Below are 144,179 nucleotides of genomic sequence, written 5' to 3'. Positions count from 1 at the left end.
AACTGGGAGGGGGGGGGCTTAGAGGGGGCTAAGCCTTTTTCAGAGGGAGCTTAAGCCCCTGCTAGCCCCTCCCCCCCGCCGCCACTGCGTGAGCTGTGTGTGTATTCAGAAGTTACCTCTGTGAGCTGTGTGTGTATTCAGAAACTACCTCTGTGAGCTGTGTGTGTATTCAGAAGTTACCCCTGTGAGCTGTGTGTGTATTCAGAAGCTACCTCTGTGAGCTGTGTGTGTATTCAGAAGCTACCTCTGCCAAGCATTAAACATCTCCCGCTGCCGCAAATGAGGCAGTGTGGTCCGGTGCTCGGAGCGCCATCATTTAGCACAATCACCCCCCTTTCCGCAAGTCTTCACCCCCCTTTTTCCTCTCTCTCTAGTGTCATTAGGAGCAGCTCCTGGGCGCTGAAGGGCACATTTACTTCCTCATATCGGGTGTAATGTGTCACCCTTACCCCCCATCCCCCCTTCCCTTCTCCTCCTCCTCCTCCTTTTTTCAATTTCTCTGAAATTTAGATTTCGACATCAAGAGAGCCATAGCGCTGATCAAATCAAAGGGCTGCCTGTGTCTTTGAACGCCCCTGATGAAGAGATGAAAAGGACGAGGTAGCAGCGGCTTCTGCAGCTCTCTACATCTCCTGTCCATCTAGGTTTGCCTGGATGAAAGCCACAAACCCCCCCCACCACCAACACCACCTCATTCACCTTTCATTCGCTCGCTCGCTCACACACTCTATCTCGTTCTCTCTGTGCTTCCGACACTCCGTCTCTCCATACCCTCGCTCGCTTTATGTCTCCGCCTCTCACCTTAATCTCTCTCACCCGCTGTATCTTTCTGTGTCTGTACCACTGTGTCTCTTACCAACTCTCTCGCTCTCTCCTATCTCTCTCTCTCTGCCTCACTCCATCTGTCTTGTCTCTGTGTCTTATCCTCGCATGCTTTATATCATTCTGTATCTCTTCCTCTACCTGGCGTGTATCTCTGTCTCTCTCGTATTCTCTCTCTCTATATATCTTGCTTGCTCACCACCCCCCCCCCCCCCCCCCCCTCTCTCCGCTGACTACCATCCTCCTGGTCTAGGTGTCTTCTTCTTTGCATGTCCATGCGTTCACTCCCCCACTTTTGCATATGACCCCCTAAAACTCTCCTACCCACTCTCTGTCAATCACTTGCTCACTGATGTATAATCATCACCACTTTCATTTAATTTTAAGTGTTTTATTCAAACTCTGTATATCTGAGGTTTTTCGGGTCAAATCTGACCAAATAGAAAATTAATGGGTGAGACTATATTAAAGTAAATTACTGCATTTATATAACCTTTTTATCCAAAGCGCTTTGCAATTTATGCCTCACATTCATCCATTCACACAGGCAACCATGCAAGGTGCCAACCTGTTGGGAGCAGTTAGGGGTTCAGTGTCTTGCTCAAGGACACTTCGACACACTGCCGGGAACCTTCTGATTACCAGACAACCGCTCAACCTCCTGAGCCACTGTTGCCCCAATATAGTACTACAAAGTACTACAGGGTACTATATGCTACTACATGTTTGTACAGGGTATTACATGTGTATTACATGTGTCAATAATTATCGATTTACCGCTCTCCAGGAATCAAGACCACCACTCAGCAGAGATTTAACTGCTCACAGATAAAATAGTACAGAGCGGAGTAGTGAGTGAAGGGCTTTTATGGAAGTTCCATTAAAACGTCAAAAAAAAACATGAAACAATGATTTTGGTAATAGGTCAATTGATGATTAATATTAAAATACCATATGGATATTGTAATGTGCGAAAACATACAATGGCTTGACTGAAGCTGTAACTATTCTATGTTTGTGTGCGATAAAAAGGAGAAGTAGTGCGTTGCTGTAGAGACGGCTGAGGAAGATACAGTATAACAGCAGTTATGAAGAAAGGGTACCACGTGCGTTGCTGTAGCAACAGTTGAACCCTTCATCGCAGATGAGGGGAATGAAGTGAAGTTGAGAAATAGTAAAGTGTCAAACTGGATAACATCTAATGAATATACATCTGTTTGATGTACTTAACCAAACATTATTAACAATACTGTAATCAGTATAACCAAGTAACATGATTTAATACAAGTTGATAGTAAGAGAAGGGAACCTCACTAATAAGAAGGGAAGATTGATAAGATAATAATGGTAATGTTTGTGTGTGTGTGTGTGTGTGTGTGTGTGTGTGTGTGTGTGTGTGTGTGTGTGCGTGTGTGCGTGTGTGCGTGTGTGCGTGTGTGTGTGTGTGTGTGTGTCTGTGTGTGGAGGTTAAATGAGGACATAAAAGTAATGTATGCTAAAGGTCAAACAAATTAATAAACAAATGTTCTCTCCTGAAAGGTAGTTTTTCAAAAAGACAGATATTGAGCTCACACACGAGAGTTAAAGAGACGATTGGTCTCATATAAAATAATGGGTTAATGATGGTTATGAGAGAAAGGTAACACCCAAAGGTGGAGCTCCTAAACCCAATTCAGTCAGGCTTCAAGACTGGTCACTCCACAGAAACGGCAGTCACAGAGGCTCTTCACTTAGCAAGAGCGAAAGGCCTCTCTGTCCTGATTCTCCTGGACCGCTCAGCAGCCTTCGACACAGTCAACCATCAGATCCTCCTCACATCCCTTGCAGGAATGGGAGTTGTAGGCTCTTCACTGGCATGGTGGTCATCCTACCTCAATGACCGCTCCTAGCAAGTATCATGGAGAGTTACCCCTCGGCCCCCTGCTTCCTACAGACGGGTGTCCCACAGGGCTTGGTTCTTGGACCCCTCCTCTTCTCTCTCTACACCAAATCTCTTGGTAATATCCTCACTTATCATACCTTCTCGTATCACTGCTATACTGAACACTCAACTCTTCCTCTCCCTTCCTCCCTCTATCCAAGTCTCTGAACAGATCTCAGCCTGCCTGTCTGACATTTCTGCCTGGATGACGAACAACCACTTCAAACTGAACCCGAGCAAAACAGAGCTACTTCACTTGTCGGCTGAATCCTCCCTACTGACTGACATTTCAATCACAGTGGAGAATGTAGCCATGGCTCCATTCCCGACCGCCAAGAACCAGCCCGGTACACAACGAACACCTACTCACCTTCATCTCTCCTCTCACTACCTCTCACCTTCACAACTCCAAATACAATAATCTCTTTCTCTCAATAACAACAACTCCAACCTCACCTCCGCTCAACCTACTCCTCTCTAACCTAGTGGTTATGTTTCGTAGATAGCTCGGCTCTGCTCTATGGGATATCCCGTGTCACCTAGCGTGACCTTGAAGGAATTCCGCTACTTGCACCTTTACCTGCCCGGCCACGCCCCTTCCATCCCATATGCATATAGGCGAGGGGCGTGACCGTACTCCACCTTCCCCAATTCTTTCACTTCAGGAAGTGTTTTGTTTTGGTAAGTATAGTGAGTAATGAGGGCCCGTTGTTTTCTGTTGATAACAGTTCAAATTGACGGGTGGCGTTCTCTTGTGTGTGTGAGAGAGTTTGGGGTTCATTGAGAACACGCTTTTTAAAACAGGCGTAGACACTGAATTCGCATTTGGTATTGCTATTTATGTTAACTTGCAAGCAAGGTACATAGCACATGGCCAAGGGCTCTGCCCCTCTTTTTTCATTCAGTCTGTGTATTCTTTCACGTGTTAATGTGAAAAAGCATGACGGACGTCAAGTCTTTCGCTGGTGACACAGAGAACGTGGGGCTGCGGGAAACATGCCTTTTGAACAGGCGCAATTTCTGTGCTCACGGTTGGTGGCACACGGTTTGTTCATGCTAGCGCCGTTCCGTGTTTCCAAAAAAGAGGCGTCATACATTCGTATTTTACGCGAGGCTCCGGCTGTATATAAACACTCTGTTTTTTTGTGGTTCGAAAATCGAACGCCCCTCTCTATTGCTGAAAGCAAGGCTCGTCCTGTCAGTCTCCTCGGCATGTGTATATCCTCGCTGGTCGCAGGGGGGGGGGGGGGGGGGGGGGGGGTTCCCTGTTTAGCCCACACCGAATTGGTGGGTGGGACTGGGGGATCCCTGGCCATTGAAGACGTCACAGGCTTCATGTTTTCTTATTGGCCGAGAGATGTATCCGTGAGTTACAGAACCTGCGCTGCAGGCCACTGACATTGAAAATAAGGGATGAAGCGATGCTGTCAGGGCTGTGGCCCTTCTGATCTGCTTCCTTTTAACGGTTGTGTGTATTGGGCTGTTATGCCCATTCTGCAATCTGTTAAACCTTTTTTCATTCATTTATTCACTCACGTCGAGGACTCTCTGGGGGGAACTCTGCGTCTTCCCCTCTTAAAATAAAAAGTGCGGAATTGACAGGGTTTTTCCCAGGCTCCGTATATAAACCCTGTGTCTGTGTCTTTCGGGACCAGGTCCCTCCTGGTCATCCCAGGCGGGAGGGGGAAGTGTTGTAGGGGCTCTTTCTTGTTAGAATTTTTATTTTTTTTTATCTCTACTGAGCACCAGCGCACTATAGGTTAGACTCAAAGACTCGGGTGCATCTCCGGGGGGAAATGACGGGGTCAAACATTGGCGGGGGGGGGGGTTTAAAAGACGCCCCATGTGATGTTTTTTGATCGAAACGTGTACCTAACCCCCTCTCCTGTCGAGAGGTGCGGCAGCGTGTAAGGGCACGGGACTCATCCTGGTCACGCCGGACCGGATCAGTTTAACCCATTGCCTGCTGGGTCACAGATACATTCTGATTGGCCCGAAGGGCCCTGAGCTTTTCCGGGGGGGAAATTCCAGGGCGGGCCGGACGCCACGGGGGTTGATATCATGAATGTTGTGTGTCATAAAAATGCCACTACGAGTTGGAAATGGGGGACCCCGATGTAGACAGGACAAACGTCTTCCTCTAAAGAGGATCTACATCCTCTTAACAGTTGTGTGCATTGGTCCATACTATTGTAATGTTCTGGGGTTTTGTGTGTCACTGTTACCTGGGGGTGTGTTTCCCCCCGGGAGAGATAGGAGGTGGCACCGGAAATTACGTTGTTGTCGTGGAATATATGTGGAGGCAGGTAGCTGTGTGTACCTGACGAGTGAGGTATTGACCTGTATGTAATCATATCACTGGAATTAAACAACCCCAAAAGGAACATAAACCTCTCCTCATTCTTCCTAACAATAAGGGTATGACAGAACGCTACATTTGGTGTCTGAAGTGGGATTAGTGAACTCGGATTGATGCACACTGTGTACCCTGGGGAGCTCCGCTGTTACTGGCTAGCTACGTCACGTTAGCTTAGCAATGACGGCAAAAGAAGAGCCAGGAGGGTCAAGACTCGGGAAGATGGAGTACGGTCACGCCCCTCGCCTGTATGCATATGGGCAAAAGGGGCATGGCCGGGCAGGTAAAGGTGCAAGTAGCGGAATTCGTTCAAGGTCACGCTAGGTGACACGGGATATCCCATAGAGCAGAGCCGAGCTATCTACTCGCATAACTAGGGTTATAGGATAACCTTTGTTATGTAGTGTGTGGGACTGGGTGTGTGCACGTGAGATGTGGGTGGACTAATGATGCGCAGGTGTGTTCTATCAGTAGTAATCAGCTACCTAATTCAGGGCTCCAGAGTGCAACCATTTTAGTCGCACTATGCGACCGAAAATCAGTTCAGTGTGACTTAATGCTTTCCCTTGTCGCACTGGTGCTCCCAGCTCCCAGCAGGTCTGTCTGTCTGTGTGTATGTGTGTGTGTGTAGCGTATTTCCCCCCAGGCCATGTGCGTAAAAAAATTATAAAAAATAAAAATCTCTGCCTTTGATTGGCTCTAACACGTGCATTCTGCAAAGACCAGCCCCGATCTGCCTCTGATTGGCTCTGATCATCACCCTGAAATTCGTATTAGCTGAATGACTGTCTAAACAAAATGAGCATCAACTTTCGGAATTGAAACGATAAATAAGCACATCATCTCATACTGGTTTCATAATACAACGTTTCCGAATGGACGTTTGGATTAAACAAAGTGTATGCAGTGATGCTTTCCCAGCGGAACACAAGCTGCTTAACGTTACACAGGTATGTCATGCACGTTAATTAAGCTATGTAACGTTAGAGTGCAGCTAACGTTAAGATAACAGGAGCCGTCGGCCAACAAAGTTGTTTCAACAAATGTATTCACAAAATGGATTATCATTCAAACGTTATTGAAGCCTCCCGTGACCAGTAAGTAGGTACTACTCAACCGCAGCAATGTTTACTATGAATTGAAAATGGGGGAACCTGATGTAAACAAGACAAATGCTTTTCTCTGGTCTGCATCCCCTTAACAATGGTGTGTATTGAGCCATACTGTATTGTACCCATTGTGCAATCTGTTAAATAAAGTTTTCATTCATTCATTCATTAATTTGCTATGTGCCTAAAGTCAAGACTCGACAGTACTGAACTAGAAAAAAACTGCGAGTAAGTCAAGTACGCTGGAGTGAGGCACGGACGGAAGTGGCCATAAAATACCAGAGGGAGGTGAATGAATGAATGAATGAAAACTTTATTTAACAGATTGCAGAATGGGTACAATACAGTACGGCTCCATACACAAAATGTTTTATTATCTTTTTCCCCCCTCCTTTTTTCCAATTTTTCTCCCATCCCACTGTTAGTAGTTATGCCAATTCCCAACCCCCTTCCTGGTTGTTGCGCACTCCCCCCTACTGTTGGTCGGGGAGGCCGTAGACTGTCACATGCTTTCCTCCGACGCATGTGCAGCCAGCCGGCAGCCAGCCTGGCAGTGCAGATTCTCACCGGGAGAGTGTAACGTGTCGAAGGTCACACTACCTCCCTCCAGAGTCTACCCTCGCTGTGCAGGCGCCCCGACCGAACTGTAGGGGTCGCTGTCCACAACGCCCAGGACCCACCCATCAGCTTTCCCACCCCTAACACTGCCAATTGTGTTAGTATGAACGACCAGCCAAGCTGATAGCAACACCAAGAGCTGGATTCGAACCCAGCGTCTCCAGCGTTGATGGCGAGCGCCTTGCCCACTACACCACCTAGCCGCCCCATACACACAATAGTTAAGGGGATGCAGACCAGAGAAAGACGTTTGTCTTGTTTACATCAGGGTCCCCCATTTTCAATTCATAGTGACATTTATGACATACACAACATACATGACATCATGCCATTTATGGCATAGGGACATACATGACATACAGGTATATAGTACTGTTACATTTGTGACATATACGATATGCAAATACACAGTACTGTTACCCATAGATCCTAACAGAGAATATATACATACGTGGGGAGGAGACTGTCTATTGGGAGGGGGTGTGGGGGGGGGGGGGGGGGGTTGGACATTTACGGTGGCCAGTTTCGAATTGCAACCTCCCGTAGGTGCTCTTTAAGAGCGGTTTTGAATGTGGGTAGGGATTCACATCTTTTTACGGCTGTGAGTAGGGCGTTCCACATTGTTGTGGCATAATTGCGAAATGTGTTTAGTCCCTTGTTTGTGCCGAATCTGGGTTGCACATGATTTGTGGAACTCCCCCTGCTGTTGTGGGCATGGTATTCACTGACCTTTCAGAAGTATTTCAACATGTACATGGGTACCTGTGTGGTGTAGTGTATCTTGTAGACCAGGCCCATTGCAAGTTGCTGTACTCTGTCGTCTACTCTAAGCCATCCTAGGTAGTCAAAGTGGGCAGGGGTGAGGTGGGTTCTAGGAGTAAGGTCAAGTAGTAGTCTGACCAGTTTGTTTTGTGATGTTTGTAATCTTGTTTTTAGCACCTTTGAGGTGCTTTGGTACCATGATGTGCAAGCATAGTCGTAGTACCCTTGAATGAGGTGTAGTGGTTACGTGATTGCTGTTTCCGGCCGGTCCACCATCTTGAAAACAATGTATTTGCCCATTGCCCATTTCTAAATTGTCTCGTTTAAAACAAATAAAGCATCAACATTTGCATGGTGTACCTTTCTGTGTGTATTCATCCACAATCTATAGCTCAACATGAAAATATTCGCAATTAATTGTAAAAAAAAAAAAAAAAATTATTTCAACCAAAAATGCTTAACAAATAATGTTAGTGATCGAAGGGAACTCATTTTGTGCAAAAATGGAAAGCTTTCCAATGTTCATGAGGTAGAATTGTTACAATAGCTGATAATCCATTTTCCCAATGATAAATCCCTATACTGGTGGACCTCGCGGGCGGTCCAAAGTGATGTCAGGCTTGGGGACAGCTCTAACTGGAGCTGAGCTGAATGTGTTAAAATAGACATAAAAAAGTGAAGGATTGGACTTTGTGAGCTAACTGTAATACAATGTTATATTTTACAATAATTTACATAATATCTTAAGAAATTACTATGGGAACTGACAAAAAAGGTAATGGTAAAGGTAACGCTTAAATGTATTATTGCAGCGGAATTTTTTTGGGTGCACCTAAATTATGTGCTGATGCACCTAAATGAAAAAGTTAGGCACATTGGTGCAACCAATGTAAAAAGTTAGTCTGGAGCCCTGTAATTGACTACTCCTTCCATGGCAGAAGTATGTCCCATACTTCACATATCCATGGGAGGGGGGTGGAGATATGTCACAGTATGTACAGTTCCATTCTTATAATGGATATGGCTCCGCCATTTTGGATCGGATTGCAACGGGATTGTTGCTAAATGTTCACAGAAGGTAGACACACTAACTGCGCTCCAATCCATGCCAATAACGTTCAGTTTTGTGATAGAGAATCCCGAGAAATAAGAGAAATAAAAATTATTCATACAGAAGTAATTTGCTTGCAGGAAGCTGGAATCGGCTGGGTACTGTAGTTTCTCGAAATGTCAACGTTCATTGAGAGCTCTGGATGCCCTCTCTTCATATGACTACAACTGGCGACGCGCTGCTAATTTAAAATGGTGGATATTCGCTATATTATTAACACTAGCACAGCCGACAAGGGGTCAAATGACCCCTAGGCATTTTCAATAAATGTATCCTCGTCACTCAGTCGAGCTCCAGCTCTGTCACTCAATGACTTTTCCTAAAAGTACCTGTTTTATCTGGCACGGTTTCTGAAATTTCAAGATGACTTCAGGAAAATGTAATTAGAACGTTATTCCACATATATATGGAATATATATGTGTTACGATTAGTACGCTTCTTCGGCATGGTGATGAACCCAGGTGGCAGAGTATAATGAGACAGAAGTCGACGTGGTGATGAACAGTTTACTTTCACAAGACAAAAACATGACTGACATACAACGGTAACATTTAGCAATGATCGCGCACAGGAGGGCAGGACAGACAACACTATATACACAGACTAATTGACAAGACACTGATAGACACAGAGGGTAATTACAAACAGGACACAGGTGTGATAGACAGAACCAACCGAACACAGTACACTGGGAAAACAATAACAATTAAACAACCAGACTAACACATATTTACAAACCACAAACAGGGGAACACAAGACTAACACAGTGGAGACAACAACAACAACAACAACAACAACAACAACAACACAGATAATACACACAACAAACACAACTGACAATAAACAATAATGAGTTGGTGTGTGAGCTGATGCCAGATCTGCATCAGCCCACCGGTTGGCAATGTTATGTTCTGAGGTTTATTGATGGGAGGTTGTGAATGTGAATGTCTGGGTCCTGGTCCCACAGGACCAGGACCGGAGGAAGTGTTACATATATGTGGAAAGTCACAGCACTTTGCGAGCGTCTAGCGCAGGGATGGCCAACCCGTGGCTCGCAAGCTGCATGTGGCTCTTTGCCCGTCAATGTGTGGCTCTTCCATCCAAAAAATACAAAATACAAAATTATAATATATATATCTATATATATAGATATATATATTTATTTTTTATTTATTAAATTTTTTTGTCACTCAAACCTGTGGTAAACCTCATATTTTTATATTAAGAGGTAATTATATAGTTTACACTGTTTATTTTTCTCATATTTCTCATATAAGCTGTTGGGTCATCCGGCGGACCGCACAGGATAAAGAACTATATTCCATATATTCCATCACATCAGACTAAATTATAAGAAGAGCCATGAAGTGCTTTGAGAAGCTAGTAAAGGGCTACATCTGCTCCTCCCTCCCCATCAACATGGACCCCCTGCAATTTGCATACCGCCCCAACAGGTCCACGGAGGACGCCATAGCCCATGTGCTGCACACAGCAGCATCACACCTGGACAAGAGGAAGGGGAACTATGTGAGAATGCTATTCATCGACTACAGCTCGGCATTCAATACCATAGTCCCCTCCAAACTCATAGCCAAGCTCAGGGACCTGGGCTTGAACTATGACCTCTGCCAGTGGGTCTTGGACTTCCTGACGGGCAGACCCCAGGTGGTGAGAGCAGGCAACTGCACCTCCTCATCCATCACCCTCAACATAGGGGCCCCCCAGGGCTGTGTTCTGAGTCCCCTCCTCTACTCCCTGTACACACACGACTGTGTGGCTCAGCGGAGTAGCAACACAATCATCAAATTTGCTGACGACACAGTGGTGGTGGGCCTGATCTCTGCCAACGACGAGAGGGCCTACCTGGAAGAGGTCAAGGTCCTGGCGGGATGGTGCCAGGAAAACAGCCTCTCCCTGAACGTCAGCAAAACAAAGGAGATGATTGTGGACTTCAGGAGGTCGGGGGTCAAGGACTACAGCCCCCTCAGCATCGACGGGGCACCGGTTGAGAGAGTCAACAGCTTTAAGTACCTCGGAGCCTACATATCCGAGGACTTGACATGGACCACACACATTGACAGTGTTGTGAAGAAGGCACGACAACGCCTCTACTTCCTCAGGCGCCTAAGGAAGTTCCAAGTCAGTCAGAAGATCCTTAAGAACTTCTACTCATGTACAATAGAGAGCATCCTGACTGGCAACATCACCTCCTGGTTTGGGAATAGCACTGCACAAGACCGAAGCAGACTACAAAGAATGACACGTTCAGCTGAACGCACAATTGGAGGGGGGCTCCCCACCCTCCAGAACATTTACAACAAGCGGTGCAGGGGCAAGGCTAAGAGAATCATTAAAGACTCCAGTCACCCGAACAACTGCCTCTTTGAAATGCTGCGGTCAGGCAAGCGATACCGGAGTCTCAAGGCGAGCACAGAAAGACTCAGAAGAAGCTTCTATCCCCAGGCCATCAGGCTGCTCAACAAACAATGAACACTACACAACAACCATCAAACGCACATAGCACACACATCCACATGCACACACTCACTTTAAACAAACACACTGTAGCACCCACTCCCCACACTTTATAGCACACACTCACTTTAAACAAACACACTGTAGCACCCACTCCCCACACTTTATATTTATTGATGAAGGATTGCACTACAACTCGTACACCTTACTGTAAATTGTACCTAAATTGTACCTCATCCCATTTCTGCTTTGCACTATATAGTATTGTACATTAGTACACTGCATAGTATTGTATATTATATGGTAACTCAGTTACGTCTATTCTGCATCGAACATTGTACATATGTCTATACTGAACACTGGGACCTCATTTTCTACTTCTAATTTACATGCTATACTATGTTATTTGATACTATCTTGTCTAGCACAGTCTCTGGAGCGTAACAGTAAGAAGCATTTTGTATGAAAGTAGTTCAAGTTTCTTTAATAGTTGTCATACAGAAGTACAGAATACTTTTGTACAAAATGCTTCTTACTGTTGCGCTCCAGAGACTGTGCATGACAAGATAAGTATGAAATAAAAACATAGTAAAAATTAGAAGAAAAATTAGAAGATGTACTTCTGTATGACAACTATTAAAGAAACTTGACCTGTCGTTAATCATAGTGACTTCTGCTGATGCTCAGCCTTTAAAGGCTACTAGTATTACAGGAGTTGAAAAGGGGAAGGCTATGCGAAGAAGATGAGTTGTGGGGCTAATCTCTTCGTCAAGCAGCCTGAAATCTCCCAGTAAAACCTGTCAGGGTAGAGGCCTGAAGAATTGGACCCTCTAAATGAAGAGCTGCTCAGTAGTCTTGTACAAGGCTAAATTACCAGGATTGAACACATGGTACTACATGGGAACTACACGGTACTAAAGAGTACTACAATGCACTATAGGCTATTTAAGATAAGATATTCCTTTATTGATCCCCTTGGGGAAATTCAGGCATCATAGCAGCATGGGGGAAGGGGGGGGGGGTACAGGTAGTAAAAACAACACAAGCAGTGTAAACAAATATGTTTTTTGAAAAAGAAAAAGAAAGAAAGGAACACATTTTTGTAATACAATTTTCTCACTATTCTAAGCGTCTGGGAAAAAAGATTCCTGACACCACTGTGGCACCACTAACAGATGAATGTAAGTCAGTGTTTATGTCAAGTTGACAGGACCTTGCTCCCTCATGTGGATATATACTGTGTTTATATGTGCAAGAAATAATGTGGATTCACCTTTTTCTCCAACATAATGGATTACTATGTGGTAGGCCTGTCCCCGACTAAGGATTTGTATAGTCGACTTTGATTGGCGAAAATTTGCTGATAGTCGACTAGTACTCGACCCCCTCCCACCGAGTGCAAAAAAAAGAAAAAAGTATAAATATATATTTTCTTTTAATCAATCCATTTGGATTGTGGGGGGTGCTTAATGTCTGAAGGAGTCGACTGAAGGCTTCTTGTCCTCTGCGAAAGCATGCAATTGGTCCACTGATGGATACATCTTGATATTTGTCTAGTGTGTTCATTAGATGGGTGAAATCCTCTTTCAGTGCCACTGTGCCCGTTTTCTTAGGCAGTTAGCCTCTGGTATGCGCGCCATTAGTGTTTCCCTTGATACAAAAAATATGGCTCACCCCACTGCTGCCGAGCTGATTGGCACACACCTTGAGAAAGGCAAGGTCCATTTCCAGGACCTTATGAAGGGACTGGAAGGGAAAGAAGAATCTGTAATAAACACGTAATGTCCAGTCAGGTATCTTTGTTGAGGTAATACTTTATCTAACGTTGTTGAGCATATACAAAAGCGAACCACATGCAGTCAGTACGTAAGTCAGTCTAACGTCGTAAAACCCTGTGTTACCACACTGACGTACGGCAGGTTACCGTAATGACTCTAATACTCTGACATCTCCCCCTTTTAGTTTTACTTCCTTTGTTAACGTAAACAAATACACTTTCTGTATTAACAAGGCTATATATATCAATCAATAGGAACATCCTGTAAAGTGGAAACAGTGCTATTCTTCTATAACATCAATAAACAACATTCAACATTCAGAGTAGCAAATGATTATTATAGCAACAGTTTACATTCCGGAACTCTTTTGACATTTTGTTATGTGGTTTACATTCTGGAACTCTTTTAACATTTCGTTATGTGGTTAACGTTACCACCTGGAACTCTTTTCCCTCATTTCCCCCCCTGAAAGGCCATGAGTGTGACATCATCTCAACTCACAAGTCCAGTCTGACAACTGGCCTAAGGATCTGTCCAGACCTGGACTGTGACAGTCATTCAGTACCAGCAGGCACGTCGACACTGGTGTTACCTGGCTCTTGACCGGTGTCCTTGGGAACAGGTGAGACTGGTGCTGTGCTCCCAACTGGCCCTGGAGAGGGTACCCCCTGGAGGTGGCGCCGGGTGCACCGGAATGATGCTCCTTGCTGTGTCTCAATGATGTAAGAGCGTGGCGTGACACTCTCGCTGGTCACTACTGCAGGGGCTGTCCAGGATTTCTGTTGGTCCAGCTTGGTGAGGACATTACCACCAGGCTGTAGTGGAGGTAGGGGTCTCGCCCCGTGACGTCGGTTGTAGTAGAAGGCTTGCTTCTTCTTTTCAGCCTCGTCCTTCTGCTTGATCTGTCGCTTGTCTGGCCATGAGGGCTGCAAGTTCCTCTCGAGTGTAGGCAGTGTCGTTCTCATTTTCCGACTCATCAGAAGTTCAGCTGGGCTGGCCCCTGTGGTGCTACATGGTGTCGACCTGTAGCACATGAGTGCGATGAGAGGGTCCTTCTGTTTCAGGATTTGCTTTGCGGTCTGCACCGCCCTCTCCGCGTGACCATTGCCTTGTGGGTTGTGTGGGCTTGAGGTGATATGTTTGAAGTCAAGCTCACAGGCTAGGTCTCGAAACTCAGCGCTCGAGAACTGTGGCCCGTTGTCGCTTACGACCACGTCCGGGACGCCATAACGGGCACACGTTGTTTTCAGCTTCAGAGCGACTTGAGAACTGGTTGTCGTTGTCATGTGCAGTATCTCTATATATCTAGAGTAGTAGTCTGAGATTATCAAGTAGCTCTGTTTGTTATGCTCACATAATTCTAGAACTATACGCTCCCATGGTCTGTCAGGGAGCGGAGTAGAGATCAACGGCTCCCTCTGTTGCGCTCTTCTCAGCTCACAGCAGGACTGACATGACGAGACCTTGTGTTTCAGTTGCGAGGAAATGCCCGGCCACCAGACAGAGGCGTTTGCCCTCTCCCGACACTTTGAGAGCCCTTGATGTCCGTCATGGATTCTCTCGAGGATTTACTGTCCTCAGTGTCTCTGGTATCAATATGCAACTTCCTCTGATGACCATTCCGTCATACTCTGAAAGTTCACTTTTCGCAGGGAAGTACTCTCTTATGACGCTTGGTACTGTATTCACGTGTTCAGGCCATCCTGACCTGATGTACCTGATCACTGTCTGCAGCTTTTCATCAGCTGCTGTAACTTTTCGGATGCTGTCCATCCTCTGTGGAGTTCTGGCACGTTGTTGATGACAGCTGCAATGTAGCACTCCACATCGGAGTGTGTGTCTTTCTGGTTCTCTGTGTGTCTCAGGGGGCTCCTTGACAGTGTGTCTGCCACTACAAGGGTCTTCCCAGACGCATACTCTGCCACTGGCTTAAAGCGCATGAGCCACATGAGAAGTCTCTGGCACCTTAGTGGGACGTTGTCCAAATCCTTGCTGTTCATTAGTGGGACCAGGGCCAGGGGCTTGTGGTCCGTCACTAGATTGAAACTCTCAAGGCCGTAGAGGTATTTCTCGAACCTCTCACAGGCCCAGACACTCGCCAAACACTCTTTTTCTATTTGCGCGTACCTAGTTTCCGCATCAGTCAGCCTCCTGGAGCAGTACGCGACTGGCTTCCAGTCTTCTCCATGGAGCTGCAGCAGCACCGCACCGATCCCGTAGCTGCTTGCGTCAGCCGAGACTGCAGTGGGTCTGTTGACGTCATAGAAGGTTAACACCGGCGATGTCATCAGGAGCTCTTTCAACTTCTCAAAAGCTGTTTGTTGTGCTGGGCCCCAGGTCCAGACTGTTTTGGACCGGAGCAACTCGTACAGTGGCTGGCCCACTGTGGACATGTTAGGCACGTATTTCCCCAGATAGTTCACCATGCCGAGGACTCGTTTGAGCTTGTGCACGTTCTCGGGCGCGGCGAGCTCCCGGATGGCCAGCACTTTTGCTGGATCTGGCCGCATGCCCAAGGCATCGACCACCTGCCCCAGAAAATGGAGCTACTTCTGCCTGAGCACACACTTGTCCTTGTTGAGCTTGAGCCCAGCAGACTCAATTCTCTCTAGGACCTTCTAGAGGCAGAGGTCATGTTCTTCCACATCTTTCCCGTACACTATGATGTCGTCCATATAGACGGCGACGCCTTGCAGGCCTTGGAGTGTCACTGTCATTTTCCTTTGGAATATCTCCGGCGCGCTTGTTATTCCAAACGGTAGGCGCCGGAAACAGTACCTGCCGAATGGAGTGATGAAGGTGGTCAGCCGGGTGTTCTCGCTGTGCAGAGGTATCTGGAAGAACCCTGAGGCTGCATCAAGGCTGGAGAACATTGTTGCTCCACTCAGCTTGGCTGTGATCTATTCCGGTGTAGGTAGGATGAATCTCTCTCTCTTGACCTGTACATTTAGCTTCTTAAGATCAACACATACACGCGCTTTTCCATTCTTTTTGAGCACAGGCACCATGGGGGCACACCAGTCCGTTGGCTCGGTTACCACCTCTATGATGCCGTTCTCCTCCATGCGGCGAAGCTCCTGCCTGACCTTGGGCATGAGTGGTATTGGGACTCTGCGTGCTGTGTGCACCGCGTATGGAGTGGCATCGTCCTTGAGCCTAATCCTTACCGGCTCTGTCTTTAGTGTGCCATGATCTCCAAAGGCACCATGGACCTCCTCGATCCGTTTCACGAGGCCCATCTCTGCTGCTGTGTACCGGCTGAGTAAGTTATTGACAGACTTCCCTCTGATGACAAACACTGGGAATGAGTATGATTTGTCCTTGTATGCAGTGCTAACTTGAAATTGTCCTTGACAATCTAATTTACCCCCTGGGCTGCTCAGTGATATGCTGGTCTGGCTTAGTTCCCTCTCTGGGATAAGCACATTAAAAAGTCTCCTCACACATAACACTAGCATCTGCCCCAGTATCAATCTTGAACTGCACTGGTGTTGCACCAATGAGGAGCTGCACTGTCCACTGCTCATTACCAGTGTTTGCATTCACTGATCCCAAGAAGTATTCACTCTGTTCATCTGTCTCTGTTACTTCACTCACCGCTTTGGATTTGCACTGACTGTTCTTTATCCTGAATCCCCCCTACGATCCGGTCTCGGATGTTTTCATCCCTACACTGACCGAACTCACATTCACATTATAGCTATAGTGGAATAGACTGTATTAATATTCCATATACCGTCTTGTTGCGCGCTCCTGCCCACCTGCCTCAGGGCGCACACCAGTGATGGGCAAGCTACTTGGAAAATGTAGCAAGCTACACTACAAGTTACTCTCGATTAAATATAGCTCAACTACAATGGAAGCTATCCCCAGAGAAATGTAGCAAGCTACACTACAAGAACATGGCAAAAATAGCTAGCTACATCGGCACTATTTTTTTTTTTTTTTTTTTACTTCGTGATCAAGTTTCCACCAAACAAATAGGCAGGAAAAAAAATTCTCAGTTTGATTGTTTATTATAAAACTGAAACAAGCCCTCGGTCTGGCTTTTTGTGTCATCCTTTTAACATGAACTTGTATTATGTACAAAATCCAGGAAGGCAAGTTTAGCTGGGTGCAGCCTCTACAAAAGAAAAGAAAGAGACCATTTGGTTTTATCAGTTTTTATAGTATAGTTTGTTGATTACTTTTGATGCAGTAATGGTCTTTTTCTTTTCTTTTCTATCTTTATGTATTATTTATCCCTAAACTCTGCATCTTCTGAAACCTGCCCACTTTATCAACCAAAAACACACTTCTTCAATATCTGAATTGTAACTGTTTTACTTCATTTTACTAGTATTATGCTACCATGTATATACTACTACCAACTATGCTAATATGTCTATACTACTACAGTATGTACTCAGAGTATAACACTCAAGCTTGACACTGACAAACAATACTACTTATCCTTGGCTGCTAGATATGTACCACTCCTGCTGACTTGTTGTACACAATTTGTAAGTTGCTTTGAATGAAAGTGTCAGCTAAATGACCAAATGTATTTAAATATGTAACTCACAAAACATTCCATGGCCCCAAAATCATGTGGGGACCCCCCCTGGGGGTCCTGTCCCACAGGTTGAGAACCACTGCTTTTCCCTCTTTTTTTTTCTCCACCCCCATAATATTGTTCATTTTCTACAGTGAAACATCATCATGATAGCAGCTATCTGTTAGTTAAAGCTGTTGACAAAAAGTGTACTGACTTGTGTGCTGTTTGGGAACAGTTGATTTTCATCAGCTCACCTGAATGTGTTCTCAAGTTAGTGCTGGACGTGTTGCGAGCAGCATATGTTTTAGCCGTTTTTTCAGTCAAACTCATAAATCTGTCCCAGATAGGGCCATGGAGAGGCATTGTTGTTATTGACATCATCATCTTCATCAATGCCATCGAACCCCTCTGCCATTTCGCGTGGACTGGTTCATGTAATCCGTTAAATTGCATTCATTCAGTACGTCTGTCTGTGTTTTGATTTTCACTTCCTGCTTTGCGGCTGGAGTCCCGCCCTATCCTGCCTCTGATTGGCCTACCCGTAATGTTTTGGCCTACCATACCCAATCGTGAGTCGTCATACTCATATCTAAACCAACCAACCAATCATAGTGGGTTTTTTTTTCTCCTCACAAATCTTCTAGTCTAGACTGTTTCTCCCGAAAGTAGCGTGTAATGTTTCTCGTCGCTACGTCACTACTTCGTTCTATAAATAGCTCCGCTACAGAGACCGCTACCCTGGTTAAAAAGTAGCGACGCAACCAGCACGCTACTGAGAATTGTAGTTAAGCTATGTAGCGTCGCTACTTGTAGCTAGCTACTGCCCATCACTGGCGCACACACACGCGTACTGTATAGCCTATGTGCGTAATTAACACTTTCTTTGCCAGGCTTATGTACATCATTATACCATCCTCTGCCAGCTCTATTTGTCTATGGAGAAGTTCCCCTTCTTTGCAGGGCTATAACTTTTAAAATTGTATTGCTAAATTGACATTACTATGGCCCATTCAACGTCAATTATCTATCGTTCAGGATGTAGCAACGTTATACTTTTTCATTCACATATTCATACTAAAATACGGTCTAAAGTATAAATATGTTTTTATCGTTTTCTGCAGCATTCTGCAGAACGTGATTTATAGCCCTAAATGCATTATATTGATGATCAAATACAGTTTGATAGCGATCGGCGCAAGCTAAAACATTTAAAATGGACGTGCTTCTAGAAGTTACTACTTATCATCTGATGTTGACCGGATGGGGGGGGGGGGTCGTTTATAATTCCGTGGCCAACGTTAGATGATTCATCTAGTGTGGGTGATATGATCATTAGAGCAGTTTGTATCGAACACGGTAAAAGAAAACGCTGAATCTTACCCCAGTCTCCTCGGGCCGTTGGGCGATGAGCGTGGAGCAAAAATATTCCTATTATGGGATGTTGAAATATGCGATCCATCTCCAGGTTGTATAATAGTATATACGTCCAAATCATGTTGTTTATCGAGTTATTGGTAACGGATCGCTATCCATTGTGTCGAGCCCGAGTCCCGGGACCTATAGCGAGTGGTTGGACCGATTTTGGATGAGCACCAGTTTCCGTTTCCGGTTTCCGGTTTGGGCGATCCGCCGATCGGCCACCAGATGGCGCTCTTGAACCGTTGGAGAGTTGAGAGGGGATCAACAGTAGATCTCAAGTCTCCGCGGGAGAAATATGATTGCGATCACAGATCTTTGAAATATTGATCTCAATGACGTGTTACGGCGTCATTGGCAGAATTAGCATGGCGGGGAATGACGAGGTAAGGCGTCCTTGGCGGCCATAGTGTTAATGAACAGTAGGCTTATATTATTCTAATAACTTGTTTTATTGGGAGATCGCAGATCACAGAAATTCGAAAGCCCATCGGAAGCCCTGGGTCTCTTCTCTCAAAAGACTACACTCAAGTTGGGTTGTGCAAAGTTCTCGCGTCAATAAGCACCTTTTTCCGACTCGATGTGCTGAGATTTTTATAAACTCATATTTCACTAATAACACTTAAAATCATTGGTAAACAAACGTAGTGCTGAAAATATATACTTTGACTGCTGTTTTGACAGGGTTAGGGTTTTTATTCTTGGCTACATTTGAAGAAAAAAAAATGCAACATTAATTTATACTCTGTAGAGATGGATTTATGGCATGATATCAATCTCGTGCCGGTACCGGACGGCTCAGGCTTAAGAGGTTAAGTGTTATTAGTGAAATATGAGTGTATAAATATATTGGCACATCCCAACAGAAACCTGATGAATTAGATGTGAGGAAATGATTCATTTTTTTTTAACCTTGACTTTTAACTGCCTTGCTGTGTTTTTTTTCTACAATCTGTAAGGTGACCTTGGGTGTCATGAAAGGCGGCACCAAATATAATGTATTATTATTATTATTATTATTATTATTATTATTATTATTATTATTATTATTATTATTATTACCCTTTCTCTGCCACGCTTATGTACATCCTTATACCATCCTCTGCCAGCTCTATTTGTCTATGGAGAAGTTCCCCTTCTTTGCAGGGCTATAACTTTTTAAATTGTATTGCTAAATTGACATTACTATGGCCCATTCAACATCAAGTATCTATTGTTCAGGGTGTAGCAACGTTCTACTTTTTCATTCACATATTCATACTAAAATACGGTCTAAAGTATAAATATGTTTTTATCGTTTTCTGCAGCATTCTGCAGAACGTGATTTATAGCCCTAAATGCATTATATTGATGATCAAATACAGTTTGATAGCGATCAGCGCCAGATAAAAAATGTCAAATGTACGTGCTTCTAGAAGTTACTACTTATCTGATGTTGACCGGATGGGGGGGGGGGGTCGTTTATAATTCCGTGGCCAACGTTAGATGATTCATGTAGTGTGGGTGATATGATAATCAGATCAGTTTGTATCGAACACGGTAAAAATAAACGCTGAAACTTACCCCAGTCTCCTCAAGCCGTTGGGCGATGAGCGTGGAGCAAAAATATTGCTATTATGGGATGTTGAAATATGCGATCCATCTCCAGGTTCTATAATAGTATATACGTCCAAATCATGTTGTTTATTGAGTTATTGGTAACGGATCGCTATCCATTGTGTCGAGCTCAAGTCCCGGGAGCTATAGCGAGTGGTCGGACCGAATTTGGATGAGCACCAGTTTCCGTTTCCGGTTTGCTGTTTGGGCGATCCGCCGATCGGCCACCAGATGGCGCTCTTGAACCGCTGGAGAGTTGAGAGGGGATCAACAGTAGATCTCAAGTCTCCGTGGGAGAAATATGATTGCCATCAGAGATTTTTGAAATATTGATCTTGATCAATGACGTGTTACGGCGTCATTGGCAGATTAAGCATGGCGGGGAATGACGTGTTAACCTGTTCCACCCCAGGTGAAAATCTGCATAAAATGTATACCTAGGTAAATGGAATATTGCTCCACTTCTACAAGGGCTATTTGCATATTCTTGGTATCTAGGAACATCTATGGACCTCAATGAATGTATTCTCAGTGTCAGAAATATTGTGTCTATTACTAGGCTTGCTTAAATTCTGATGAAACAAAGGAAAATATGAATTATGATTTTTCTTTTCATCTTTGACAGTGAATAAAACCATGATAATAATGACCAAACTTAAAAAACTGCCACTGAGCTCATTCAGTACCCTCTTGAGATCATGTGTACAAAAGATCTAAGGAAATTAATAAAGGGAAGATGATCAAATTGAAGGTTTTGTATATACAGTACTGAATTCTCCCATCCGGACCAATGCAATTTGAAATATTATTATAGAATATAGAATATATGCTTATACATTACCTTATTATAGCCAATTCGCACATTTATATATATATACATATAGTATCTTTCAAATGGCCGAGTTCAATTTGGATATAGTATCACCAGGTGTGCATAATAACATATACTGATATTTAATGTAATCGACTGTACTTTTTTATTTCTCCCACAGTGTAATCATTTTGTAACTAATTTCAGATCTAATTATTCCTACATGATTACAATAGTGTGGAGAAACTGACTGCGTTTCAATATTTGTCAAAAACGTTACCTTTTGTAGCTTATTATCGCAAATCATAACAATTATTGATATGATTCATTCAGAACGCTGAACTTTGAACCACCATAGCGGACCACAGGAAGTGTAGATTGGAGAAATTCCAACACTGGCAGATAGCTAGCGAGGTCCTCTTCAAAATGGCCGCAAAAAGATTCCAATTCCGATCGTTCAACATTTTCATTTCCGCTTCCGGGTCAAAAACGCGAGTGGAAAATAAAAACTTAAAATGATATAAACTCACTTTTAACCTATTGCTAAACTATTGCCAACCTAACGTTTTACATTCTATATGTATTTGTGACATAGTAGTGATAATAATACTTGAAAACGTTTGATTTTAAAAACGTTAATTTATTGCATCACTCATAAAAATATTAATATATGATAATAATGTCAAAAAGGGGTCGGTACCGTCCCTGTGGGGTGGAACAGGTGGCGTCCTTGGCGATTAAAGGGTTAAAACAAAACACAGGACAACAAAATACACAGACGACAGACGCTCTCCCAAGCTCACCCCCACAGTCCACACTGATTCCTCCCAAGAGGATCGTCAATATACAGTATATGTTCCCATATAAGTGTACATACAAAATTACAATTTGATCTGTAAACATGTAAACCCTAACACAGTAAATCAGTAACAAGTGCAAGTAGTCTGTAGATGAGTAAACAAAGATATCTTAAATAACCGGTAAGAAGTGAGAGATCTGAGTGATAGGCAGTTTGTTCCAATCAGCTGGAGCTTTATATTTAAAGGCAAGTCGACCAATAACTTTGGTGGTTCGAGGCACGACAAAGAAAGGATGATCCGTGTGTCTTAAATCATAAGCTGAATTAGGAACTGCTTTAGATAGGGGGGATAATTAAAGTAAATACATTTGTAAACAAAAAGCAACCAATGAAATTGAGGAGAAATACAGTTTAACGACTCAAACATAAGACAGTGATGGGTTCTATAAGGATACCTCAATACAAATCAGCAAACACTATTATAAGTGACATTTAAATGACGGAGGTTTGATAGTGTGGTGTTCTGATAGACTATATCTGCAAATGGACCTAGAAGTGGAGCAATCTTCCATTTACTTAGGTATGTATTTTTAGGTGCTTAGCGAAACCCCTATTAGAAACAGGATGTGAGCAAGGCCACAAGGGAGAGCCTTGGCTGTGCTAGGGCAGGGTCAAGACATACTGTAGGCTGTATTAGAGCTCTATATGTATGTGTACATGTGTCTGTACGTGCACCTATATATTTATCTGTTTACACTGTACAATCATGTGTACGTGTGTGCGAGTTCATGCATATGTGTTTATTTGCATATACCAGCGTGCGTGTGTGTGAGGAAGCATGTATCTGCGAAATCGGGGGAGTGTTTATGTGTAGGTGGGACCTGCGTGGGCGTGTGGGGCACCATGCATTTGGCTGCCGGCAGGTCCAATTTCTGAGTGCCATCTCTCTAATGAGAGCCTGCAAGAATCAGATGTGTGTGTGTGTGTGTGTGTGCGCGTGTGTGTGTGCGCGTGTGTGTTTGCGCGCGTGTGTGTGTGTGTGTGCGTGCGCGCGTGTGCGTGTGTGTGTGTGTGTGTGTGTGTGTGTTTTTCTTCTTTTTAATAGTGTATACAATCTTGGTTCTGTAAGATGTGACCATAGGCTAAAAAGACATCCATAAAGAGCTCATACAGACATCCACCTCCTGTCTTCTCATTTCAGACCGCATACAGACATCCACCTCCCGTCTTCTCATTTCAGACCGCATACAGTTGGTGGCTCATCATGTGTGCTGAACCAAAGACTTGTGGGAAAAGAACAACTCTGGTGTGGTGGGCTAACTCTTCTTTTTTTTCTTTTTCTTTTTTCTTTTCCCAGAGTCACCACATTAGTTTTCATGTTCATGTGGCTTTGAAATTCCTCTAGGGGGTAAAACAGTATACGCTTAGCTTTTGTGGCCAGTTTTGTTGTATGATAATAGAAAAAGATATATATAATAATAATAATAATAATAATAATAATAATAATAATAATAATAATAATAATAATAATAATAATAATAATAATAATAATAATAATAATAATAATAATAATAATAATAATAATAATAATAATAAAATAATAATAATAATAATATGTATGTTTCATATGTGTTCTAAACTAAATGTTGTCAATCCAAAGTAAGTACGTTTTGGGGGGTAATTAAGCAAAAAAAATTACTCTGACATAAAATAAAATATAAAATAATTATCAAAAAAATGTAATATAATAATTATTATATAAAAATTTAATCTGTATTACATATTAGCTCATTTGAGCATCTAAATAACGAAGTCATGACACAGAAGATGTTTGTATTTGTATGTAAGTGTAAGTGATAGGAAGACATAAAAGACATAAAAAAATCACAATTAGTTTTTTAATGATAATCAATTACACTAATTGTAATTAGTTCATCTTCACCTCTGAGCCTACCATGGACAAAAACCTACCCACAACAAAAAAGCCAGACAAAAATGGTATGAAAACCAACCAGATTTGGAAACTGGATTTACGAGATGTTTGCTCACTCAACACATGTTCCTTCCAGCCCCCACACACACACAGACAGGCACACTCCACACGCCCACACACATCACATCAGTGTCATACTGTCACTGTCTCATAGCATGACACTTGATGTCTCAATTGGGGGACAGCTAGCTGCCAGTCATTCTGACATAATCATATTTTTTGCAGTTCAGGCCAAAAAAAGAAGTAGCTGTCGTTCAGCTCAATGTGGAGACAGGAAAGAATACAATGTGTTCGGCAAACAAAACCATCCTTTTTTTTGGGGGGGGGGGGGGGGGGGGGGCAAATAGGATTCAGAAGACGGCAACAGTGTTCTGCTAGTGGCTTTGTTCCCCCTCAATGCATAGCTGATAAAACAACATGTCGTGAGAGACATGTCAGGGTTTTTACTTTTCACTAAAGCAGAACCAAGTGCAACAATGAAGAGACTGTTTAGAGGGGACAGAAACAATGGGAAGAGTGAGAGAGATTGAGAGATTCAGGGAGACTGAGAGGAAACTCAAGAGGGAGGTTGAGAGGAATAGAGAAAGAAGTGCGCAGACAAAGTGAAGAAGGAAGCGAGAGGAAAGGGGAAGGATATGGGTTGAAGACATGAGAGAAGCGCTCCAGAAACGACTCTGACAATTCCCCCGCGGCCTGTGGGGAGAATTCAACTCTAGCTATTTCCCTTCGGTCTCTCTCCAGCTCTCTGTTGCTCTATCCAGCTCTCTGTTGCTCTCAATGTGCTGTAGCTCCCTCCCTCTGTCTCTCTCCAGCTCTCTGTTGCTCTCAACGTGCTGTAGCTCTCTCCCTCGGTCTCTCTCCAGCTCTCTGTTGCTCTCAACATGCTGTAGCTCTCTCCCTCTGTCTCTCTCCAGCTCTCTGTTGCTCTCTCCCTCTGTCTCTCTCCAGCTCTCTGGAGCTCTCAACGTGCTGTAGCTCTCTCCCTCTCTCTGCCGGGCTTCACTAAAGTGCACAAGTCTGCACAAACTGAATTTGCCACTGTGTGTGTGTGTGTGTGTGTGTGTAACCGGTCTCATTTGACATGCCCTGAGTGGGAGTCAAACCCCGGTCTCCCGCACCGCGGGCGACATTACAGACCACTATACCAAGAGGTGAATTCACTTCTAAGTAATGGGTCTTTATGCCTTTGGTGCAACAGTGGCGTCGTTAGCCCTGGAATTCCGGGGCTTTAGCCCCGGATGTTTTTCTCCTAGCCCCGGATATAAAAAAAATGTAAATTTTTTTTTTACATTTTTTTATTATTTGTTTTTGATGGCAGCATCCCCATTGTCTGTGCTGAATGTTTGTTAGTGTTTGGTATTTTTCTTTGGTTTTTAGTACTTTTAAACATCGATTTTTAGCAAGTAGTAGTTTTCATTTGATCCTATATAATCTTTTCATTCACCGATTTGTGGACTTTTTTTTTTAGTGTCTTGAAAGGCGCATTATAAATCAAATGCATTATTATTATTATTATTATCATCCAGGAGGGAAAAGACACTTTGGATAGTAGGGACTGCATCTCTGCCTGTCCTGGCCAGGAAACACTTTGCCACTGTGATCTCCTCTGGCAGTAGTTGGATATTGTAATGTGTGGCGAGGGGTTGCAGCAATTCCACTGAGAGAAACTGGTCTGAGGCTGGATAACATGCCTGTATGCCTCTCATACGTTGTTCTCCAACTCATGAGAACCTGCTCTCAAGCTCTTGCAGCATTCTGTCGAAGAATGGATAGAACAGTCTCTGTCTCAGCTGATCTCCATGAGGTCTGAGCTTGTGCCACAAGATGACTCAACTACATACTCGTCCATCATTTTCTGCTTTCTTCTTTGGCTGGTAGTATGTTCCTCAATTTTTTCGATTGCTTAAGCACGATTTTGAAAACAGGGCCCGGTGTTTCAAAACACTACACACAATTAGCACAACCACACACACAATTATCAGAACACTTCAGATCCTTTGCTAAATTAAACACAAACTATACACTAATTTATAAAAACTACATTTTGTTACCATATGAAACACACGTTTCATATGACTTAATTCTGTTTGAACCAGTTACACACTGCTGTGCTTAACCTAAAACACATTTAGCAATTCTACTTCTCAGTGATTAGAGTACTGTAAGTGAATTACACAGAGAATGTGCAAATATACAATAAATTCACCAAACACTACACAAGACCAATGCTGTAGACTGATGAAAATATAATGTATTTATCTACATATACCCAAATCAATGATGCAGACTGATGAAAAGAAATATTCTCTCCATATACCCAAATCAATGATGCAGACTGACAAAAATATAATTTGTCTCTCCATATAACCAAATCAGTCAACATTTCAACATGGAGAATCACAACAAAACATGTCCCAGTTTTCATGCTACTACAGTGTGCATAACACAGTAAGCTCAGCAAATATCAGACAAACATAAAATACTGTATCCAGTACAGGTTAAAATTACAGTAAAACAAAAAAGATAACATTTAAATAGAGTACAGAAAATACTAGACATAATCTCTTTGCCTAGCTGGATCTGGCAAGAGATTATTTTGTTGCGATTCTCCATGTTGACATGTTGACTGATTTGGGTATATGGAGAGAACATTTATATTTTCATCAGTCTGCATCATTGGTTGTCTTGTGTAGTGTTTGGTGAATGTATTGTATATTTTCACGTTCTCTGTGTACAGTACTTCACTCTCCTTCCGTTTTGGTTGAGGCAGGTGAACTCACCTGCTGCATTTTTATAGTGCTTAAACCTGATTGGTTTATCTACAATTAAGCAATGGTGTGTTTGTGCATCTGATTGCTGTGTTTAACCAATTGGCTCATATGTGTGATAATTTGACATTCTATGTGTAATGTAATGCAAGTGTGTTTAGTGTTTTGCAAATCACTGTGTGTATTGTTTTGCAAAAAGTGTGAGGCTGACTTTGTGCTTATAGGGGTGCAAATCTGTTTTGCTCCTTGAGTGTAAGGTTTTGATAATTGTGTAATACTTTTGATTTGAGTGTTTATGCAATCGAAGAAAACTGTAAAGACTAGAGATTAACTGTTTATTTCTTTTGTACATAGGCTGTGCATAATGTTTGTTTGTTTATTTGCTTATGTGTATGATTCTTAACTGTGTTTTTATTTTGTTATTGGTGTATATGTATATTTCAAGTTTCAAGTTTCTTTAATAGTTGTCATACAGAAGTACAGAATACTTTTATACAAAATGCTTTTTACTGTTACGCTCCAGAGACTGTGCAAGACAAGATAAGTATGAAATAAAATAACATAGTATAGCATGTATTAGAAGTAAAAAAATGAGGTCACAGTGTTCAGTATAGACATATGTACAATGTTCGATGCAGAGTAGACGTAACTGAGTTACCATATAATATACAATACTGTGTAGTGTACTAATATACAATACTATATAGTGCAAGGCAGAAATAGGATGAGGTGCAATTTAGGTACAATTTACAGTAGGTGTACGAGTTGTAGTGCAAATCCTTTATCAATAAATATAAAGTGTGTTTGTGTGATCTAAATGTATGTATGTATGTATGTATGTATGTATGTATGTATGTATGTATGTATGTATGTATGTATGTATGTATGTATGTATGTATGTATGTATGTATGTATATGTGTATATTTGTACCCTCATTGGGGCCTCTTGGACCATATCAATGTTTTATCTGGCTAAATAAAGGTTAAATAAATAAATAAGAAACTGATGATTTGGTCCTGTTAACTTTGAATTTTCTATGGGGACTGCCCATATCCCTCTCATGGACCTGGACCTCACTTTAAAAAACTCGGATCTAGTTCTTCAGTATTCGTCTCTAATTACTAAAATTGCGTATTGGCTGACGCCCCCAATGTTTTCTAACCCTAAAAACGCCCTTGTGGTGCAAGGCGGAGTCACCAGCGTAGTTCACCGGCGGCCATCTTGTCACAGTCAACTATTCTGGTATGTTCTATGGTAGCTGTAAGGTGAGTGATCTGCAAAAACAAAAATACTATTGCTGAAATCTTGGCGGATTTACAAACGGTTTGGTTTATTACAAACGTTATTAACGTGGCTATGATTCAGGATGCTTGGACATGTTGAAATAAGTTTCATATGAAAGTCCATTATAAGTATGCAGTATGATAACTACATCTCTGACGTTTATAACAAACCAAACCGTTTGAAAATCGGTTGAAAATTTAGCAAGCTATGGTTATTTCAATAGTACATCATGTTATGAGTGGGCGTGCTGCCTGTGGCAAGGTCGGTCTCCATTGGCCAGCAGCGCGGATGAGTCATCTAGCCTTTATATATGTCTATGCCTACGCCTACCACCGCAGAAACCCAGGTTCAATTCCCGGAAGAGGTACCTCCGGCTTGGTCTGTCGTCCCTACGAACACAATTGGCAGTGTTCGTGGGCGGGAAGCCGGTGGGGGTATGAGTCCTGACTGTCCTGGTAACTGCGACTCCCACTGGCCGGCCGGGCGCCTGTTCAGCAGGGAGGGGATCTGGGGGAGATAGTGTGAACCTCCACGCATGTTATTTATCGGAGGAGGCATGTGGTAGTCTACACCCTCCCCAGACAGATAGTAGCATAACCAACAATAAGGGAATTGGCATAACAACTACATTTGGATTGTGAGAGCAAAGTAAAAAGACAAACAAAAAAAGGGTCACTCTGGACACTCTTCCCCTAGTGGCAGCTCATAGGCATTGCACTTTGTGTATGACCAATTCATTCTATGCAATAATACTTCATATCTTTGACACCCTGTGTCCTTGTTCTACCTAAATATGTCATATTTGTAACTCAACTTATTAGAACCTCATTAGCCTCTACAGCACGTATTGATTAAACATCCATGTAGAAAAGAATACACCCATGCATATTTATTTTCTGTCTGTAGCATTGTTATGTTAATAATACAACTTTCACATTCATGTTAATCGTGCATTACAGCCATCAGCATTTTTTCTATAGCATATAGCATTAGCCCTGGCCTTGCCATTGTGCTTGTACATTGCTAATATTATGCCAAGGTTTCACGAGTCCTTGAATAAAAAAAATCACATACACCATCCTATGAATTCACATTTACAGCCTCATTTGAATATCGTCATGCTAATGATAATTTCCCTGTGATGGGTGAATAGTTCTGCGTGGAAGTAACAATCAAAGGCAATATCGCCCTCCATAGCGAATTCTTATATGAAGAAAACTAAGTGGTAATCAGTCTTGTTTTTGGCAACAAGAAAACACATTAAGCTCCACACTCACACATGAAATGGGAGGATGAATAGCATTGATCTCCCAACCTTTAATTTTTTTTTAAGGAGAGACATAAAGAGAGAAAGAGAGAATGAGTAATCTGTCTATTCTGTCGAAATCCATTGAATTGCAGGGATGAAATAATGGATCTCTTTGTATCCTATGACCAAAGGTCCACATGCTGTCTCTCAGGCAACTCCATTATAGTCCAGTCAATCTAACAAAGAAAAAGGCTCCAACCAAAGAGAAATGCAAATGGTTTATAGTTTGTATTGTTCCTAATACCCCCCTGCATCATGTTAAAAGTATACCTTTGTGGATTTAGTGGAACATTTGGCCAAATCTCTTTTTGCATATGTACTTTAATTGGACCTCATAATTAGGGTTCAATATAATTATAATGTTCTGTCATGAAAATGTGTCAATAGCTTTTTGACTGAAAAAGCCATGAAATACTGTGGAAATGGAAACCTCTCACATCTAGATTCCATTATCATTGACATTATGTATTCACAGTGAGGATAAAAATCTGTGCAGATTATGACTGCTGTAGGTGAATTATGCACCTGTCGCTTTAAGAAATCCGATCTGTCGTCACACTGCCTTGACTGTCATGAACAAACAGACGCATCAAAATAAAAGCAGGTCAGACTTGGGTTGAACTGAAGAAATAGCTAGGTAAGAACTCAACAGTAATGTCAAGAACAAGGCTTTCTGTTAAGGTTGTATTTTCTCCACTCCGTTAACGACGGCTGCACTCCAACTGCATTCAGATTTTGGAAGGAGCAAGGCTGAAAACAAAGGATGCACGTTTTTCAAAAGCTCTGTTATGTAAGCTATACTTAATTGTTTTAAATCTCATTTTACTTTAAATTAGAAAATAACTTTGTTGAAGTCAGAGGTTCTGTGTAGGATTGTTAGTAACTGTCTAACTGTATATATGGCTGTTTACACTAGTAACTGTTTACCTGCATAGATAACTGTCTCCACCAGTAACTGTCTAGCTGCATATATATCTGTTCCCACTAGAGGGCGCTCTAGGCGGAGCCACCCAGGTACACCACCATGTGTGGCGAGTATAAAAGTAGATGTCTCCTCCCACTTCTTTCTCTCCCCCATGTCTCTCAGTGAGAGAAGACCTGTGTTACTGCTCTTTCCATGTGAATAAAAGAAACCACGCCAGTTCAGGCTCAAGATAGAAACCATGCCTCTTGACCACATTATTGTCGCCCTATAGCCGAATTCTGTTAACAAACTTTTATTTATTATTAGATAATGATTTATAATCCCTCCAGTTCAATGTGAAAACTAACAATAAATATTGTTGAAATATTATTGAATTGTACTTTCTTTATTTGATTTGACTGACAGCTGGTGACTACATAGAGGTGTCGATACAACTACTAGACTACTTCAATATATATGGCACTGAATCATGATGCAAGTCAGACATTATGATGTTCCGGACCTTTGCTTGAGGACATTTGGACTGAATACCCCTGCCTTACAGCAATTTAGTGTGCTACAGGCTCACATCCTCAAGCAGCCATATATTTACAAAAGCTTTCAGTTTGTCATTAAGAGTAGCCTAATGATACTGTACGTACGCTCACTCGAGTCTGCCTTCCTCAGCATCTCTAACTAAGGTGCAAGCCTGGGCTAATCATAATCACCCACTCCACAAATGTTGCAATGTTCTGTACAATTGAACAAATGAAGACAGTGATTTATGGAGTGCTGAGTACAGAAGCTACCATTAATGCCTCCCTACGAGTTCATGGTAAAAAATAGTAAATGGACTGCATACATATTGCACTTTTATCCCAATCGCTTTTCAACTAGTCTGAGCGGAAACGCTGAGCTGGTGAATAAACAAACTATTTCAAACTAGTAATTAAAAGCAATTCACAATGAGTGACGCCATTTATCTACCAAATAGTGCCACCAGAAAAGCTAGCAGAACGAGGATGAGATGGAGGACATTAGAAAGTCTCTCAATGGAGGAAACAAATAATGTGGACTAATGGGAGGAATGTTTTATGTTTTATTGTGGATCCCCATTAGTCTACACCAAAGTGAGACTACTCTTCCTGGGGTCCAAACATTAAAAATACAAACACACAAAAGAAAAAGTTAAATAAAAATATAAAACCACACATTGAAGTACTCAGAAGAAAACATCACAACAAACAAAACAGTGAATCAAAGCTCCCTCAATATTCATGTCAGATATCACAATTCTCCAACCATAAAATACAAATTACATAGTCAGTCCATAAGAACAAAACAGATCAAAATCATTTATATGATTTTAACTCATAATATAGCATAACTTTTCTCAAGTCACCGATCTTTATATTTCCATACTAATTTCCATAATAAGTCAATGACCAAAATGTAACTCATTATTCATGAGCGCAATTTAAAACTTTTTTTTAAACATAAATGTGTTCCTTACCATAGTTATATTTCTCTGTATATTATTCCAATAAGCAACTGCTCTATACATTACCGTCTTTTTCAGAGCATTTGTTTTTGGTAGAGGTAAAGTAAAGCATGTCTAATGCTTGCCTTGTGTTATATCCATGTCTCATATTAGTTGGGTACAGTTGTGAGTGCAAACCCTCCGGTTTCCCAGTATTACAGATATTAAACAGAAAGGTTACCAGGCTACATGCCATCCTCTGTTCCACTGTCATCCAGGTCAGCTCGGCATGCATCCCTCCAACACTACTCCTCACAGAGCAGCGCAGAGCGAGGGGTGCCGCCCTGTTCTGAGCGAGCTGGAGTTTGTTCAGATCAAGCCTAGAGGCGTTAGACCATAGTAGGACAGTAGTCCAGGCGGGATAAGACCAAAGATTGTAGTACAAGCTTTGCTGTACCATTTCTACACCTTCAACAGATTTCTACACCTCCTGATCATTGAAGTACCACAGCTCATCTTAGCCACCATATTGCTAATGTGTTTAATAATAATAATAATAATAATAATAATAACTTTATTTGTATAGCACTTTTCATACAGAGGTTGCAGTTCAAAGTGCTTCACAACAGTAAAAAATACAGGCATAAGCGAGCATAAAAAGATAGACGGGTAGAATCACAGTGTTTCACATTAGGATCTAGCATCCCAATAGGCTCTCCGCTTACAGTTTTCAGTAACACAAATAGTAAAAATAGTTTAAAATGATTCAGTTTAAAAATAGTCAAAAAATTATAAAATAGAACGGACATAAAAAATACAGGCATGAGCGAGCATAGCAAGATATGGCAAATCACAGTGTTTCACATTAGGATCTAGCATCTTAATAGGCTCTCTATTCAGTAATACTCCTGTAGTTCATGAACAAATAATCACAGTGTTTCACATTTGGATCTAGCAAATAATAAGAATAAAATGATTCAGTTTAAAAATAGTCATAAATAATCCTGTATGCATCGTTGTTTAGTGTGTATGTGTGTTTATTGTGTTGTGTGTGTGTGTGTGTGGTTGTACTTCAGCTACTACTACTCTACAACTACCACTCCAGGACACAGTTAACCTAGATCTACTCTACTCTACAACTACCACTCCAGGACACAGTTAACCTAGATCTACTACTACTACTACAGCTACTACTACTCTACAACTACCAGGACACAGTTAACCTAGATCTACAACTACAACGCTACAACTACTACTACTCTACTACTACTCTACCCCAGGACACAGTTAACCTAGATCTACCAGGAAACAGTTAACCTAGATCTACTACTACTCTACAACTACCAGGACACAGTTAACCTAGATCTACAACTACAACGCTACAACTACTACTACTCTACTCCAGGACACAGTTAACCTAGATCTACTCTACAACTACCACTCCAGGACACAGTTAACCTAGATCTACTACTACTCTACCAGGACACAGTTAACCTAGATCTACAACTACAACGCTACTACAACTCGGTGTGTGTGTGTCTGTGTGTGACTGTGTGTGTGTGTGTGTGTGTGTGTGTATGTCGGTGTGTGTGTCTGTGTGTGTGTGTGTATGTGTGTATGTCGGTGTGTGTGTGTGTTTGTGTGTGATTGTGTGTGTGTGTGTGTGACTGTGTGTGTGTGACTGTGTGTGTGTGCGTCACAACCCGCAGTGTTTCACATTTGGATCTAGCAATAAATAAGAATAGTTTAAAATGATTCAGTTTAAAAATAGTCATCAGTAAGAAGTAAAAAGTGCAATAACCGACACATGAGTTTGATAGGCAGTGTAAAAGAGTAGGCAGGGTAAGAATAAATACAAGTTGTGTCAGGATATCCCTGATGTTTCCTCTTGCCACTAGGTGGTAGCAGATAACTATCAGTGAAATGCCTGAGCAAAGAGATAGGTTTTAAGCTGTCTTTTAAAGATGTCTAGCGAGTTGGCTTCCCTGATGTTTTGGGGTAGTTTGTTCCATAGTTTTGGGGCATAGTTGATAAAGACCAAGAAAGTGTTTCATCTATTACAACACCCAGCAGTTTTGCCTCTCTGACCTGTTCGATATCAGCACAGTTCAGAACTAGATTTAATTTAGGATTTGATCTAGATGTATATTTTGAGGCTATCATTATACTCTTGGTTTTTGCAACATTTAACTTTAACCATTTAACTTTAACTTATTTTCACTTACCCAGTTGGAAATTAGCACTATCTCATTTTGCAATAACCTATTAACAGACTCCGATTTTTATGCCGCTACGTACACAGTAGTATCATCTGCATAGATCTCCATTGATGCATTATTAAGTACTAATGGTAAATCATTAACGAAGATTGCATACAATAAGGGACCCAGGCAACTCCCTTGGGGCACACCGGCATGGAGTTCCCTCATCTCCGATAGTGTGCCATTAAACATCACGCATCTATTAAGTAAGTCATTCTTTAACACTTTCAGTGCCACCAGGGGGCGCACGACTTAGTGCATGAATGCCACCATCCGCGCTAATGTTTTTTTTTTTTTTTTTTGGTCTTTTTCCCCCTCCATTTTTCCTCCGATTTTCTCCCATCCCAATGTTTTAGTCGTATGCCAATTCCCAGTCCCTTCCTGGTCGCTGCGCACTTACCCCCCACAGTCAGATCATCTGGGAGAGTGGAGGCTACCACGTGCTTCCTCCGATACACGTCCAGCCAATCACCGCTTCTTTTCACCTGGCAGCGCGGATTCTCATCGAGAGGGCGTAGCGTGTGGGAGGACCACACTATCCCCCTCAAGTCCTATCCGCGTTAACGTTAACGTTAATATCGCCTAATCTATGTTTTAAATTATGGCTATGTGTCTAATCTGCCCGTCGCTTATCAAAGAATCATTTTCCAGTCAGTGCTGTCAAGGCAGATTGGTTTTTTATCGCTTCATTTCCGTTTGAGAGCATTTTGAAAAGCACCCGTTTTGAGGTAAAAAACAGCCCATTCTGGGCCATTCTGTGATAATCGTTTTTTACTGGAATATTCCAGAACGTTGATATTTGTCGGCCTATTTATGAATCGTTTTCAAATAAACGCTAGATGATCAATATTATACGTACACGCACGCACATTCGAGGCGCGCGCTGATAATAGCCGTTTTCATTTCCTCATGGATTTTACAGTGAAACCGCTGGAGCACATATCAGAAAAAAGCGTATATCTTCATCAAAACGAGTCTGATTATCCTAACACTGATAACATAGATTCCTTACCTGACATCAGATGGTATCCAACTGGTATATTCCAATTCCTGATCACCATTCGAAAAAATCGATAAGTGTATAGATCTAACGTGTATACAGTAGATCTCATGCTTGCCGCGGCTCAGAGTCTCCAGAATGAACTCTGGTAACCCCGGCTGCATCAGTGGACTGGAAAATGTGGACTGGAATACATTTTTTTCCCCATCCATTTTCATTGAGTCCATTCCAAAATCCCTGATGTCATCTGGGAGACGATAGGGGGCGCTTTTTTTACATCTGATCGCCGGCGGCCTTTGGGTAGGCTAGGGTAGGCCCGCGTGATGCAATATGATTTCAGATCGCTAAAAAAAATAGTGGCTTTCAACGTAACTATTGTAAATCCGAGAAAAGCCGTGAGTGGCAGTCACCCTAGGGTGCCGCAGAGAGCTGCCAGGGGTGCCTTGAGATTTAAAAAAAAAAAAAAAAAAAATAGAAATCTTTTTTTTTATTCTTTTTGGATTACAGAAAATTATCACTAAAGTGCTGTCTGTTGCAGCTGCACTGTTTTCCATGAAAATACCATATTTGGATAAGTTTGACCATTATTTTCTCAAAATCTGAAAATAATAAAACACAGAAAAGGATCACCAAGTTACTCTGGATAAAAAAATACTTTACAGTCAACATTGAGACAAAGCTTCCTGACACATCTCCATCCAAACTCTTGGAAGAACTCATTGAAATCTCATCTGATACCACCTGGAGAGCTAGTTTCAGAGTGTGGTGCTGAGTACCAAGTATCTCATGATGCAGCAGTTAAGGTGTTGATACCATTCAGCACCACATATCTGTGTGAAGCTGGCTTTTCATCCATGACAGCTCTGAAAACAAAATATAAGGCCAAGTTGAGCCTTGAGGATGACATGCGTGTTGCCTTGTCAAAGATCTCCCCACGTATTGACCGTTTATTAGCCAGCAGCAGACCTCGCATTGAGCTAGAAATGTCCACTGAGTGAACGAGTGCTTATTTTCTGTATTTATTTATATTTTTTGAGAAATGGTAACTTGGTGATTATTTTCTGTATTTAAAAAAAATACATGATTTTCTGTTTTTGAGAAATGGTCAAACTTATCCAAATATGCTATTTTTATGGAGAACAGTGCAGCTGCAACAGATAGCACTTTAGTGATCCTTTTCTGTATTTAAAAAGAAATACATGATTTTCAGTTTTTGAGAAATGGTCACACTTATCCAAATATGCAATTTTTATGGAAAAGTGTGCAGCTGCAACAGATAGCACTTTAGTAATAATTTTCTGTAATTTTATTTAAAGAAATATGCTATTTGATTTACTACAAGCAGTGTAATGTCAACAGTACTAAGCCATTTAGACCTGAAACACCTGTTAATAATGCATTATATAGCCTGCATATACACACAAATGTGTTTCCCGGTTTCTTAAATAAACATTATTTTGAAAGCAAGCACTTTTGTCATCATTGTAGCAAAAAAGACAGGACGGAAAAGTCTTTATCGTATGTAGGGGTGCCCTGGAATATTTTATTGAACACAGGGGTGCCTTGGCAGAAGAAAGGTTGAGAACCCTGGGTGCCCACCTTTCCCGCGTTTCGCATCGGTAGGTTGTCATTTTATAGCGCCGTGAATATAAGCTTTATCGCATATTTTGTCTCATATATTTTCTAGAAAGCTAGTTATGGAGCTAATAGCTACTAACGTTATATTCAACGGCATTTCCGTTTTATATATGCTAAAGAAATAACACAAACTGCATATGATCCGGGCTGTCCCAGAGCATGTATGCATGAAAGGGGGGGGGGGGCGGGGGACGTCGTTTAGTATTATTGATTACCAATACAGTGTCCGTGTAACTAGCCACGTTCACAGATCGACTGCTTGCGTGTCACAGCAAGCTCTGATCCGGCTGTAATTTAGGTGAAAAAGGTCTTACCGTGAGCCCGTGGGATACCCCCGGGCATTTCCCCGTTATCGATCGGCATCTGGTAGATCGATATGTCCATTGGCTGATGATAAATCCCATTATTCCATGGTGAAATCTGCGATTCGAAACGTAATACATTGTGCATTGTGTTGGTTCAGGATCCGGCTACGATGAAACTGAAACTGAAAAAAAAAAGTTTTCCATTCGCCCACAAGGCATACTGCAGTGGAGCGATGGCGCCCCTAAGAGGATCTGGCCGGTATTGCATGTTCTTGATTTAACAGACGAGGGTAGATCTGCAGAGCCGGTCGGGGACCTTGAGCCGGTTATTAAAATAGAATAACAGCAATAACAAATGCCACGGCTATATACGTGCCTCTGGTCCACAACGCATGGCACCGAAACCCGTATAAACTCGTGGCTGGTCCTTAAAGTGTTAATGCCTCGCTCCAATTAAGTGTGTCAGTGTCACTCGAGTCAGAAGAAACACGCACCTCTAGTCTACCCCTGCGGGGCCAGCCGTGTATAAGTGTAACAGTGACAGCCAATGAAATGGGTGCATTTGTCACGCTGTCCAAGGTGCTGAACTGCTCTCAAAAGCCTGCTGCCTGTCGCCGACCCCTCTGCCGGTGAACACGCACCTCTACCCCCCAATTGCTGTATTTATGCCGCGTCGACTTTAATAAACGGCACGGCTCAAATACTTGACATACCGGAAAGACAGTTGCGCTGTCTTTAAACTGCTAATAATACTCCATGACTCCGGCGAGACGCAGACCTTGCACCAGGGGATTATGATGAGCCGCCAAGGCGCCGCCAGCGAGCGACCAAAGCTGTACAGAAAACCGTGAGAGACGCTTGCCACCTCGCCCGCCACTAGCCCCCATCACTCACAGACACCGGGTCCAGTAGAGCCGGTATAGGCTACAGAGAGAGAGCCTCGCCGAGCCAGCCAGGCAGGGCACGTTAAATAAATTGTGAGGGGAAAGAAGAAAAAAAAGTTAAGCGCAGGCTGTGTGTTCTCAGTGAAAAGATCCTCCCGCAGCGGTGCTTTTGTGCCGTTACAAATCCAGGTACTAGGTGAAGCATCTACAGTTTAAGATTAATAACAAAATGTGACATAAAGTATACCCCAAAGTACCCTAAAATACCCCAAAGTACCCCAAAATACCCCTAATAGCGCCTGGGTACTGGACTTTCTGAGTGAAAGACCCCAGGCGGTCAGGGTGGGGGGTCAGACCTCCAACACCATCACCCTGATCATCGGGTCCCCCCAGGGCTGTGTTCTGAGCCCCCTGCTGTACTCACTCTACACACACGATTGTGTGGCCAAGTTCAGCTCCAACTCCATAGTGAAGTTCGCAGACGACACGGTGGTGGTGGGGCTGATCTCGGACAACGACGAGAAGGCCTACCGGGAGGAGGTTGAGGTACTGGAACGCTGGTGCCAGGACAACAGCCTGCTCCTGAACATTGGTAAAACCAAGGAGCTGATCGTGGATTATAGGAGAGGACAGCAGGAGACACACACACCACTGAGGATAAACGGGGCTACCGTGGACAGGGTGAGCAGCTTTAAGTACCTGGGGGTCCACATCTCAGAGGATCTGACATGGTCAACACACATAGACACAGTAGTAAAGAAGGCGAAACAGCGCCTCTACCACCTGAGACAGTTAAGGAAGTTCAGAGTATCGGGGAAGATACTCCAGTCCTTCTACTCAGGAGCTGTAGAGAGCATCTTGACCGGAAACATCACTGCCTGGTATGGAAACAGCACGGCACAGGACAAGAAGGCCCTACAGAGAGTGGTGCGCTCAGCCGAGCGTACCACGGGTATTGCACTACCTCCCCTGCAGGTTCTATACAACAAGAGGTGCAAATCCAGAGCCTGCAGAATAATGAAAGACCCCCACCACCCCAATAACAGCCTGTTTCAGCTGCTGAGGTCAGGCAGACGCCTGCAAACCCCAGCTACTAGGACAGAGAGGCTTAGGCTCAGCTTCTTCCCCCAGGCCATCAGAGTCTTGAACAATGAACATTGAGTACCGCAGAACACTGAACTATCCACACATAAGCACACATGAGCACACACACGACACGCACAATGTGCAAGCTCACACACTAGCAGCCACTTTGACACTTTAACATGAGCGGGCACACACTCATGCCGCACACACCCACACTTATTGCCAAATGGAAAGGCCATTTTAAACTAGTATTAGCAACAGTAACAGTGTATTGCACTACCAAAGCTACCTAGCATGTCCTATATACTCTGTAAATAACTATGTACAAATGCCGAGATGTCACACCATGTTGCCTGTTACCTGTTATTGCACAATGTTTTTTGTATTTGGATTCTATTATATGTTGTACCACTGTAGAGATTGAAGAGATGGCGCTGCAACGTCCGGCTGCCTTTCTGTTCGCTCCGTCGAGACTGTGCTTACTTTTGTTAATATTTATAGTTTTAAGAGTTTTGTCTGTACCAACAGTAGGTGCATTTAATGTGTATGACCGTCAGTCACTTATAGACATCGGATTACGGGAAACTTACCGATTGGATTACTCACTGGACCAGCTTTCCGAACCGCAACAATGGCCTGAGGAGATTCTCCGGAGAATGGGACCAGAGCCTTTGTTCCTTGATCCCAGGAACAGAGGAACCAGACGGCGTGGGAAGAGAGCTGGGATCCGTAACAGGCTGAGATCCAGACGCCACCGAACGCCATTGCCCAGTATATTGCTAGCCAATGTACAATCAATTGACAATAAACTGGACGACATCCGAGCAAGGATTCAATACCAAAGAGACGTTAGGGACTGCAACGTTCTCTGCTTCACCGAAACGTGGCTCACGTCGGACGTTCCAGACCACGCAATCCAACCAGCTGAACACTTCTTTACCCACCGCAAGGATCGTACAGCAGAGTCCGGTAAACAACGTGGAGGAGGTATTGCCTTCATGGTTAACAACAATTGGAGCGATCCAACTAACGTGAAGGAATTATCCAACCACTGCTGCCCAGACCTGGAATATATAACCATCAAGTGTCGTCCTTTCTTCCTCCCGAGGGAGTTAACGGCGATCATCCTTGTAGGAGTGTATATTCCACCGCAAGCCAGCAACAACGTCGCGCTCTCCAGACTCCACGACGAGGTAAATAGAATACAAGCGGCGAACGTTAACGCCGCCATTTTGGTGCTGGGTGATTTCAATAGCGCCAATCTGAGAAAGGTATTACCTGACTTCTATCAGCATGTGACTTGCAACACCAGAGGCGGTAACATCCTAGATCACTGTTACACGCAATTTAAAGGTGGCTACAAGGCTCATTCTGATAGTGGCTTTGGTAAATCAGATCACGCGTCCATCTTTCTTTCACCAATGTACAAACAGAGAATCAAAAGTACTCCTGTAGTCTCGCGAGAGGTGCAGAAATGGGATTTGACGTCAGAGGAGACGCTCCAGTCTGCGTTTCACTGCACAGACTGGAATGTGTTCCGCGACACAGATAACATTAATGTCTACACGGAGACAGTGCTGGACTATGTTTGTACTTTGGTGGAAGAAACAATCCCCACTACCAAAATGAGAGTTTACCCAAATCAAAAACCCTGGGTAGACAAATCCGTCCGTGAAGCTCTGAGAGAGCGCACCAAAGCATACAACGACGGCCTAGTGGCAGGCAACATGAATGACCACAAGGTGGCGCGATACAACGTAAGGAGGACAGTGTCAGAGGCCAAACGGCGCTACAGGGATAAAATTGAACTCCAGTTTGAACAAGCTGACTCTAGAGCTATGCGGCAGGGGCTCAAAACGATGACAGACTACAAAGGCGCCTCCCTCAAACTGAACAGTGACATCTCCTTAGCAAATTACCTCAATACCTTCTATGCGAGGTTTGATGGTGGTAATAACAACACCAGCTCACAAGCCACGGCAATGGGGGGGGGGGGGGGGTCGGCTGCTGATGGAGGCGCAGTGTTCAGGGTAACAGAGCATGAGGTGAGGCGGACCTTTAAAAAAGTGAATATCAGGAAGGCAGCAGGTCCGGACGGCATCCCCGGCCGCGTCCTAAAAGTCTGTGCCGACCAACTGGCCCCAGTATTCACTGACATATTTAACCTGTCCTTAGAACAGGCTGTCATCCCCACCTGCCTGAAGAAGTCCACTATTATCCCTGTACCCAAAAAATCCAAGCCTGCTTGCCTCAACGACTACCGCCCTGTAGCTCTCACCTCCATAGCCATGAAGTGCTTTGAGAAGCTAGTAAAGGGCTACATCTGCTCCTCCCTCCCCATCAACATGGACCCCCTGCAATTTGCATACCGCCCCAACAGGTCCACGGAGGACGCCATAGCCCATGTGCTGCACACAGCAGCATCACACCTGGACAAGAGGCAGGGGAACTATGTGAGAATGCTATTCATCGACTACAGCTCGGCATTCAATACCATAGTCCCCTCCATACTCATAGCCAAGCTCAGGGACCTGGGCTTGAACTATGACCTCTGCCAGTGGGTCTTGGACTTCCTGACTGGCAGACCCCAGGTGGTGAGAGCAGGCAACTGCACCTCCTCATCCATCACCCTCAACATAGGGGCCCCCCAGGGCTGTGTTCTGAGTCCCCTCCTCTACTCCCTGTACACACACGACTGTGTGGCTCAGCGGAGTAGCAATACAATCATCAAATTTGCTGACGACACAGTGGTGGTGGGCCTGATCTCTGCCAACGACGAGAGGGCCTACCTGGAAGAGGTCAAGGTCCTGGCGGGATGGTGCCAGGAAAACAGCCTCTCCCTGAACGTCAGCAAAACAAAGGAGATGATTGTGGACTTCAGGATGTCGGGGGTCAAGGACTACAGCCCCCTCAGCATCGACGGGGCACCGGTTGAGAGAGTCAACAGCTTTAAGTACCTCGGAGCCTACATATCCGAGGATTTGACATGGACCACACACATTGACAGTGTTGTGAAGAAGGCACGACAACGCCTCTACTTCCTCAGGTGCCTAAGGAAGTTCCAAGTCAGTCAGAAGATTCTTAAGAACTTCTACTCATGTACAATAGAGAGCATCTTGACCGGCAACATCACCTCCTGGTTTGGGAATAGCACTGCACAAGACCGAAGCAGACTACAAAGAGTGACACGTTCAGCCGAACGCACAATTGGAGGGGGGCTCCCCACCCTCCAGAACATTTACAACAAGCGTTGCAAGGGCAAGGCGAAGAGAATCATTAAAGACTCCAGTCACCCGAACAACTGCCTCTTTGAACTGCTGCGGTCAGGCAAGCGATACCGGAGTCTCAAGGCGAGCACAGAAAGACTCAGAAGAAGCTTCTATCCCCAGGCCATCAGGCTGCTAAACGAACAATGAATGAACACTACACAACAACAACCACCAAACGCACATAGCACACACATCCACACGCACACACTCACTTTAAACAAACACACTGTAGCACCCACTCCACACACTTTATAGCACACACCCACTTTAAACAAACACACTGTAGCACCCACTCCCCACACTTTATATTTATTGATGAAGGATTGCACTACAACTCGTACACCTTACTGTAAATTGTACCTACATTGTACCTCATCCCATTTCTGCTTTGCACTATATAGTACTGTACATTAGTACACTGCATAGTATTGTATATTATATGGTAACTCAGAACATTGTACATATGTCTATACCGAACACTGTGACCTCATTTTCTTCTTCTAAATTACATGCTATACTATGTTATTTGATACTATCTTGTCTAGCACAGTCTCTGGAGCGTAACAGTAAGAAGCATTTTGTATGAAAGTATTCTGTACTTCTGTATGACAACTATTAAAGAAACTTGAAACTTGTATTGCACATCGTTGCGGGCAAGACCACTCGCATTTCATTGTATACTCGTATGCCGTGACAAATAAAACTCTTGACTTGACTTGACTTAAATACCCCAAAGTACCTCAAAGTTCCCCAAAGTATACCAATACCTCAATGTACCACAAAATACTGGCTCAGAGGTAGAGCAGGTCAACTAATGATCATATGGTCACTGGTTTGGTCAGTGGTTTGAATCCCAGCTCCTTCTGTTCACATGCTGAAGTGTCCTTGGGCAAGACACTGAACCCCAAATTGCTCCCAATGAGCAGGCTAGCACCTTGCATGGCATCTGGCTGCCATTGCTCTGTGATTGCATGTGTGAATTCGTGAAGGACAGGCAATTATAAAGCTCTTTGTGCAGGTAGGAAAGCGCTATATGTGCAGTCCATTTCCCATTCCCAAAGTACAACATATTTTCAAAACAAATGTTTATTTTAACGGATTCCCGGCCATTGGGGGCCGTCTAATCTCACGCTATATGGCCAGCATTTCAAAACAAACTTGCGTGAGGCTGTTTGTAGAGCTAAATCTATACTTTATAGTATTGCTATCTGTCCATTCTCATTGTCAATTGACACCATAAACCGTCCCTTCAAAATGGCTTAAAGAAAAAATTATTCATCAATACGTTCCCATTTTATAGCGTCTTGAATATTAAGCGTTATATGGGATTTGGTCTAGTATATTTCCTGGAAGGCGAGATATAGGGCGCTAAGCTAATAACATTAAATCGAATGCCGTTTCGGCACTACAGAAGCTAGAGCTAAAACTCAAAATGCATATTGTCGGTATTCATGGTCCACCATGACGTCGTTTCTGATTATTGATTACCAATAACGGCGTTAGCCTCAGTAGCCACATTCGCTGATCGGCTGGTTAAGTATGATAACAAGGCCTGATCACCATGTAATTTACGTGGAAAGGATCTTACCGTGGGCCGGTTGGATCCCCAAAAGGATTTCCCAGTTATTTTTTTTTTTAAATATGTTTTTTTTTTATGACACAGAATGTAATGTAATGACACAGTTAGAATGTCCTGTTATGTTGTCATGTACTCTTGTCTCTTTTCTTCCGTCATTACTGGAATTCGTTCAAAAATGTTATACTGTTCTGTTATTGTTGTTGATGTTGTGTTGTTATTGTTGAAAATTGAGAATAAAAAAGATTTTATCAATATTTCTTTTATACTGTTTGTTCAGTGTTCAATACAGATGTTATTACATTTGGAGATTATAATATATTAAAATAATTTGTTTTGAAAATATGTGGTACTTTGGGAATGGGAAATGGACTGCACATATATAGCACTTTCCTACCTGCACAAAGAGCTTTACAATTGCCTCTCCTTCACCAATTCACACATGCACTCACAGAGCAATGGCAGCCAGACTCGTTGGGTGCAATTTGGGATTCAGTGTCTTGCCCAAGGACACTTCAGCATGTGAACAGAAGGAGCTGGGATTCAAACCAATGACCAAACCATTGACCATATGATCATTAGTTGACCTGGGCCCTGTTCCTCGTACCTGGCTAACTGAGTTAGCCGGATAATTTTCAGGATAGCTTGACTTAAGCCAGACCTTTCCGTTCCCCGACGTGCGATTGTCTAAACCTATGGCAACAGATAAAAAAGTTTGAACCTGGTCGAGGGCAGGGTTTAGTTCAGTTAGCTGGATAAACCATGGCCACGCCCTCGCAAAGAAATTCCAGCTCCCTTCCTGAAATAATTCTCACAGTCTAGATCCCATTATACCATTCTGAATTATGTTTTTGTGTTTCGTTTTTTCTAGAGGGGGCTTTTAAAACGAAAATGCTGATAATAAATTTACTTTGTCCTAAATAATGCACGTCATATATACGGCGCTCGCGAGGTGTGATATACACAATATGTGGTTATTTTAATAACGGCGCATTGCAAATGTGAATCCCGCGGGGATGTTTTTAATGAATGAAACCTATCGGCGTTTGGCTCTGATTAGTTTCATAGCCCCGGATTGTGTTTCATTCAAGCATAAATAGAAGCGTCTTCATGCGTGGATTGTGGATATGAATTACGACCATAGGCGTAGTTTGAACTTCAGCGTTTTTACAATGCCCTAACCCCTAATTTTTTATTTTATTTAGGTAGTACAGCAGCACACACACACACTCACACACACAGCACTACGGGGGATCATTTTTAACTGACTTGAAAAATGGAGGCTCTAATTATTATTATTCATAGAGACTCTCGGTCTCGAGCAATAATAATTATTACAGCCTCCATTTTTCGTGGACGAAAAATATACCAGACTATAGATATCAATTTTCCCGAAATAACGCTACCTGCCTCGACAAAATCCGTGCATTGGTTATCCAGATACATTAATTATCATCTCAGAATAAGTGGCTTTGTACAAGTGTTACAATCTATCGCGCGGGGCATTCTGCTGCTGCTGCTTGGTGCTTGGCCACGCGTTAACCCTTTCACTGCCACACTACAGAAGGTTCGCCTTATAATGTGACATGATTACTACTATAAAATGAATGTATTGTAAAACAAAACATAATAGAATTCAGATTTGTTTCTCACAATTATTATAATTTTATTAAAATATATATATATATATATATTTTTTTTTAAGCAATTTCACCCCCGGCCACCAGGGGGTGCAATGCACCCCCTGCACCCCCATAAACTCCGCCCATGATTACGACGGATCGGAATATGTGGATTGTTGAATTGTCACTCACACATTATTGTGATATTGTAACTGGGATTAAAATGTTTGAGGAGATGCACTGTTTGATTTGATGACGTGGACGTGACTTGAGAAAATGAATGAGCAATTGCAAACCTTTGACGTTTTGATGAATTTGAGAAAATGCATTTATCTGTTCAAGCACTGTTAGTGTTATCTGATGATGAACAAGAAGGTGATTAACATGAGGTGTCACTGGTATAAACCAAAGGTTAATCAATTCAATGCATGTATGGATGATGTCCAAAACAGATTAAAACCTGATTAATAGTGAAACGTATAGCATCTCCAAGCCTCTCTGAAAACGTTGGGAACCATGTATTTATATATTATATATATAGTATCTATTAATTCGTATCAATTAGATACTCTTTGGGCTTATTTTTGTCTACTTACCTGAAACAGTTTAACTCATTATTTTCGCTAGCAAGATCTCATTCGATTATTCATTCCATTAAGCCTACTGCCAGCAGGCACATTTAAAGAAATATAATCTGATTGATTGGGGTAATGAGGGACTTAAAATTAGCCTATAGGTTCCGGTTCCGGGTCGAGAATGGGGTGAACGTCTCTGAGCCACGCTGCCACTCCCGAACTTTTATTTTACTTTAAAAAGCCATTTTTTTTTAATTTCAAGGTAATTGAACCATTACTATACGTCATCCATATTTCTGCCTGTATTATTCTGCCAAAAAGAAGAACGAGCGTGATGGCTGCGCGAGTCTTGAGAAGCGGGACCGGCCTCATGGATGGAGCTACCATGGCGGAGCTAATGGAGGAACTCAAACTAGCTTTCACCACGGAGTTCAGAGCATTTGCTGCCTCGCTCGAATCCAGACTCGATGGCTTCCAACTGGTGGTCGCAGACCATACCCAACGCCTGGCCTCTGTAGAAGACGGCCTGAATACATGGTCTGGTAGGATGGTAGAGCTGGAGGCCAGATGCACAGCTCAAGATGAAATCATCGGCAAGCTAAAAACCAAGCTAATTGATGTTGAGTCGCACAGCCGGTGTTCTAACATACGCATCCTGGGCCTAGATGAATCCCTGCACAACTCGACCGATGCCACAGGACGCTAACACCCAAACCAGCGCCCGGCTCCAGGCCTAGGGCAGTAATCGCCTGCTTACATCACTACAAGATTAAGGAGGCTATTATCCTGGAGGCTCGCAAAAGGAGAGGGAATCTGACATACAGAGGGAAACCTATTTCAATCTTCGAAGACTACTGCCCCTGGTTGAGCAGCGATCACACTACCGAGATGTCATGGGGCCCCTGTACAAACGTGGATTTAAACCATCGCTCCAGTTCCCTGCGAAACTCATCATCAGAGCCAACGATGGCATGAGGATACATCTACCATCACCCAAGGACGCCACAGACTTCCTAAGGACCCGTCCCAAAGAGGCCCCCGACACCGGCATCACCAGAGCCGGACGCGGACCCGATACCGGCTTCACCAGAGCCAGACACGGACCCGATAATGGCTTCATCAGATCCAGACGCGGTAGTAGCATGATTCCCGTTAGCAGCATCCTGCTACGGCTATCACACAGAGCGGGGTGGCATTTAATATTTGATCACATATGTAGTTTTTTTTTATCCACTTTTTCTCCCATTTTTCTATATTTTCTCCCATCCCAATTTCGTATCATCCAATTCAACCCTCCCCTGTCACGGACGCTGTTTCTTGCCTCCCACAAGCCGGCTGCAATGTGGAATAAGTCATACATAGCACAAGTCCCCTCCGGTAATTGAGGTAACAGCAGTCGCATCTTTTCACCTGCGCAGCTCGATCTCTCAGTGGCGAGGAGTAACGCGTGGGAGGCTCACGCTGCCCCCAACACTTCCTGATTCTACTGCGCAGGCGCACCAACCGACCTGTAGGAGTCGCTGTCCACAACGCCCGATCTCCACCCATCAGTTTCCCACCCCTAATACGGCCAATGTGTATTAGTATGGACGACCAGCTAAACTGAAAGCAAATGTGGAGCGCTGGACTCGAACTGACGAGCCCAGCGTCTCCAGCATTTCGTGGCGAGTGCCATGCCCACTATGCCACGTAGCCGCCCTTGATCACATATGTAGTTATGGATGATTACTTGACGTCTGGACCCCATTCTCTGGAAGTTTATATTTTTTTTCTCTCGCTATCTGACATAAGGGGAGGGGGGGGGGGACAATTCTGCTGTATATGACTGTATTGTACTGTTGCATGGCTATAGCCACGGGCTGGGGCGCTAAGTGCTAACGTTCCATTTCGGAAGAAGCGGGACCTATTTTGTTTCGGATATTTCTACAACGCTTATAACTTTTACGCGCTACACCAGCATCCAGCCGTGTTTTGGTTCATTGCCACCGGGATGCGTTTACTGTTGCTTGCACATTTAACGAACTGGGGTATCGTGACTGCGCCAGCCGGGCCTTGTCGGCTACATACAGCTAGCCACCCGCATAGCTCCCGTCAATATCTGCTGTTGACAACGTGCTCGCTGGAGTGGCAGACGGCCCCCTGCACAGCGCCCTCCTCTGGCATGGAGGCCTAATCGTACAAGGTCAAACCAGCACCATGGGAGATAACAGACCTGCGGACAAAGTATGGTGGATGTACTGCACGCCTGTCTCATTGCAACATGCTTGAAAGATACAACCCCCCCCCCCCCCCCCTTTGACCTTACGTCTTATGGTTCAATTAAAATGTTCTTGTTTACTCTACACTTTGAGGCACTTTTGTGTATAGGGGAGTGTGGCAGTTAGCCACTGAGAGATGGTTCTACGAATGGTAGATTTGAAGTTTCTGGAAATGTTGGGGAGTCCCTGTGATGTTGGGGAAAGACCCACTGGTCCCACACCTTTATATGTGTTTAATGTCATTATTATTTGTTTTATGTATGGCTCAAAGTACATGTGCATAGTGTTTAAAATAAGTGAATTTTGCATGCCCACAGGCCAGGCCACGTGAGCGGATCGGCGCGGCCGAGAAATCCGCTCTTCGCTCTTTAAAGCTTGGTCCGCTCCGCTAATCGCTCATGTTGACCCCGCCCCCAAGTCGCTCTCCGCTCGCTCCCCGCTCACCTTGAATCGAGCGCTCCCCGCGCCAGATCGCTCGGCATTTTTTTTTTTTTTTTTTTGAGCATGGTGTAAATGAGCTCAAACTACAACAGTCTACACCCCCTGGGCCCCTTAACAATTGTTTGTATTGAGCCGCATTGTAATTGTACCCATTCTGCAATGTTAAATAACGTTGTTTATCCATTCACTAGCTCTATTAAGCGATGATAGGCTAGCCGAGCCACAATGCTATGGTCGCTGCCATTAACGTTAGCATGTAAGCTAACGTCAACAACAATGGCGTTGATACTTTTTCTAACAGGAGTGAGTGAAGGAGGAGGAGTGAAGCTTGAACAGGATATCACAGGTTCACCCTTCTCATTGGTTGAAAATGGCCTTCATGTTTGTACATCGCCATCTGTTGCTTTGGCATTGTACTGCATGTATATTACATCAACAGTGTTAAACCACTGTGAGCGACCTGGAGTGGATTGGAGCGGAGGAGAACTCTCGCTCCGGACGTCGCGCCGACTCATTTTAAAACCCACTCCTCGCTCAGGTCAAAACCGGCCGCTCCGCGCCCCGCGCCGCTCACGCTCCGATCCGCTCACATGCACTGCCACAGGCCTGTCCCCTAATATTCTATGGCTACGTCTAACTCTGAGAGCTTTAAGCTCTGCTCCTGGAATGTTTGAGGTCTTCAGAAACTAGCGAAGAGGAAGGCGATTCTGACCTTTTTAAAGAAGGAGAATGTCTCTATTGCTTTATTACAAGAAACCCATATGGGACCCAACGACACCGCTGAACTCCAAAAGAGTTGGGTGGGACAGGTCTTTGCCACAAACTATTCTACATTTAGTAGGGGAGTGGCCATATTGATCAATACAAATCTCCCCTTTAGACTCATAACTTCCTCTTTAGATAGCCACGGTCGCTATGTGATTATCAAAGGGGTTCTTAAGGGTAAAGAAATTACATTTATGAATGTATACTGTCCCCCAGGCTACTCCCCTGACTTTCTATCCAAAATATTTACTGAATTTAATGGCCTGGCCTCTGAGAATGTTTTTGTGGGCGGGGACTTTAACTGTCACCTTATACCGTCTCTTGACAAACTCCCACCCAGTTTAGCTCCCCCCGCTAGGCAAGCAAAGATGCTCTCCTCCCTATGCAAAGACATTGACATTCTCAGATGTCTGGAGAACCCTTTGCCCATCCAAACTGAAGTTCACCTTTTTTAGCGGCCCACACAAGAGCAACAGTAGAATAGACTAATTCTTCATCCCTTCCTCTAAGCTCTTTCTAGTATCGTCCTGCACAATCGGAAGTATTGTTTTATCGGATCACGCCCCTATATATCTGGTCTACTCCTTGTCAGAAGAGAGGGCGCTGTCAAGGCATTGGCGTCTTAACCCATACCTCCTTAAGGATGATAGGTTTGTCTCCTATTTCAAATCGGAATTTTAAATGTTCTACTCAATTAACTCACATTCAACGGATAACCCGTCTCTGCTCTGGGAAACAACCAAGGTATTTTCTCACGGACTGATTATGTCTTACATATCATCCAAGAAACGCAAGAAAAATTAACAATGCAAACTTCTTGAATCCAAACTAGCCGACCTTGAGAATCAACATGTTTCAAACCCAGCCCCGGCTGTGCTTATAGAGCTTACGGCCACCAGAACCGCGTTAAACACTCTTCTGATCCAGGATGCCTAATACTCTCTTAAATTTGCCAGACAGAGAATGTACGAACACGGTGACAAGCCTGGCAGGTGCCTAGCTAACTTGGCAAAAAAGAGGGCTGACACCCAAGTAATAGCCTCAATTTCGGACTCCAACGGGGTCAGGTCCTTTGACACCAAAACTATTAATAAAGAGTTTGCCTCTTTCTATGCCAAACTCTATAGGACTGAACGACCTGATGGTGCTCTCTCTGACATGCAAGCTTTTTTCGCTGACTTGCACCTCCCTAAGGTATCGAAAGATCAGAACTTGCTCCTTAACGCCCCAATTACGAAGGAAGAAGCTCTGTGCGCCCTTAAGGGTATGCCATCTGGTAAGGCTCTGGGCCCGGACGGTTTCGGATGCGAATTCTATAAGGAATTCGGTTATATTCTCTTGGATCCCCTGCTGGCAATGCTTAATCACTCCTCTGAGGTTGGGATATTACCCCAGTCCCTACGGGAGGCTAATATTTTGCCTTCTCCTTAAAAAAGGGTAAATGCCCTGAAAAGTGCACCTCCTATAGGCCTATAGCCCTACTTAATTCGGACCAAAAATTGCTCTCGAAGATCCTGTCCATGCGCCTATAAAAAGTACTCCCTTTCATTATTAACGAAGATCAGACTGGTTTTATTAAGGGTAGGAACTCTACCGACAACATGAGACGGCTCCTTAATATCATCCAAATGACTCGTGAGATAGACCACCCTGCGGTGGTTCTGTCTCTCGACGCGGAGAAGGCATTCGACCGTGTAGAATGGCCATATTTGTTTCTAACCCTCGCTGAATTTGGGATAGGAGACACTTTTATTGACTGGGTCAAGGTTCTTTACAACTCACGGATGTCGGCGGTCCTGACTAACGGGCTTAGGTCTAACAACTTTCCTCTACAATGGGGGAACCCCCAAGGGGATCCTCTTAGCCCTTTACTATTTGACATGGCCATAGAACCACTCGCTCAGGCCATAAGGCAGTCAGCCGCAATCTCAGGTATTAGAGTGGGCGAGAGGGAACACAAAATCACTCTTTACACGGACAACGTACTGATCTTTATATCTAAACCTGACTCTTCCATTCAATGCCTAACCTGCATGATTTGCACATTTGGAACCTTCTCGGGGTACAAAATTAACTTTTCCAAATCCGAAGCAATGCCACTTGGGACACTTAAATCCATTCCGATCCTGCCCGAGCTCTTCCCATTTCGCTGGTCGCCCTCCGGCTTTGTTTACTTAGGAGTATTTGTGACACCCACCTATGATACATTGTTTAAGGCCAACTTTTAGACACCATAACGGCAGACTTAGTTAGATGGGCCCCTTTACCAATCTCCTGGCTGGGTAGCGTGAATATTAAAGGCAACCAACTTGTGTTCAGCTTTTCTCTGATTGGCCACGACCCCACGCCGCTAGCCCGCCCCCTTTTGCCGCGAGCACAAGCGGCAGGAACCTTCAAGTTCCCTGGTGCAAAATAAATCTGGTAGTTGGTTTATGACGTTAATTAATAATAAACACTGTTAGGACTCTTAATAATAAACACTGTTAGGACTATCTGACTCTTAATAATAAACACTGTTAGGACTATCTGACTCTTACTAATAAACACTGTTAGGACTATAAACACTGTGCGGACTATCTGACTCTTAATAATAAACACTGTTAGGACTATCGATTCACGCGTCACTACTGTAACTAGAAACTCTGCTGGGTGTCACTGTACGCTGTAACGTTATATGTTATTTCGCCCGTGGAGGCTGCTGAAGCGCCAGCGGGGCGACGCAGTGGTTTGTCCCCGGCTTCCGTGCGCCGCCGCCGGCTTGACGCAGCAGTGGCCGTGCTCCGTTGTAGAAGCCCTTCAATGACAGTGCTCTCATATTTTGCGAATGCATAAACTATATCTTAAATTATGGCTATGTGTCTAATATGGCTGTCGCTTATCAATGACTTCGCGACAGCCATATTAGACACATAGCCATAATTTAAGATATAGTTTATGCATTCGCAAATATGAGAGCTCTGTCATTGAAGTGGGTGGTGGCAGCGTTATAGATAGGAGGTGTACTGTATGTCAAATGTCGGTCATGTGGTGGAAGAGTTTAGCACAGTCACACAACAGAACACCAGTGTTTCTAGTAGATATGTTTATTAATATAAATAAACACCTCTGTCTGAACTGGTTCGACCACCAAATGATCCCAGCTCACTCTCTGCCGCGTATGCCGCGTCTCTCAGCGGATAAGGGCGTGTGCTAGGGCGGTCACGTGGCCGTGTGGCCAATCAGAGAAACGCTGAACGAAAAGCTGAACACAAGTTGGTTGCCTTTAATATTCACGCGGCTGGGTAGGATAGCCCTCGTCAAAATGAACGTACTCCCCAGACTATTATACCCTCTCCAAATGATCCCAGTGTTGCTGACAAACAAGGTTATCAAGGTGCTAGAAGGCTGGCTAAGCTCATTCATTTGGAATGGGAAGAAACCGCGTCTGAAAATGGCCAAATTACAGATGGATAGTGAAGATGGGGGTCTAGACCTACCTAATATTAGACATTACCAACTAGCAGCACACCTTAGGGTACTTGTCGGCTGGTTCAGATCAGACCCACTATCAATCTGGCTAGACATTGAATCCTCGCAATCTAAGTCCCCCCTATGGAACCTACTATTTATCAAAGACTTTAAGTCTGTTAGGAAAATATACTCCAACCCCATCACACTATGCTCCGTCAAGGCCTGGAAGACTGTCCGTAAGGTGGAGGGCCGAGCTGACCTCTCCTCTTACCCCGATCGTAGGCAATCCTGACTTTAAGCCAGAACAAATTGGCGGCAGCTTCAAGACCTGGAATACGCAGGGCATAACTGATCTTGGCCACTTGTTTGATGGCCAGACCCTAATGTCCTTTCTACAGCTGCAGCAGCGGTATGGTCTATTGAAAATGGAATTTTTTATATACTTACAAATTAGGCAGTTTATCACGAAGGACACCTCACTGTTAATTAACAGTTCCACCTCGCAGGTGGAGAAAGCCCTCTCCTTGCAGATTCCTAAAAAACAAATATCTATCTTCTATAGTACTCTAAACCTTAATTCATCTTTATCTTCCCTTGTTACTAAACAGTCCTGGGAAAAATACTTGGACATAGAGATGACGGATGTAGACTGGCAGGATGCATGGACCTACGCAAAAAGAATCTCTGTTTGCAACCGCACCAAGTCTATCCAAGTTAGAATCTTGCACCGCATTCATATTACCCCTGCCCTTAAGAGTAAAATGGATCCCAATACATCCCCACTCTGCTTTAAATGCAAGATAGAGACTGGAAACCACGTCCACTGCTTTTGGTCCTGTTTAAAGCTTCAGAGCTATTGGCTCGACATCGTAGAGGAACTATCTGATATATTTCAGACCCCCATCGAACTCGATCCCCTCTGCCTCTTACTAGGCCTCCCAGATATTCATATTGCCAATTTCAAACATAAGAGACTGTTCAATCTGTTGACATTTGCTGCTAGGAAGAACATTCTGTTGTTCTGGATCAAGGACGAGGTCCCATCAAAGAGGTCATGGCACAAAAAACTCATATATACTTTAATATCCATTGGTCAGCTTAAATCTATAATGGCCAACCATTTCACCTCAGTTCGTAACTGTGTTGATTGATTTTAATTGTTTAATTGTTTCTTTTCTGTTTTATATTGTTTTTGTATTATGAATGGTTCCTCACAATGTCATTGTAAATGAGAGCCTGCTCTCAGTGATCTTTCGAGATTAAATAAAGATTGAATGAATGCATGAATGAAAGAATATACATTCAGAACATCATATCTGATCCAGTTGTAGGTGAAAGAACACCCTAGAAAACCAATGTAGAGACATTGATTAAATTAAAATAGTATGTTCAGAAGCAGAGATACACACTTCCTTGTGTAATTCTGTTAATGCCACAAACCTTGACCCCTGAATTTACCTTGAAGTATATAATTGTATACTTTTAATGTGTTTTTGGAATGTTCCCAGGGTCAAACCACAGATTGACTGGACAATCACTGCGGTCACAACTCAACGAAAGATGTGTTTGACCTGCATTATTACTGCTAAACCTGCCACCTGGACACAAGCCAATGTAGGAGAGCAGCTGGCCAAGAAACATCATACTGATGGATGGAGAACAATCTATACACAGTGTTCAATCCCGGTAATTTAGCCTTGTACAAGACTACAGAGAAGGTCTCTGCTTAAAGTGTCCTATCGTTCAGGCCTGCAGGACTCTACCTTAACAGGATTCGCTAGATTTTAAGCTGCTTAGTGAAGAGATTCGTCCAACCGCTAACCGTATTCTTCTCGTAGCCTTCCCCTTTCAACTCCTGAGGCACTCAGCTAATATCCTTCTATGTCTGAGCTTCAGCAGAAGTCACTACGGTTCACAACAGCTCTCTTCTTATAATTTAGTCTGATGGTGTGGATATTAGAATATAGTTTAACAGCAAATGTACTTTATGCTATAGGGAAATGTTGCTTTAGATTAGCTAGAATAACCTTTACAATTCATTAGAATGTCAAGCACACTCAATGCCTAACCTTTCATAATCACCACAAAATATTTTTTCCCCTTCTGGGGGTAAAGGATAGAATGTCCACAATTATTCTTTAATTACAGGTATGATTATTTATTGCAAGGTTAATTAGCAGGGCAATGCGGTGCAGCTCAATTGCAAATATCTGAAAAATGAACAAAATGTTTTAAACCTGATACATCTTTAAATGTGGCTGTAACCGATATACGGACAGGAATTGGTATTATATATATAATATTTTAGGCATATTGGTGAGTTGATCGATTGGTGTACAGATAGCACACTGGTCATAAATACTGGTAAAACCAAAGAGCTAACTATCAGCTGCAACAGTAGCCTGCTCCAGAGACTGTTCTCTGATAAACAGAGGATAACAAACAGCGGCGTTGTTGATTTTGCACTCAGTGATCACCTTGCAATTTTCTGTACCAGAAAGGTGCAGAGGGGTCATTTCGAGGGTCACAACAACATAAAAATCAGATCTTTAAAAAATTACAGCAAGGAAATGCTCCTGGATGGTTTAACGGGTGTGGACTGGTCTCATGTAATGCACTGTAAAGAGGTTGATCAAGCATGGGATGGTTTCAAAACAACATTTCTTAAAGTAGTTGACAGATTAGCACCCAGGAAGATGGTCAGGATAAAGCAGAGGACACAGCCCTGGATTAATGATGACATTATAAAAGCTATTAAAATAAGGAACAATCTTTTTAAACTATTTAAGAAGTCCAGGACAGAACAGGCTTTCCTGGATTTAAAGAAACACAAAAACTATGTAAATAGTTTGATTAAAGGGGCGAAGAAGGGTTTTTTTAATGAAAAATAACAGAGTATAGGAACAACTCAAGGAAACTCTGGAGGACACTTAAAGAGGTAGGATACAGTAAGAAATTAAAGACTAAATCGGGCAATATCAGTTTAGAAATAGGAGACAAAATTTCAGCAGACAGATCAGAGGTGGCAGACTGTCTGAATAGCTATTTTACATCCATTGCAAAAACTATATCGGAAAGGATCCCAGCTAAACCCGGCAACAACATAGAGAGTGAAGTCCATAAATTCTACCTAGATCAGGGGGTTAAAGCAAATGCTTTCTCCTTTAGGAAAGTGACTGAGATGGAGGTCCAGGAAAAGCTTAAAAAACTTGACACCTCAAGGGCTACTGGATTAGACAACATCCCTGGTAAATTATTGCAGGATGCTGCAGAAATTGCCCCATATGTAGCTCACATTACCAACCTAGCCATTGACACAGGAACATTTCCAAGCGAAATGAAATCGGCAAGAGTTATTCCTCTCCACAAAAAGGGAAACAAATTGGAACCGGGTAACTACAGACCCATTTCCATCCTGGGCGTTCTATCAAAAACCATTGAGAGGCTAGTATATGAGCAAATAGACGGGTATTTCTCCACTAATAACATCATGTACAAATACCAATCTGGTTTCAGGAGGTCCCACTCCACAGACACCTGCCTGCTGTTCCTCACAGATTACATCAGGAAAGAGGTAGACAAGGGAAAGTTCTGTGGAATGGTAATGTTAGACCTCCAGAAGGCATTTGATTCAGTGGATCACAACATCTTGTTAATGAAGCTTAGGGCCCTAGGCTTGAATGAGGCAGCTCAGAAATTGATTGGTTCCTACCTAACAGGGAGACAACAGGTGGTAGATATAAACGGAGTACTCTCCAGTCCTCGGACAGTAGAGTGCGGGGTCCCACAAGGGAGTGTTTTGGGTCCGCTCCTCTTTCTACTGTATATAAATGACCTGAAAGCAGCTTGCTCATGTGACCTTTTTTTATATGCAGATGACTCCGCCCTACTAGTGTCTCACAAAGACAAAAAAGTGGTTGAGCAGACATTGAGTGCAGAACTAGAGAAGGTTAGCGACTGGCTAGGCCACAACAAGCTGTCCCTCCACGTGGGGAAGACTGAGTAAATTTTATTCGGGTCAAAGGTCAGGCTCAGAAAATCGCCAGGTTTTAACATTAGAATAGGAGATACTGTTCTCACAGACAAAACATCTGTGAAATATCTCGGTTGCGTCCTGGAAAACAGCTTATCAGGGGAAAGCATGGCTCACCAAGCACTTACAAAGATAAATAACAGGACTAGATACCTAGACAGAATCTCTAATTTTTTAGATCAGTCAGCGATGAAGATTCTTGCTGGAGCTCTCATACAGTGTCACTATGACTATGCGTGTGGCTCCTGGTACAACAGTGCCCCCAAAAGTCAGAAAATAAAACTACAGACATCACAAAACAAGCTAATCAGGGTAATACTAAGGCTACCTGTTCGAACCCACCTTGACCCATCTCACTTTGAGGTCATGAGATGGCTTAAGGTGGAAGACAGAGTAAACCAGATAGGGATGTGCCTAGTTCACAGAATAGTGCATGGGGTAGTGCCAGTGTACTTTAACAATTACTTCAACAGAATCAGAGACACCCATGCTTACCAAACAAGGCGCAGCTCAACTGACTTTGTGCCAGTCAGATTCAGGAGCTGTATGGGGAAGGAGTCATTTTTATATTCAGCAGCTGTCTATTGGAATAGTCTGCCCAGTGAACTGAAAACCATAGACAGTGCCGTTAGATTCAAGTCCAGCCTGAAGACATGGCTCAAAAGGGACTATACCTAGACACTTAGCTTAAGGCACCCTTGCATGTTGTATGAGTCTGTATGTATATAAATGTTAAATGGTATATGTGATGTGTTGTGATGTCACGTTTTGTATGATGCATGTGTTAAGCATCACATTCCCCCACCCCCCTACAAGGACCACAATGGAAATAAGCTCTGAGCTTTTTTGTGTTACATCCTTGGCAGTATATCCCGACTGTGCTCTTCTGTCACATGTTTATTTTTTATATTGTCAAATAAAGTCATTCATTCATTCATTCATTCATTCATTCATCCAAGCCAACCAGTTACAATAAACAGTAAAGTGGTAGAACATTTTAAATATTTAATAACTTTCTTGGATAACACCATGAGCTTTATAGCTAACACATAATACATCTTCAAGAAAGCTATGCAACTCTTATCTTCTAAGAAAGTTGAACAGTTTTGCTGTAAGTAGGGATATTCTAGAGCTGGTATACAAAAGGATTGTTGAAAGTGTAATAACGTTTGATATCTCAACCTGGTATGGAAACCTTGGGGCCAAGAATAAGAACAAATTGGCAAGGATTGTTAACATGGCCAGTAAAGATATAGAGAAACCACAAAGACAATTGTCTGAGTTATATGTATTTCGGAATAGGGACAAGGCTCAGCGAATATTGTCTGATCCTTTGCATCCCCTTTGTGGTGAGTTTGACATGCTTTCATCTGGAAGGCTTCCTCTAGCCCCAAAAAACATATTTAAGAAGTCTTTCATCCCACATCACATGTCATTGCTCTGATGAATTCTTAGATTTAGAGTGTTGTCTATGTACAGTATTGGGTTGTTTGTGCCTGTGTGGTGTTTGTATTGTGTTGTCTTGTTGATTGCAACCACGGTGAAGCCAAAGAAAGTGGACAAATAAAAATATCTACAGTATCTATCTATCTATGCTCATCTCTATATGCCTGCTGCTATTCATGTGGATACATGAATGGGCCAGATCTGGCTCTGGAGGAAAGCCATTCACACCTTTGGGTACCAATTTGCAGTGGTGCGCTATGGCAGGAAAGGGGGTGTTTGAGTGACAGAAATACGGTAAACATGTCTAACTATTTATAACATGTTTTAATTTTTTAGAACTGTGAAAGTGCTGGCATTTACATTCTAATTATTATAATTTTTTTTTAATTTCTTTATTATAGGATTTTTTTTTGAACATTTACAATTGTCAATATAGTACATTTTCCATCTTTTTTCTTTTTTTCCCTCTCATTTCCCCTTCCCCTCCCTCATTCCCACCCCATCCCCCCCACACAGAGGTTGTTGAAAAACACATCCGCAAAATATTCAAACACACAGCATAGATGCTGCTGGGAAAGAAAAACAAAAAACAACAACAATATCAATCATACCCATCTGCATTGTGCACAAATATTCAGATAAAAAGAGGTAAATAAAGAACTAAAAACACAAAGAAAAAACTCTAGCACGGATGTGGCTGTGGAAGAAAGTCATCAATGAGATTATTTCACTCTTTCCCCCACCCCTGCTTATAGTATTGTGGTAATTCTTGAGTAGTTTGATCTTCTGCAGCTGTCCCCCCGTTCCCCTCTCCCTCTCCCTCTCCCTCTCCCTCCCCCAGTGCGCGGCGCGCCTCTCAGGGAGGAGTCGGACTGTTGGAGGATACTGTGATCGCAGACGTTACTGTAGCCTGTAGGCCTTGTGTATGTATGTATGTGACAAATAAACATCTTGAATCCTGTCATATATTCAATCAGTTTCAGTAACTACAGAACACATAATACTAGACAACTCACTTGTTGAGGTCCGGCCGTCTGGACGGTCTGGGCTTCCACAGCACATTCCATGATAAAAAAATAGTATCCATTTAGTTAGATAGATGATAGATCATCATCCAACACTGTCTACAGTATCCTATCCTGTGTTCTGATACGACCGCAGGCGCCGGCACGGTCACCGGGCGTTGTCAATAATAGTCCCCACCGGAGCAGCACCAGCAGCAGGTGTAATTGTAACGGCGTCGCCTATAGATGATCCCGCCTCCTGCTGCTCTGTCAAGTCGATTGACTGCTTCACTGTCTTCGTGAAACCGAAATTGGTTAGGCTTACTTGTTGCATTTTTCGTTTAGACATTATCCATTCCTGAGTGACCTTATTTACCTGTCAAAACCAAATCAAATCAAATCAAATTTATTTATAGGGCCCGACAACACACGTTAATGTCCCCATGGGCCGTACAGGTCTTCTTTAAACAAGTCAAGAAGAAAACATAACAATAAGTCAAGAACAGAACAAGAACACCATAAGGTCCAAACATTTTTAGATGAATGCAAATAAATGAAAGAATGCAAGCACTCCCAGACATACCCCACGCGAAGGTAAGGAAAAACTCACTAAAACCTAACAATAGGGAAAAAAGCTCCACAGGCAGTGTGGAGGAGAGAAACCTTAGAAGGGCCATTCAAGGGGGGATCTCCCTTCTTAGATGTTGGTGATAGTAGTTGTAACTGAGGGGTTACAAAACCCTGACTGTATTAAAGATTATGATAGATTAAACCACTGCTAGTTATGTACTTTAATTACTGGCCAAACAGTACATCAAATATAGATGGTGAACACCCACAAGAACACGGCATTGACACAGAAATACTATTGGAGGGTAATTTATTATTATTAGGCAACGTTAGGTTACAGAATGAGAATTAGGGTCGCGCTTGTATGGCGAAGAATATACGTAAAGTCAGTCAAGAGCATAAGTCACTAAGAATAGCAGGAATCCTACGATGGGTCTAAGCTGACGCCACCTGTTGTATAGTAGCAATTATATAGGGCAACACCGGTACCAACTGGAGACAATGGGTTCCCTCCGGGGTGTAAGGCCTGGAGGGTAGAGGAATGTTCGGGTACTCCGTCTGAGTCAACGAGGAATAAAGAGACTCCAGGTACAGGAGTCGGTGCTTGTACTCCCTTGATCAGCAGACAAAAGCAATAGTTGTAATCCAAGATGCTCGACAGCATTGACGACAGCTAGCCAGCCCCGTCCACGAGGCAGGCCCGAGTGGTAATCCTCACGAGGTTAAATCCCAAACGATAGTGGAAATCAACGGTGCTCTTCTCCGGTAGTCACGTCCCAAATCAATATAATCCAACCAGGAATGGTTCTGCAATCGCCGGCGCCGATTCTCCTGTGTACATGTCCAACGGTTCGCGCCTAGGACTCCTCGGGTGTGGGCGACGTATTTAGGCCACACAGCCTGGATAAGTGCACTAGCTAAAGACACGACGAACCGATGGGTAATGCTACACACGGAAGAACTGTGACCGCACGATATACAATAAATGATCGACTATTGACTTCACATTAGATTAAGTCGAACTCAACGTTACTTCATTAAACTCTGACACTTTAACATTCTATTCGCACGCGGTTCTCAATGCTCTATTTAGATGCAAGGTTGCTCACTTCACTGCACGTTGACTCGTGGTGAAGGTGGGTAAGGTTTAGGTAAGTTACTGCTGTTTACACCTGCGCCGTATTTATACTTAAGTGAATATCTAGTCCAAACCTCAGTCCTTGTCTCGTATTACTACGCTGACTCTGGGCATGTTCTGACATGCCTGCAGTTGTCTTTGAACTTGCCGTTGGGGGCTTGCGTGTTGGCGCCTGGGGGCGCTGTCCAATAGGAGAGCGAATATTACTCTGGTCTGTACGCAGGTAAAGGGATATTCCGTGTATATATATAATTAATATACAAAGTATATCAAGCGATACATATATCTATTCAGTTTAATCTGGCCCTTCACAACAGTAGTGTTGCAGACGGACAGTTGGTAAGCATGCACTCATGTGTGTGGTGAAACACAGATGAGTGCATGCAATAGCAACTGTACATTTTGAAAGATTAAAGATAGAGCTAATAGCGATAGCAACTGAACATTTTGAAAGATTAAAGATAGAGTTGATAGCGGATCTATTTGAGGCACAGGGGCGGCGCAAAGAGGGTCACGTCCTCCCCGTCTTAGTCACGGGACATTCAACACTCCGGTCGTTGCTCAGGGATAGCCGGAGACAGGGAGATAGGGGGTGGCGCAGAGAGGGTTGCGAACTCCCCGACATCATCGCGGGACATCCGGCACTCCGGTCACCACTACGAGACCTCCGGAGACAGGGGGGCACGCAGAGGGGGTCGCAATCTCCCGGCCTTCGTCACGGGACGTCCAACACTCCGGTCAACACTCCAGGACAGCAAGTCATAGGGAGACAGGGAGACGGGACAGGCGTTAGACAGCTCATGAGATTGTAGTAGGCGGACATAGCAATAGATACAAGTGGTAGGCATATATGTGAATGGAGTAGATATATGAAGTAAGCGTATTATGTGAATAGAATAGAAGTACTTAACCCAGCAATGAAACCGCGTTGACTGTTAATCTGTTAATACTGTTCGATAACTGTCAACAAGTCACAGCCACAGGTTACAACGTGGGTCAAGTTTGATTTGTGCCGTGCGTGCAGGCTGCAGCGCTGCCGCGCTCCAAATGGTAATTGCAAGAATAGCATGCATGTTGCCATATTACGTGTGTGAATTAGTGCGCAAATCATTAATCATACATCCAAAATAGCATAAGTTTATTATTATACACGATGATGATACAGAAAATTACAGAAAAATGAGAAATGCATGGCAAAAGTAGCATTTATTTTCAGTAATTTAGAGACCCCCCAAAGATTCACAAATCATGTTTTCAGGGGAGCTGATGTCTGATCTAAGGGAGCCATGGCTGACCCAGCTCCCCCCGTGGATCGCACCCTGCCCGGGGGTCTCATTCACATCCATACATACCAGGACAGGGAAGGGGGGGGGGAATTAGAAAATAGGAATCAAATAATAATAAAAGATATGGAAGTGCAGTTAGAGGTGTAAAGCTCTATCTTTTCTAAGTCTCTTCATTGATAGTCAGGGTATCGATGTGTTGAAGAAATGGTTGCCAGGTCACATGGAATGTTTCAAGGGAGCCCTTTAGGGAGAATCTGATTCGCTCAAGCTTAATGCAATGTAGTATCTCATGTATCCATCTGTTGTGAGTGGGTGGGGAAGGGTGTATCCACTTAAAGAGAATAAGTCTCCTAGCGAGGAGGGTAGTGAACGCCACAACTCATTTTGCAGCCCTAGATGCGATCGAAGGGGTATTCGGGATACCGAAAAAGGCAGTGAGTGGATCAGGGTCTAACGTCACACCCAGGACCCTACTCAGTGTATCAAATATTGCAGTCCAAAACTCTGTGAGTTTGGGGCACGTCCAAAACATGTGCATATAATCGTCTGGAGATTGTTTACATCTATTACACGCATCCGTTCAATCCGGGTATATCTTTGCTAACCTCGCATTGGTGTAATGAACCCTATGCAGGATCACATTCTAATTATTTACGAAAAGTCATGAAAGGAGGAGGCCATTGCAAAAGTAGGCTAATTTAATAAAAAATCTCACCTCCCAATTTGAGTGTAAATCTAATTCTTCTCATTCTGATTCTTCTAAAGCATCATCAGAATAATTAACTTACATCTCTTAAAACCTCTTAACAGGTGCCCCCAAAATTGGCAATTTTAGTTTTAGTTTTTTAGGACTGCATACTTGTTTTGCAAACCAAAATACTATACTTTATACTTATAGCATGAGCCTGGTCTCTTTTGAAAGATGACATTCTGAGAAAACTAACTTTTAGTGCTAATGAAATAGAGTAACATAGGCAGTGGCGTCGTTTCAGTAAAAGGCAAGGTATGGCGAGGATGGATTTTTCTCTTCAAATCAGTTGTGCAATAGTCACTTTTGGTGAGTTGTTTCTATACAATTCAGTTATATGACATTTAGGTATGACACAGGACTACACAAGCATTTTAGTATAGAAATGTGTCAACAGACTAAAGCAGGGAACCACAATATTTTGCATACGAATTATGCAGAATGTAATATCATAACTATCTAGTACTTTTCTTGCAATTGAGCCAATTTTCCTTACGTACGGTTTTGAGGTGTGTGTTCAACAGAATCAAAAACACATTCACAAAAAGTATGGGTTACTGAATGCTGAACTGCACTGTTCTAATCACTAAGCCATTGTAAGACCTTACCTGTGTCCAGGGCCGCCTGGGAGAAATGCGAGGCCCTGTGCGAGATTTAACGCGAGCCCCCCCCCCCCCCCCCCCCCCCCAAAGGTAAAAAAAAAAAAAAATATACAGTCAACATATTCTTAAATAATAGCGCTGCCCGAGGCGGGGCATGATACAGTCAACATATAGCAAAAGAGAGAGCGAGAGAGAGCTCCCGTTCTACAGTCAATATACAGTGTACAGAGAGAGAGAGAGAGAGAACATGTGTTTGTCATGTGTGTGTGTGTTAGAGAGAGACTAGAGCATGTATGACAGATTCAAAAGGACAAAGATCAAAAGAGAGAGAGAGAGAGAGACACATTGGAAAGAAATTGAAATGCTATTTGGCCCTAAACAGAGAGTACACAGTGGCAGAATACCTGAGCACTGTGACTGAAGATCCTTGAGCACAGCCTAGCCATCGAGAAAGGCCGCCATAGGCAGACTGTGTGTGTTAGAAAGAGAGAGAGAGAGAGAGAGAACATGTGTGTTTGTCATGTGTGTGTGTGTTAGAGAGAGACTAGAGCATGTATGACAGATTCAAAAGGACAAAGATCAACACTTAAATCCAACAAGAAGAGCAGGGTATACCAGAGAAACCAAAGCAAGGAGCCAATGGCCGACATCAGCTAAATAGGCTAGCCAGGTACTGTGAGACACCAGGCCACACACAGCTTTGGCCAATGGCCCAACGCTACCCAAGCTACACAAGCTACACAAGCTACACCATTCACACACAGCACATGTCGTATCTCCAAATGTTGTGAAGTAGCATATGTTTTGCCTGGAAAAAAACATCGTTATTAACAAAACATTCGGGAGGGGAAGGAAGGAAGAGTGGGGTAATGTCATGACATTTTCATTAATCTTAGTTACCTGCACGAGGGCGCAGAGGAAAGGCCGCAACACAGGTCTCCACGTTGACGAAAGGCCTCTCGCTGCCTTGTCATGGTATACATGCATACAGCCAGGTGCTCTCACCACCAGGCACACACCGTTAGCGTTAGCTACTAGTAGTATTAGCTAGTCGACCAGTTTGGCTCCAGAGAGAGAGAGAGAAAGAGAGATGTCAGATCCACGGCGGGTATATAATCATAGGTTGACTCACGGTCACTCACCATAACGCAGTATCAACGTGGAAGGAGACTTTCTTGGCCCCACGGTGTAATTTCTTCTTCTTCTTCTTCTTCGAGTACTTTCCGGCAGACTGGACACCTTTCGGCGTATTGCTGCCTAACAGATTTATCTGCTCACAAGTTATCTTCTCCTTCTTTTGAAAAGACATCCACTCGCCTCGCCTCGCTCCCCGGGTTAAGTTAGCTAACGCTAGTTAGCATTTAGCTAAGCTAGCTAATAGCCGACATCATGGCTCCGGCCATTTGTCCCGCTAGCGAGAGGCCTTTCGTCAACGTTCCTTGGTGACAGACCGACCGACTGATAATGATGATAATGACCGACCTCTTTCTTCGTCTTCGTCTTTGACTAAGCATAGTCAAAAGCTGCACGCTGAAAATGAAATAGTCAAACGCAGCTGACTCACGCTGGAAGCATCTCGACTCACGCGGCGCCGGCGGGCGTACTACTGTCTACACATGACGTAAGTAAAACCACTCCCTTCGTTGAAACCTGCCTGCTGCTGCAGAACCCCAGCTGAGCTCCAATAGTGAGTATGTCTGCAGGACGTGTCTAATGTGAAATATATAAGCATATAAGCAAAACTAGATTTTAGGTCTGTGATGAAAAAGGGCCTCGCGGGAAGGGGGGCCTCGCAAAAAAATAAAAAAAAAATAATAAAAAAAATTAATAATTTTTATTTTTTATTTTTGTTTTTTGCGAGGCCCCCCTCCCGCGAGGCCCTGTGCGACCGCACTGCTCGCACACCCCCTGAGGCGGCCCTGCCTGTGTCCCTGTATCACTTGTCTCTGCTGCCCTTTGATTAAAAAACGTCCCTATGTCCATTTCATTTTTTTTTGGCATATTTCAGTTAGGGTGTGTTCACACCTGAAAGTCCGGGGATAGTCCTTTCTGGTGGACCAAATGTGAAAATGATACATTGTTTGATTTTGGTCTGCGTTCACACTACCCTGTTTGGTGCGGATCTAATTTGTAAACAAAGGACATGCTGTCGCCAAGTCGTTCATCTATTGGACTAGCACTCACAAACGTAAACAGTTGCCGACAGCGTTGTGATAAAGCAGAGAGATACTGTCATTACGAGCGTGGCACAAGTCGACTAGAGAGTAGAGAGAGAGAGAGAGAGAGAGAGAGAGAGACTGTCCGCGCACGGCACCAGTCTAGAGAGACAGAGAGAGGAAGAGAGAGACTATCCGCGCGCGGCGCCAGTCTAGAGAGAGAGAGAGAGAGAGAGAGAGAGAGAGAGAGAGAGAGAGAGAGAGAGAGAGAGAGAGAGAGAGAGAGAGAGAGAGAGAGAGACTGTCCGCGCGCCTGTCATTGGGTCGCGCGCAAGCTGTCACTTGGCGCTGTCAAGTTGGGTCGCGCAACCGCCGCCACTAGGCACCTGTCACTCATTTGCTCTAGATTAGATACTATATAAAGTTCGATCACCAACAGCAAACGAACCATGGTCCACTTTGAAACGAACCGAGTCCGAACTTTTCGAGAGGACCATGGTTCGGTTGTTTGGTCCTCATTATAGTTCGGTTTGCGTTCATACCTGTACAAACCAAATGGACTATCGATCTAAAGGGACCATGGTCCACTTAAAGTGGACCAAACAGGGTATGTGTGAACGCACCCTTAGTCACAGTAAAAGTCACCTAGTAAAAGTGAGATCATTCACAATATCAAAACATGCTAGGGCTGTACCGAATAGTTCGAAGCTTCGTTCATAATGTTGACATTCGAATTCTAAATCAACATAAAAAATTGTAATAAAAAAAAAATATATATTATTATTTTGTAATTTTTATTTGCCAAGGTATGGCGAGTGCCATACCTTGCCATACCAGAACGACGCCCCTGAACATAGGTCTGAACTTGAGTTGTAGAAAAACGTACTCACGTTTTTCTGTAGTAGTTAGTAGTCCAGAAGTAGTATTTCCAAAAACATTGGTATGGCTGAAAACTCTTTTGTAGTACATGTCCAAATTTCATACAAATTCGTTCAGAAATGAGTGATTAGAAGCGGTTTTGGTAAAAGGGGAGAGGGCTCAGAAAAAGATTTTCTCATAGATTTCAATGCATTCGACGGAGAATTCTCTTCCTGTTTTGGCTTGTGACTTTTCACCTAGATCCCTAATTCGCTCATTCCCACGAGGGGTACCATTGGAAAGCCCTACTCATTGGTTACAACCCTGTCCAAATGATTGACGGAGGTAGAGGCTCAAGAGTCGGGAGTGGTATTTGTACAATACCATGTACTTCGGCGCACGCCTCACATATCAGCATGTAACTCAAGAATCGCTGAACGGATTTGTCGGCTATCGACAGGGAACAAATAGGGCTTTAATTCTATATATATATTGTATTAGAAAATATGCACAACCGAGCCACTAGAGGTAGCCAAATAGCCAGTGGGAAAATCGTCCTCAAGAGGGCCCACATGTGGGCCGTTGCATGTTAAGATGAACTTGATGCAGCCTTCTTTAAAATCCAACTTTCCCTTCAGGTGAATTTCCCTCCACATAAATAAAATAAAACAGACAAAAAGGTGCGGTGGGGTTCAGACATTTCAAAAAACGTATGTTTGGTTTCTAATCGTTCACTGTCCACACAGTTAAAGTGGGTGGTGGTGTATTAGGAGATAGAAAATATATTTCATAAAATAAAACATAGTTTAGATAAAAATGTTAAGAGAGTTGAAAAGTACAGTATGATGAGATCAAAAATATATTTCATAAAACGTAGTTTAGATAAAAATGAAAAGAGAGATGAAAAGTACAGTATAAGGAGATAGAGAATATATTTCATAAAACTTCATTTAGATAAAATAAAAATGGAAATTACAGTATTAGGAGATCGAAAATATATTTCATAAAACTTAGTTTAGATTAAAAATGAAAAGAAAGGACTTCCGGTTTGCGACGTTCTGGTGAGCAGCCACATGAAAGAGCTCCCGGTCAATGAATATAAAAAAAGGAAGTAAAACAATTCAAAACTAAATAAAAAGTGAAGATTCAAGGACAAAAGAAAGAAGGAAGAATGAACACGAGGACAAATGAAAGAAAAGCAACCCCAGATGAAGTAAATACGCCGATGGAAAAGACTCAACACGAGGCAATGATGCATCGGTAGAACAAGCTAGCGGGACGCTGAATGTAAATGCAGAGAAGCTACAGGCTAACATACGAACTAGCTTACAAGCTAACATAGAAGCTAAAAGAAGCAGATTGGATTAGGAGCAATGCAGAGCATACAATGTAACACTGAAAAATCCAACGGAGGTGGCAATGAAGCGTCAGAGCTATGTAGAAATAAAGAAAATTCAGAAATAGAAAGGAACCAGGTCCCAACGGCGTGCGGGAGGCGACGAGGGACACGGCGCGGAGAGGATGGAAGGTGCGCGTCTATGCCAAATACAACGCAGTTCGGTTTCCGGGTTCCTCTGATTGGCCACTAAGCCCACGTGACCGCGCGCTAGCACGCCCCCCTTATCGCCCGCTGCCGCGCTGTGAAGCGGAAGACTCAGAGCCAGCGAGGCGACGCGAGGCGGTGGTTTCAGCGCGTCTATACTTTCCGTAGCCGCATTTCTGCAGGACGCACTCTGATTGGCCGACGTCAGTTTCTACACTGGTTAGGCTTAGGCACTCTTTCAAAGTAGGTTAAGGTTAGAGTTTGTCTTAGAGCGTGACAGCAAGTTCTTTTGACGGTTAAGCTTAGGCACTCTTTAGAAGTTGGTTAAGGTTAGAGTTTGTCTTAGAGCATGGCGATAGAACGCCAGGTAGTTTGCAGGCTGTTCGATGCGGAAATGGGCAAAGACACAGCTCGTCACGCGATTGGGCAAACATGTCAGTGGCCAATCAGAGAGCGTCAGTCAGTGGCCAATCAGAGAGCGTCCTGCAGAAATGCGGCTACGGAAAGTATAGACGCGGTTTCAGCAGCAGCGGCCGTCTTCTTCCGAGGCGGCTCGTTCTTATTAATCCCTAATGTCATGTATGTTGTGTATGTCATAAATGTCGATATGAATTGAAAATGGGGGACCCTGATGTAAACAAGACGAAAGTCTTTCTCTGGTCTGCATCCCCTTAACAATTGTGTGTATTGCGCCGTACTGTATTGTACCCATTCTGCAATCTGTTAAATAAAGTTTTCATTCATTCATTCATTTCTCCCCCACTACTCCCAAAAGTAACACTAAATAGATAAGTACAACAACGCCAGACTCAATAAACTGAATAAAGTGATTTATTTTTTTTAACTGTCAAGGGTACCAGCGTCTTTTTCTCCAGTAGCGCGACAAATATCCATATCAGTTACATCATCCAAGGTATTGTTACTCAATGTTTGTGAGCGTGGTTTGGAGATATTCACAGTAATTGTTAATTCAGTAAAGTAGTCAGATCTACTCTTTATTGAAGGTACTGATACGATATGATTCTACGATTAATACTACAAATGTAATGGTCCTCAATGAGTATAACAATTACACAAAACATTAGCTTTATATCAGCCTTTCTGAAAGAAGAAATGGTTTCTTTATACATAGTCCTATATATATAATTTGAAATAAAAAAATACCATGTTCCTTAGTCCTGTATTATGATCAAACAATTACACAAACAATTACACAAAAATGCATCCTATATAGACTCATATGCCAAAACATTCAGAAATACCCAAATGATGCGAGTTTGTTTTTTTATGACATGCACAACTACAAGCTTTTAAGAACACTGACATAACCGCTGAATATCACTGAAATCCAAGTTAATGTATATCTTAGAAGTTCTTTGTTTCATCGTACAAACAGCCAAAGCTGTCATGTATGTTGTGTCATAAATGTCGATATGAATTGAAAATGGGGGACCCTGATGTAAACAATTGAAGACAAACGTCTTTCTCTGGTCTGCATCCCCTTAACAATTGTGTGTATTGCGCCAAAGGGAACACAGTTTCTTGAGTCTGGCGTTGTTGTACTTTATCTATTTAGTGTTACTTTTGGGAGTAGTGGGGGAGAAATGAATGAATGAATGAATGAATGAAAACTTTATTTAACAGATTGCAGAATGGGTACAATACAGTACGGTGCAATACACACAATTGTTAAGGGGATGCAGACCAGAGAAAGACTTTCGTCTTGTTTACATTAGGGTCCCCCATTTTCAATTCATATCGACATTTATGACATACACAACATACATGACATTAGGGATTAATAAGAACGAGCCGCCTCAGAAGAAGACGGCCGCTGCTGCTGAAACCACCGCCTCGTGTCGCCTCGCTGGCTCTTCCGCTTCACATCGCTGCAGCGGGCGATAAGGGGGGCGTGCTAGCGCGCGGTCACGTGGGCTTAGTGGCCAATCAGAGGAACCCGGAAACCGAACTGCGTTGTATTTGGCATAGACGCGGAAGGTGCAGAGAGGGGAAGGAGAGAGGCCGGACGCAGAGGATGGAGACGGAGCGCAGGTGGACCAGAACCTAGAGACGAGGACGAGGAGAGGAGGACGGGAGGAGGAAAAGAGGGGACCTGAACCGATTAAAAGCAGATCAACTATGAAGAACGACAAAGAGACACGAGAAAGGGGCATGAAGGGCCACAGTGATCCAAATAAAGACAAAATCAATGCGGAAAAGTACCCAATACAAGCATACACACTGGGGATGAGAATAGATGCAACAGAGGAAAGATAATTGAACAGTTACCCCAAGAAGTATAAAACTATAACACCAGAATTTGGAATAATTAACACTATGATTTACAATACACATGTTATAGACAAACGATTTGAAAATTATTTTAAAAAGGGAGACGCTGATTAGGAAACATATTGGGGAATAATACACGATCGAGCCGCGCAGGTGGAAAGATGCGACTGCTGTTACCTCGAGTATCGGAGGGGACTCGTGCTATGTGCACTTGTTCAAGCCCAAGCCTGTTAACAGAACTCGCTTTGGGGCACCAATAATGTGGTCAGGAGGCATGGATTCTCTATTGTGCCTGAATTGTCTTGGCTTCTTTTATTCACATATGATCATGTACAGAGCTCTACTCTCGTTGAGAGCCGTTGAGGAAGAGAAAGAAAGGGGTGGGAACAATCTCTTTTATAGTTCCCTCTATGGTAGAATACTCAGGTAGCTATGCCTAGAGCGCCCTCCAGTGGAGACAGATATATATACACAACTGGCTATATCTGGTGTAGACAATGATATACACAGGTAGACAGTTACAGGTGTAAACAGTCATATGTACAGTTAGACAGTCACTAACATCCCCACACAGAGTCCCTTAATTCAACACTCCCACTTGTTGGTGTACTGACTGACTTCTTGGAAAGACATTTTAGTAACAAAAGAAATAACATATTTACATATATGTAAACTCAAAAACATTCACAGGGTATGGCATTCAATATCTCCACTTTAAACATGACCCTTGCAAACTACATCAGTTTTAATTGAGAATAGGTACCTTCACAATACCTATTACCCTGTTGTCCGTTGGATAGTAAATCGGTGTCATTCTTTCTTATCCGATGGCATACCTGATGAGGGGACATTATTTTTGATGACATGTTTACATCTATATTGACACATCGGGTTCCTGATAACCACAATGGTTCCCTGTTACCCTTATGAACAACAGTTTCCATACACAATATCTATCATTTTAAATGGTTTAGACAGAACGCCCATTCTACAAAAAACACCATATTTGGTAGGGAGGATATATTTCAATTACCTACTACATCTTGAACAATGTATTAATAACCTTATCTCCATCACTTTGAACAGTTGCTCTAGATAAACATATTTTATTGTCATAGCTAGAGATATATATATATATATATATATACTCAGCCCCACATGCTGACAATATCTTTGTATGCTCTATGCCTTTAAGTTCTTGCTGTCCACCTGCAGCACCTCTGGGGTAACAAAAAAAAGAAAACAAATTTGATGGAGTTCAATGGTTCTCTGTGTGATCAACAAAGGAATACTATGACATCCTTACTCACTATAGAACATAGGTCACGGCGAGTACAGGCTGTTCAATAGAATAAAGTTATCCACAGTTTATCTATACATTTTCACTTCAGTCAAACACAAAAAAAAACTCAAGATCCTCTGGGGTATCTCTTACACAAATGGCAGATTGTTCGAAGTCCATACCTATAAAATGGTTTAACTTGCCTAGGTCTTTCTTTTGTGGTCTGGAGTGATGATAAAATCCTCCACTTCTGTATTTTTAAACATAGATCACCTCTGTACTTTAACATTGTAAAACACCCACCTTTGTACTTGTACATAGGGTTAAGCATATAATCCATTTCAGCATTTTAAATGTGGAACAATAGAGAGCATCCTGACTGGCAACATCACCTCCTGGTTTGGGAATAGCACTGCACAAGACCGTAGCAGACTACAAAGAGTGACACGTTCAGCCGAACGCACAATGGGAGGGGGGCTTCCCACCCTCCAGAACATTTACAACAAGCGGTGCAGGGGGAAGGCTAAGAGAATTATTAAGGACTCGAGCCACCCGAACAACTGCCTCTTTGAACTGCTGCGGTCAGGCAAGCGATACCGGAGTCTTAAGGCGAGCACAGAAAGACTCAGAAGAAGCTTCTATCCCCAGGCCATCAGGCTGCTAAACGAACAATAAACACTATGCAACAACCATCAAATGCACACAGCACACACACCCACACGCACACACTCACTTAAACAAACAACACACTGCAGCACCCACTCTCCACACTTTAGATAACACAAACACACTTTATATTTATTGATAAAGGATTTGCACTACAACTCGTACACCTACTGTAAATTGTACCTAAATTGCACCTCATCCCATTTCTGCCTTGCACTATATAGTATTGTATATTAGTACACTGCATAGTATTGTATATTATATGGTAACTCAGTTACGTCTATTCTGCATCGAACATTGTACATATGTCTATACTGAACACTGTGACCTCGTTTTTTTTACTTCTAATTTACATGCTATACTATGTTATTTTATTTCATACTTATCTTGTCTTGCACAGTCTCTGGAGCGTAACAGTAAGAAGCATTTTGTATAAAAGTATTCTGTACTTCTGTATGACAACTATTAAAGAAACTTGAAACTAAACTTGAACCAAACATAGGACTAATTTCAGTTATTCAAGCATGGTCTCTAGTCAGACATTCAAACCTGAATTCTACTCCTCCTGTATTTAAGCAATTTTCTGTGAACCATACTTTGTATTTTCAGTGGTCTTCAATACCTTCCTGGGTTGAATACATCCATTTTTCCCTCCCACTGTATGTATGCCCTCTAGGGGGAACATTGTGGCCTCTTTAAAGGTTGGGTCTACCCCACTGACTACCCTGTAGTACTCAATGGGGATAGGTGTATTATTCTCTTCGTCACTCCCTTCCCGGGCATATCCTGTCAGACGTTCTGGGGGTCTGTGTCCCCTTTTGGAATATCTCCCACTGCTTGAGGCGCTTGACGTCACCCTCAGGTGCTTCTCGTCATCGCCCCCTGGGGGTCGCTGACTGTCTGCATAACTGTACTGGGTACACTGGGGTGTTGTGTTTCTATTTCTACACACCTTGTTCTGGAGTCCACTGTCTATGTCCTCGCCCCTCACAGGTTGCCTTTGTGACAAACTTGACTAGCATGATGTGTTTCAGCACTATCCCTTTACCGGGATGATAAACTAGGAGAGCAGGACTTCCTCTGTTCTACTGTAACTCTCTTTGGACTTGGGTTTTCCCCCTGTCCTGCAGGCACACATAACACTTCCCCTGTTCTGCAGGTACACATAACATACTGATCCAAATCGGTGCATTCTGGGTAGATTACACTTCTTTCCTGTCAGCGCTGTATATGGAGTGGTGCCCGAGTGCTTATTAAAGCACCTGTTTCTGGTGTAAGCGGCTTCTTGTACCGCATAATGCCACAGGCTCTTTGGTAAGTTACTATCTGCTAGCTTACATCTAGCCATTTCGGAAAGGGTGTGCTATTCCCTCTCTGCCGCCCCGCTCTGGTGTGGGGGAATATGGACGTGACATCATTGTATTTTATCTTATACCTTCACAATAGTGATTGGGACTTTCTATTTGTGAACTCAGTTTCGTGGTCGGATCTCAAACATCTTACTGTACCATAAGGGGTTACGTCTGCCAGGACTTTTTCCGTGGCCTGGAGTATGTCACTCTTTTCTTTAATAAAGTAAACAAATACTGCCCCTATACACACATCTGTAAAATACTGTACATATCTAAAACCTCCTATGGACTCGTTGCTTACTGGGCCGACTAGGTCCATGTCAACTAGTACAATATTTGTTAGGTAAAGATATCTAAAACCTCCTATGGACTTGTTACTTTCAACTAGTACAATATTTGTTAGGTAAAGATTTGTTGGGTAAACTTCCCCGTTTTGCACATTGCACAATATTAGTTAGGTAAACTTCCCCTCAATGTGCATACCCTAAACCCTCGTAATTACAATGACCCATAATCTCGTGCCATGTCTGAATGTAGTGACTGGCCGTCCTGCTATAGACATCATTATTATCATTACACTGGTCGTTGTCATTACACTCCGTTTTCAGATAATATATTCTCTGGTACATCTCTATGTCAAATCGGGTACCGTCAGGTTCTACAAGAAAATGTTTACCTTTATCGAAGAATACCTTGGCGCCACTTGCAGTAGCAGCTATTACAGAGAATAGTTCTTGTAAGAGCGATGGTCCGTATAGAGCGTTCTTCTTTAGCGTCGCCGCACGCCGGTGCCCCTCGCTGTCCGTGGGCATACCTGTGCGTTTCCCCTCTCCTGCGCCAACCCGCAGGTGCGTCTCCCGGTGGAAAGTGTCATCAAAGTTCTTGAACCGACTCCTGTCGTTGATGGTATGGGACGACGAACCTGTGTCCAGCCCACAATCAGACCCCTTCTCTGGATCCGCTGCAGCTGGGCCGGTCCGGCGATGTCCGCCGTCCGCGCTCCAAAAGCGCAGTCTCCTTGCCCCATTATCCTCTGGCCGTCGTCTCGGCTCGTCTCACGTCGACCGTCGCCGTCATCGATTCTCCGGGCGTCATCTCGATCATCTCACGCCGATAGTCGCCGTTGTATCCGCTGTCGTCATCCTGTCCACAGCCTTTACCTTGTCCGTAGTCGCCATTCCGTCCGTGGCTTTCGACTCGTCTGCAACCGCCATCTTGTCCATGTGCGTATAGTGTGTTCTGATGGTGTTTCTTAATGCATGCTCTCCACGCTCTGTCTGTGTGCCCCGCGGATTTGCAGGAGCTACACCAGACAGCCTTTGTGCATTCGCTTCTCCGATGGCCTTTATCTCCGCGCCGCCAGCACGCCAGGTCCGCCGTGGTCCTGGTTCTCTCTCTTGGCTCTGCTCAGGCCCTCAGCACCCTCTCCCCCTCCTGCGTGGTGGCTGGGTGGGTGTCTTCTGAGTCCTCGAAGTTCCTTAGCTTAGCCTTGGACTGTCCCAACGTAATGTCCGTTGAACCGTGTGTTATCAGGAGTGTGAGCGGCCTGTACAGCTCCGGTAGTCCTCTCACCATCATCGTCACCATTAGCCCGTCGCTCTGTGCTTCTCCGGCACTCCTCAGGGCCGTCCCGTGCATGCATGCACCACCGCATGTGCTCTCTCCAGAGCTCACAGTACTCTACTTTTCCGTTGAATATCGGCCACCCGTCTTCTCCTTTGCCTTCCATTCTCTTCGTTAGTGGTATGCTTAGCTTTTTACTCTGGTCGGCCTAGCGACTAGCCACGCAGAGCTCTCGGCGCTATCCTAGCCTATAACTCAGCTAAGCTCGATACAGTACCTCCACTATTTCGCCCCGGCGTTATCTGGGCCCATAACCTGTTAACAGAACTCGCTTTGGGGCGCCAATAATGTGGTCAAGAGGCATGGATTGTCTATTGTGCCTGAATTGTCTTGGCTACTTTTATTCACATATGATCATGTACAGAGCTCTACTCTCGTTGAGAGCCGTTGAGGAAGAGAAAGAAAGGGGTGGGAACAATCTCTTTTATAGTTCCCTCTAAGGTAGAATACTCAGGTAGCTACGCCTAGAGCGCCCTCCAGTGGAGACAGATATATATACACAACTGGCTATATCTGGTGTAGACAATGATATACACAGGTAGACAGTTACAGGTGTAAACAGTCATATGTACAGTCACTAACATCCCCACACAGAGTCCCTTAATTCAACAAAGCCATACTGGATTTCTCTCACTGAACAAGTAAAAAGTTACATATAGGCCTAATGTACACAGGCTTTTAACATGCTGCAAAACATCTCTCCAGTGTTTGTGAAGATTAACAAGTTGAAAATAAAATGGAACACTGATGTAATGATTGTTTTAGTTTTTAACTGTTTATTACTTCTATATGTTTATTGAATCTTCTGATTACCAGTAGTAGCTAATCAAAATATATAATTGACTACTTTTTACAATGGGAGATATGAATATTGAGCAGAATTAAGTTCAAGTTATCATTGGTTCGGCCCTCCAACACAGTTCAGGTTTCTTATGTGGCCCCTTGTAAAAATTAATTGCCCACCCCTGATCTAGAGACTGTTTTTAGTAAACAGCATGCTCTCTCCTTGCCACCCCATTGCCTGTACGACTGTGCCATTGACCTGCTCCCGAGAGCCCCGCTCCCCGCTAGTCGCCTGTTCAATCTCTCGCGCCCGGAGAGGGAGTCCATGGAGAAATACATCCACGAGTCCCTAGCCTCGGGCATTATCACCCCCTCCTCCTCTCCTGTCGGCGCTGGTTTCTTTTTAGTTTCTAAGAAGGATGGTTCCCTTCGCCCCTGTATTGACTACCGTGTCCTCAACAACATCACGGTCAAGAACAAGTACCCCCTGCCATTAATTAACTCTGCTTTTGAACCCCTGCAAGGTGCCACCATTTTTACGAAGCTGGACCTCAGGAATGCCCATCACCTCGTCCGTGTCCGGGAGGGGGACGAATGGAAAACGGCCTTTAGGATGCCCCTCTGTCACTTCGAGTACAAGGTAATGCCCTTTGGGTTGACCAACACCCCTGCTATCTTCCAGGCCCTTGTCAATGACGTTCTCTGTGATGTCCTGAACCGCTCTGTTTTTGTTTATTTGGATGACATTCTGATTTTTTCCCGCTCTATGGAAGAGCACGTCCAGCATGTCCGCCAGGTCCTCCAACGCCTGCTGGAGAACAAGTTGTTCGTCAAGGCGGATAAGTGTGAGTTCCACGTCTCCCCTATCGGGTTCCTCGGCTACATAATAGAGGGCGGCCAGATCCGGGCGGACCCCGAGAAGATCAAGGCGGTGTTGGACTGGCCCAGGCCCACCAACGTCAAGCAGCTCCAACGATTCCTGGGGTTTGCAATCTTCTATCAACGTTTCATCAGACCCTACAGCCGGGTCGCCGCACCCCTCCCCCAACTCACTTCGACCTCCGTGCCCTTCGTCTGGTCCGCTAAAGTGGACTCCGCCTTCTCTGAGCTGCATAGGCGCTTCACCTCCACGCCCATCCTCGTCCAGCTGGACACATCCCGCCAGTTTGTGGTGGAGGTGGACGCCTCCAGTACCGGGGTGGGGGCGGTCCTCTCACAGCGCTCCGCTCTCGACCAGAGACTACACCCCTGCGCCTTCTTCTCTCGCCGCGTGACCCCGGCGGAGGTCAACTATGATATTGGGAACCAGGAGCTCCTGGCAGTCAAGCTGGCCTTGGAAGAATGGAGGCACTGGCTGGAGCGTTCCGAGATCCCCTTCCTTGTCTGGACGGACCATAAGAACCTCGCCTACATCCAAACGGCCAAGCGCCTGAACTCCCGCCAGACCCGTTGGGCGCTGTTCTTCGGTCGGTTCAACTTCACCTTGACCTACAGGCCCGGTTACAAGAACGTTAAGCCAGACGCCCTCTCCCGGCAGTTTGTCCCTGAAGGGGGTTCCTCTCACCCAGACACCATCCTCCCCTCCTCCTGTTTTGTGGCTTCCGCCACCTGGGAGATCCAGTCCGTCGTCAGGGAGGCCCAGTGCACCCAGCCTGATCCAGGTAACGGCCCACCTAACCGGCTTTTTGTCACTGATCTTGTCCGCTGCCAGGTGCTCCCGTGGATCCACACCTCCCGGTTCGCCTGTCATCCTGGGGTCGACCGTACCCTGTCCCTGCTGAAGCGGCACTTTTGGTGGCCCTCCATGAGGGAAGCCCGCGCCTTCGTCCTTGCCTGCTCCGTCTGTGCTCGTGGGAAGGCCTCCCACCGACAGCCTGCCGGGCTCATCCATTCCCTGCCTGTTCCTGGTCGGCCCTGGTCACATGTTGCCCCGAACTTCGTCACCGGTCTGCCTCCCTCACACGGTAACACTGTCATTCTAACCATTGTCGATCGGTTCTCAAAGGCCGTTCACTTTGTCGCTGTCCCCAAACTTCCCTCTGCTTCAGAGACTGCGGACCTGATGGTGCTTCATGTCTTCCGCCTCCACGGGATCCCGGTGGACATCGTCTCCAGGAGACGGCCTCAGTTCATCTCCCAGGTCTTGAAGGCCTTCTGCCGAGCCCTGGGGGCCACGGTCAGCCTCTCCTCCGGGTACCACCCGCAGACCAATGGCCAGTCAGAGCGGGCCCCCCGACTATCAACCAGGTCAGATGGTTTGGCTCTCATCCCGAGACCTTCCTCTAAAGTCAGTTTCCTGGAAACTCACCCCCCGTTTTCTTGGTCCCTACGAAATTCTGTCTGTCATTAACCCCTCAGTCATCAGACTCAAGCTTCCGTCCCATATGCGCATTCACCCCTCTTTCCATGTGTCACAGTTGAAGCCGGTGGTCTCCAGTCCTCTGTCCCCTCCAGCTCCGGAACCTCCCCCTCCGCTGATCATTGACGACCATCCTGCCTACACCGTCCGGCAGTTACTGGATGTGCGTCGTCACGGTCGCGGCTTCCAGTACCTGGTGGACTGGGAGGGCTATGGCCCGGAGGAGCGCAGCTGGGTCTCCCGCCAGCTGATCCTGGATCCCGCCCTCGTCCGGGACTTCCATCGGGCCAACCCTGACAAGCCTGGAGGGTCGCCAGGAGGCGCCCATAGAGGGGGGGGTCCTGTCACAATCACGGCGAGAACCTCTCTCTCTCCTCCTGCTTCCACGCCCTTATATGGGCAGCCTCCGACCCCAGCATTCCCACGGTGTCACCTGGCTGCAATCATCAGCACAGCTGAGAGTCATCCGCTCATCACCAACCCTGATATCAACTCTACGGATCCTGTCTCTGGTCGTCGAAGTGTTATCCTATCAACCTAGGTACGAGGACGTACCCACCCTTGCTGCTCTCTTTGTTTGCCTGCCTTGCTCTAACCTCTGTTCTCCCTATGCCCAGGACCATCACTCCCGGCTTGCACAGTCTCCTGATACGCCGCCCGCTCGGACGTCGCTGGGAATCTCAAGTGAGCGCCCCTTCTCGCCCAAAGACACACATTTCCGTATATACACTGTTGTCCTGTCTGCTTGGTACCCAAGGAATTAAAGCGAACCTAAAACGCTCCATTTTCTCTCTCCCTGTGTGTTCTGCTATTGGGCTCAGCCACCGCTGCCGTAATAAGCATTGCCTCCGGCTGGGCCGGCCGTCATACTGGCTCAATTGACAGAGTCAGCGGGTGGAAGTCGATGGGTGGTAATCTGGACGTTGTGGACATCGACTCCTACAGGTTGGTTGGGGGACGCCTGCACAGCAGAGACAGGAAATGGCGGGGGTAGTGTGAGCCTCCCACACGTTACACCTCGCCAATGAGAGTCCGCGCTGGCAGGTGAAAAGATGTGACAGGCTGCCTCCTCATGTACCGGAGGGGACACGTGATGCAAGGCTTCTATCCTCCCTACAACCGACCAGTGCGAGCAACGTTCAAGACAGGGGAGGGGAGAATTGGAAACACGAAATTGGAAAATTGAAAATAAGGAGAAAAAGTGGATAAAAAAAATTTATGTACAGTATATAGTGATATCGGTGACATGAGAGGTACAGAGGTGGGCAGGCTAAGTTCAGTGGGGTGGAATGTCGGGGGGAGGGGCCATCGTTCCGGCGGTTCGACCCGGGAGAGGGGGGGCCTTGCGTGTTGTGGGATCGGTATGGTTGGGGTGGGGTTTCCTGGGGCCCTCGGCCGCCATGGCCTAGGCGGTCTGGTCACCGGGCCGGGGGGATACCGGGCTTGGGGCCGCGGGGGGTCGGGGAGCCATTGAGGTGTGGTGCTTTGGCCTTCTGCGGGCCTGGGTTTGGGGTTCTCGTGGGCCGGGGGCCTGGCGGCCGGGTGGTTGGGGGCACTGGGTGCTCGGCTCCGCACATGGTGGACCAGGATATGGGGGTGTTCTGTTTCTCTGGGAGGCTGGCGGGAGGGAAGGCTTTCTCTTATGGGGTCAGAGCGACTGAGCTTTGCCCAGTGGGGTCTTGTGTGTTGCGGGGTCGGTGTGTGTGGGGTGGGGCTCTCTGTGACATGGGAGGTAGCAGGGCTTGGCTCGGTGGGGGGGAGTCCCCTATCCTCCCCTCTACTGGGCCTGGCCCAATTAATTCAAGGGACCCGTGTCGCTGGGGGCCAGGCTCCGTGCGTATCGGCCTGGGATATGGGGGAGCTCTATGGGCTTAACTCAGGGGGTTGGGATGTCGGGGGAGGGGGGCCATCATTTCCGCGGTTTGGCCCGGGAGAGTGCGGTATTGTATGTTGTGGGGTCGTTGTGCGTTGGGTGGGGTGCTTGGTGACATGGGAGGTAGCAGGCTTGGTTCGGTGGGGGGGGGAGTACCACCCCTCGCTCCTCTACTGAGCCTGGCCCAAATAATCGAATGTTAATTTGTTAACCCTTTCTGCGCCATACCCGAGATTTCTCGGGTTTCAAATCCAACCGGTGAGCGCCAACCCCGAGATTTCTCAGGTTTAGATGATTTAAAAAAAAATAATTGTCCCATTCTAAACACTCGCACGGACCTGCCTGTGTCTCCCTGGCACCGCTGCTTATGTTATAATTGCAATGACGATCGAATCCCGACAGGTGGCAGTATCGCCTACCTTTTGAACTGGGTCTCTAAGGTGTCTTTCAGTACTGAGGTACCTCCGGCTGCAGAAATCCCTTCCCCCTCAAAGTGAATCAGCACACAGCCATATGTCGGAGATTTTCTCGCCTGAAACACTTTATTTCCCCTTTAATAGCCAGACCCAATGCACATGAGTAATGTCGATTGCGATGGGATTACATGGATTATACATTTTGGAGTACCTTCTGACTAAGCTACGGTCTATTTTACATCTATTTTACCTAAAACATGCTTTTGTGTTGATGACAGCGTTGTCTTTTACCGAACCTAAAACATGCTTTTGGTAACGATCGCATTTTTGTAAAACGACCCCCCCCCCCCCCCCTTGATGATTTTGTGAAGAAACATCTATATAAAATTATGGTATATACCTTTGATTTGGGAATAATATAGGTTTCAGGCGAGCAACCCGAACGATTTGCGCATATGCATATAACACGTCATATCTCACTATCTAGAAAACGAGACTGGATTATTTCTAAACGGGGCGATGTTTAGCGTGGAATAGCGCACAAATTAAAGTATGTAGAAACAAACTGGTTCGTCAATGTTGGACTATAAACAGTGCTTGTCAAATGAGCCTATTGTCTCCATAGCTATAATACAGACCACACGATGGGTCCGCAAACATCGTGGAAATTGTCAATAATGCTGGCGCCATTGAGTAAAGGTGGGAAAACAGCGTGGCGCTCAATGAAATAATAAGACAACATAATTGTCTTATGTTATGTCATGATTATGTCTGTTTCCATCTTGTATTGTACAATAATTGTTGCAAAAAAGATGGGCACAAATATAAATAAATGTTCGTATAAGCAATGCCCACTTCCGGTGTTCTATCTGGATACAGATAACTGTTTGTTGAACAGATACATATATAGATAATTACGTCTCTGCACACCTCTAGTAGGTAGGTAGATGGATATACATAGAGATAGATAGATAGATAGATAGATAGATAGATAGATAGATAGATAGATAGATAGATAGATAGATAGATAGATAGATAGATAGATAGATAGATAGATAGATAGATAGATAGATAGATAGATAGATAGATAGATAGATAGAGAGGGCTGTGTGTGTGTGTGGGTCATGATCAGATAACAGGGACTCTTAAAGTTATCCGTGACACGGACAACCACTAGACTGCTTACGCAGATATTTTAGTAGAGGGGAAAAATTAAACAACAGAAAACGACCTTTACAGGTGGAAATCTCAAAGTGAGTAATTAAGAAAATAAATCAAGTCCCAAAAAACAGGACTACTCTCAATAAAGAGGTATAGTATAAAAGTAAATAGGCCACAATGATACCTTCTAATAAGTTTATATTTGAAAAAGTAAAACAATAAACCTCCACTAAGGGAGTTTATGTGTAGAATCATGTGAGTAGCCTAAAATAAGAATGACTACCATAAAGCTCAATTCTGAATCAGAGATCAGACTACACTTCAATATAATGAGCGTGACCAAAAAGACAACCGACACTAGGAAATGAAAAAGCAGTTGACACTGCAAACTCCAAACTTAAATAGACTCCACATGGCCATAGGCACAGCTGGACTGCATCAGGTGCAATCAAGCCCACACACCTGCCGACCCATGAGGCAATTAACCACAGGGAACAGGGATTGACAGCTATCCCTCACAGAGAGGTGAAATAAAGCATAAATAGACAGCTGTCCCTTACAGAAAGGTGAAATAAGGCAAAAACCATGACATACATACATACATACATACATAGATAGATAGATAGATAGATAGATAGATAGATAGATAGATAGATAGATAGATAGATAGATAGATAGATAGATAGATAGATAGATAGATAGATAGATAGATAGATAGATAGATAGATAGATAGATAGATAGATAGATAGATAGATAGATAGATAGATAGATAGATAGATAGATAGATAGATAGATAGATAGATAGATAGATAGATAGATAGATAGATAGATAGATAGATAGATAGATAGATAGATAGATAGATAGATAGATAGATAGATAGATAGATAGATAGATAGATAGATAGATAGATAGATAGATAGATAGATAGATAGATAGATAGATAGATAGATAGATAGATAGATAGATAGATAGATAGATAGATAGATAGATGGATAGATAGATAGATAGATAGATAGATAGATAGATAGATAGATAGATAGATAGATAGATAGATAGATAGATAGATAGATAGATAGATAGATAGATAGATAGATAGATAGATAGATAGATAGATAGATAGATAGATAGATAGATAGATAGATGGATGGATGGATGGATGGATGGATGGATGGATGGATGGATGGATGGATGGATGGATGGATGGATGGATGGATGGATGGATGGATGGATGGATGGATGGATAGATAGATAGATGGATACTTTAAATAGATCAATTAAAAACAGATAAACAAGCAAGGAGAAAGGAGAGCCTCGGCCCAAAAGCAGATGAACAGACAAAGTAGAGAGAACAGAGTGATCGATGAAACTGAAAGCCTGTTATCTGCTTTATATGATTACCATCCGCTTGTTTCCTTTTGCCGAAACGGTTGACCTCATTGTTACCATAGAAACCACTAGGCTGGTACCCACAGAATAACAAACACACAAGTCCAGTCCAGGCTAAATGGCTATGTTTTTTGTATTAATGTGTGTGTGCATGAATGTGTGTGTGTGTATAGGGGCATCTGCTTTGATTTCCATCACAGAGCAGTGTTTGGTACAAGGGATCTGTTTTAGCTGGCATCTAATTTGCCTGTGTGTGTTCAAACATATCTGCATGATTTGTTTATCAAGCTTTGTTTCTCTGTCACCAGTCAGTGTAGCTGTGCTAATAGAAATTAACAATTGTTCTGTGTGTGTATGCGTGTGTATGCAACACATCTGCATAATTTGTTTATCAAGCTTTCTTTCTCTGTCACCAGTCAGTGTAGTTCTGCCAAGAGAATAGAATATAATAGAAATACTTGTATTATCCCGTGGGAAATTTGACACTGCAAATCGCTCAACATTTAAACATAACATAGTGTGTAAAATAGTGTGTGTGTGTGTGTGTGTGTGTGTGTGTGTGTGTGTGTGTGTGTGTGTGTGTGTGTGTGTGTGTGTGTGTGTGTGTGTGTGTGTGTGTGTGTGTGTGTGTGTGTGTGTGTGTGTGTGTGTGTGTGTGTGTGTATGTGTGTGTGTTCACCAATAAACTTGACTAAATCAACAACTAACATACAGCCTAGATCGTCAGTCTACTGCCAGTGAGCTCATTGTGGAAATAAAGGGGATAGGTTTATTAACCAGACCAGCTACACCTGTGTCAATTAACCTCCCCTACCAGTGCTTCAGAGAGTCTCTCCAGACTTCATCTCTTACAGCCAACACCAGAACCACCCCCTCCTCCCACAGACACTAACATGTAACATGAATGCTGCTGTGGATTCCTGAATTCGAAATATGCATGCCTGTTTCAAATTTAAAATAATATGTGATATTTTTATGCATTTCAGTCATCCCAGCATTTCACTGGTTTGGTTGGAATTAATGAGGTTCAACTGTCCATGGCAGTGAAATGAGAGGAGAGAGAGAAAGAGAGAGAGATTTGCATTTTTTCATGATGGAAGATGGGGAATATATTCCCGCTCATTTGTAACCTAGTGGATGAGAGCAAGGCTCTAACAGGAGTATGCAGATGGTTTGTGTGTGTACATATCTCCCTGTTACATTGTTTCAAAGGGGCCATTGGCTTACCCCACTTTTTAACCTCTTAAGCCCTAGCCATATTTTCTGAAAATCTGCCTAAAAATACATACCTAAGTAAATGGAAGATTCCTCCACTTCTACAAGGCCCATTTGCATGTACTTCGTATCCAGGGACATCAATGGAGCTCAGGGAATGTATTCCCAGTGTAAAAATATTGTGTCTGTTACTAGGCTTGAGTAAATTGTAATGAACCAAAGGAGAATATACTGTAACGTTCGAGCTTTCCAAACGTTATCGACGACTCTCGAGGCAGATGTATTTCTCAGTTCACTTATTTATTATCACAGTTCTCCATTACAGGTTGCAGTATCAGACTCATTGCTACCATTTCCCATGCCCCAAGAGAGTGCACGCTGGGTGCCCCACCCACTTATACCTTCCCAGGTCAGCCCGTGCACTCTAGACTCTGTCAACCCGCGGCTGGCACGTCCAATAGGGACGCCGCCAGCGCCGGGATGGCGGAGTGTTGAGTGACAGCTCAACTGACCAACCGACCCAAATCCCCAGGTCGCTACACTACCCCCTCCCTACTAAGTCTCTTGCCCCGAGAGATGAACCAAACTCACCCACAGTCAACAAGAGTAACCCCCCCCCCAGCAAAGCTAGGGCAGCAGCTAGCCACGCGATGCTTCGTTGACAGACCACAAACCAATTTGACAGACCACGGACAGAAGACGGTAAGAAGCTGATCCATGGGCTAGCAGGAGCGTGGCGTCGTAACCGGTGGTTAGGCTATAGCCACCGGTTACGACGCCACGCTCCTGCTAGCCCAGACGTGCTCTTATTGGTTACCGGCTGCAACCCTCTCCGCCAGGCCACAGGAGACGACAACCACCAAATACGAGTGCTTGTCTCGTAGTGCTGACCAAGGTGGTGGATGTCTTGGGATCTTGGCCAAGATTGCAGTGACTGTTCTACGTGCACCACCGAGGCCATGGATCAGCTTCTTACCGTCTTCTGTCCGTGGTCTGTCAAATTGGTTTGTGGTCTGTCAACGTTTGTGCACAATGTTGTTGCACAATGTTGTTTTTTATTGGATTCTATTATATGTTGTACCACTGTATTGCACATCGTTGCGGGCAAGACCACCCGCATTTCATTGTATACTTGTATGCCGTGACAAATAAAACTCTTGACTTGACATCCTGGGTCACCTCTGACCTCCATCCGGCGGGAACCGGGGGCCCGCGTACCGGCAATGGCCCGCGTCGGCCGGCGTATAATTTTGCAAACTGTTCTTTACACTCCATGTCCGTGTCACCGACCGATCCTCACGGCCTTCCTCTTTTCTCTTCTTAACACTTTGAATGCCAGCCAAGCTTTTTGTCGTTAGTTCATGCCGACCTTTGAGTGCCCGCCAACGCTATATAGCGTTTGTTTGTCTTTTTTTTTTAATTTATTGGCGATTTGAATTCATATTTCATCAATCGAGCCTCACGCCAGTGTTGCAGACTCTCTCTGAGCTCAATTGGGAAGATACCGCCCCCTATCATCTCTCCCTGTGGTACTGCACCCCATTACTTTAGACTGACAAAGGGGGGGCGGGCAGTTTCCTCATTTTACTTTTCCGTCAAGGCCAACTGAAGAATCCATTGTGCTCGCCGCCCCGGAAAACATGTGGATTATGTATTTACAGTACCCAACACTGTAATCAATAAGCGTGATCGATATTTGGAATGGCGATCAGGAATTGGAATAATCTTTTTGGATAACATCTGATCTAAAGTAAGGAATCTATTTTACCAGTCTTGGGATAATCAGAGCTGTTTTTGTAGATACAGTACTGAATTATGCCATCCGGACACATGCCATTTGAAATATGATTATAGAATATTGAATATCAGGCCTATAAATTACCTTATTTTGACCAAGTCCCACATCTATGGATCGGGCCAAATCTCCCCTTTCTAATGGCATAGTTCAATCTGGATTTAGTAACACCAGGCGCTCCTGACAGTGCAGCAAAAACCGTGCATGAAATCTACTGTAAGTACAGTTACTTTTTTATAATGTACATTTCCGCCATTTTTCATCAGATTGCAATGCCGTTTTTTGCTATACGTTCACAGAAAGGTAGAGAAACTAACTGTGTTCTGTTTTATGGCAATAACATTCAGTTCTGTCGGATATGATCCCGAAAAATAAGAGAACGAAAAAAGTCAGTCTAGAAGTCAGATGATTGACAGGGGCTGGCGTGAACTGAGAAGTGTATTTATTTTTTATTCGAAAGCCCATCGAAAGCCCTGACTCGATGCCCTGAATTTTTCTGACTCGATGCCCTGAGATTTCTATAAACTCATATTTCACTAATAACACTTAACACATTGGGTGCCAGCCATTAGACGGGGCCTGTTGTAGTCAGGCCAGCTTTCCATTACAAACTTTCACTGTGCGTCACGTTGTTTGTAGAGCTAAACCTATATTTTATATTATAGCTATGAATCCAATGGCATTGTCAATTGACAGTAAGAACCGTCCGTTCAAGATGCAAAAAAGAAATGATTTTTCCATCCATACGTTCGCGTTTTATACCGTGATGAATATGAGTGTTATATTGAATGATCTGGGATAATTCCTGTGAGGCTATTTATAAGACGCGACGCTAAAAATGTTAAATCCATTGGCATTTCGTCCCTACACACGATACAGTTAAAAATCCAAATGCATATGATCGGTGCACTGGCACACAGCCTTTATGCAATACAGAGAGAGATACACTTTAAATTTTGATGGAGAGAAGATAATCGCCCGATTCAGATACAATTAAACACAAACGGTTCCAAAGATATTAATGTTTCTCTGCATATTTTCACACCGCCAACAAAGTACTGGGTCCATGTCCGTTGTCTCGGAATGGATTTGGTGTCAGCTATCATTTCTGACCGTCTCCGTCTCCGACACATGAGACCGAAAGTACCCCGAAAGCCACTCCCCTCCGACAAAAAAATTTTTTCACACAGCGTGGGAAATAATAAGCCACACTTTTTTTGCATTGACTCATGCACCTTTTTGAAAATCATCTGACATGAAGATGGAACACATTTTTGTTGTTAATATGATTTATACAGTGATGGGCAGTAGCTATCTACAAGTAGCGACGCTACATAGCTTAACTACAATTCTCAGTAGCGTGATGGTAGCGTCGCTACTTTTGAACCAAGTAGCATTCTCTGTAGTGCAGCTATTTTTAGAACGAAGTAGTGACGTAGCGTGACGAAACGCTACACGCTACTATCCGGAGAAACAGACATAAGATTTGTGGAAGAAAAAAAAACTCCCAGCAGAAAACCCACTATGATTGGTTGGTTGGTTTAGATACGAGTATGACGACTCACGATTGGGTACGGTTAGGCCAAAACATTACGGGTAGGCCAATCAGAGGCAGGATAGGGCGGGACTCCAGCTCCGCAAATCAGGAAGTGCAAATCAAAACACACCACTGAATGAATGAATGAATGCAATTTAACAGATTACATGAACTAGTCCGCGCGAAATGGCAGAGGGATTCGATGTTCCAGGGCTGATGGCATTGATGAAGATGATAATGTCAATAACAACAATGCCTCTCGATGGCCCTATCTGGAAAAATGTATGAGTTTGACTGAAAAAACGCCTAAAACATAATGTTTAGGTGTTTATTGTGTCAGCCAAAAACGAAGCTGCTCTCTCTCAACTTCCCACATCATCAGGTGAGCTGATGAAAACCTTTACATAAACATTGTCAACTGTTCCCAAACAGCACACAAAGTCAGTGCACTTTTTGTCAACAGCAGCTGCTATCATGAATGAATGAATGAAAACTTTATTTAACAGATTGCAGAATGGGTACAATACAGTACGGCTCAATACACACAATTGTTAAGGGGATGCAGACCTGAGAAAGACGTTTGTCTTGTTTACATCAGGGTCCCCAGGATCATGTTTCACTGTAGGCAGAAAATGAACAATATTATGGGGGTGGAGGAAAAGAAAAAACAAACTAACATTAAATATACACTAAGAGGGAAAAGATCACCTAGAGCAGTGGTTCTCAACCTGTGGGTCAGGACCCCCAGGGGGGGTCCCCACATGATTTTGGGACCATGGAATGTTTTGTGAGTTACATATTTAAATACATTTGGTCATTTAGCTGACGCTTTCATTCAAAGCAACTTACAAATTGTGTACAACAAGTCAGCAGGAGTGGTACATATCTATCAGGCTAGCAGCCAAGTATTGTTTGTCTAGCAGTGTCAAGCTTGAGTGTTAGACATATTAGCATAGTTGGAGGGCTTGTTTCAGTTTTATAATAAACAATCAAACGAAACTTTTTTTTGCCTGCCTATTTGTTTGGTGGAAACCTGATCATGAAGTAAAAAAGAAAGAAAAAAAAAGTGGTGCCGATGTAGTTAGCTATTTTTGCCATGTTCTTGTAGTGTAGGTTGCTACATTTCTCTGGGGATATCTTCCATTGTAGTTGAGCTATATTTAATCGAGAGTAACTTGTAGTGTAGCTTACTACATTTTCCAAGTAGCTTGCCCATCACTGGATTTATATTAGGCCTACTGGTAGTTCATACAAGACATTATCGTCCTCTAAGCCAATCTGCACTTAAACATACACCTGGGTTGTTTTTATTTCAGTCAATGTTGATGGTTTTGTTGAACATTTGTATTTCACAGGAGAGAAACTGTATTCAAAGAAAGCTATTAAAATAAAAATATAAATAAATAAAATCTAAATATACTTTCTTTGTGTTGATTTTACATTAATTCCATGATTTTACTCAAGTAAATATCTGTTACAAGCTTCGGTCTTAAGTAGAAAAATGCGATTTTTAATCTAGATTAATTACAGAAAATTGTGAGATTAATTAGTAAAAGATTTTTAATCTATAGACAGCACTAATATTTACATATTAACAACCCAACCTAGACCGTGCCGGTTCACATTTTAACATACAACCTATTTATTTTTTCAGGTGAGAATGTAACCATTTAGATTCCCAATATGTGGTCAGTTTGTCCAAATAATGCCTGTTTGGAAATTTGCTCCAATGAGATTGAGTGGCTGAGACAGGACTGGGATTGATGGGAATCCCCGTTCAACGTGAGGTTAACTAATATCATAATTTATCGTCCTACTATATTCCTTTATCTGTAATTTATCAGCCTCCCCAGTTAGTTGCTAGATTAATACATTTAGTGTAAGTGGCCATAATCAAATAATCTGGATAATAATCTGGATAAAATCATCACTTTATCCATCTGATTCATATGATGCTATCGGACATTTTGAGCCTCTCTTGGTCCATATATGGGCATATGTGTGTTGTGTAGGGCTGACCCCTATTAGTCGAATAGTCGACTAATCGATCGAAAGGAGCCGTAGTCGACTGCCAACCTCTTAGTCGAATACATTTTTTATTTATTTTTTTATCATTCTTTCCAAAAGAAAAGAGGCCTAGAAGTGTGGCTAACGCTAATGGCACGCATACCAGAGGCTAACTGTCTTAGGCTGCGGTTACACTATGGCCAGTTTTCGTTTAGTTTTCAGGGTCAGTTTCGCTTTTCAGAACGCAACGTAATGGCAGGCAAGTTAGACATCGTTTTTGCCTCCTGAGCAGTGATGTATATACATGTAGTACAATGCCAAAGCAGTAGGTGGCAGTAGGTGGCGATGTAGTTCAAACATGAAGGCCATTTTCAACCAATCAGAAAAGTTGAATGTGCCAATACACTTCCTGCTAAAAATCAACAATCCACCATCTTTAAATGCCTCGTGTGAGCCATTTAGCCAACGTAGCATTTATTTTTCAGCAAAGAAAGTGCAATAAAAGTGCAATAAACAAAACGGATACATTCACTGTGTGTTCTGCCTCTCATTTGTTGATGAAACAAAACTAACATAAACACAATTGACCACCAAGAGCGGAGTTTAGTCTCACAAAAAGATTGTCGCCGATTTTGTTAGCTTACGCGCTAACGTGATTGGGATATGCCAGTGTAGACACCTGAATATGTCTAACAATAATTCAATGTGTCTAACCTAATTCCTTGTACTCTACTGTGTTCAGGATAACTGTTGTGTAAACTCCCCTTCTAACATTGACATTTAACACTTTGAGTGCCGTGGGTTAATTCACATTTAGTCCCTTGAATGCCACCATCGGCGTCAATGTTAACGTTATTATCGCCTAATCTATGTTTTAAATTATGGTTATGTGTCTAATCTGCCCGTCGCTTATCAAATAATCATTTTCCAGTCAGTGTTGTCAAGGCAGATTGGTTTTTTATCACTTCATTTCCGTTTGAGAGCATTTTGAAAAGCACCCGTTTTCAGGTGAAAAACAACCTAATTCTATGATAATCGCCTTTTACTGGAATATACCAGAACGTTGATATTTGTCTGCCTATTTATGAATCGTTTTCAAATAAACGCTAGATGATCAATAGTATATGTGCACGCATGCACGTTCGAGCCGCGCGCTGATAATAGCTGCTTTCATTTCCTCATTGATTTTACAGTGAAACAGCTAGAGCACATATCACAAAAAACCTTATATCTCTGTGAAAACGAGTCTGATTATCCTAACACTGATAACATAGATTCCTTACCTGACATCAGATGGTATCCAAATGGTATATTCCAATTCCTGATCACCATTCGAAAAAATCGATAAGTATATTGATCCAACGTGTGTACAGTATAACCCATGCTCGCCACGGCTCAGAGGCTCCAGAATGAACTCTGGTAACTCCGGCTGCAATGTGTGCAAAATGTCTGGAATATTTTTTTTCCCCCATCCATTTTCATTGAGTCCATTCCAAAAGGGTGATTTACCATCTGGGAGACGGTAGCGGGCACTTTTTTTTTTTTTTTTTTTTTAACTTTATTTTTTAGCGTTTATCGGTGAAACGGGAGAGAGAGCAGGGGGAGACATTCGGCAAATGACGGCGAGTCCGGGAATCGAACTCGGAGTCAACCAGATTTTTTCACATCTGATCGCCGGCGGCCCCTTGATTTCCAACGGTAGGCTCGGGTGATGCAATATGATTTCAGATCGCTAATTTTTTTTTTTTTTTATTCCGAGAAAAGCAGTGACGTGGCTTTCAACGTAACTATCGTAAACCCGAGTTTAGCCGTGAGTGGCGCTCAAAGTGTTAATAGTGGAGCATGCACTGGACTGCTGCCAGGGGGAGCTGGTGTGACGTTGGGCAGGAGAGACAACAGAAGAAGAAGGGCTGGCTCGAGGCAGAACTCAGACAGCGGGACAGCCTCTGTTTAGCCCACGTGTCGCAGCAGCGGACCCCTCAACGGACGTCGCCGGACTACACCCACCTCCAGCCGTCGCCTGCCTAACGTCAACCCAGCCCGCCCCTGCCTGTCACAGGTGACCAGCACGGGGCCGTTCGATGGCCATCTCGCAACACGGACATTCGTTGCGGGAGCAGGCCAGCCCTTGGTTAAGTACACACGAGCCAGTTACAGTGAGCACTCCGAGTGCTGTAGCCTGGGGTAAACATTCTCTTCATGCGGCGCGTGCCCTTTCAGAGGCGAAGAGAATCAGTACTTTGAACTGGCATGTGTACCATTGATTAGGGGTGCCCCGACGTTTGTTATTTTGGGGAATGCCGGCTTAGAACAGGCTTTTTGTTTCAACTGTGGGCCCACTGTATTTTCTGGTTAAATGTGTTGTGTAAGCGGGAATAGCTTTATTCATTGTGTTGCGTAAGCGGGAAGAGCTTTATTCATTGTGCCTCCTGTAAGTGGGAAGAGCGTTATTCATTGTGTTGCGAAAGCGGGAAGAGCTTTATGCATTGTGCCTCGTGTAAGTGGGAAGAGCTTTATTCATTGTGTTGCGTAAGCGGGAAGAGCTTTATTCATTGTGCCTCGTGTAAGTAAATAATTATACAGGTAATGTACAGGCAAAGTGCAGTAACTTCAAATACAATGTTGTTTTCCCTCCAGCTTTCATAACTTAACCTATCCATTTTGAAAATGAAATTTAATACCTGAATATATTGGAATGATGATGATCCAAATAAAATCGCTAGGTTAAGTTATGAAAGCTGGAGGGAAAACAACATTGTATTTGAAGTTACTGCACTTTGCCTGTACATTACCTGTATAATTATTTAAGGAAATCGTGCAGCAGAGTGCAGTATCTGCTTTTCTGGGGTTAATTAAAATAACTACGTCATATTTTTGTATGCCTAAAGATTACTTCATTAATACATGTTAAATCTGGGTACTATCATCTATCTACCTATAACACATTTTGGATGGCAAATCAAAAAACTTTAAAGCCATTTTTCTCAGTTTCACTGTTTGGAAGTTACTGCGGTCTGCCTTGACAGGGCAGTATAGCTTGGTAACGTTAATGCTAGCAGAATGAATGGATGTAAACTTTATTTAACAGATTGCAGAATGGGTACAATACAATACGGCTCAATACAAACAATTGTTAAGGGAATGCACACTGTTGTAGCTTGGACTGGGCTCCTTATAACAATAACTTGACAACACATGGTAGCCGCAGCCACTTGGGACAGCTCTGCTGTAAACACTGGAAATAACCGTGCGGGTCTCTATACTGTGCATGGGCGTTGAGCAACAACGGCTCCGTATCCGGCTCACGCAGATTATATGGCACCATTGTCGGCGAGTTTTGGGGAGTTTCCAAAACGGAAACACCTTTTCAGTGTTGCCAGTAGGACAACGCGTTTTCCTGCCAAAACGGCGTTTCTTTTTAACTTGGACAGCAAACGTAATCATTCAGCAACAAAAACGTTGCTGTATTCCCCAGTGTAACCATGGCCTAAGAAAACAGGCACAGAGGCACTGAAAGAGGATTTCACACCCATCTAATGAACACACTAGACTAGATCAAGATGTATCCATCAGTGGACCAATTGCATGCTTTTGCAGAGGACAAGAAGCCTTCCGTTGACTCCTTCAGACATTAAGCACCCCCCACAGCCCAAACAATTAAATAAAAAATTTAATAAATAATTATACTTTTTTCTTTTCAAATTTCTTTTTTCATAGTCGACTAATAGTCAACTATCGGCTAATTTCGACCAATCATAGTCGACTATCCAAATCCTTAGTTGGGGACAGCCCTAGTGTTGTGATGCAAGGGCTTAGCCAATCTGCGCCAATTTTGGCACCAAGAGGACTCCTCCTTTTAACTGAGTATGCATCAGCCCCAGTCTCCTCCGTAGACCAGACCGTCTCATTTAACAAGGCTAATGTTTTTTTTCTCTCAGACGCAGAGTGATACTGACTTGTGAAAAGGAATTAGAATCATAGCTGAGGGTATATGCTCATTATACCATGGACCAATCAGATTGCTTGATTTGAGCTACCTGTTTTACAATGTGTAATATGTGATGCCTGGTTTGATATTTGGCTGCAAGTGCACTTGCTTAGGCAATATTGTAGCTAGAATTGATATTTGTGGGCTGGTCTTTGTAAATCTCTCTGGCTTATTGTAGTTATGAATTAAGACATCTGCTGCGATGATAGTGTTACTAGCTTGTGAGTGGTGGCCTAGTTGGTGCCAATTTCTCTTGTCTCTGTGAAACCCTGTGCTGTGACTATGAGTGTGCCAATATAAGGCAATGACATCCAAACAAAGACAAGAGTAACAAATTCAGGATATTGCATTGAAATGACAGGTCCAAAGCATTTCCTTTTTTAGTAAAGGCAATCGAGGTGCTCCCAACGTTTATTTTGGCTATTGTAGGCTATGAATGATATATATATATTTTTTTGTATGTATTATTTATTGATGTATCAAATCAATAAACAGACACGGACACATCCACACACTTTTTGGCCTTGCACTTCTGAAATTAATTTGGTGCCCCTTGTGATTGCTATTCATTGGAAAACTCGACGGTCTTCTACCGTCATCCACTTAACCATTAAGGGGAGGCGCGGCTGGGAGGGTAAGGGTGGGATGGGGTTCAAATCTGATTTGGCATAATAATTTGTAAGCCTGAAAAATTACCTAATGACGTGGAGGGGAGAGCCAGCATGCAACAAGGTTCTGATTGATTTGGCACAGCCATCGGTGAGGGCCAGTTGTTTTCCTGATGGGTGCCATGGCAACACCGGCACGATGAGAGGAGATGGACATTGGAGACGGGGAAGAGGAGCAGAGGTAACACACACGCAGGCACACACACACATACACGCAAGTACACACACACACACACACACACACACACACACACACACACATGCAGGCACACATACACACAGTACATACACATTCACAAACACATGCATATTCAATTTAGCACATATACATAAACATGCATGTATGCTAAAACAGATATATGGAAATGCACAAAAGTGCATCCAGACAGACATACACACACATGCAGAGGCTACACAAACACACACCAGGACATGTTTACTATGACTATTCAATTTAAGTTTACTATTCAGGATAAGTGAATTAAGATAATTACAACATGATAAGTATTTAGGCTATGAAGATACAATACAAAGAAGATACATGAGGAATAGGGAAAATAAATAGGGGATAGAGCAGCATTGATGATCGTTGGTGTTACAAAGGGTCAGATTAAACCGAATATATATATTTATTGCTTGAGATCCCATGTATACTATTTGTATATCGTTTGATATCCCTTGTATATTCTTTGTACATATACACGGAATACCCCTTTACCTGGTACAGGACAGACCATAATATTCGTTCTCCTATTGGAAGCGATCCCCTAGGCGCCACGGCCATACCCCCAATGTCTAGTTCAAAGTCACCGCCGAGGCTTGTCTCAACATGCCCAGGTTTGCGCAGGAATACGAGACAGAAATAAGGTTGGCACTAGATTATTCACCGTACGTATAAATATGTCGCAGGTGGATACAGCAGTAGTCTTGTCTTATCTCAATACGTTCGTTCAACGTATCGTTCGTTACCCTCAAACGTAAAAGCCTTCATCACGAGTCAACGACCAAGTGAAGTGAGCAACCTTGCGTCTAAATAGAGCACTTATAACCGCGTGCGAATAGGATAGTAAAAGTGTCAGAGCTTAGTGTAATAACGTCAAGTTCGACCTAGTTAATGTGAAGTACCGTGCACCGGAGAATCTACACCGGTGAATGCAGAGCCTTTTCCGGCTGGATTATTGCTTTGGTCCTGTGGCTGTTGGAGCGGAGAATCGTCTACACCCGCTGCTGTGTGGGATTTACCCGTGAGGAGCATCACTCGAGCCCGTCTCTAGGAGAGGCTGGCTGGCTTTCACCTATGCTGTCGCGCATACTTGGATTATAACTGCTGCTTTCGTCTGCCGATCAAGGGAGTAATGTACCGCCTCCCGTAGCTGGAGCTTATTGATTCCTCTGTGATCCAGACTTTTGCATTCGAACATTCCTCCCCCTGCTGGCTTACAACCGGAGGGAACCTCTTAGTATCTTCAGCTGACCTACTAGTGTACCATATATAATTCTTATGATACAGGTGGTATTAATTATCTCCTGCGTAATATTCTCATGGACTTACGCTCTTGACCTATTCATGCACATTCTTTGCCTTACAAGCGCAACTCTCAATCTTGATAAGTAATGTAAGATAATCTTCGTGCTGCTAATAAATATTCTTCTAAACAGTATTTCTTGTGAAGCCGTGTTATTGTGGGAGTGTTCATCACATATACCTGTGTACTGTATGGCCAGTAGTAATGTACATAACGCAGTAGTGGTTTAATGATACCATACTTATTCAATACAGTCAGGGAATTGTACCCCTCAGTTACAGTTGGCGTGTTGTGTTTATCACATTGTCTCTCTCTCTCTCTCTCTCTCTCTCTCTCTCTCTCTCTCTCTCTCTCTCTCTCTCTCTCACACAGGATAACAAACCTTTTCCTACTCTCAGTTTTGCGCCCACACATTTATTACCTCCACCATATGTGTGCTGCTGCTGCACAGAGTGCGCTGTTGCCTTTTCGGAAGACGTACAGTGTTGGTTTTTAGTCACAGGGAGGAAAAACAGTGGCTGTAATATCCATCACGGCTGGCGGCGACCCCGTAGTACTTACTCTTTTGCACTACCCCCCCCCCCCCCCCCCCCCAACACACACACACACACACACACACACACGCGCACACGCACCCCCCCCCCCCCCCCTGTTGGAGGCAGTGAGAGTAATGCTGCCTTTTGACACCACCTTAGCTTTGCTTCACACCAAGGTGTTTGTGATTGATACTCACATTAGGCTCCTGCTGAGCACCCTCCTCCGCCCCCTCCTCCTCTCTCCATATTCTGCTCCCTCCCTCCCTCCCCCTCTCTCTCTTTCTCCCTCTTTCTTTTTATGCCTTTCCTGCTCTCACCCTCTCTCTCTTTCCTTCTCTCTCCATCTCTCTCGTTCCTTCTCTCTCTCTCTTTCTCTCTCATTCTCTCTCTCTCTCTGTTTCTCTTTGCACACGCCAGTGGTCCTTCATTTCTTCCTTCACCAGTTCCCTCGTTTGCTCCACCCTCAGTCCTGCTTGGAAAACGAAAGAGAGAGATAGAGAGAGAGAGCGAGGGAGAGAGAGAGAGAGGGAGGGGGAGGGGGGACGAGAAAGAAAAAGAGACTTGGGAGGGGGTTTGAGTCTTTTCTCTCTCTCTCTCTCTCTCTCTCTCTCCCTCCATCCCTTTATTCACAGTTGCAGTTCATGTACCGCCAGCGGTGTGTGTCTATCACACACACACACATACACACACACACACACACAGACACACACACACACACACACACACACACACACACACACACACACAAACACACACACACACACACACACACACACACACACACACACACACACACACACACACACACACACACACACACACACACACACACACACACACGCACACACACTCACCTGGATAACCAGTAGACTGTCCTGAACATTCAGTCCAGTTTTGGAAGGCTCTTCACATCCAGCGTGACAGCGTCTACGACCTACATTTTCATCTCAACTACCCTTCCATTAGTCAGGTTTCCTCTATTTACCCGATAGATTTGCTATTTTGCTATATTTGCGATTGTTTGAAGCTTGTTAGCCTGTTAGCCTGCTCAATGACAATGACACTATGTAACAACCAGTGTTGGGCAAGTTACTTTAAAAAAGTAACTAGTTACAGTTACTAGTTACTTCTTCCAAAAAGTAACTAAATTACTTACTCAGTTACAAATTATAAAAGTAACTAGTTACTTCAGAAAGTAACTATTGCGTTACTTTCAAGTTTTTTTTTTTACATAAACAACATACACAAATCTAAACTATTTTAATGTTGCTGTGGGACAAAGTGAGACTAGCCTCCAATCAAATGCCATGTATAGGCTATGTAGATATTATAATTACTATGTTTATATAGTGGATCATACAAATACAAACAGAATAGATGTTTTGGAACTTTTGATATGTATTGCCCCTCAACAGGCCACACCTGGGCAACATTAAATTATGCTTGTTAAGCACTATACCAAAAATAAATAACAAATATTATACTGATTGATTGAACATTTTAATTAACAGATTTCAGAATGGGTACAATACAGTACGGCTCAATACACACAATTGTTAAGGGGATGCAGACCAGAGAAAGAGTTTCGTCTTGTTTACATCAGGGTCCCCCATTTTCAATTCATGACATTTATGACGAAAGTCTTTCTCTGGTCTGCATCCCCTTAACAATTGTATGTATTGAGCTGTACTGTACTGTACCCATTCTGCAATCTGTTAATAAACTTTTCAATCAATCAATCAATGACATACACAACATACAGATATAAGAATCTAATCGAATCATCTAAACTAATCTAATCATTACATTTAAGACATGCATGACATACAGAGATATATCTCTGAGCAGCTGAAGCCTGTGCTATTAAACCAGGAAGTGCAGCACTGTTGATAAGGCTGTCGGCACTGCAGTGGAGCCACTCAGTGCCCTGGGCTGCGCTGCAAAGAGTGAACACAAAACGCTCATGGACCCGCAGTCTCATGTTGACGTATTGTGTTGTTCGTTGGATTCGTTTTTGAGCTCAAAACGTACACTACACGGACCGCGCTCTCATGCTGACAGTGATCACTGATCGCTTGTCTTGTTGCGCTGTGTGTCAGACTCACGCTGACTGATCGCTTGTCTTGTCGCGCTGTGTGTCAGACTCTGGATGCTTTAGACACCCGCCCACCTCCACCTCTGATTGGCTTACCATGACATTGTATTCAACCTCAGCCAATCGTCAGCATGTATGCTTGGCTCGCGCACTGTCCACTAAACAAGGAAGAACATTATTATTGCCTCTCGGCGCAGAGATATGTCTGATGAAAGAAACAGGTTCATTCATAGTAACGCGCCGCATTTTTTTGTAGTAACGGTAACGACGTTATTAAGATTGGAAGAGTAATCCGTTAGATTACTTGTTACTGAAAAAACGAACGCCGTTAGTAACGAAGTTACTTATAGTGCCGTTATTCCCATCACTGGTAACAACCCATTATCTACACTCACTGCACACACATCCACATGTACACACTCACTTTAAAGGGGAACTATCTTATAAATGGCCTTTTTGAGTGTTTAGCATTGTTTCCTAGCTATGTGAACTTATATTAATATGATCTATGTCTCTAATTCTCATATTGGCGCATTCTTCCAATTCTCCTCTCACAATATTCACCCTCACTGAACTGAGTCATCTGAAAATGTGCTGATTTGCGATGTCAGAGAGACTCAGCTGCATGATATATGTGGCTGTGTGGCATCAGGCTCATGATGAGCTGCACACAGTGGTTGGAGCCCAGGCTCAAAACGGCTTAAGATCTTGAGGTAGAAAAATGCTGTTTTTGAGGACTTGATTAGAAATACAAAACAATGAATAAAAAAAAATTTAAATTACAGAGGTGTTCCATAGACTCACAGGAATTGTGTAAAAGTGCCCAAATAGTGAAAGAAATAGTAAAATAGTTCCCCTTTAAACAAACACTCACCTTACCACTCACTTTACTCACTTTAGACATAGGGCTAGATCCACAAAGAATGGATTGCACGGTGCTAATTGCACCCTTACATACAATTCATTATGAATTGAAAATGGGGGACCCTGATGTAAACAAGACGAAAGTCTTTCTCTGGTCTGCATCCCCTTAACAATTGTGTGTATTGAGCCGTACTGTATTGTACCCATTCTGCAATCTGTTAATACAATTTTCATTCAATCAATCACCTGCGCGGTGATTGATTGAATGACAATTTCACTGAGCACAGAGTGACAGTTACCATCTTCCTGTACTCTTACTTTTGAAACAGCACTGTTTTATCCTATTCCTATTCTTAGGCAATTTGTTTTGTTATTCTTATTTGTGACTTGTTCTGTCTAAATGTTTAATGTGAGCGATTTGCAGTGTCAAATTTCCCTCGCGATAATAAAAGTATTTCTATTATATTCTACTGAAAGACAATTGATATCCCCAGTTCAAAAGGTAGGCGATACTGCCACCTGGCGGGATTCGATCGTCATTGCAATTGTAACCTAGGCAGCGGTGCCAGGGAGACACAGGCAGCTCCGAGTGAGTGTTTAGAATGGGGATCAAAGGAAAAAGATCAAAGGATCTAAAGACGAGAAAATACGTTTTTGGCGCTAAACGGTTGGCGACGAAACACGAGAATACTAGTTTTTGACGGCCAATGAGTTAAACCCAGTAACTCAATTACCGTTACTAAATGGTTTGTTAATGCGTTATTTTTATTGTTAAAATGTTACCTTTTCCTGTATTAATCTGAACCGTAGTAGAGTACAGGGAAGCGTTCTCCTAACCCTCCAGGGCCGAAGTGCCGGTCATGTAACGTGCTTGTTACAGCTAGCCGGACTTCGGGGTAATTCCCTCTGTAAGGTGGTGACAGTAAACCAGGAAACCGTTCTCTCAAGGACTGGGCATTTATTTCCATTTGCAGGGTTGACAACATCTCTCTATTCTTAATGTTATTAATTAAATAATAATAATAATGCAAATTAAATGCTACCTTTCTCTACCGTTCCCACGTACACTCTGACTATATATATGACTATTCGCTGGCGTATGTGTTGTTCCCTTCCAGATCTAACATAGTCCATGCATTTTGCCCCGGCTCCTCTATCCCTTCCAGCAGAAGTGTAGAAGTCTGGCACTGGGTTTCAGCGTTTGCTAGTCTTTCTGGTGGAATAATGCCATTCATTCCATTCATTTAAATCCATTGTATTGTGTCTTACAGTGTGCATTGCCAAATGTGATATCAAACGGATTAAAAGAAGCCAAAAAGAAAAAGTGTATATTTAGTTTGAAGACTGATATACCGTAAATTCTAAAATAGTGGCATGGGCCTTTATTTACTGAAGAGAGAAGCCTGCTTTTATTTGAGATAGGCTGTTATTAGAAACAGGCCATTCTTTCTTATGTGTCCTTTTTTAGTAGTATATTTTAGTACTAGTACTATCATTTCTAATTCATCATTTAAGGATTTAAAGGTATATCTACGACTAAAATGTAGCCTATACAGTAGCCTACTGTAGTTCGAGAAAAACTAGCCTATAGTCTGAGGCCCACCAGTGGCCGTGCTGCCCCTAAACACAACATTTGAGGACCACTGGTTTCTCGATGCAACAGAGGCGAAAGTTTAACTGATTGACTGGTCTGAAATTTTTTTACTGGAACTGAAGGACTAATGGGGGGGAGTGAGGGAAGGGGTGGGTTTTATCTGTCCTGTGGTTCTTGCTTGCTGTGTGCCCTTAGTCCGCCCACCTCTTAATGCTCCCCAACAAACAAATCAGAGACAATGCCCTTCAGCTGGGCAACAAGGTAATTCCCCCACCTTGTTTGGTGCCTTGCCCTCAAAGTACACCTGAACAACCCACCACGGATTGTTTCTTTTAAAAGACCCCCAAGCCACGAGATAGCGTGAAGATCTGCACGCATTACGTTCCCCCAGTGAAACTCCTCGCTGCCAGGTAAAAAGAAGCGGCTGGCGACTCCACATGTATCGGAGGAGGCATGTGGTAGTTCTACACCCTCCCCAGGCCGACAGTGGGGCAATGCGCACAACGACCAGGAAGGGAATTGGCATAACGACTAAATTGGGATGCGTGAAAAATACAGAAAAGCCCCCCCAAAAAATTATAATAATAATAATAAAATATTATAAAAAGACCCCCAAGCCACAAGAACATGTTGGTGAGAGTAGATTGTCCACCAAACCACCCCACCAACCCCATCTATGTTTATGAGTCCTGTGGCACCAGTCAATTGCAAAGGTGGTAACTGTCAACAGTGTAATTTCACTCGTAAAAACCAAGACATTCTATGACCCACACACAGGGAGAGCAGTCGCTATTAACACATTGGGTGCTAATCATGAATGACGATCTATCGCTTGTGTGCCACCACTCTAATCAATTGGAGGACGAGCACATTTGAGCACATTATACTCCGAAACACATAATCGACGCTTCTTCCAGTGCCCTCAGTGGATGCAATAGTCTCAGGTTACATGCCTCAGAAGTAAAATGTGGACCCCGGAGTTTTCTTTTCTGATGCATTCCCATCTACTCCATTCCAATGGGTGCAATACCATCGGGGAGACGATAGGGGGCGGTATTTGCCCTTTTCGAGCTCAGAGCCATTCCCAATGATAACGTGAGGCTGGATGGATGAAAAATGAATGGATATCGCTAATAAAAGAAATAACGATTAAATAACAAGATTTCTCATTATTGGCACACAACGCATGGCGGCCAACAACAAGATTTCTCATCGTTGGCACCCAATGTGTTAAAGGCCTCATCTCATGTAAAACCAACATGCTCAAATGCCCCTGTGGACAGGAAAAACATCCAGTCCCCTTAATAACAGAATCTCGGATTAGAAACCATGACCAAAAGAGCCCTGTGGCCAACCACTAATAATCGAATGAACCACACTGTGGTCTCTCTCAGTTTTATTGGAATCGAACGTGTCCAACTCTCACAGAGGGGAGCATAAACCCTCTCCTTTTGAAATGTGAACTATTTTACACTTTTCCACCCAAGGGCCTCAGTGAGGAAATGGACATTCAGCATTTCTTTTTTGAGTGAAGGCAATCAAGGTGCTCCCAAAGTTTATTTAGGCTATGAATGACATGTTGCGTGGCATGTTGGTCATTAAATATGGAGTGAGTCTCCAGTCTATCTACCGCTACACACACACACACACACACACACACACACACACACACACACACACACACACACACACACACACACACACACACACACACACACACCTCTTTTTGTGACTCCTTAAACCCACTACTTGTCAGGTTACGGTACAGTATATACCTGCTCTTGCCGTAAGGCCGTTAGACTGTCATAACTACTGTCCCAGCACACTGCCAAGCTCCTGCCGTAATGTCTGTTATAGACTGTCGTAACACTTCTGTTTGTCATCTGCAACTAATAAAACCCTCTCTAGACACTGGAGCTCTGCAGCTAGAGGAGGAATAACAGAGGCTCCTGAAATGAATTGCTTTGGAGAAGATGGTGGCTTAAGCCCTCTTCATGCTTTAGATGCGTGGACAAGAAGAATGGGTCAACATAGATTAAGGTAATGTTGGTATTTTAATGAAAACAAAAAGCCATGGGCCTACAACTAGGCCTAATGTAATCAAATGATAAACTCCCATTTTATGATTTCCCCGGTGGAACAAACATCTTCAGGCCCTGGTCCGTCTACGTCTAGTGTAGATGTTTGATGTTTTAGGACTTCAGGTATGTGAAGAAAGGACCATTTATAATGACTTAAAGGCCCAGTCAGTGATTCAAACAATGGATAGTCTCACCACCACCAAAAATATAAAACGTTGATGCTGTCGATTGACTTAAAATTGCATTTGCTGTATTTTGTGGCTGTTAAAGTTTTGTTTACAATGGTAATGTTTACACTGGAGTAAAATATATATTGTAACGGTTCGACTTACGTAATGTTGCTGGGGTGCCTGACCAATTTAATAGTCAAGAGTCTTGTTAAACCCTACAAAGGGTGCATGTATCAGAATACACAGTATCAATCTCACAAACCCTTTTAAAACATTGCAATGTGTCTCAAGTAAACCACTCTTAAACAAATCACACAACCATATCTCTTTAAATGCAACAAGAAATATATTGAAGTTCAAGCAATTAGTGAATGAGTAGTGTGTGGATATGTATGGGTGAGTTTGATTGATTGAAAACTTTATTAACATATTGCAGAATGGGTACAATACAGTACGGCTCAATACACACAATTGTTAACCTCTTAAGCCCGGAGCCCTATTTTCTGGAAATCCGCCTAAAATAGATAATGGAAGATTGCTCCACTTCTAAAAGGTCCATTTGCATGTTCTTGGTATCTAGGGACATCTATGGACCTAAGGGAATGTATTGGGAATAGTGTCTCTATTACTAGGCGTGCTTAAATTGTGATGAAACAAAGGAGAATATGAATTATGATTTTTCTTTGCATCTTTGACAGGGAATAACACCATGCTAAAAATGACCAGACATAAGAAACTGCCACTGAGCTCGTTCAGTTCCTTCCTGAGATCACGTGTACAAATAATCTAAGGAAATTAATAAAAGGAAGATGATTAAACAGTAGGTTTTGTAGATACAGTACTGAATTCTGCCATCCGGACCCATGCAATTTGAAATATTATTTATAGAATATAGAATATAAGGCCTATAAATGACCTTATTATAGCCAACTTGCACACTATGGATCGGGCCAAATCTACTCTTTCAAATGGCAGAGTTCAATTTGGATTTAGTATCACCAGGCGTGCATGAAGAACAGAGAATGAAATCTACTGTATGTACAGTAGGTTTCTATTCTTGCGACAGCTCCGCCATTTTTAAACTGATTTGAAATCGGATGGTTGCTAAATGTTCACAATAGGGGAGACAAACTAACTGCGCTCCAATATATGCCAATAACGTTCAGTTCTGTGGTATATAATCCAGACGAGTAATAAGATCAATAAAAAAAATGCATACACTATTCATTAGCTTGAAGGCAGCTAGAAGCCTTTGGGAAGTGTAGTTTAAAAAAATTCCAACACTCATTGAGAGCTCTGGATGTCCTCTCAAAATGAATACAATCGTCATCATTCAGCGACGGTCACTAATTCAAAATGGCGGATCCCCGCAATCAAAACAACACATTTAAAAAACTAAAATCTCACTAATAACACTTTAACCTATTGGTAAACAAACGTATTGCTGAAAATATACACAATGACTGCTGTTGGTTAGGATGTTTACTTTTGAATACGTTTGAAAAAAGAATTATAATTATGTCAGACAGTCTAGAGAGACTGATTTATGACGTGATGTAATTTGCGGCCCGGTACCGGACTGCATGATTTGATTTGATTTGATTTGATTTTATTAGGGATCCCCATTAGCTGGTGCGATAGCAACCAGCTAGTCTTCCTGGGGTCCACACACAAAAAAACACACAAAAACAATCACTATTGCAAAAAACAAAATTATTAAAAGTCAGTACACACAATGCATAATGAACCTACTGTAACAATTAATATAGCTAAAATTACATTAGTGTAAAACAAAAACAAAAAATTACTTTACAGTGTTAAAACAATTTAAAAACTATTTAAGATTCTTTTTAAAAGTTAATCTACTGTAAATGCAGCAGAGGTTCCGAGGCAGGCCATTCCACAGAGTTAATGCTCTAAAAATAAAAGATCTCCCCAGAGCGCTGGTTCTAGGACCTGGCAATTCAAGCTGCCCACTACTGGAACCTCTAGTGTAATGCTCGTGCACAGTATTACTAAAAACAATCTGATTATGTATAAAAACAGGAGTCTTACTGCTCATGACCAACTTGAACAGCACAAGTATATTAAAAGACATTTTCAACGTTAAGCCAAGAGAGGCGGGCATGCATACGGCTCACATTAGACCTTAGTGAGCAGCCCAGTACCAACCGTGCTGCCCTGTTCTGGACCACCTGGAGCTTCCTGAGGTCACCACTGGCAGCAGATGACCACATCGCAGAGCAATAGTCAAGATGACATAAAACTAAACTTTGCACTATCTGACATAAAAGGGGACGGGCAACAAAAGAAGCACATTTCCTGGAAATACCAATTGCTCTTCCCATTTTTAAAACAATATAATTAATATGCTGAGACCAAGACAGAGTGCAATCCAGCATCACTCCAAGGGTGCATGGGTGTGTAGCACCCTGAAAATATGGCTATTATTCAGAAGTGCTGACTTGCCTTGTATCTCCCCTGGTGCACCAAGACATACTAACTAGTGTCCATTAATATTCCCTCGAACAATGACGCGGACTTCTCCTTCTTCTACCGGCTGGAATATGGATTATGAACAGTAACACTGGGCCATTTTCTTTCATCCAGTGCTTCCCTGTGGGGCTAGTTGGCGGTACCAGCAGGGGACGCGGTGGCAGGCAGAGAGCGTACGAGAGAGACGGGAAAGTAAGCAAGCCAATGGAGACGGAAGGGGGGAGAACGAGCCTCTTCGACAGTGGACTTGGATGTGATCGGTCGTGTCTTGACGGAGCCCCGTGGTGTACCACACGGGTGAATGTATTGAACTTGAGTATATTACAGGTTATCCTAGAAAAGTAACCGTAGTGGAGCGTTGCATGTTTTCCCCACTGAATAACCCTAGTGATACAATGAGTTATCCTAGAAGAAACACGGTATAGCCAAGTGTGGCTTAAGTTAAAGATATTCCTTCTAGTGAGGTGCCCCGCCAGCGTGGCTTGAAGAAGACCGGTGTTTAGAGACACCCTGCGTCATTATATATCACGGCTAGCAGGAGGGCTGTTTGGGACCCTAAGAGTAGCTTCAGTTAATTAGTGTTAGTTAGTGTTGCTGCGCGTCTATCCAGCACCGGCCGTCAACAACCAGTCTTCGCCGGCGTGGATGTCTGCTCTGCACCGGCGGTCTTCAGCCCAGCACGGGAGTTCTTCCCGTCCAGCAGAGGCGCCATCATCCAGCACACGCTCCCAGCCCGCTACTGCTTCCTCTGCTCCAGCCCCGCTTGCTAGTGCCTGTGACGAGAGCGTTCAACGCCATCTTGCTACCCCGAACAGTGGTGGCGCGGCGAGGACGCCATCTTGGTTGAGTACATTAGAGCGCCAGTGCTCCGGATCTTATTGCACAGTACACAGTGTAATGCGGCCTACGGGCGAAGCTAACGTTGCTAAATCCAGTTCATAGGGGTACCAAATACACATTATATGCCAGCATTAGTATAGGACTTTTGTTTTGGTACAGTGGGCCCACATTTTTTATTTCCTTTGAGTGTGATAACGTGTTGGTTCTTTAATAATAATTTCCCATCTAATCAACCCTTTCCCAGTGGGGAGGTTACAGACCTGAGGTATTATTCCTACCATATAATTAAAGCCTGATAGAGGTATTATACATGGTACTGACCCAGACGTGGGTGATGAGTCAAATACATTAAAGTATATTATTCCTGGTGCTAACACAGAGGTGTGTGTAGAATATACGTGTACATAAGGTATGTATTGAGTTACAACTGAGCAGTAGTAGGATTTCATTCCATTGGACCACTCCTATTAAACTTTTGTAATCAAACGTACCAATTAACATAAAAACATTAGATGGGATTTTGTGTGCGTGTCCATTACTGTGCGCAGTATTAGCTATTTTGGTGTGGGTAACGCTACTATAATTAACCCCTTCCTATTCCACCTTTCCCTTTTTATTGTAAGGTTTCTAGTGTCACTGAGGGAGGGTACTGCTTGCGGGGGGAACCAAGTTATTTATTTACAATTCAGTCACTAGGTGTGGGAGGGTTAAAGGAGTAATTGGGGGAGGTGAGAGCGTGTTGGGGAGTACTGCTGATCGCCCTGAGAGGGAGAGGAAGACCAGAGTACCAGACCAGGTTGGTAAATCCCGGGCCCCATCCACTCTCACTGCCAGCCTCCAGTTGGTGCTCCAGACTCAAAGACGGAGGTGCAGTCGGACAGAGATCTACTGTGTCTCGCTACCCAGTGGCTGTGCACACCCGTTCCCACGAAGCAGGGATAATCCACCCTGCTACAGGTGGAAGAGGTTTTAATGGGATGCAGACCAGAGAAACACTTGCGTCTTGTTTAACTTTACATCAGGGTCCCCCATACAGTCATACAGTTCCAGCAGAGCAACACCAGTCTAAAAGCAACTATTTACCAAAAACTCCATTCCAGGATTTCATTCAGGAGTCCCACCCACAACACAGTCAATAATTCACAGTAGTTCAGTTCAGTTCAGTTCAGTTCCACATCAAAAGAAGTCCTCATTCAAGAACAGTTGCATTTCTCTCTGCTCCCAGCAACGGTAACGCAAAAGAAAAATAATGTTTTCTACTCTACCTCCTGTGGATTACGAATTTGTACCTTAATTCACCACTGAAGCTACACGGACAGAAGTGGAGAGAAAGCATGATAAAAGAGGCCCATTGCGATTTCTACCTGCTAAAAGGCTCGGAGCGTAAACACCCAGCCTTTGGAACAGCGACGATTCATGCCATGTTGACCTCAAATCCTGAAAGAAAGAATTTACCCCCGACCGGCAGGTTTGATCGAAGATCGATGATCCTATTATACTTGCTACTCTCGGGAGATATAAATCTGAACCCAGGCCCAGTCACCACTTGACAACAAGCGAGACAACTAGGGCTATTAACGTAAGAAACGGCGTTTACCACCACAACCAACACAACCAACACGACCAACACAACCTACGGCAACATCCCTCCACCGACGCCTCCACTGACGGCTTTTCTAAAGAACACACAAGAGGCCTCAACGAGAAGGAAGGAACCGGGGTTCTCAACCGTGGCGCCCAGCACGACGCAGGACACAACTAGCGAGACAAATACGTCGCCTGATGGCCTGCTAGATAGCATTGCTAGCAGACTAAACCCAGGACAAAGGACCCCCCCCTCCCCCCATCTGAACATTAACAGCCTAAGAGCCAAACTGGCTGGTTTATTAACGGTAAGGCAAACATACTATGCTTCTCAGAAACAAAACTTGACGAGTCAGTAAAAGACCCAGATATAGAAATTGAAAACTACTATCGTCAGAAATGACAGGAACAAGTATGGAGGTGGTGTCTGCATGTGCATACACAAGGATACCAAATTCATTAACCGTACTGACCTGAATCATAATACAATTGAAACGGTATGGGTTGAAATTTTGTTCGAAAGGGCTAAGACTGTACTAGTCGGCACAATCTACAGACGATGATATGATACACTTGATGGGTGTTTAGCTAGGACTGAAGATGTAGAAAAGATTCTGATTGGGGACTGGAACATGGATATGCGATGTAAAGAAGCACCCGTTTCCAAGTCCTTCAGTAGGTTTTGTGATCTGCACAGTGTCAGCCAGCTAATCACCGAACCCACAAGAGTGTGTGATTCAACACAAACTACCATTGATCTCATTCTGACCTCTGACAAGTCCAGGATCTCCAATAAAGGGGTTATAGCATGCGGGTTAACATAATGGCCGCCAAGAACGAGTTAACTCGTTATAGCCTGCCAATAGTTGGCCGCCAACAACGAGTATACTCGTTATTATGATTGTTATTTCTTTTATTCGCTATTTCCATTCATAATTCATCCTGCTATGCTGTAGGACTCTGTTGCACTCTGTCTGAGACTGCAGCGGTGCGATACCGCCGCCTAGCACCTTGCGGCCGCTATTGCACTCCATTTGAAACTATGTGGTTTGTTTTCCTGGCCGGGCTGCAGCGTGCAGGCGGGGTCTAAACACTCCAGCAAGACAAGTGCTTATAACGATGCATCGACGAGGCCCCCCCCCTGTTCATTTACTTTGGTGGATAACGTGGGACACACGACCGTGACCAGTATTTGGAATGGCGATCAGATAATTGGATTATTCATTTTGCAGTACATCATAGACAAGGTAAGGACTATAATATCAATCTTGCGTTGATCCGATAATTTTTTTTCCACAATCGCAGCATGTGTGTGTGTGTGTGTGCCGTGTCCTGTTGACTGCAACAAAGCACGGAGGGCCAGCCTCCCCCCTCCTTTCGTGCATGCATGAGGAAACATAATACAGATAATCTTGTTAGGGTTTGTAACCGACCTCAAACGCAACGGCACAGAGAGAGTTGTTCAGAGTTAGCCAAAGCAAGGGCGTATTTATTTTCAGAGTTACAAGATGGAATGAAGTTGAGCAACTGAACAAACGGGGAATCTGGCATGTGAAGATTGTTTGCGGCTCTGCAGATACTCCCAGTAGGTGGTGGTGAGGAATTGGCTTGTGACGTCTGAAGCGGCTCTGCAGATACTCCCAGTAGGTGGTGGTGAGGAATTGGCTTGTGACATCTGAAGATCCTCCCAGCTTTCACTCCCGGTGGAAACGGAGAGAGAGAGAAATCAGAGTTAGCCCAGCGCACAACAGAAGCAGAGAGGTGACTGATCCAGTATATATCCAAGTGACTTGATCTTCGGTGTACCACACACAAGTTAGCAGAGTCCAGAGCAAAAACAATACGGTAATCCAAAGTGTAAATCCAACACAAAAATAGGTGAGAACAGTACAAACAAAAACGGGATCTCTTCGGTGTTTCACACACAAGTTAGCAGAGTCCAGAGCAAAAACAATACGGGAATCCAAAGTGTAAATCCAACACAAAAATAGGTGAGAACAGTACAAACAAAAACGGGATCTCTTCTGTGTTTCACAAACACACAAAAAACTGATGATCCAAAAAGAACTGTTTCCAAAAACTCACCAGAGCGCAACGCGTAAAGCGGGCAGATAACGAGGCGCAGCTCCGAACGGGGAACCAGGCTTCTCCACAGGGATTCTCCACGAAAGTCCTGGAGAGCAAAAAGACAGCAACAGCGACGGGGAAAGCAGGTATATGCAGGTGTAATTCAGAACAGTAGTACACAAAACGACCCGGCCTCGAATGACAGAAGGTCAGAGTATATGAAGCCTCTGGGGCGCTGATTAGAACACACATCAGGTGCGTGATGGCAATTGATACTTGACTTAGAAGTGTGCGTTCGGCAACGGACCAATCATCACAGAATCCTCACAGTACCTTAAAGGAACGGAGCGTGTGGCCGGGAACGGACCAATCATCACAGTACTTTAGGAAGCCTGTGGTGGGGAAAGAACCAATCCTCACAAATCTAGTGTTGATTTCAGATTGATTCAATAATCAGGCGAGAAATGGCAACGTGTTTAGTGAATTGCACTAAAGCGCTGTTTGACAGAGTTCCCTGGGATTACACAGGATCACTCTACAACTATACTCATATTCACCCCGGTATAAAACGGAAATGTATGGATGAAAAAATAATCGGTTTTTTGCATGTTGACGGGAAGAAACTCACTGACAATCGACGGTGTTATTAGATCCATAGCTATAATATTTAATATACAAACACCGGCATCTACCCCCATTGCATTACAGCGCTGGCACAAACGGCCATACGCCCACAGCGACCCCCGGCGGTCAATGTGTTAAGCGATAATTATATGATATTCTGTAATCGCAAAAAGCTAAAAGAAAAGGCCGGCTGTCACAAAACAGTCACATCTAGGGACCTCAAAACCTACTCTAGCGAGGCCTTTAACCAAGAACTGGAGTGCCTAAACTGGTCAGATGAGCTCAGTGGTACACTAGTTGAAGAAACATGGCTTGGATTCAAAACCAAATTCTTAACAATACTAAACAACATGGCCCCCCAAAGAACCAACAGGGTTAAAAACCGCGCTGAGCCATGGATGCACTCAGACATACTGACCGCTATGAAAGCCAGAGACAAAATATGCTCTGAACTTCATAAAAATCAGTCAAGGCTTGCCAAAAGCTCAAATTGTGATCTCAGCAGCCGCCATCACCACAGTCATCACCCACATAATAAACCTCTCCACAAAACAGGTGTAACCTACTGTAATTCAACGCTATCAGTTCTTTCTGCAGTGTTACAACTATCAACTATAGGTTCAAGGAGACTGGCTCTAAGAAAAAATACACAGGCACCGTGATCTACGTTTTACCTTTTATATAACTTAAAGGGGTTCACCAGGTTCAGTACATATTACAACATCATAGCTTCCATGCAATGGTCCACATTTATAGAAAATAATAAATGAAATAAAAAAGGTACCCAATAAAGTCTGTTTGAGTGCACTCAATTAAACAAAAAGGGAATGGATATTCTGTTCCTACCACCAGGGGCCAAGTTAAAGTTCACCAGCCGACCGTTGGGTGATGGTGAGTGGAGAAGGTCAATGAAGAAGACCACTTCAGTTGATGCAGATCCGTGTTCACTGAAGGGGGTAACAAAAACCAATCAGGATTCTTCCATTTGTTTATCAGTCTTTCAATTGGCAATGGTTTCTCCTCCAATTCGGTCTTCAAGTCAGCTAGTCTTTTCCTCTTTCTTCCTTGTCCAGTTCCAGCACGGAATCCTCTCTTTATCCTCTATATTTCATCTTCTGTCCAAGTAGTTTTCTGTTCAAGTATACAGTTTTCTGTCACTTTTCTAATATTCTCCAACTGCTCCAATACTCTGTCTCTCCGTTGATTGCTTATCAAATGCTTGCAGCCAGGAACAGTTTTCCACACGCTGCTCACAAGCAGGGCTGTACCACGTAAATCCCAGGGAGCGTCAACAAATTACACTCTTCCAGGGAGCGTCACCCAATTCACAGTCCATAATGAATGTTTCAGCTAGACAAGAAAATAGCATGGGCTACATACTCCCCCCCCTAGAACGCTTGAGTCCCTTCATGCGCTTACCACCTCTCAGGTTCTGGGAGGAGGCCTTCCAAACTCTTGCAGAATGCAACAATTGCCAGAATCAGGGGTCTCCCAAGACTCTCATAGTGTAGTCTATCAGGCTGTTGCCGTGATCTGCTTGACCTTCTGACTTCAGCTTGTGGCTCTAGGTTGCCTGACTGTTCAGCTTGAGACACAGGATCGATGGCTGCTGCCACATCTTCTACGGCTGAGTGGTCTGATCTTTCATTCCGTTCATGTTGATCTTCGTCCACAGGCTCAGCATTGGTAAGAGGTTCCATTGCATGTTCCCGACAGTCACCTTGGAGTGAATGACGTTGGTCACTGCAGACACTGTCAACATCAGCTTCTAGGGTCCCAGCAGTAGGAGTCTAATCTATGTCTGTTTCTTGTCTGGAGGGTCTCCTCTTGGCTCCCATCTCCAGAGTTTCGATGAGAGGTTCCATCACAGTGACTTTGGGCCTGTAGACAACTGTATATTCCTCTTCGTCGCAGCTGCTACAGACATCATCCTCTTCATGGCTCAGCGTGTTGCCTCCTGTATCCATCACCGGCTGCTCCCGGGATCTCAACTTCATCCTCTTAGTGGACCTTTTTTGTTCGGTTTCCTTCTCCTCTGTGATGGGTAGGAACCCACACGGTAAGAGGAGGTCTCTGTGGAGGGTGCGTACAGGCCCAATCCCCTTTTCTGGCTTCACAACGTACACTGGTCCATCTCCCATCCTCTTCTCCACTACATAAATCTCTCTCTCCCATCTGTCCGCCAGCTTGTGCTTTCCTCTGATGTTTACGTTCTGTACTAAGACTCTGTCACCTGCCCTTAGTTCTGCAGCTCTGACCTTGGAGTTGAACCTTGTCTTGTTCTTTTCCCCCATCTCCTGTGCACTCTCTGCAGCTAGAGCATAGCTTTCCCGAAGCTTCTCTCGAAGGGCCTTTACATACTCAGAGTGAGTCCTGGCAGGATTCCCCTGTGGCTGGAGTCCCAGGACAAGGTCAATGGGAAGAGTCGGTTGCCTGCTGAACATCAGTTCATAAGGAGAGTATCCAGTAGTGTTGTTCCTTGTGCAATTGTATGCATGAACGAGTGGTTTTACAAAGTCTCTCCAGTGGTACTTATCTTTGTCCTCCAGTGTTCCAAGCATGCCAAGCAGGGTTCTGTTAAATATTTCAACTGGGTTCCCGCGGGGGTGGTACGGGGTAGTCCTCACTTTTTTTGCTCCCATCAGGGAACACAGGTCTTTGATGGTGTGACTTTCAAAATCCCTCCCCTGATCACTGTGAAGGCGAGCAGGGAACCCGTAGTGAACAATGAAGTTCTCCCAGAGTGCCTTGGCTACGGTCTTTGCTTTTTGATCCCTTGTGGGAACAGCCACAGCAAATTTAGTGAAATGGTCTGTAATCACTAATACATTTCGTGTATCTCTGCTGTCGGGTTCAATGGACAAATAGTCCATACAAACCAACTCAAGGGGGTAACTTGTACTGATGTTCATCATGGGAGCAGCCCTCTCAGGATTTGCTTTCCTTCTGAAGCACCTCTCGCATGTGTGACACTTCACATAAATCGCTTGAGCCATCTTTGGCCAGTAGAATCGGGTGCGGGCCAAGTTAAGGGCGCGCTCAAACCCAAGGTGGCCAACTTCATCATGCACCCCTTCTAGTGCTTTGGCTCTGTATTTCTCAGGTAAGACTAACTGGTAGCCCTCTGTTCCTCTGTCCACATATCTCCTGAACAGAACTCCCTCCTTGAGTTCAAGTCGGTTCCATTCTCTGAGGAAGCACCTCACCTCCGGTAGCTCTAACTTAGCCTCTCTGTACGAGGGTTTAGCTTCTCTCTCTATGAGTTCAATGATGCGCCTTATGGGTGGGTCTGCCCTCTGAGACTTATACCAGTCCGCTTGAGACATCCCTGGGACTGTTCCTTGGGCGAGGCAGGTGTAACTTGGGGGAATGGCAGAGGGGGCCACCGCTAGGGATTCTGCTAAAACAATGGTTTCCTGGAAGTATTCACAGGGCTCCATCCGCACTGCGTGTCTTTGGCAAAGGGCAGTGAAGGTGTCCTTTGAAAGCACTTTGTGATCTCCATCCAGCACACGTTGACGGAGCTCGCGGATCCTTTCTCTTTCCTCGAGAAAAGCATGGTCTTCTGGTGAGGGTTCCTGAGGGCGCCTTGACAACCCATCTGCATCTTGGTTTGTATTACCAGGCCGATACTTTATCTCAAATCGGTATGTTGACAGGGCTGCTAGCCAGCGGTGGCCTGCCACATCGAGTTTTGCAGAGGTCAACACATAAGTGAGCGGGTTATTATCTGTAAGAACTGTGAATTCTGCTCCATAAAGATAATCATGGAACTTCTCACACACAGCCCACTTCAGTGCTAAGTATTCAAGCTTGTGTGTTGGATAGTTTCGTTCGCTCTTGGACAGCCCTCGACTGGCGTAGGCTATGGCCCTTAGTTTCCCTTCTTGCTCTTGGTAAAGGGCTGCACCAAGGCCCTCTCCGCAGGCATCCGTGTGGAGAATGTAAGGGAGGTTGGGGTTGGCAAAAGCCAAGACAGGTGCTGATGTTAACTTGTCAATGAGCATTCTGAAAGCGGTTTCACAGTCCTGTGTCCACTCACTTCCAAAAGACTGACTGGGGCTCACTGACATCTGAGGTTTCGGCCTACTATAGTCCTTCCCTCTTTTCCTTGGAGCCACGTAGCCAGCTGTGAGGGCATTCAATGGCTTTGCTATCTTTGAGTAGCCTTGCACGAAACGGCGGTAGTACCCCGCAAATCCCAAAAAGCACTTAAGCTCTTTGCGATTGGTGGGCCTTGGCCAGTCTTTTAAGGCTGAGATCTTTTCGGGATCAGTATGGACACCGCTAGCGTCTACAATGTGGCCCAGGTATCTTACGGAGGACTGAAAAAAGTGACATTTGTCAGGGGACAACTTCAGCCCGTAGTCCTTGAGTCTGTTCAAAACCTTCATCAGTCTGGTTTCATGCTCCTCCAAGGTATCTGAGAAAACTATCAGGTCATCCAGAAAAACCAAGACTTCATTCAGGTGCAAGTCTCTGACGCACTTCTCCATCAATCGCTGAAATGTTGAGGGTGCATTAGTAATGCCCTGTGGCATGCGGTTAAATTCCCAAAAACCCAGCGGGCATGTGAACGCGGTCTTGTGTTTGTCTTCTTCAGCCATTTCCACCTGATAGTAACCTGACTTAAGGTCCATCACAGAGCACCATCTAGCTCCACTAAGAGCCGAAAAGGTTTCCTCGATGTTGGGGAGGGCATAGGCATCTTTAACAGTGTGCAGGTTCAGTTTTCGATAGTCCACGCATAGTCGGATCTTTCCGTTTTTCTTTTTCACAACAACTATAGGGGAAGCAAATGGACTCTCCGATTCTCTGATGATCCCAGCCTCCAGCAACTCCCTAATATGTTGCTTCACAGCTTCCCTATCACATGGATGAATTGGTCGGGACCTCTCCTTGAAGGGGGTTTCATCTTTTAGTCTTATCCTGTGTTTGACAGCAGAGGTACGCCCATGGGTTAAGTCGTCAACTGCGAACACTTCAGGTAGGGCATTCAACTTGTCCATGATGCGTTTCTTCCAATCGGCTGGAATGGGAGAGTCTGCTAGGCTGCATGTTACTTTGTCACTCAGGGGGGTTTCTGTGTCAAACGTCTGAAGACCACACAAGATGGGGGTGTCATCGGATTTCATAGGTATCACACACTGAGCTGCCGTCATTTCTGCTATCACACGATTTGGGTGTAGTGTGACGTCGTGTGCACTCATATTGCAGAGAAGAACAGGAACTTTGCTGAAGGACTGATAAGGAACATCCAGTAGTGTTGGTACTACGAAGATGCCACCGGGCAGAGGGGAGTTCATAGGAGCCTCTACTGCACATGAGGTTTGATCTGAGGATGCGTCCATCCTAACGCCTCCTAGCACACGCACTTTCTGTCCAGCTGGAACGATGACCGGGTGACGCCCAATCAACTTCACCGGTCTTGTTCCTACTTTTTCATTGTGAGTCTGAGCAATGTGCTGAAATAGCATGACACACTCAGCACTTAGTTCACACCCCTGTAGGAATTTCTGCCCTTCTCGGGTAACTCCTTTTTCGTACAATCTATTAAGTACATTTGTCCCTATCAACAGAGGGATCTCACGGCTTAGGTCACAGTCGGGTACAATGAGAACTAGGGAAGACACATTTTCTTCTATGCCAGTAACACTCTTAGGGAGAGTTAAAAAGACCTGGGTGTAGCCTATGTAAGGGACTAGCTGACCCCCTGCGCCTGTAATCTCAAGTAGTGCATTAATGGGTTCAACAGGGAATGATGAGGTGTTCTGAGTAATAGGTCTCTGAGACTGTACTAACCTGTGATCCAGTATCTAGAAGACATTTACATGGGAGGCCTTCAACAAGCACAGTCAAGGTGCAACATGGCCCCACAAGACCACTGGGTAAGGGTCTATAGTTACAGGGTGGGCCATTCTGAGCATAGTTTGTGGCCCTAACTACATTAACTTCTAAGTCTTGCATGGGACTAGATAAAGGGGGGTTCATGGCTCCTGATTGCCCCACAACAGGGGCCACTACATGTTTAAAGGGAACTCGGGCTGGCCCTGGTGCTGCATGTTCCACCGCTCACGCCTTTCTCTGAGTTCAAAGTTCTTTTGCCGTACAGCGGCAGGGTTTGGCTCATTCGAACATTGGGCAGCAATGTGGCCATCTTCTCCACATCTAAAACAGAACCATGCTCGGGGCATGTCGGAGGTGTTCCTGTTCATCTTGCGGCTTGTCGCATTAGAGGCCATACAGTTCCCCCTAACCGCATTCTCGCCACCGGGGTTGTTTCAGTGGCGGCTGCTGGATTTTTCTCCACTAGGGGCGCTATACCAAAACATTTTGCAAACATGTACCACGCAACCGACTCATGGCAAGACGTGAGCGATTCGACTCACGTTCACGGCAATGAATCGGCTCTTATGAACGAGTCGCTCAGCTGTTACTACAACAACACACAACAACCACTTCCTGAGCGAGCCTTTGGGTCTCCGTGAGATGTTTTTCACTTCCTTCTCGCTTGCAACAGGTTCTGTCTCTTCCAGCTCTTCACATTGGGGCAGGCCATAGACTGTATGCATATGTGACATAGCTTTATTGCTCCCAAGGTGTTTCTTCATCCTGTTGAATTTTGTTTGTCGTCTATCCTCCTGTTTCCTCAATAGCAGTAGTAGCTCAGGGAAGGATGGGGGATTGGCCTTCTTTTCCTCAAGCTGGAGCTCAATGAGCATGGCCTGGTCCCAGCAACCCCTACAAAACTGCCTGAGAAGTTGTACAAAATTACATTGTAACACACACACGCACACACACACACACACACACACACACACACACACACACACACACACACACACACACACACACACACACACACACACACACACAACAGCAGTATACAATTGGCGAGCAGGATAAAAAGAATAGCTGTACATGTGGATTTGAGTTTGCTTGGTATGAGAGCTTACTGCCTCATTACACACATCCATCCCTCTCACCCCCCCCTCACACACCCCCCCCCTCACACATCCTCCCATCGCATCGCACCCCCCCCCCCCCCCCAACCTCCCCTACCGTTTCCCCCATATCCCCCATGCCCCCACCCCCCGCTCTTTCTCTATCACTCACTCTCTGTCTGTCCATTCCTTCCCAGTCCTTTCACTAATTGAGGATCTACATGGCGGGGGGTTGGATTTAGAGGGGTCTGGCGGAGACGGACACACACACACACGCATGCACGCACACACACACACACACGCACACGCACACACACACATACACACAGGTACAGAGAGCAGTAGGGGAGAGCATCAACATTCCTTCTGCTCGCTTGTACCCACCCGAGAGGAATATGAGTGCCCAGGACATTGTGACACAAAGCCCCAATGAGTGTGTGTGTGTGTGTGTGTGTGTGTCAGAGTTAGTTAGCGAGTGAGTGAGTCAGACAGAGAGAGAGAGAGAGAACGAGAGAGAGAGAGAGAGAGAGAGAGAGAGAGAGAGAGAGAGAGAGAGAGAGAGAGAGAGAGAGAGAGAGAGAGAGAGAGAGAAGAGAAGAGAGAGAGAGAGAGAGAGAGAGAGAGAAAATGGACAGCAATAAATAATTGGCTACCTGGAATGCCTCCCCCCCCCGCCAAGCCCTCCCCCCATCCACCCTACTCCACTGCATTGACTAAACATCAGAGTTGCTGTGCACCTGTATTGTTTATACTGATAATAGGATAATAAGCAACATGTACATAACTGGGGATAAGGGCAGCTGACAAACATGAGAGGTCAGGCCAGTGTTTACACGTGTACTCCTCTGCAGTACACACGCACGCACGCACGCACGCACGCACGCACGCACGCACGCACGCACGCACGCACGCACGCACGCACGCACGCACACACACACACACACACACACACACACACACACACACACACACACACACACACACACACACACACACACACACACACACACACACACACACACACACACACACACACACACACACACACACACACACACACACACACACACACACACACACATACACACTCCCATTGCCAAAACAGGGTCCAGGACACTCTGAAACAATTTGTGTTCCACTGTTTACCTTCCAGTCCTAATTATGGCCAGACTGGGCAGTGAGGTAATTATCGGCTTCTACTTTTTCTACATAGTATTTAATACCAATTTGCATATTTAATAGTACCATTCCTGCTCCCTTTTCCTGGGAATTTTCACATTCACACAACCAGTGTCACAGATATCTAGCCAGTAATCAGTGTACGTTTCACCCGTGTGCCTGGGTTTAACTAAGTGTGGTGGACACATCATATTGAATGGAACAGAACATGGTGTGATAGTTTGACTGTTGCTATTAAACTTGCATAGCATCATTCTTAATAATAAATAAATAAAATGTTCATGTCTGCAAATGCTTGTATTTGCTACTTTTGCCAATGTGACATTGATACTGTTTTACAGACAGGACAAACTGTGCTATAATGTACTGGATATAATACTAACCAAGTCAACCAATTGCATACAGGGAACGGGTACATACGCACACAATACGCGACCACTGATGGATCCGTAAGGCTTGGATAAGCCTTATGGACCCAACTCTTTAGATGAGGGAACGGGTACATACGCATACAATACGCGACCACTGATGGATCCATGGGGCTTGGATAAGCCTTATGGACCCAACTCTGACCACTAATAAAAACGTAACTACACTAACATTATAAGAGCTAACATTGCTACCTACTGTACAGGTGCATTGGTTTAGTGTATTTCCTACTTCCGGTTGCTACTGAACGGACATGTTTGTGCGGACCTGTTCTCCCAAACTGGTCAGCAAATGACTGTTTTCATTTTTACGTTATTATTATCATTATTAGTCGACTACCCCCCTGAATGCAATAAATTAAAAATAATTTGCTTAATGTCTGAAGGAGTCGACTGAAGGCTCCTTGTCCTCTGCGAAATCATGCAATTGGTCCACTTGATATTTGTCTAGTCTAGTGTGTTCATTAGATGGGTGATATCCTCTTTCAGTGCCTTCAGTGTTTTCTTATGCAGTTAGCCTCACTGGTATGCGCGCCATTAGCGTTAGCCATGCTTCTAGGCCTCTTTGCTTTTGGAAAGAATGATTAAAACAAATATATATATACGGTATATATTATACTTTCTTTTTTTAATGTTTGCATTCGGCTAAGAGGTTGGCAGTCGACTATGGCTCCTTGCGATCAATTAGTAGACTATTCGACTAATCAGGGTCAGCCCTACTCACGTGTGAGGTTGTACACCTTAAAGAGTTCATCTGCTCTACATCCAGGGTGCCCTTTTGTGAGAAACAACAACAAAAACAGAGTGGGGGATGTTAACTTTTTTTTTATAGGTCATACAAAATTATATTCAGAGTTTTTATTTGCCACATGGAAGCAATACAATCATACAGTTTTCATACAAAATCATAAATACAGTTCTACCATGGGCAAAAGAAGCAGGAAGAAGAATAAATCTTATGGTTACCTGCCCCCTATTCTTAAACTAAACAAGTATCAGTTTCAGTTTCATTTGTTCATTTCAAACCATACAACCTATACAATACAAGACAACCACAAAACAGCACAACAACCACCACAAAACAATAGACAACAGCAACAACAGACACCACCCAATGGTCCGAAAAGTGGGATGGAAGAAGCCATTAATATATATATATATATTTTTTTAAAGCCAAGCAGTCACCATGTACAGTATGGCTCGGCGGCCAGTCAAACCAAGCAGTCACCATGTACAGTATGGCTCGGCGGCCAGTCAAACCAAGCAGTCAACATGAACAGTATGGCTCTGCGGCCAGTCAAACCAAGCAGTCACCATGTACAGCAGTGGTTCCCAAACTGTGGTGCGCGAGCTACCTCTAGGTGGTGCGTGACATGAAAAGGCTAATGGCGTTATTTTACTAATAAATATATAACTAATATACATTATTTCAAATGGGGATTTTCACTGTGTAAATCATGAAATTCAAGAAACGTTTTAATAAAAAACGTACGTTTTAATAATAATAATAAACAATGTCTCAGGCGAGGTGCGCTTCGTCTGTGCTGATGCGCTCCGCTCTGCATGGAGTCTGTCTCCTCAGGTCTCCTATATGCGGGCTTAACAGCGGGCCGATGACAGTAGCGAGCGCGAGCCAGTGCGCGAGCCAGTGCATTAATAACTTCCTGCCAAAAGCGCGGGACCAGCGTGGGATTGTGGCACTTACAACATGCAGAGCTGGCTAAAAACAGGGAAACTGTCAGGTGAATCTAAAGACAATAAAAGTATGAAAGAGGACAGGAGGAATTGGAGAGAAGCGGAGAGCAGCGTTTTAGAGTGGAGACAGAGAGTGGTGATGACAGCTGGAGCACAGACACAACAGCCCGGTGGCTCTCCACCAAGAAAACAGGGTAATAATGACAACGATGTGTGTTCTATAATTATGATATGTGTGTAGTGTTCTGATAACGACTATTGGTGAAGCGATGTCGAGATTCATTTGGTTTGGCAGCGAGAGCTAGATTTGCGAGAAGCATGCAGCCGCAGAGCAGACAGTTGTGCACGCACAGTGCAATACTCCAATTCAGCCATTGGCAATTCTGCTGAGCTTCCCCAGACCGGGATGAGAGCGCCGCTGGCTCTGCGGCTCTGCAGTTGCATACTATTGGTATGTGCTTCGTTGGGAGGCGGAGATATAATAGTCATCACGCAACGTTTATATTTCACGATAATGTTGCTGTCTCTCTGCCAAATTTCTCAGTTATTCGCTTGATATAATTAATACAAATGTGCAATATAACGGAATTCGTTAGCTCATAAAAATGTGATTATAACACACTGTTGTTTATTAATGTCGGCTGACTGCCCACAGACACCTATTTGATTTAAAGTCAGCAGCAGCACAGAGTCTTTGGACTTATTTATTTATTATTTTTTATGTTTGCATTGGGGGGTGCGCGAGCTAGGTCGGCAGGTGACAGGGGGTGCACGGCCAAAAAAGTTTGGGAACCGCTGATGTACAGTATGGCTCGGCGGCCAGTCAAACCAAGCAGTCACCATGTACAGTATGGCTCAGCGGCCAGTCAAACCAATAATAATAATAACTTTATTTGTATAGCACTTTTCATACAGAGGTTGCAGTTCAAAGTGCTTCACAACAGTAAAAAATACAGGCATGAGCGAGCATAGCAAGGTATGGTAAATCACAGTGTTTTACATTAGGATCTAACATCCTAGCAGTCCAAGCAGTCAACATGTACAGTATGGCTTGGTGGCGTTACTACTATGAACAAAACAAAGCCAAGAGAACAGTTTTGACTCTTCAAATAAAGTGACTAGATTTATTTTTCCAAATAAATATAATTTGAGTCAATCACAAAATTCACAATCCGTCAATGTCATTAACAATGTGTTTCCCTGAACAATGAGTGAACTAAAAACCATTTAAAACATTTGACGCTATAGGAGAGGAGACTGTTGTGGTCTTGGTCCATGAAACAACTATTACTTGGCATTTATAGGACAGCACGCCTCAAAAAGAATTAAATAAACCAAACAAACATCACAGGTACATATGTCTGTGGTGAAACTTACGTGCTGTGATTGTCACGTGTCTGGTGCGCCCAGCAATCACAGCGCTCCTACTGTAAAAGGCGGAAGCAGCCATTTTACTCGTTTATAAAAATTATTTAAAATGTTTATTAGCAACGCCGAGCTTTCAAACCCCGCCGATTGTGTGTGTGAAACCCTAATGGAACACTGGGTACCTTTGAAATTTATATCTGATATATTTTGGACCCACCGCTAGCTTTTAAGCAGTACTTGGTGGTGCAAATTAACCTGGCTACTATGGAGGAATAAGTGACTGCGTATTCGAGCCCCTGGCTTGCTGTCTCGTTATTTAACACAAACAGCTACAACCAAGCTAGCTTGGTTACATTAGTTAGCATCCAAGCTAGCCTGATAATGTTAGTAGTTAGCATCCAAGCTAGCCTGATAACATTAGTAGTTAGCATCCAAGCTAGCCTGATAATTTTAGTAGTTAGCATCTAAGCTAGCCTGATGACGTTAGTTAGAAACTGCTTAGGCTGCTTACCTGGCCAATAATGTGGTCCTCCTCCTGGACAGATAGATTTGTTAAATCATAATATCCACAGTGGTGTGCTGTGCTGGTCCACAGTAAATGTCCCGCCGGCGAAAAATAAGTTGCTAATAAAGTGATAATGTTTGATACTACTACTAGAGCAGTGGTTCTCAAACTTTTTACACCAAGTACCACCTGAGAACGTAGCTGGCTCTCCAAGTACCACCATATGACCAGCGTTAAAATACAGTCTATTAGCTATGCACAGTTCACGCAGGAGGCAAATGTATTCCTAATACCATTATTTATTGTTAACTTTTGTCAGACACAGCCACAATGTACAAAGGGATAGCACTAGAACTAGCAATGCTTCCACACAACTCATACAATGCAAGGGGCATTGAGAACATAATAACTAACATTCTCACATAACAAGTGAGAAAATTAAGAACAACTGTATTTCAGCAAATGTACTTAATTCTCTCTCTATCTTTCTCTCTCTCTCTCTCACTCTCTCTCTCTCTCTCTCTCTCTCTCTCTCTCTCTCTCTCTCTCTCTCTCTCTCTCTCTCTCTCTCTCTCTCTCTCTCTTTCTCTCTTTATTTTGTTACAAAAACTTAATTTCCTGCATTCTGGTGCAGGAATTTTTGAATGTTTACCCTTTAAATGCCAGTGTTTGTGATGGGCATCACAAATTATTGTAAAAAAGAAAAGAAAAACACATATTCAATACATTTTTGAATGTTTACCCTTTAAATGCCAGTTTGTGTGATGGCATCACAAATTATTGTTAAAAAAAACACACAAAAAGTAAAATATTTACAATATATCAAATGCAAAGTACATTTTTCTGGGGGGGATTATTACAGGCTAGGCATGTGTCAATGATTAGCAGCAACACATATGTTGATGGATTTTTTGTAATTTCCGATTTAACACCAACTCTTTTCAGAAAAGTGGGAGTATTTCATTTTTTATCTGACATTACAAGAAATCTAAAAATAAATGGTTATGATCAGGGCTGAAGTTGAATTAAAAATGTATGACTGTTTAGACTGCATTACTCTCTGTCACAGTGATCTCCTGGTTGTTCCCCACTTAGATTATCTAACTATCGCGCTGCCGCAACCAGAAACACTGGCCTGGCCTGCTTCTAAGTTCAGTGGCCTGACTGCAAAAAAAATATAATTTTTTTCTTTTTTTTTCCGCTATTTTGGAAATGTACCACCAGCAGTAACACCAAGTACCACTAGTGGTACGCGTACCACAGTTTGAGAACCACTGTACTAGAGGATTCGAACGTGCCCGCGAGGGGATGACGTTCAGACGTTGTTTGTCACGTTAGGTGGACGTCAGGTGGAAACGTTCTGGACTGGCCCGCCTCCAGTGCGGCAAATTTGAAGACGCTAGACTACTTGGCTGTCAGACTGCCCTGTGTTAAGGCGTGGGAACCCCTTTATTAAGCTCGAATCTTATTGGCTAATAATTGGTTGTGGAGTCCACAACCATGAACCACAATGTGGACGCTAGAAAAAGACACCTCCCCCCTCTGCAAATGTTCTCTATTCTGCCTGATCTGCAGTGACTGCCAGGCCCTGTCTCAGTGAGTCTGACAGAGTGTTAGAGAGAGTGAGAAGGAGAAGAGGGAGACAATTCAAAAAAATATATATAACACAGATGAAAAATTATGATTTCTTATTATTATATATAAACTATATAAAAAAATATATATTGTTTTTATTTTAATTTTAAATTTTTATTTAAAATGTTTACTGTTCATATTTTTGGGGAAGCCTGGCTTCCCTTGGCTTCCAGGAATATTCGCCACTGACCGCTACACACACAACATGCAACACAGCTCCGCTTCCCACATTCCCCTGACATCTCAACAAGACACACATGAGTCTGACCAGTCAATACATATTTTGCATAACTCCTTTTAATGCCAAACATCATGTTCACCCTCCTCCTTATACCTTTCCAATATTCCTTTTTTTAACTTTCTTTTAAACTGGTATATGTTTTTACTCAATTTAACCTCCTCGTCCTATCTATTCCATAATCTTACTCCACAAACAGATATAAACATACATTTTAGAGTGGTTCTTACACCCGGTTGCTGAAGTTTCTGTTTCCCTCTAAGCAGGCACGTTGGAAGGGGGGGGTGCGGGGGGTGCGGCAGCACCCCCTAGTGGCAGCTTCCGTTACTGCACAAGACGTATTTTTATATACTGTAACATTATAAGTTATACATTTATCCTGCTCAAAGCACTTCACCATTACACTGTGTAGACAATCATACGGAATAATCGTTATATAATAATATGTTATTATAACAGTAAAGTGACATGTGGGCGAAGACATATTAGACATTATATAGAGTAGGGAGGTTGCAAGTGCGCAACGGAAGCCCGGTCCACCTTCACAGTGATCTTAAACATGTCGCCTGTGGCGTTAGAACAGGTTGCGTCGTCTCCTCTGTTTAAAAAAATTATAAAAATAGGGAGAGATGTTCGTGTAGAGATGTGGAGAATCTGTGATGTTTTGGAACGCAACCAGATGTGCTGCAGCTTGTTTGACAGACGGCGCACCACCCTCGGATCTGTTGAATTGGGTATAGACTACAGAAGAAGCGACTGACGTCCAAAACACATGGAATTTGTTTAACGTGCGGTAAAGAGAGGAACATCAATCATGGATTATTTCTAACACATTTGAACAACCGCCGCATGTAAATAGAGAGACTCACCCACATAGCAATAATGAATGTTCACCGTGACATTTTGGATGACATTGATGATTCCACTCTGATGAAAGAGTTCATTACACGTACAACTGAGCGAAGGTCCACTTTCAGTCATGAGACTGATGGTTCATGGTTGTATGGCCAGGGGTTCTCAACCTTTCTGCTGCCAAGGCACCCCTGTGTCCAATAAAATATTCCAGGGCACCCCTATATACGATAAAGACTTTTCCGGTCCTGTCTTTTTTGCTACAATGATGACAAAAGTGCTTGCTTTCCAAATAAGGTCTAAATGGCGTTTCAGGTCTAAATGGCTTAGTACTGTTGACATTACACTGCTTGTAGTAGTAACATATATTAGCATATATTAGTAGCATATTTTTTTTTTATAAAATTACAGAAGATTATCACTAAAGTGCCATCTGCACTGTTTTATATTAAAATTGCATATTTGGATAAGTGTGACCATTTCTCAAAAACAGAAAATCATGTATTTCTTTTAAATACAGAAAAGGATCACCAAGTTACCATTTCTCAAAAAATATAAATAAATACAGACGATAAGCACTCGTTCACTCAGTGGACATTTCTAGCTCAATGCTGCTGCTGCTGGCTAATAATACGGTCAAAGGGAGATCTTTGACAAAGCAACACACATGTCATCCTCAAGGCTCAACTTGGCCCTATATTTAGTTTTCAGAGCTGTCATGGATGAAAAGCCAGCTTCACACAGATATGTGGTGCTGAATGGTATCAACACCTTAACTGCTGCATCATGAGATACTTGGTACTCAGCTCCACACTCAGACCAACATGTTTCCAGGGGCACTTCACTGAAACCAGCTCTCCAGGTGGTATCAGATGAGATTTTAATGAGTTCTTCCAAGAGTTTGGATTGAGATGTGTCAGGAAGCTTTGTCTCAATGTTGACTGTAAAGGGGTTCTTTATTCAGAGTAACTTGGTGATCCTTTTCTGTGTTTTATTAAATAATGATTTTCAGGGTGCCAGAGTGGTGCATGGCAGTCCCGGGTTCGACTCCCGGACCCGGCGACCTTTGCCGAATGTCTTCCCCCATATCTCTCTCCCATCCTTCCTCTCTGCCGGACTTGTCCAATAAACAAATGAAAAAGCTACCAAAACATATTAAAAAAAATTATGATTTTCAGTTTTTTAGAAATGGTCAAACGTATCCAAATGTGGTATTTTCATGGAAAACAGTGCAGCTGCAACAGATAGCACTTTAGTGATCATTTTCTTTAATCATATAAAAAATAATATATTTTTTTAGAAATCTCAAGGCATGCCTGGCAGCTCTCTGAGGCACCCTAGTGTGCCTAGGCACCCCTGTTGAGAACCGCTGGTATAGGCTACTACGCTTCATTAAGGCTTTATTTCATCAGAGTGGAAACATAATATGAAAACCAAATAGCCTACAAAATGCAAAAGAGCGCGCCAAACGAGTGTGTGAATTCATTGTTATGAGTGAGGTATTCAGAAGTGATGTTTGTTTTTATAGCCATTCTAAACAACGAACGTTCCTCTCAAAGAAATACATTAGAATTCACGTATAGTAGAAAGCCACTCCCTCTCACGTCATTTTAATTTAAAAGGACATTGGAAATCACGTTAAAGCGTTCTGAAAAAAAAAGATTTCTCAGAAAGGCTGCACCCCCTGCCGATTTAAAGTTCCAACGTCCCTGCCTCTAAGATTATAATTCCTGATTCGGTTCCTACCCTCTCAGTGAACCGATATTGGATGGGGGTTGGAAGAGAGTTATGTGAAGCTTTGAACATGATTTCGGCAGTTCTAAGTTTGATCAAGTCCCATAATTTAAAAGCTGAAACAATGGGGTAGAGTGTTGGTTGTACTTAGCATTGTACACAATCCTAATGGCCTTTTTTTGCAGAATATAAAGAGGTGATATATTGGAACGATAAGTATTACCCCATACTTCCAGACAATAATTTAAATATGGGACTACAAGTGCATGGTAGAGGATGAGAAGTGACCTTTGGTTGATACATTTCTTGGATCGATACATAATCTTGGCCATCTTGGATTTTACTTGACTGATGTGTGGTTTCCAGTTTATCCTGTCGTCTATGATCACACCCAGGAATGTGGTTTGATTTACTCTTTCAATACATACATTGTCTATCATAACTTTCACTGTTATGTCACTATTGCGCTTTCCAAATAACATTAATTTAGTTTTACTCAAATTCAATGACAATTTATTCTCATCAAACAATTTTTTTTAACTTGATCAACTCCTGTCTGATCAACTGCAAAAGATCCTGAAAATTTTGCCCTGAACAAATGATATTAGTGTCATCTGCAAAAAGAATGAATTATATGATTGATGATACTCTACATATGTCATTAATGTATAATAAACAGTATCGGACCCAAAATGTACCCTTGCGGTACTCCATGTTTGTCAATTTGTACAAATTGTTTCCTGTCTTCCAAATAACTTTCCAGCCAATTTAGTGTTACGAGGAATGGAACGTTTAGATGGCATGATGAATGGAACCCAAATGCAGACTTAAACACGGAGAGGCAGTGGAGAGTGAGCGAGAGACAAGGCATGAGTCGAGGTAGTAACTAACCAGTTTTACTGAATGTAGCAAACGGTTAACATTACAGTTTGGCAGAAAACAAAAGCGAACTAAAACTCGAAAACAAACCTCAGCAATGCTGGAAAACGAGGGCAATACACCAACGGACTCACAGGGAATACAGAAAGCTTCACGGGGGGGGGGTACACAAGGTAGACAGCCCACGGGAACAAGGGTAACATGAGTAATGACCCAGCAATGGATGCTGGGCCGACAACACTTAAATACACACACTAATTAGAGACAAGAGGGTGATTACACAGCTGTGGTAAAACATAACTAACACAAGACTGAAACACACAGGGGAATAAACTAGAATCAAATAAACAATACTGAGACCACACAAGACTAGATCACATTTACAAAACACAGACAGTAGGAACACAAAACTAAAACAGTGGAAACAATGCAGACAACAAAGACAACAAATGTACAAAACACAGATTGGTGAAAATAATATAAAACAGATGAATGGCCAGACCATAGAGCTGCAACATCTGAATCAGGCCACCAGATGGCAGTGGTGTATTGTTTATGAATGGAGGTGGTGAGAGTCCAATGCCTGGTCCAGCAGGACCGGGGGGAACATTACAGTCTGGTCCAGCAGGACCGGCGGGAACATTACAATTTAGAACAGTTCCTCTAATACCACATCGATGCAGCTTTTGCAATAGTATACCATGATCTATAGTATCAAACACCTTCTTCAAATCTATAAATATTCCTACAGCTAATTTCTTGTTGTCCGTACATGTGGTGATTTCCTCAATTAGGTCTGTAAGTGCCAATGAAGTTGATCTATTACGTATGTCGGAAACCATACTGGCTGTCGGAAAGCAAGTAATTTTTTTCAATAAAACTGAAAAGTCTTATTGAAAAAAGCTTTTCTAGTATTTTTGAGAACTGAGGTAGGAGAGAGACTGGCCGGTAATTTGTAAAAGTATGTTTATCCCCTGATTTATATAATGGTATTACTTTTGCTATTTTCATTTTATTTGGAAATGTTCCTGTTTGAAAAGATACGTTGCAAATGTGAGTTATTATCCACATAAAACGCGCACATTTCATAAAACGATGCAACAGAAAGTTGTTTAATTCGTTTGTTGTTTCTCTCCATTTTTCTAAATCGAGGGATTTTCCCTCAAGCAAAGACATTAAACTATTCTCAACAGGCTGTGTTTTATTTTCAAACGGATGCTTTCCAAAATATGCCCTTTTCATCTTGTAGGGGTGACCAAATACAGAACAGCATGCCGATTTTGTGGGACAGTAAAGTGATATTGAATACAATATGTAACAATAAGGTTTACATGATGTATTAAGTATTTAATCTAAATATACCGGTAGATTAATTAACTAATTTCTTTAAGCACAGTAGGACAAGAGGACGTCCCACGCAACATATGTGGACATACTGGCCGGATCAGAATGATTGGAATCTCTGCTGGCGAACCCGTCTGAGGACGACCAAATGATGATTACAGTAGGCTAAGTAGGTAAAATAGGCCAAATGGCTGAGCAGCAGAAACGCTGCAGAACAGAACATGAACTGTAGTATAGGCTGATATACAGTAAATGATGTCCTCTCTCCAAAAACACAGATTTGGTCAATCCAAGACAAAGGTTTCAGCACCATGGAGAGTGCACTGGTTGGGCCACAGGCAACCAGGTCACGCTTGGGCCAACTTTAGCCACATAAAGAGCAATGACTATCAGAATGTAGGGCTATTCTTTTAACATGTAGACCATTTGTTTTAACAAACAAAAATAACACTTACAGCACCTTTAAACATCAGGATTTGGAGTTCGATATCCTTCAGTAGCTTCCCCAACCTCAATCCCACAGTTGCTCCTACAGTATCTCCACTACTTCCCTTTCACGCCAAACTTGTAGCGCTGAGGCCAGTGAAACTGAAAGAGCCGGGCTGTAGTTATATTTCGTATTGCATCGCGTCCCGCTCTGAGCCTTACGAGATACTTCTATCTCCTGTGATACCTAATGTATCTCCCACGAACAAAAAACACATGCACCCCACCTGTATGGGGCCCCGCCCCTTATGGTGGTACCACCCATATAACCATGACTCTGGTCATGAAACACCCTTCCTCTATTTTCGTCCCAGCGTATTGGATGCGTGCACCATACGAGCTAGCGGAATGAAAAGATTAAGGAAGATTAATAATGTTGAGGGCTTACCGGAGAGTTGTTTTTCCCTGGATTCTCTGGAGCTTGTTTCGGCGACACATGAGACCTATGCTGGTGGTTCCTCGGCTGACGGCGACGGACCGAGGGGCAGCGTACAAGGTTTGGCTAACGGGTCGGCTTGTACAAAGGTGAGGTCTGTGTCAGTAGGCGTCAATGTCGGTGTTGGTCGTGCTGTGGAGTATGTTTCGGCACCAGGGCCGGGGCGGCTTGGCGATCGTTCCACTGTAGTGGGCGATGTCTTGGCGATCCTGGAACATGCTGTTGACGCTAATGCTAATGCTACTGCTCAAGTCAAGTCAAGTCAAGTCAAGAGTTTTAATTGTCACGGCATACAGGTATACAATGAAATGCGGGTGGTCTTGCCCGCAACGATGTGCAATACAGTGGTACATATAATAGAATCAAAAGAAGAAACAACATTGTGCAGTAACAGATAGCAGGTAACATGGAGTGACATCTCGGTATCTGTACATAGTTATTTACAGCGCATGTGTGACATGCTAGTTAGCTTTGGTAGTGCAATACACTGTTCCTGTTATTCTAATTTAAAGTGTCCTTTCCTTTGGCCATAAGTGTGCGTGTGTGCGACATGAGTGTGTGCCCGCTCATGTTAAAGTGTTAAGTGGCTGCTCGTGTGTGAGTGTGCACAGTGTGCGTGTCGTGTGTGTGTTCATGTGTGCTTGTGTGTGGACAGTTCAATGTTCTGAGCACTCAATGTACATTGTTCATGGCTCTGATGGCCTGGGGGAAGAAGCTGAGCCTAAGCCGCTCTGTCCTAGTAGCTAGGATTTGCAGGCGTCTGCCTGACCTCAGCAGCTGAAACAGGCTGTTATTGGGGTGGTGAGGGTCTTTCATTATCCTGCAGGCTCTGGATTTGCACCTCTTGTTGTATAGAACCTGCAGGGGGGGTAGTGCAATACCCGTGGTACGCTCGGCTGAGCGCACCACTTTCTGTAGGGCCTTCTTGTCCTGTGCCGTGCTGTTTCCATACCAGGCAGTGATGTTTCCGGTCAGGATGCTCTCTACAGCTCCTGAGTAGAAGGACTGGAGTATCTTCCCCGATACTCTGAACTTCCTTAACTGTCTCAGGTGGTAGAGACGCTGTTTCGCCTTCTTTACTACTGTGCCTATGTGTGTTGACCATGTCAGGTCCTCTGAGATGTGGACCCCCAGGTACTTGAAGCTGCTCACCCTGTCCACGGTAGCCCCGTTTATCATCAGTGGTGTGTGTGTCCCCTGCTGTCCTCTCCTATAATCCACGATCAGTTCCTTGGTTTTGCCAATGTTCAGGAGCAGGCTGTTGTCCTGGCACCAGCGTTCCAGTACCTCCACCTCCTCCCGGTAGGCCTTCTCGTCGTTGTCCGAGATCAGCCCCACCACCACCGTGTCATCTGCGAACTTCACTATGGAGTTGGAGCTGAACTTGGCCACACAGTCGTGTGTGTAGAGTGAGTACAGCAGGGGGCTCAGAACACAGCCCTGGGGGGACCCGATGCTCAGGGTGATGGTGTTGGAGGTCTGACCCCCCACCCTGACCGCCTGGGGTCTTTCGCTCAGAAAGTCCAGTACCCAGGCGCTCAGGGCGGAGCTCAGACCTAGCTCGATCAGCTTGTCCACCAGTCTGGTGGGGACTATGGTGTTGAACGCTGAGCTGTAGTCAATGAACAACAGTCTCACATAGCCCCCCTTCTGACGGTCAAGGTGCGAGAGGGTGCTGTGCAGTACCTGGGAGACCGCGTCGTCGGTGGACCTGTTTGTCCTGTATGCAAATTGCATAGGGTCCATATCACTGGGGAGGGAGGCACAAATGTGGTCCTTGACCAGCCTCTCGAAACATTTCATGACCACAGAGGTGAGTGCCACCGGTCTGTAGTCATTTGGACATGCTGGGGAGGGTTTCTTCGGCACAGGGATGATGGTAGACCTCTTGAAGCAGGCAGGGACCACTGACTCCGCCAGTGATTGATTAAATATGCTAATGCTAATGCTAATGCTAATGCTAATGCTACTGCTGCTTCTTCTGCTAACGCTGATGTTGACGCTGGAATGTCTAATAATCCCCGCCGCGGGATTCCGCTTTTCCCTCCTCTTGCCACCTTCATTGATGAAGGTCAGTCGGTGGTGGGTGTGGGGGGGTTCGCTGAGCTCTATTTACCTTTTTTACGGGTGAAGGGGCTGACGACGGGGTGCAGCCCGGGGGTACCTTGGCTAAGTAGCCAGGTAGCTTCTTTTTTGTGCCCAGGCGGGGATGAACGACGTTCCGCCCGGCCGTTGCTTGATAGCATGTCGGCTCGGAGGGTGGCAGTATGGACGAATGAGTGGTATACTGCTGCAGGATGGCATTTAGCGGCGGCCAGTGTTGTGGCTCAGCTGGCTACTTTCCTATCCAAGATGGCGTCGGGTTGTAGGTCTTTGGGTCCAACCGACACTATGAACGTGATTCATGTTTGTGGTGTTATAGAGATCTTGACTCAGTCGCAAGCTATAACTGCGGGGAGGATTCGGATGCTATCGACTTTGGTTGTTAGGCATGTTTGGTTGGAGCAGTCTCCTCTTGGGGAAGAGGATAGGTTTTCTCTCCTCACGACTCCTTTTTCCACAGATAGTCTTTTTGGGCGTTCTGTGGAGGCGCAGGCGGTTTTTGATTCGGGTCCTACACCGCCTCACGCTGTGCAGCCAGGGGTGGGAGCACGGTCTCGTCAACGACTGTGGCGAGATCCTCGACAGGCGGCCATGTTTCCCCCGCCAGTGGTGCCCTGGTTGGAGAATCGACAGGGTTTCGCAAGGCCGACAGTCTTGGCGGCCGAGGGATCGGCCATTTTGGGTGATTTCGGGGTTGGTAAACCACCCCGTCGTCATTTTGCCGCGAGCAGCCCGCTCCCCGTTCAGTCCGCTTTCTGTTACCCTCAGAAGCGGGGCTCTGAGTGTTCTCCTTTGGCTGCGGGCCGCGAACCTTCTTTGAAGCGTATGCGGCCCCATTCTTCACTTCTCATGGAGACAGGGGCTGACACCCAGTTGATGGCTGAGCCTGGGTCTGTCCGTGAGAATGTTCCGTCGTCGCGTGGTTCCTACACCGCAGGTTGTGGGTGGGTGGAACCTGGTGTTACAGCTGCCACTAGCTCCAGTGGTCAGCAGGGGGACTCTGTGCCTCTTCTGTTGAATGCTCAGCAGGGGTTACCCCGGCTTCGCCCTCGCCAGGCGGGGTATCGCGCTGTTGCCTCCCACTCCCGTCAAACCGGCAGTGGTCTGCAAAGGAGAGGCTGGCGTGATTTGAGTGGTAGCAATATCACTGCAGGGCTTCGGCGTGTAGGAGCCCATGGGGTCCTCAGGCCTTGCGTGTCTGGCTGCGGAACGGCTCCTCAGCGTGTGCTGGAGGGGTGTTCAGGGGGTGAGTGTGTGTCCACAAGTTTGATGACCGCTCCTCCCGTATCAAACCGGCCCTTTCTGTCGGGGTCCCCCCTTGGGTGCTTTGCACGACGGGGGGGACCGGGCCAATTATCTGCTGTTCCTTGCGGCCCAGCGTCAGTTGACGGCGGGGGCGCTGTGGGATTATATTCACATATGGCGACGGGAATGTCCCTTGAATCGGTGGATGAGGAGAACGTTAGAGGCGGGGCTGGTTTTGTAGTTTGCGCGGCCCCATCCTCCGTTCTCAGGTTTGGTGCCGACCCTATTGTTAGGGTCGGGCGCGGTGACAGCCCTGGCCGACGAGATCCAATCTCTGTTGGCGAAGCAGGCCGTCGTTGTGGTCCCGAGAGAGGACGCAATGTCAGGCGTCTACTCCCGTTATTTTCTGGTGCCCAAGAAAACTGGGGGGGTCAGACCTATACTGAATCTGTCCATGTTCAATCGGTTGATTGTAGTGAGACCGTTCAGGATGTTGACCGTCCGACTCCTTCTGCTTGCTGTCAGGAGGGGGGACTGGTTCACCTCCATAGACCTGAAGGATGCGTATTTTCACATACCCATTTTCCCTCCTCACAGGAAGTTCCTACGGTTCCTGTTTCAGGGCGTAGCGTACGAGTACCACAGAATGCCGTTCGGTTATTCTCTGGCTCCCCGCACATTCACCAAGTGCGTGGCGGCTGCTCTGGGGCCTTTACGTCGTCGGGGGATACGAGTTCTGTTCTATCTCGACGACATTCTGCTCCTCAGCCGTTCAGAGGAGGTTGCCAGGTCTCATACTCGACTGGTGGTGGAATTCCTCACCAGCCTGGGTTTTGCTGTGAATTGGAAGAAGAGTACCCCTCTTCCCAGTCAACAGGTGGAGTACTTGGGCTTGACATTGAGGTCGAAGCCCATGCTTGCGACCCTCTCGGAGCAGCGTCGGGGGGATCTCCGTCACGCGCTCGGGGGTTTCCGTCTGGGAGGGACGGTTACGGCGCTGCAGGTGATGCGTCTGCTGGGCCTTATGTCGGCGGCCCACACGGTGGTTCCTCTTGGCCTCCTCTTTATGAGGCGGATACAGAGGTGGTTTCTCTCTTTGAGAATAGATCCGGTGTGGGGCAAAGGGAGACGGTTGACGGTTCCTTTGTCGATATGGGGGGATCTCGCCCACTGGGGGAGGCTGGGTATCCTCTCCGCTGGGGTCCCCATGGGCAGCAGTGGCTCCCACGTCACGGTTTTCACCGACGCCTCTCTCACAGGTTGGGGAGGGGCGTTTCGGACCCACGCAGTGGGGGGCAGCTGGACGGGTCATGCCGACCCAGCTGTCCTGCATATCAATGTGTTGGAGTTGAAGGCGGTCCTCCTGGTCCTCAAACGGCTCGGCCACCTGGTGGTAGGCGAACACGTTTTGATCAGGACGGACAATGTGACGGCGGCGGCGTATATCAACAGGCAGGGTGGGACTCGTTCCGCCCGCCTGCTCCGGGTGGCGCGCGAACTGTTGCTATGGGCATCCCGCAGGCTGCGCAGTCTGCGGGCGCTCCACGTTCCTGGTACGGAAAATGTGGCGGCGGATATAATGTCTCGGGGCGGTCCTCGTCGCGACGAGTGGGAACTCCGCCCCAACATAGTCAGACAGATCTGGGATCGGTTCGGGGAGGCCTCGGTAGATCTGTTTGCGTGCCGACGTTCTCACAAGTGCCCCTTGTGGTTCTCGCTCAGTCGAGCGGATCATCCCCCCTTGGGGGTGGATGCCTTCTCGACCTTTCCGTGGCCGCCCGGTCTTCTGTACGCCTTCCCTCCTGTACAGCTGTTGAGTCAGCTGTTGGAGCAGATACGGAGGGAGCGCAGGACGGTGATCCTGGTCGCGCCGGACCGGGGCACGTCAGTGTGGTTCCCGGTCTTAATCCAGCTTCTGGTCGCTCCTCCTTGGGTCATTCCGTGGTCAGCGACGGCCCTCTCGCAGCACAACGGAGTGCTTGTCCAGCCTCCGGTGTTGGGTCAACGCCTGGTGGTGTGGCTGGTGGGAGGGTGAGTCTGGAGAGGATGGATCCCGCAGTGGTTGATACCATCCGGTGTGCGCATGCTCCCTCCACTGTCGCGGTTTACGCGGGCAGGTGGCGTGCGTTCCAAGAATGGTGTAAGGGGGGGGGCTGGGACCCAGTCTCCTGCCCCCTGGATGCTGTTCTGGGTTATCTCCAGTCTCTTCTTGGTAGGCTGTCGGCTTCGACAGTGAGGGTATATGCGGCAGCTATATCCTCCTGTCAGGAGGGTTTTGAGGGGACTGTTTTGTTCAGCCACCCTCTTGTGAAGCGTTTCCTGCTTGGCGCTCGACGCGTTAAGCCGGTGCAACGCTCCTTGGCTCCGACTTGGGATCTTCAATTGGTCCTCGGTCGGTTGTCCTTGGCCCCGTTTGAGCCGCTCGAGCAGGCGCCGTTGGGACGGCTGTCTTTCAAGACCGCGTTCCTACTGGCTGTCACTTCCGCTAAACGCGTGGGTGAGCTCTGTGCTCTCTCGGTACGTCCAGAGTGCCTGTCTTTTCGGACCGATTGCGGTGCCACTCTGCGACCTAATCCTGCTTTCGTGCCTAAGAATATCCGGAGTTCCTTCCGCTCCCGGGATATTGTGGTTCAGGCTTTTCGTCCTCCTCCTCACACTAGTGAGTTAGATGCGGGCCTTCACCTGTCATGTCCAGTCCGTGCTTTGGGGATTTACCTCAGCCGTACTCGGGACTTCAGGGTTACCGACCAGCTTTTTGTCTGTTACGGTGGGGCTCGTGCTGGTAAGGCACTGTCGAAGCAGCGCCTGTCCCATTGGTTGTGCGAGGGTATTGCCCTCTGCTACACGTTGGCTGGGCAGGATCCCCCTGGGGGCGTCAGGGCGCACTCCACTCGTGGGGTGGCTGCCTCTGCCGCTCTCCTGGGTGGGGCCTCGGTGGAGGACATCTGTGCTGCAGCTTCATGGTCCTCACCGGGCCCCTTTGTAAGGTTTTACCTCATGGACATGACCGGGGGTTCTGTCTCCCAGGCGGTTCTGGGGTCTGTGGCCTTTCCTGCTTCCCGTCCTTTGGTCGGGTAGCAGGAGTGTATGGGTATGGGCCGCAGTGTGTTGAGTCACACGTGGTTCCGCCTGTACGGTGTGTTCAAGGGGTTCTGGCTCCCTCTTGTTCGCATTCAGGTGGAGTTGACTGCGCCCCCCCTTCGTTAGGAAGGATGGGGTGACAGGGCTCCCCGCACCCCTTGATGTGGGCTTACGGGTCCTCAGGGGGTACATCTGTCGGGTCTCGCGCCCGCTCTTCCCCATTATCTCGTAAGGCTCAGAGCGGGACGCGATGCAATACGAAATATAACGATAGGTTATGTAGATAACCTAGTTATATTAGTATTGGCTAAGCGTCCCGCTCTGCGCGCCCTGAGTTCCCTCTTGAGGGGTCTTTTCCTGGGACGGGTTTTTGGCGAGGAAGGGTGTTTCATGACCAGAGTCATGGTTATATGGGTGGTACCACCATAAGGGGCGGGGCCCCATACAGGTGGGGTGCATGTGTTTTTTGTTCGTGGGAGATACATTAGGTATCACAGGAGATAGAAGTATCTCGTAAGGCTCAGAGCGGGACGCTTAGCCAATACTAATATAACTAGGTTATCTACATAACCTATCATTAACCAAACAGTGCTCAACTACACAGCTCAACTACACAGCTGTTGGAGAGAGGAGGCACCAGGGAGACACTGGTGTGTAGGCTGCTGACGATTTTGAGAAGTGAATGTATTTAATATAATGCTGGAATGAACGATAGTCTATTATTAACTACCAGAAGGGGGATACATCCTGTCCCCACAATGATAAAAATGAAAGACCAGAGGCAGGGAGGTGAAAAGCAGAGGTAGGGAGGTGAAAAGTAGAGGTATGGAGGTGGAAAACAGAGGTAGGGAGGTGAAAAGTAGAGGTATGGAGGTGAAAAGCAGAGGTAGGGAGGTAAAAAGCAGAGGTATACGTGTAAAGTAGAGGTAGTGAAGTGAAGAGCAGAGATAGGGAGGTGAAAAGCAGAGGTAGGGAGGTGAAAAGCAGAGGTATATACGTGAAAAGCAGAGGTAGGGAGGTGAAAAGCAGAGGTATATAAGTGAAAAGCAGAGGTAGGGAGGTGAAAAGCAGAGGTAGGGAGGTAAAAAGCAGAGGTATACGTGTAAAGTAGAGGTAGTGAAGTGAAGAGCAGAGATAGGGAGGTGAAAAGCAGAGGTAGGGAGGTGAAAAGCAGAGGTAGGGAGGTGAAAAGCAGAGGTAGGGAGGTAAAAAGCAGAGGTATACGTGTAAAGTAGAGGTAGTGAAGTGAAGAGCAGAGATAGGGAGGTGAAAAGCAGAGGTAGGGAGGTGAAAAGCAGAGGTATATACGTGAAAAGCAAAGGTAGGGAGGTGAAAAGCAGAGGTATATAAGTGAAAAGCAGAGGTAGGGAGGTGAAAAGCAGGCGTAGGTACTGTATTGGTAGGGTTGCTTTTATCTGAATAAGGATGATATGGTGGACCTGATTAACAAACCGAGGAGAATCAAATCCTGAGTTAAGTGGGTGTATATCGATTCGGAACACTCAGAATCCTTTCTGAAATGTCCTGCGGTTGCCACAACAAACGGTCGATAGCGGTTGGAGATGTGTAGCAATAGCCGGGTGTAGATTGTAGATGTGTGAGTGAGTGAGTGAGTGAGTGAGTGAGTGAGTGAGTGAGTGAGTGAGTGAGTGAGTGAGTGAGTGAGTGAGTGAGTGAGTGAGTGAGTGAGTGAGTGAGTGAGTGAGTGAGTGAGTGAGTGAGTGAGTGAGTGAGTGAGTGAGTGAGTGAGTGAGTGAGTGAGTGAGTGAGTGAGTGAGTGAGTGAGTGAGTGAGTGAGTGAGTGAGTGAGTGAGTGAGTGAGTGAGTGAGTGAGTGAGTGAGTGAGTGAGTGAGTGAGTGAGTGAGTGAGTGAGTGAGTGAGTGAGTGAGTGAGTGAGTGAGTGAGTGAGTGAGTGAGTGAGTGAGTGAGTGAGTGAGTGAGTGAGTGAGTGAGTGAGTGAGTGAGTGAGTGAGTGAGTGAGTGAGTGAGTGAGTGAGTGAGTGAGTGAGTGAGTGAGTGAGTGAGTGAGTGAGTGAGTGAGTGAGTGAGTGAGTGAGTGAGTGAGTGAGTGAGTGAGTGAGTGAGTGAGTGAGTGAGTGAGTGAGTGAGTGAGTGAGTGAGTGAGTGAGTGAGTGAGTGAGTGAGTGAGTGAGTGAGTGAGTGAGTGAGTGAGTGAGTGAGTGAGTGAGTGAGTGAGTGAGTGAGTGAGTGAGTGAGTGAGTGAGTGAGTGAGTGAGTGAGTGAGTGAGTGAGTGAGTGAGTGAGTGAGTGAGTGAGTGAGTGAGTGAGTGAGTGAGTGAGTGAGTGAGTGAGTGAGTGAGTGAGTGAGTGAGTGAGTGAGTGAGTGAGTGAGTGAGTGAGTGAGTGAGTGAGTGAGTGAGTGAGTGAGTGAGTGAGTGAGTGAGTGAGTGAGTGAGTGAGTGAGTGAGTGAGTGAGTGAGTGAGTGAGTGAGTGAGTGAGTGAGTGAGTGAGTGAGTGAGTGAGTGAGTGAGTGAGTGAGTGAGTGAGTGAGTGAGTGAGTGAGTGAGTGAGTGAGTGAGTGAGTGAGTGAGTGAGTGAGTGAGTGAGTGAGTGAGTGAGTGAGTGAGTGAGTGAGTGAGTGAGTGAGTGAGTGAGTGAGTGAGTGAGTGAGTGAGTGAGTGAGTGAGTGAGTGAGTGAGTGAGTGAGTGAGTGAGTGAGTGAGTGAGTGAGTGAGTGAGTGAGTGAGTGAGTGAGTGAGTGAGTGAGTGAGTGAGTGAGTGAGTGAGTGAGTGAGTGAGTGAGTGAGTGAGTGAGTGAGTGAGTGAGTGAGTGAGTGAGTGAGTGAGTGAGTGAGTGAGTGAGTGAGTGAGTGAGTGAGTGAGTGAGTGAGTGAGTGAGTGAGTGAGTGAGTGAGTGAGTGAGTGAGTGAGTGAGTGAGTGAGTGAGTGAGTGAGTGAGTGAGTGAGTGAGTGAGTGAGTGAGTGAGTGAGTGAGTGAGTGAGTGAGTGAGTGAGTGAGTGAGTGAGTGAGTGAGTGAGTGAGTGGTGGCAGCTCCTCTGTATGCTCGGCAGGGACACTGTGAAGCCTGCCTCCCTCCCTCTCTGTGCACTCAGCAAGGGCTTGGAAAGAGACAACAAAGAGCTATCTCTCTATCTGTCCCCCTCTCTACCCCCCCCCCCCCCCACCCACTCTGCCCTCACTCTCTCTCTCTCTCTCCATCTCTCATCCGCTCTGTCTGTCCTTTACCCTCGGACTCCTCCCTCTCCCCTCCCTCTCCCTCTCTGCACCCCACGCCCCAACCATCCTTTCCTCATCCACCCACTTTATTTCTGCGGCAGGTGCTCTCTCCTGGCAGGAGGATCAGTCGGGGACCTAATAGGCTAATTAGGTGAATATAAAAGTGGCCCTGCCAATACAAAAGGAAATGTCAGGCGCGCCACCTATTGACTTCACCGAGATGGCCGAGGCTAAAGGGCACCGCAGATTTTCTCAAGCGATGGGACGGCAGTCTGCCACCTCTCTCCCTCACCTTTATTTAAATGTCACTCAGGAACCATTAGCCTGCCTTCGGGTGGCATCTGATGATAGGTTAGGGGACTCATCATTTGACGGACCAACGGGTTCATCTTCAAGGAAGTGTCTGAGTCACGAGGCAGTGCACCGCTAATGGACCAAGTCATACACTGAGCCACTCGACTGAGCGAGGTCTAATGACTCCTCGGACTTATCCTTGGTATTAAGTTGCTCAAAGCCAGTCGGCGCACCAGGCTTCCGGCGCGACACAGACTCCTGAGAAAAGGTGGAATAAGTCAAACGCCTCTCGTGACTGTTTTCCATATTGTCTGGTTTGGTGCCATTATTTAGCCACGCCCTTATTGAATACATTATATAATTGAAACGTAAGCCTACTATTTAGGATCAGTGGCCTTGTTTTCTTTTGATATTTGTTCTAATATTGTTTGCTTATTGTGTCTTTCATGATGGAGTTGATATGAAATATTATTATCTGCTGTCATTCACTTGTTAGTACAGACACATCCAGGATGGTCAGCTGTCATTCACTTGTTAGTACGAGTCGACTCATCCAGGATGGTCTGCTGTCATTCACTTGTTAGTACGACTCATCCAGGATGGTCAGCTGTCATCCACTTGTTAGTACGACTCATCCAGGATGGTCAGCTGTCATCCACTTGTTAGTACGACTCATCCAGGATGGTCAGCTGTCATTCACTTGTTAGTACGACTCATCCAGGATGGTCAGCTGTCATTCACTTGTTAGTACAGACACATCCAGGATGGTCTGCTGTCATTCACTTGTTAGTACAGACACATCCAGGATGGTGTGCTGTCATTCACTTGTTAGTACAGACACATCCAGGATGGTCTGCTGTCATTCACTTGTTTATACTGACTAATCCAGGGTGCTCAGCTGGAGAGAGACAAGCTTGACACACGACCCGTGTATAAATCTGTCCAACTGAGGCCACTGTCTGTCACCTGCCCAAATCGCCTTTTTCTTTGCATTGTTAGTGTGGAGATATTTTGCACCATAAAAGGCTTCAATGTGTTTGATTGGCATCGAAAGAAATTAATTAATGAATTGTCATGAGAGCAATTATAAGAGAAGTACAGTACGACAAAAAGAAGTTTGGCATCCAACCAGAGTGCAAATGTAGCAGTAAAGTGCAACAGCAATATACAATTTACAGGTGATTAAACTGGGTACAAAATATACAAATTAGTACTACTGAGTGTGCCTTTTATTATATATGATTGGTGACTGAAAGGGAGTGTATGATAATTAAATAATTCACTATTATTTTATTAGGATATTACCTATTTGTCTATTTCACCTATTCGTCTATTTCACCTATATCCATACATCAGCATCAAACGGTGTTACAAGAAGACCATAGCCCATTGATTATCAATGAAATACACACACACACACACACACACACACACACACACACACACACACACACACACACACACACACACACACACACACACACACACACACACAGACACACAGACACACACACACACACACACACACACACACACACACACACACACACACACACACACACACACACACACACACACACACACACACACACACACACACACACACACACAGATGAAAGATTAGCCTATTGGTATCTTGACGTATTCTCTCTATTATCTGTCAACTGAAGGAAATCCACTGGCCAGGCCGACTCTTTACAATTAAAAACAAGTGTGTCTTAAAGGGGATGAGGGAGACATATCCATTGAAAATACTATTGCCCCGAAAATGTCCCCAAGACACAAACCTGGCAACCAGTGGGAGCCAGTGAGAGCTTCTCTAAATACAGAAAAACTAAAAATGAACAGCTCTTTGAGACCTGTAAAACACTAAGAAATGGAGTAACCAATATGATCAAAAAAGCAAAACTGAACTATTTTAATGAAAAAATTGAGGAAAATAAAAAGAATCCTCAAAAACTGTGGAAGTCTTTAAAAACACTGGGTCACAATAATACTGCCCTGTCAAGGCTAACCGCAGTAACTCGAAAAAAGTCAAAATTGAGTTATGAGTGAAATTGACCTTGTCAATAAATGTTTTATCTTGTGACCACGTTTCAGGTGTTAATGTCGCTCAGTTTTGGAGATATGGGGTTTTAAAAACTGCAGTAACTACAAAATCACACTCAAAACCCAGGCAGACCGCAGTAACTTCCAAACAGTGAAAAATGGCTTTAAAGTGTTTCGACTTGCCATCCAAAATGTGTTATAGGTAGATAGATGATAGTACCCAGATTGAACATGTATTAATGAAGTAATCTTTAGGCATACAAAAATATGACATAATTATTTTAATTAACCCCAAAAAATCAGATACTGCACTCTGCTGCATGATCTCCTTAAATAATTATACAGGTAATGTACAGGCAAAGTGCAGTAACTTCAAATACAATGTTGTTTTCCCTCCAGCTTTCATAACTTAACCTAGCTATTTTGAAAATGAAATTTAACAGCTGAATATATTGGAATGATGATGATCCAAATAAAATAGCTAGGTTAAGTTATGAAAGCTGGAGGGAAAACAACATTGTATTTGAAGTTACTGCACTTTGCCTGTACATTACCTGTATAATTATTTAAGGAAATCGTGCAGCAGAGTGCAGTATCTGCTTTTTTGGGGTTAATTAAAATAATTAAGTCATATTTTTGTATGCCTAAAGATTACTTCATTAATACATGTTAAATCTGGGTACTATCATCTATCTACCTATAACACATTTTGGATGGCAAGTCAAAAAACTTTAAAGCCATTTTTCTCAGTTTCACTGTTTGGAAGTTACTGCGGTCTGCCTTGACAGGGCAGAATAGACTCAAGACTAAAACCACAAATCTCAACCTGAAAATAGATAACACGATCATCTCTGACAAATTGAGCGTGGCAAATTGTTTAAACACCTTCTTCACAACTGTTGCTACCACTTTGGTGAACAAACTGCCGATCCACTCTGGCCGATATGGCATACAGCACATCCAGGCCTTTTATAATGAACTGGGTGTACGTGAAAATGATTTTAAATTGACTGAAGTAACTACTGAAGAGGTTATGAAAAAGCTCAGTATGCTGCAGCCAACAAAAGCCACAGGTCATGACAATATTCCCACCAGATTTCTCAGAGACTCTGCTTCCATCATAGCTCCCATTGTAGCCCATATCACCAACTTCTCCATCAACCAGGGTCACATCCCGCAAGAACTCAAGCTTGCTAGGGTAACCCCTCTATTTAAAAAAGGAAACAAACTAGATC

The sequence above is a fragment of the Notolepis coatsorum genome (assembly GCF_963971535.1).
Source record: "Notolepis coatsorum genome assembly, chromosome: 16".
Classification (NCBI taxonomy): Eukaryota; Metazoa; Chordata; class Actinopteri; order Aulopiformes; family Paralepididae; genus Notolepis; species Notolepis coatsorum.
This window is presented reverse-complemented; position numbering follows the sequence as displayed.